The 139,049-nt window shown below is 45.9% G+C and overlaps 14 protein-coding genes, 1 long non-coding RNA gene and 1 pseudogene across 48 annotated transcripts in view; 12 read left to right on the forward strand and 4 right to left on the reverse strand.

Annotated features, from left to right (window-relative positions):
- Positions 1-3,852, reverse strand: part of LOC100830298 — a 4,069-nt gene extending 217 nt beyond the window's left edge. The window contains exons 1-5 of one of the 3 annotated variants that reach the window (XM_024455459.1): positions 3,123-3,850; positions 1,327-1,679; positions 397-562; positions 174-240; positions 1-105 (exon numbers count right to left, since the gene is read on the reverse strand). The exon at positions 1-105 is cut by the window's left edge and continues 217 nt beyond it. In XM_024455459.1, coding sequence (XP_024311227.1) covers positions 209-240; positions 397-562; positions 1,327-1,679; positions 3,123-3,750 — 1,179 coding nt within the window. In that variant the 5' untranslated portion in view covers positions 3,751-3,850 and the 3' untranslated portion in view covers positions 1-105; positions 174-208. Of the gene's footprint in view, positions 106-173; positions 241-386; positions 563-1,326; positions 1,680-3,122 lie in introns of all 3 variants that reach the window. The other 2 variants (XM_003564159.4, XR_001406545.2) reach the window with 2 other exon arrangements.
- Positions 3,853-4,087: 235 nt separating this feature from the next.
- On the reverse strand, positions 4,088-9,636 carry LOC100830604. Of its 4 annotated transcripts, XM_010229655.3 has the most exons (10): positions 8,707-9,632; positions 6,430-8,577; positions 6,181-6,332; positions 6,031-6,102; positions 5,789-5,941; positions 5,551-5,714; positions 5,325-5,472; positions 5,047-5,169; positions 4,858-4,945; positions 4,088-4,759 (listed from the first exon to the last, which is right to left on the reverse strand). In XM_010229655.3, exons 1-10 carry the CDS (start codon positions 9,353-9,355, stop codon positions 4,581-4,583), a joined length of 3,876 nt encoding a protein of 1,291 aa, XP_010227957.1. In that variant the 5' UTR covers positions 9,356-9,632; the 3' UTR covers positions 4,088-4,580. The 4 variants fall into 4 exon arrangements, with proteins under 4 accessions (XP_010227957.1, XP_014752907.1, XP_014752908.1 ...); XM_014897421.2 differs by having other exon boundaries at positions 6,430-9,632; XM_014897422.2 differs by lacking the exons at positions 4,088-4,759; positions 4,858-4,945 and having other exon boundaries at positions 5,070-5,212; positions 6,430-9,636.
- Positions 9,637-17,072: 7,436 nt separating this feature from the next.
- Positions 17,073-19,257, forward strand: LOC100830912. Of its 2 annotated transcripts, none has more exons than XM_024458091.1 (3): positions 17,073-17,985; positions 18,083-18,204; positions 18,310-19,257. In XM_024458091.1, the coding sequence occupies exons 1-3, from the start codon at positions 17,821-17,823 to the stop codon at positions 18,665-18,667; spliced, it is 645 nt and encodes a 214-aa protein (XP_024313859.1). In that variant the 5' UTR covers positions 17,073-17,820; the 3' UTR covers positions 18,668-19,257. The 2 variants fall into 2 exon arrangements, with proteins under 2 accessions (XP_024313859.1, XP_003564209.1); XM_003564161.4 differs by having other exon boundaries at positions 17,075-17,985; positions 18,080-18,204.
- A 20,583-nt stretch (positions 19,258-39,840) lies between these two features.
- Positions 39,841-40,427, forward strand: LOC112270088. Its single transcript, XM_024457772.1, has 2 exons — positions 39,841-40,214; positions 40,328-40,427. Exons 1-2 carry the CDS (start codon positions 39,905-39,907, stop codon positions 40,342-40,344), a joined length of 327 nt encoding a protein of 108 aa, XP_024313540.1. The 5' UTR covers positions 39,841-39,904; the 3' UTR covers positions 40,345-40,427.
- Positions 40,428-50,392: 9,965 nt separating this feature from the next.
- LOC112270239 (protein FAR1-RELATED SEQUENCE 5-like) lies at positions 50,393-52,908 on the forward strand. Its single transcript, XM_024458148.1, has 5 exons — positions 50,393-50,551; positions 50,651-50,751; positions 50,851-51,246; positions 51,317-51,494; positions 52,849-52,908. Exons 1-5 carry the CDS (start codon positions 50,393-50,395, stop codon positions 52,906-52,908), a joined length of 894 nt encoding a protein of 297 aa, XP_024313916.1.
- Positions 52,909-53,666: 758 nt separating this feature from the next.
- On the forward strand, positions 53,667-57,127 carry LOC100829056 (hydroxyproline O-arabinosyltransferase 1). Its single transcript, XM_010229657.3, has 8 exons — positions 53,667-54,131; positions 55,136-55,203; positions 55,284-55,485; positions 55,573-55,670; positions 55,830-55,899; positions 56,000-56,071; positions 56,153-56,266; positions 56,831-57,127. The coding sequence occupies exons 1-8, from the start codon at positions 53,742-53,744 to the stop codon at positions 56,900-56,902; spliced, it is 1,086 nt and encodes a 361-aa protein (XP_010227959.1). The 5' UTR covers positions 53,667-53,741; the 3' UTR covers positions 56,903-57,127.
- LOC100831220 (putative glycerol-3-phosphate transporter 5) lies at positions 57,119-60,559 on the forward strand. The gene is made up of 2 exons (XM_003564162.4): positions 57,119-58,576; positions 59,831-60,559. Exons 1-2 carry the CDS (start codon positions 57,652-57,654, stop codon positions 60,346-60,348), a joined length of 1,443 nt encoding a protein of 480 aa, XP_003564210.1. The 5' UTR covers positions 57,119-57,651; the 3' UTR covers positions 60,349-60,559.
- Positions 60,560-61,216: 657 nt separating this feature from the next.
- On the reverse strand, positions 61,217-67,165 carry LOC100829354 (receptor-like protein 15). The gene is made up of 4 exons (XM_010231619.2): positions 66,767-67,165; positions 63,870-64,025; positions 63,668-63,736; positions 61,217-63,550 (listed from the first exon to the last, which is right to left on the reverse strand). Exons 1-4 carry the CDS (start codon positions 67,119-67,121, stop codon positions 61,389-61,391), a joined length of 2,742 nt encoding a protein of 913 aa, XP_010229921.1. The 5' UTR covers positions 67,122-67,165; the 3' UTR covers positions 61,217-61,388.
- Positions 67,166-70,300: 3,135 nt separating this feature from the next.
- LOC100829662 lies at positions 70,301-73,509 on the forward strand (annotated as a pseudogene).
- Positions 73,510-78,435: 4,926 nt separating this feature from the next.
- Positions 78,436-91,425, forward strand: LOC100829972. Of its 20 annotated transcripts, none has more exons than XR_002961589.1 (11): positions 78,436-78,619; positions 78,942-79,025; positions 79,130-79,213; positions 79,970-80,206; positions 80,434-80,608; positions 80,710-80,932; positions 84,100-84,239; positions 84,321-84,389; positions 84,520-84,664; positions 88,377-88,471; positions 91,248-91,425. XR_002961589.1 is itself a non-coding variant. In XM_003560961.4 (9 exons), the coding sequence occupies exons 1-9, from the start codon at positions 78,525-78,527 to the stop codon at positions 84,607-84,609; spliced, it is 1,197 nt and encodes a 398-aa protein (XP_003561009.1). In that variant the 5' UTR covers positions 78,436-78,524; the 3' UTR covers positions 84,610-85,189. The 20 variants fall into 20 exon arrangements, 1 of the variants encoding a protein (XP_003561009.1); XR_001405346.2 differs by having other exon boundaries at positions 88,381-88,471; XR_002961587.1 differs by lacking the exon at positions 91,248-91,425 and adding an exon at positions 88,892-89,567.
- On the reverse strand, positions 89,751-95,449 carry LOC104581629. 9 transcript variants are annotated; one of them, XR_002961591.1, is made up of 5 exons: positions 93,709-95,449; positions 93,516-93,607; positions 92,292-92,716; positions 91,693-92,186; positions 89,751-91,604 (listed from the first exon to the last, which is right to left on the reverse strand). XR_002961591.1 is itself a non-coding variant. In XM_024456562.1 (5 exons), exons 3-5 carry the CDS (start codon positions 91,701-91,703, stop codon positions 90,122-90,124), a joined length of 849 nt encoding a protein of 282 aa, XP_024312330.1. In that variant the 5' UTR covers positions 91,704-92,186; positions 92,292-92,716; positions 94,030-94,241; the 3' UTR covers positions 89,751-90,121. The 9 variants fall into 9 exon arrangements, 6 of the variants coding, with proteins under 6 accessions (XP_024312330.1, XP_010227963.1, XP_024312331.1 ...); XR_002961592.1 differs by having other exon boundaries at positions 89,751-90,960; positions 91,515-91,604; positions 93,516-95,447; XM_024456562.1 differs by lacking the exon at positions 93,516-93,607 and having other exon boundaries at positions 89,751-90,869; positions 91,515-91,604; positions 94,030-94,241.
- A 1,101-nt stretch (positions 95,450-96,550) lies between these two features.
- LOC112269765 lies at positions 96,551-103,348 on the forward strand. Its single transcript, XR_002961730.1, has 2 exons — positions 96,551-99,052; positions 102,999-103,348. It is a non-coding gene; the product is annotated as an uncharacterized LOC112269765 (long non-coding RNA).
- A 19,323-nt stretch (positions 103,349-122,671) lies between these two features.
- LOC100831819 (probable LL-diaminopimelate aminotransferase, chloroplastic) lies at positions 122,672-125,955 on the forward strand. Its single transcript, XM_003564164.4, has 9 exons — positions 122,672-122,849; positions 123,026-123,093; positions 123,204-123,320; positions 123,548-123,610; positions 124,257-124,361; positions 124,446-124,496; positions 124,659-124,979; positions 125,133-125,339; positions 125,413-125,955. The coding sequence occupies exons 1-9, from the start codon at positions 122,717-122,719 to the stop codon at positions 125,704-125,706; spliced, it is 1,359 nt and encodes a 452-aa protein (XP_003564212.1). The 5' UTR covers positions 122,672-122,716; the 3' UTR covers positions 125,707-125,955.
- A 2,299-nt stretch (positions 125,956-128,254) lies between these two features.
- Positions 128,255-128,942, forward strand: LOC100830580 (F-box only protein 8-like). Its single transcript, XM_010229662.3, has 2 exons — positions 128,255-128,393; positions 128,462-128,942. Exon 2 carries the CDS (start codon positions 128,481-128,483, stop codon positions 128,805-128,807), a length of 327 nt encoding a protein of 108 aa, XP_010227964.2. The 5' UTR covers positions 128,255-128,393; positions 128,462-128,480; the 3' UTR covers positions 128,808-128,942.
- LOC112270964 lies at positions 128,857-130,022 on the forward strand. Its single transcript, XM_024459758.1, has one exon. The coding sequence runs from the start codon at positions 129,168-129,170 to the stop codon at positions 129,684-129,686; it is 519 nt and encodes a 172-aa protein (XP_024315526.1). The 5' UTR covers positions 128,857-129,167; the 3' UTR covers positions 129,687-130,022.
- Positions 130,023-135,625: 5,603 nt separating this feature from the next.
- LOC106866306 overlaps positions 135,626-139,049 on the forward strand; it is a 3,525-nt gene continuing 101 nt past the window's right edge. Inside the window, exons 1-2 of the mRNA XM_014900092.2 lie at positions 135,626-137,458; positions 137,530-139,049. The exon at positions 137,530-139,049 is cut by the window's right edge and continues 101 nt beyond it. Of these exons, the coding sequence (XP_014755578.1) occupies positions 137,428-137,458; positions 137,530-138,983 (1,485 nt within the window). The 5' untranslated portion in view covers positions 135,626-137,427 and the 3' untranslated portion in view covers positions 138,984-139,049. The remainder of the gene's footprint in view (positions 137,459-137,529) is intronic.

A 139,049-nucleotide genomic window follows, 5' to 3' on the forward strand; every position in this document is an offset into this window, starting at 1 on the left:
ACACCAATATGTGCCCTAGAACCTAATGTAATTCAGCCACACTTGCAACTCCGGCATGTTTCTCCGTTACCTCATCATGTTCCTCCATTTATCCTTCAAGTCCACCTACAAGATACAGCCGGTTACTACATGAAGTTTAGTAAACAAAAGAACTTCAAAATTCAAATACTCACCGCTGTTCTACCAATAAAAACATCGGGATTGTGGATCAAAATATCCTTCCAGTTGCTGCTACCAAACCTTCACGAGACACAAATAGGGAGAAGCGGTAAGAATCATACAAGAAAATAGCAGAAACTGCTTTGAGGCACAACTTAAACAGCAATTGTGTAGAATGAGGAGGAGTTATCTAATAATGAATTCCAACAGGAAAACAAAAGACATACTGATCCACACCCTTCCTTAATGTTTCTTCTTCTACCGAGCTCCACTTCCTTGCCCTTCTACGCTTAGCTTTATTATCTGCCAGTTGCAAAGGAGAAACTTGGTTTCTCCTTGGGCTAGGCAAATGTGGTATATGTGATTGAGATCTTGAACCCTCAGGATCAAGCGAGTCTTCCCACTGCAAGCAAGCTTTTTTTGAGCGAAATCACCAAAATCTACTGTTGGGCTTATACTATGAACCTATCCTACATACTAAGAAAAGCCCCCTAGAGGCCAAAGCACTCAAATCACACTTCTATTCTAATTTACTTCTTCAAATGTACACTGCTAGTCGGCACGCAAGGAGAAAGCTGGAAAACATGTTTTAGTAAGGATTATTCATCATTCTAAATTAAGGACCTACCTGAATTCAGCTAAATCTCTAGAACAACAAGTACCAACACCTAATTGCTGTACTTCCATTAGATACTCTTCTGTCATGGATAAAAAGGCAGCTTATAGAATTTTCTAACATGGTATCCAGTTTCCTCAGGAAGCACCAGAAGGGACAACAGCAGTTGACAGTAGCAACATGGAAAGCAATTCATATTCAGAACATACAAAAATAACCATATAGAAAATATATATTCGTAAGAAAGAAATACAAACAAATAAATAGTACTCCCTCCGATCCATAAAAGTGTCACCTATTTTGTACTAATTTAGTACAAATTTTGTACTGAGTGGGTGACACTTTTTATGGATCAAAGGGAGTAGTATTTAAGACATTCATTGACATGATAAGGGCAATGTGCCAATGTCATAGCATAGTTTCTTTCAGTTCTTAAATATGACAAAGACGGACTGCAGTTTTCTCAAGTTCACTTTAGTTGATTAAAGTGAATGAAACATGTACCATCCTGAAAAGGCATTAAATAAATTATATACACAAAGAAAACTCACCTGAAAAGTCCGTGCTGTAGAGTTCCAATCCATAAGGCTGGATAGTGTGCCTTTCCTCGATGCCTCACCTTGATTATTAAGAGCACTTGGACCAGCAGCAGCACTACAACTCGCTGCCTGATTATTGACTTCTTCAGCATTGATATCAACTGCCTTATCCATCCTTGCAGCCAACACCTCATCTGCAGCTGCTTTTGCAGCTGGTAGTGGATCTTCGACGGCACTATGAAGGTCGGCACAGCTTGATTTTAGGGCATCTAAAACCTTATGAACTTCAGGCGTCGAAATTGGATTTACATTAGAGGTAGGTTCTTCAAGTCTGCTCAAAATTTCACGAGCTCTTTCTTCCCCAGCTGTAAGTTCCATTATTGTGTCATCAATTATTGACAGATAACAATCTTGTACACAATAGGATCTGAATGCACTAGCATAAAATAATTCCAGCTGCCATTTGAAACATAGGAGTGCTGCGCAGACAGGAACAGGCCCAACAAACAGGAATCCTAAACTACTATACCAAGGTGCATAAATAATAATAAATGCACAAAATCAACTGGAAACAAAACTGTAGTTCAAGCAAAATGTACTGGAAACTAATGAAGTGTGGGGCAACAATTAATTTTACTAGGAAACTAAAAAGACTTGAAAGTAAGTACTAAGGACATATATGATATAGATTGATCTATAATGTAAAGAAAGTTGCAGAAAGAGGATCTACAAACAAAACCTTCATGGATCTTTTTTTAAAGCACCATAGGGGAGGAAGGCCCAACTGAACGATATCAATTATAAAAGGGGCCCAAGGCAAAGGAGTTCATACAGAAAAGGGAGCACCGAAAAAAAGCGACCGCCTAGGGCAGGCATGCGAGCGAGAGCAACGCCAGCGCCAGAGCAGGAGGTCCTCAGCGATGGCGTGGACCACCGCACAAGAGGAAGGAGACCATTCCTTGAACACCTTTGGGTTCTGGCTGTGCCAGATGTTCTACAATTCACTGCCTCATTATTTACTTCTTTACCATTGATATCAACTGCCTTATCCATCCTTGCAGCCAACACCTAAATGGCCCAGTCTTGTGGAACATATTCAACTCCTAACAGTTACAAATATAACATTCTGTCCATTTAAGTCCCTAAGCTAGATGAACATGTCCCCTAAATTCTTGTCCGGCTTTCCTTTTTCGAATAATAAAAAACAGAAGAAAATCCCGATGCTATTCTATTTCCATAAACTAAAGCATTGCCACATGTAAAGCAAGTGAGGCTCAAATCATAACACGACAGTGCAGAGAGGCAATGTTTCTAACATGAAAACAAAACAGCCTTAATATGAAATTATAGCCTACCACCTGCAAGAAACTACCAAGAGTGCATGATGTTTACACATGAATTTTAGTTGCTGTTGAATGTAAGCCATAATTCTTGTCTCAAATTTGCCCAAAAATGCATGTATATCCCTAAAATGCGTCCAGATACATGTAATATTTTGACAATAATTATGGAACAGAGGGAGTACAACACAATATCTAGCTTCACTATCATGGCAAAATAACAAAATATTTAGAGCTTCTATCTCCAGTTGAAACTTCTGATTGACCAAATTCTAAGCAGTTTCAGTTTAAGATACTCCTAGAAGACAGGGATTCTCTCTCCATCCACCCTTCTGGAATCAAAAGGCAAAAACATAAACATGCGGGCAACTTTTAAAAATCCCACTTAATCACAATACTTCTTCTCTGAATCCAATCCAATACAATGCTGCACCGAATACATATGGATGGCCATAATAGAATCCTCACCAAGCATGCGGTACTTGGCGCGGATGGATTCCTCCGCGGCGCGCCACGTCTCCACAGCGCCGTCCCCAACAATCCGCTCGGCCGCAACCTCCAGCTGCGATGGGCCGATTGCGGCCCACTCGGCCACTAGGAGCTCCCTGACCCGCTCCTCCGCCGCGGCCCGGCCGCCCCACAGCCCCCTCAGCACGGACTGCGAGAAGGCGTTCCCGACGGCGGCCTCGAACTGGTCCGCGACGGCGACGGCCTCGGGGGAGACGAGCGCGGGGTCCCCGCCCTCATCGACCGCGCGGCGCGCGCGGCCGTCGGGGCGCGCGAAGAGGGCACCCGCGGCGGCGTCGAAGTCGGGCGCGGAGGCGGCGAGGAATGCGGCGACGGCGAGGTGGGCGGCGGCGATGGCGGGCGCGGGGGTGGGTAGGGATGCGAGGAGCTGGAGGGTGTCGAGCGCGGCCGGGGAGACGGGGTCGGAGCCGAGGCGTCGGAGGAGCACGGAGCGGAGGAGGCGCCGGGTGGGGCGCGAGGGGAAGGGGAGCTCCGCGAGGAGCGCGTTGGCCGCCGCGGCCGGGGTGGAGGGGTCCCCCACGACGTGGTCCAGGATCAGGGACGCGTCCGCCGGCGTCAGGCGCGGCATCTCCGCCGCCGTTCCGGGCGCGGGTTTGAGAGGGGAAGAGCGGGGAAGCGAAGCGGACGGTGGTTCAATGCCCCAAGCGGACGTTTGGGTTTCAATACCTCGGTTCAGACTTCAGACTTTCAGAGACATCCACCGTAAAATGAGCAAAGTACGGGTTTCAGAGAAGTACTCACCTCAGTTCCATAATTTTTGTTAAAATATTACATGTATTTAGATATTTTTTAGAAACAGATACATTCATTTTTGTCAAATTTGATAAAAATTATGAAACAGAGAAAGTAATATCGTAAGTTCACAGAATCTCGACTTCAGAAATTAAAGCATCACGAAGTTGAAATGATGGAGAAAGTATCAGCCTATCACCATGTAAATTTCAGCGCAACATGTTACAGCAAAGTCACTAAAGATAACCTGGGGAACATTGTTGTAGAGAGAAGCACATTTCCGTGCCGAATGTGCGTTTCCCAGCCCCCGTATCTTCCAAGTACAAGGTGCTAAAGCCCTTTTCTAGCTTGAGCAGCTGGCATAAAAGACCTGTTGTACCTCTTCATAACTTCATGCACCTGAGAGCTAGTAAGAGGACACAAGCACAAACTGCATTTGTTACAGGCTTTCTGGACATCGATCGCAGGCAGTAAACAAGGCTCTGTGTAGACCACGAGCCGTATACAACAGATCTCCACCAGCTGTTTGCCATAACACCTCATGTACATGCTCTTACAAATTTTGCCTTTCGCGTTTTGGAAAGCACCACAGCAGGTGTCAAGCAACCCTCTCCATCCTCGTCAGCTCTACATTTGCACCTTATTCATGTACAGAGTTAAGGGCATCTATTTCTGCGGTTGTGTCTTCGTAGGGGAAGCCGCCATGGCCCGTAGCCTCTTGACAACCTCCGTGAAGCTCGGCCTCTCTGACGGCTCAGCCGACCAGCACTGCTCCATCAGCGACCTCCACTGAGGATCGCATGACTCGGGCACTTCAGGTCGCAGGGTGTTATTCACTATCCCGCCTGGTTGTAGTCAGAACAATGTTCAGGAACAAGAGTCGCATTAGATTTAACCAATGAGGCTAGTGCAATGTGAGTTACAGTAGAGGTTACAAGCTTACCTATAATGGCACCATAATGCAAGTCAGCATAAGGCTCTTCACCAGTAAGCAACTCCCACATGACGATTCCAAATGAGAAAACATCGACCTACAAGCAAAGAATGTGAAGATAAATAGGGTAAACATGTCCAAATGCAGATCGGAGGAAGGGAATGTGTGCACTAGGATGAAGGATGCAGCTGGACAAACCTTTTCAGAAACAAGGCTACTGCTGCCATTTAACAACTCAGGAGCCATCCACGGAAGTGTTCCTCGCACTCCACCAGAGATTAGTGTCTGGCATTTAACCTTTGATAAGCCCAAATCACCAACCTACAACACAACATGGTTACTGCAAAACTGAAAGTCTTCATGTCTGCTCTGTGCAAACCAGGTGCAAGAATATTTGTTATTATAATGATTGTCAGAGGTAATTTTGCAAAATATGCAGAAAAGAGGAGACTGAAATAAGAATTGGAGGCCCGCACCTTGCATATAGGGCGTTGGGGATCTCTAAGGTTGACGAGCAGATTATCACTCTTCAAATCAAAGTGTACAATATTCTTCCCATGCAAATATTCCATACCAAACGCAACATCCATCACAATTACTAGACGCCTGCGCCTATCAAATATCCTGCTGACAAAACAAACTGACATTAAAAGTGTCACCATACGAAAAGGATCGTGTATTTGCACTGAACAGTTTACATACTTGTCATGTCTTTGCAATGCTTGTCGAAGCGAACCGTTAGCCATGTACTCAGTTACTGTTGCAACAGATCCACCTGGTCCATCCAGAACAACACCATAAAATGCTACAACATTTGGATGGTGCAAGGATGCAAGCTTGCGAGCTTCATTCCAGAAATCAGTTTTCTACAGGAACAAGAAAAAGTTAGGATGAAACGGACTGATGGCTGAAAAGAAGCGGCAGTAAGTTAAACACAGACCATGCGCTGTTCCTCGGAAGCCTTCCCAGCAAAGCACCGGTCGTTGATTCTCTTTATAGCGACATCGGAACCTCTCCATTTTCCATGGTAAACAGTACCGAAGGTTCCAGAACCCAGTTCGCGCAATTCTTCAAGATCACTGTTCTTTATTATCTGCAATCACAAAGGGGAAAATAATGACGATATATTTTTAGGTGCATATGGAAAGCGCACATATAATCAACTTGTAAATGGTTAACAACCTGAAGGTTATCAATGTCATCTAGAACTGGCACTCCTTGGCTTGTTTTGTCTGACTCTTTGTTCGGTGCATCCTGAACCGAAAAACAAATCGAATCACAACTAATCAAACAACAAAGAGGTATACCAGGGAAGAAAGAAACGTCATCAACCTCAATTTTTGGATCAACTACAGCTCCTTGTGAATCTATGTGATCCCCAGAGAACTCAGCTGGTTTGTCAGGTAAAGGTGACTGAAGAACAGATGCTGCCACACCTTCAGCAACAGCTTGTAATTGACGCTTGATACTTTCTTCTCCATATCCTTTAATAAACAGAAGGAAAAAAAGGAATAATGAAGTTTAGTCCATTTCAGTGCTATAGATAAAATTATATACAATGAAACAGTATACCAAACCAACCTTTGCTTATTTGAGAAGGTTCTGGGTAAATATCCTTGAAAGTAGGGTCTTGAATACGTGAAAGATTGCCTTCTTCTAGGAGTGTGGCAGCATTTGAACTGGTGATTGCAGGAACATGGCCCTCCACATATGGATCTCCAGAAACAACAGGTTCCTTGGCCAACTTGTTTGGTCTTGGGGCTGCTAAAGAAGCATTCCCCACTGCTTTCCAAGGATCCTGGTTTGAGAAAAGAGATTCTGTGTAAGCTGGCTCACGTGTTGCTTCCACACGATCAGTACCAGCAGTAGCCTGCAATACAGCTTGACTAGCAACATTATGAGGAGCAGAAACCAAGTGATTCATCATTTCCCCAGGATGCAGTGGAGGAGGTCCGGCAGGAGCCTGAACACCAGAGTAAGGAGGTCTCACAAGAAACCTTTCACTGGGAACAGGCTGTTCGATGGGTAGACCGAGGTTGTTCGAGACAGGAACATTGAGTAACATATTTGGCTGCTGGATTATCTCAGGGTGGAGATTTTGCACACCAACATTCAAAGAGGGAGGTGGTTGTTCAGTATGTCTCATAAGATTGTCCTCTGGGATAAAAGCAGGAACAGGGAAGGCATTGTTAATGCCCATGTGATACCCTCCAGCTTGAGATTTGTAGATGGAACCACCATCCATATTCACAGGTGGCTTCTCAATTTTCCCATCGTCAATAGCACCATGGGCAATAGCTGATTGTCCTAGCATAGTAAATTCTGGAGGAGCAATAGGACCTAAATGAACTCCTTGCATCAGACCATCGATAGCTCTAACATAATCATGAGGAAGGTCATTGGCATATTCTCTAACTGGATCTGCTACTTGATGATTTGGATTCTTCAATACACTAGCATCAATCCCTTGTCGATTGGTACTGACTCCATTCAACAGAACTTGTGATGGCTGCATATTATGGAAGTGTTGCTGCTGATGTTGGTACATGGAAGCATCTTCAACACGAGCATGTGGAGGATGCCCCACAAATACTCCATTTGAAGTAGGTGCACTAGAAACTGGGAAAGTAACCATGGTGGGTTGAACCAACGCTCCTGCATCTGGTGATGGCATTGCTTGGACTGCAGGTTTTCTGGCATGATGTTTTGGATCAAATTGTGTCATCCCTGCTGTGCTCTCTGTTCTTGGTTCTGCTGTGTAATTAGCAGGAGATCCTGCACTTGCACCTGGACCATGTTGTTTCACTGCATTCTCTTGATGGAGACTGTAAAATACTGGAGTAGCAACATGATTGTTTGCTGCATGAGGATTTCCCTGTTCCTGGATCATGTTATCTGAATGGGCATGTGGCAGTACTTTCTGGCACATCATGCAATCATCATACCTCACTGCAGGCACGGTAGCTGAGCTTACCACCACTGGAATTGTCCCTGAGCTGGTCACCCCTGGCAAACTTACTGTGCTTGTCGCAACCGTTTGGACGGCATATCTCTGTGCATCACTTGTCTGCAAATGCATATGAGGCAAAGGAGGAAGCTGTGAAAGTGGCTGAAGTATCCTGTAATTCGGATCAACTGGAGTTTGTATTGGCCTTGTGGAATGAACATTCTCCAAAACACGTTCTGGACCAGCAGAAACAGGCCTCAAAGTACTGGCTAGGGTAGCAGCGTTCACCATGGAATTTGTTCCCGGAATACTGGGCACATACTGGTTCATTTGAACAGGCATCACATTCGTAGATTGGGATACGCCATGCAGACCAAATTGATGTGCATTGATGTACTGGACTTGTTGTGGCTCTATATACGATTGTTGCATCTGCGACGTATAAGAGGCAACCTGAGGCTGCTGTTGCGGTGCAAAAGAAGCAACTTGAGGCTGCTGTTGCGGCACATAAGAGGCAACTTGAGGCTGCTGTTGCGGCGGCGCATAAGAGGCAACCTGAGGTTGCGGCGGCGCATAAGAGGCAACCTGAGGTTGCGACGGTGCAAAAGAGGCAACCTGAGGTTGCGATGGCGCATAACCAGCAACCTGAGCCGGCTGCTGATGGGGCACGTGAGAGGCGATTTGAGCCAGCTGATGCGACGGCGCATAACCGGCAACTTGATGAGGCTGCAGCGTTGGTGACTCTGTCCCAACAAGGATGGGATTGTGCGCGGGGATGCCCACTGCAGGAGATGAAACCGTGACAGCACTAAATCCTAACGACTCCGGAAAGGCACTATGGTAGTGGCTCACAGCTGAATACAAATATTCAGGTGGAACAGAAGGGGGCGGCACCGTTTGCGGCGACATACCTTCTACAACGGCGGCGTGCTCCGAGGCCTCCGAGTTGTGCGCCGACGACCCAGCGCTGGCGACGCTCTCCTTGCGGCGCATGGCCGCGACGGCCTCCGCGGAGACGCAGTTGATGGCGTCGATGTACCGCTGCCCCGGCTCGTCCACTGCGGCGGCGGTGGCGGCGAGGTGCGAACCGGAGCCGGACGCGGCGGCGTCGGTCCCGGAGGCCGGGAAGAGGAAGACGCGGAGCTTGGCGGAGCCGTCGGGCGCCGCCGCGGCCAGCTTCTCGTACTCCTCCATCATGTTGTCGTAGTCCTCCGGGGCCGAGACGGAAATGAGCGAGTCGAGGTCCTCCCCGGGGAGCTGGTACTTGACGAGCACCCCGCCGGAGCCGGCCTCGTCGACCGCCTCGACCTTCCGCATGAGCTCCCCGAAGGAGGCGGCGCGGGGCACGGAGACGAGCCGCATCTGCCCGCCCACGTACCGCAGCGCCCCGTCCCCCGACCTCGGCGCGATCCGGCCGCCGAAGCTGCACAGCAGCTTCACCTTCCCTGCTGCCCCCGCCTCCTCCTCCCCCGCCGCCGCCGCCGCCGCCGCCGCAGCCCGCGCGCTCGGGCTCCCCGTGTCCCCCGCCCCCGCCACGCCGGCGCTCCTGTTCGCCATCATCGCCGCCGCCGCCCTAACGCTCAGACCTCCGCGTGCGCTCGCCGCGAAATCACGGGATCGGCGGTGGGGAACGGGGGATAAACTCCAACTTCCCTTCTACTAGTTCTCCAGTTCCAGCGCTCCTATCTCCGCGGCTTTGTCCCGTGCTTGCGCGTGGCCGCCGCCGCCGCTGCTGCGTGCTTTATATCGGGCCGAGTGAACCAGTACGGATTGCGAGGAGGAGCAGTGAGAGAGGAACGGGATGATTGACGGGGATGGGTTTGATTCGGCCGGGTGGGGTGTGGGCGCCGCTGGAGCACGGCACGGTGCCACACCAACTATCTACCCAATGGGTACCAATCACGTGTACCGCGGTACTTTCTCTCCTTACTTCTTAATCTTGATTAGGAGATGATCGTGCGTCCCAGCGGTACCCGCTCGTCAGAAGCCCACACTCTTTCTCTCGTTTTCTCTCTCGTCCTCTCTCAGACCCGAGCGGCCGAGGCCGTGCTCTTCTCCTCCCCGCCGGGCGGCCTCTTCTCCTCCCGTGAGGCTGTCCTGGCCGCCGACCCAGCCCGCGCCGGCTTCGACCTCCCCCGCCGCCCCCGCCCATGCCAGTCGCTGTCCCGGGCTCTGCCAACGCGTCGGCCGCCGTCCCTGGCTTCGCCGCCGCCCCGGCCCACACGTGCGTGCCTCGTCGCCGCCCCCTCGCCGTCTCCCCAGCCCCGCCCATGTCCGCTGCCTCCCAAGCCCCTCCTGTGTCCGCCGCCGCGGTCTGGGATGTGGAAGCCCCCGCGCGCCGTGGAGGTGACGGAGAGATTTGTTTTTGATTCATTTTTTCTCCTGGTTTGAGGTTTGAGGATTGACCAAGTACAACTTGATTTTTGAAGATCGACATGGACGTTGAATTTGTACTTGATTTGAAGTTTGAGGATCGAATTTGTACTTGTTGGTACCGTGATTTTGTCCTGGTATGTGACGTATCTTGCCTCAATTCCTTTTTACTATGTTAGATTCATGAAGTACTGTGTTTTTTTTTGCGGGGATGAGGCACTGTGTTTTGATGACTGTTCGTACTATGATTTTGTCTTGGTACATGATGTACTCCTCTTTGATTTTTTTCCATGTTAGATGATTGGTACCGTGTTTCGATGATTGTTTGTACTGTGTTTTTTTTTGCGGGGATGAGGTACTGTGTTTTGATGACTGTCGTACTGTGATTTTGTCTTGGTACATGATGTACTCCTCTTTGATTTTTTTCCCATGTTAGATGATTGGTACCGTGTTTCGATGATTGTTTGTACTGTGATTTAGTACACGATGTACTGTTATGAATTGATGTACAAAGTCTTCATATGACAAAGTACTTAGATTGTTTCTTCTTCCTTTTTCTATCTCCATTGAAAATTGAGGAGGTACTTATCATGTAATGTGACGTAATTTATCGTTGATGAGGTACTTATTAATTGTATGAGTTGAGAACTATCATGTACCTTGATGTATCTGTGATGTATCTTCATGTACTTGTCATATACCTTGATGTATCTGTCATGTGCATGAGGTATTTCAAAAACTGTTAAAATGCATGTGATGTACCATACGATGTACTTGTATCATAAGTTCATGTACAGGGGATATTTAAAACCTGATATGTACAGTTCATATAACCTAATGTACTAAATATGTACTTAAAAATATTTCATGTACCACAATGTACTTAAAAGTGGGGAGAGAGAGAGAAAGAAAGAAAGAAAGAAAGAAAGAAAGAGAAAGTTATCAGGTGGTAATACTGTTAATCCTGCACTCTAATTTAAAGTGTCCGGAATTAACTAAGAGAGAGAAAAGAAAGAAGGCCAAACATGTGGCTATGAAGAGGGGTGCAAATACTCGTATTAGCTGGAGCACCGTATCGTATCGTGAAGTTTTTTGCTCCTCTAGCCCCCTCGTCAGTTTAATTGATCAAAATGGACCCCTTTCAAATTAAATGTCAAAAATGGCCTGGCGGAATGCACTTGTTGCCAATTAAAACGGCGGAAAACATCTACTGCCAATTAAGATGGCGGAAAGCACTTTTTTGAATTATAAAAAACCGTCATTTACACTTTGTGGATCATGTGGGCCGAGCAGCCAGCTCACGCCTTCCGCCAACACAACTGACAAAAGGTACTTTTTCTGCCAACTCAATTGGTAAAAAGATCTTTCCGCCAACTCAATTGATAAAAGGGCACACGTCTCATTTTTTGGACTTTTGGTCAGGCTAGTTTTAACATTCGGAACTTTGCAAGGGGCTAGAAGAGCAAAAATTTCCCGTATCGTGGATAGCACCCACGGACGGCTCGATGAAGCTTGGAGATATGGATGGTTGGATTAGCTTAAGATCGATCCTAGGAGAGCGTTGTCGTGCCGTGTCGTGTGAGCGAATCCAGCCAGCGCTGGGAAGATCGATACTAGTGTGCTGTTGTTTTATCTCGCGGAGCTGCGGATCAGGCCTCGTGAGTGCACCGTACTGTATGTTAAATCTTCCGGTCTACCGGCTCACGTACAAGTCGTCGTGTGGGCAACTGGGCATGTGGCTCGTCAGCTTAATGCTCGTGTTTGACTTCTCTCCATCGTTGTCCGTGGAGTAGTGCGTATTGTATCGCATCACTGGGTACCGTATGAAAATGTTGTGTAGTTAGTCAGGACGAGGGGCTATGCTCACGCGAGGGAGGGAGCCGGAGCATCGCTGTGCCTGTTGGTGCCAACAATGGACGGGGCACAAATGTGTACTCGCTCTTTAGTTAGGTGGGATTGACGAAATGGAGCCGGAAAAAAGACATTTTTGTTCTACGGAAAGACAAAAAAGAGAAAATTTGATGTGAATGGTGTCTTTATGAAAGTTCTGTTATGCAGGCATACAGTGGCAGAGCGTGACGAAAAGCCAAGAGGGGTTAATTTAATTTCAAATAGCGGTACATATGCAAGATTTTTTTTACTAGAAGATATTGAATTAACAGAGTACCTCATCAAATTTTAACTGGATTCATACAATCTTAGATGTTCATTTCGTCGATTACATGATAATTGGCATGGTTAGAAAAGAGAGGAACGAGAGAAAAATCGACATATATTATCTAAAAATTAACATACACATGCTATATTAGGGCACATTTGAGAGGTTTTTTGAATTAGGACAATTATCTAAAATATATAATCTTCTTTTGTGTGTAGTTTAGAATCTTGCAAAAAGAAAAACTAGAATAAATAAGGGATTTCAGAAAAGAACGTGAGACCAAGATTCATTAAATTATACTCTCTCCGTCCCACATTAAGTGACTTTCTATTACATGTATCTAGACATATTTAGTATATATATACGTCCATATTTAAACAAATTTGGATCACTTAATATGGGACGGAGGGAGTAGTTGATCTTGTGAACTAACACAACACCATGTTTGATCTGTTGGTTAATGTGGTTGAGTCTTGTTTTTGCAGCCGGTTGTGATTAAAGAGCCATAGCTAGTAGATTCTCGTGCACACTTGCATACGGTTACCTCATGATTTGGCCTATGCATCAGATGAAATATATACGTCCGACTGAAAACACATGTAATTTTATTTTGGCCAGAAACTGCAGGGGATGCCACGATATTGCATATATGAAGCAAAGTAAAAACGTACATGCTATTTACAGGGAGAGAGAAAAACAAACCTATACAAATGAACAAAATACTGAGTAAGGAAGGCTATCTATCAACAAAACATATTTGTGCACACATGTCATTGATACATTGTCCATAGTATAGTAAAAAATTTGCAATTTATAAGGGGGTTGCAGCCCAGTTTGGCCTCCATTACCCTCCGCCAGTGCATGTATAACAGATGTGCATTGAGCACAAATGACATTTTATGTCGTTTTATTACTAGAAACTGTGAAAATTGTGGACGAATGAGGCACGGTCGTAGAAATAAATAAAAATCAGTTACAGGTAACCACGTGTTATCACGCAGCTCGTCATCGATCATCGTACGCCAAATCAAAACTGCCGGAGCAGTACTGAAACAAGTCAGAGCCACTTAAACAAATCAACATCTATAGTAAGAGTACTAGTACTAACGCTGTCTCCTTTGAAGGCAAATACCCCTCCCTGGCGAAACACGTCCGTGTACCACCTAGGAACTCGCAGCGACGCGTGGGCGGGCGAGCCGACACGGCGCAGCAGCCCAGCTTCGTCACAAGGCTTCGGTTGCACCGGCGCGACAGGGATCCAACGTCGTCCGGGACGTTAGAAAAAAGAATGGGTGTCTGGTTCTGGGTGCGAAAAGTGCTTCGCCTCCAAGGAAAAATAAAAACGGCCAGGGCGAGGCCGCGGCGCGTGGCGGGGGACGTGGTGTTGGCTGGACGTGTGCTGATTTTTTTTTATCTTATGAAACGGAAAGGGACGGACGGCATGTGGGCGAGCCGATACGTGTAAGCCTGCTGTAGCTGCTTCGCGGAGGATGATTAACGGCTGAAACAAAGCGTGCGAGATCAGAGTCAGCGTCTGCCTTCCCGACACGTGCTTCGAGTTCCAAGCTTTCGCATTTCCTGAATGCATGGCCGTAACCTCGCTGAGAGCGACCGTATGCTACTAGTACTATGCTACAGTGAAAACTGTGAAAGCGAGAGCGCTAGAGGAACCGCTGCGACACATGGAAAAGGACGTGGGATTTGGAAGCGCGTGATGTCTGCTCTTTGAGTTCTGACTGAATCCTTGTCCGCGCGCGGACACGACAAAACGGCCGACATCAACCACACCCAACCTCCAAACCCCCCCGGCACGGCAGGCACGCACGCAGGACCCCGGCCTTCTCCAGAAACAAGGTTACGTCCATCCTACTCTATTAGACTATCACTGCTCCCTTTGTTTTTCCACGAAACGAGATTTTAACTGACTCTGCGTTAGACACCATGCACGCACACATTCGGCCGGTCGTTTTTCTCCGGATGAGCACGTAAAGTCCGAAGATCCAAGACCCCAGACCAAAGGGATGTCGCGTGTGGACTTGGACGCCGACCAGCAAAGCAAAAGGGCGGCAAGAGCTAGCGGGGACGGCGTTTCCTCGTTTTCAGATAAGGGAACGACGACCCTGAATACAGGCACTGGGGCGCGGCCCGGTCGTTGGCCGGTCAGCCGGCGGAGCCTTCGGCGTTCGTGCCGTGGGCGGCTGCGGAAGTGCGGAAGGAGTCGCGGTAGAACCGTGGAAACTGGAAAGCGTTCCTGTGGTTAACCTGGTGTTGGCCCGGACGGTGGGAATGGTTCGGGCCAGTCGCCCATGTAATTTTGTAGTATCTATTTTGGGCCGAAGATCGCATTTTGTGTCCGTGGGCTAGGATCGAAAGAAATTGAGAAGTAGTGCCTGTCACAGACTCACGTGTGTTCTTTCTTTTCTCTCTCTCAAAAAAAAACTGTGTTCTTTCTTTTGGAATTTCGGATCACTCTTCACTCCTGATCTGAGATCACCTTGTCGATGGTACGTTTCGGTTCCTGTCAGAGTTCGACTTGCCGGTCTCTCGACTTCAGTAGCGTAGATTGTAGAACTGGGAATTAGACAATCTTGGAGCAATCCCAAGATTTCCCAACGCTTGGTCAGTGGCTCAGTGCCACAGACAGGTGAAATACTCCAAGATGTTTTATACTTTCGGGAGCAACTGTTATGAGATCCGGGGCCTCTGGGAACACTTGGGCTTTAGCCTTTCCACTTTTAGAGAAGAACTTGGGCTTTAGCCTTTCCACTTTTAGAGAAGAACTTGGGCTTTTAGCTTTTTCCTTTCTAGAGATGAACTTGGGCTTTTAGCTTTTTCCTTTCTTCCGCTCAAAAGAAAGAGCATTTTCCTTTCTAGAGAGAAACTTGGAGTCAAAATGGTTGATATTAAAAAAATTGTATTATAATGTTCAAATGAAGAAAAAGGCGCGTAAAATCCAACATCTGAATGTGTGCACAATAGAAATTGATGAAATAACACTGCATTTCAAGGTCATCTCATCACCTAATCCAGGGGCAGAGCTTGTGAAGGATATGAGAGTGCATAAGTACACCGATTTTTTTTTTTGGACAAAGAGCGGTGATCAGTCCAACACAGTGCATATGTATATTGAGAATTAGCTTGAAGATTCCGCAAAGAAAATACTACAGAGGCTCATATTATGGTTACTGAACTGTATTGGATTGAACTTATTTTATAATCAGTTGCTTTTTTTAGGGGATTGCTTTTTTTTTAGAGAGAGTAACCTGTAATTTTATTCAAACTCAAAAATCATTACAGGTACAATGCTTTGGATCAAAGACATTAGAAACTACAAGGTAGCTCCTATAATTAAGAATTACAATGAAATCTCTAAACGCCATATTCTCCGTGGTATCAATATACTTGAAAACAGGGGGGAAAATATAGCGAAACAATAAATAGACAAAATAAAGCCCATTATCGACCTCCCCACACTTCCTTCCCTCCTCCAAAACCCCATACAGTTTTCCAAACTCTACGGGCTCAATTTCTCAAAGAGCACGACTACCATACTGAGGCCCAACATACCGCTAAAAAAAAAGGAGGACCAACAAACGAATCTTGCAAATCAGACAACAGCGGCCTGCTGCTGCGGCAGGCATCCACTAGACAAAATAAACTCTCGATTGGATCGTCGAGACCTATTTCGATTTACCAAGAAGTACTACTCTTTAGTGTCTTCCTCTAAAAAAAAAAACTCTTTAGTGGATTTGCCGATTGCCGATTGCCGATTCGGACGATAGCAAATTTTCATAAAAATTACTCCGTAGGTCATCCAACGCATGGCAACCGTTCTTACTAATCTTTCGGTCGCGCGTTGATTGCTACCCCGTAATGTAATGTAGTTTTTTTTTCTTGCGAATAATCTAGTGTAGTTAACGACGCTGATAATATAAGTCGAGCGTCGTATTCCCAAAAGATATCTTCCTGCGTGCCATCTTCCACGCATCCTCAAGTTCAATTTTCAGTGCCAGATGTCAGGTTAATTTTCTCGATTACTAAAATGCACTCACGCGAGAAACGATTTGATTTGATATCATATCAGGGTGCCGCCAACAAATCCAGAATCTTGAACACCTGCCACGAGCAAAATCATCTATCTGCCCGATCGATCGAGCGTATCAGAAGAGTGTCCTGAGAAACATCAAACTATAGCACCACCACGATTCTAAATCCATTTCTTTAACCACGATATATCATCCTGAGCCCCCAGCATCCATTAAACTACTCCCTCCGTTACATAATTCGTGTCTTAAATTTGTCAGAATAAACGTATCTATTTCTAAAATGCGTCTAGATACATGTAATAAGAATTATGAAACGAAAGGACTACAAGATACGCTTGATTAGGACGGAGCCAATCTGCATGGCCGGTGGCTACTGGTTTAGCTTGTGGCTTTGGAAGCAAGCAAACGCTGGTTGATCGAGAGGGGGTTCGGGAATTGGGATGGGAGAGAGCGGCGACAGCAACAAGGTGGGGGCAGCCGGGGCAGGGGACGATGGCGAGCCACCACGCATTATGGCGAAGGATGGCACGGCATGTCGCTCTGTCCAGACGCTGCTCCCCGGAAGCTTCCCCGAAAGTGCTACGGTCCTTTTCTCGTACGCGCGCAGCTACCACGCCACCAGCAAAGGGCGTTCGACGAGCAGGACGAGCTTTGTCGCTCGACGCCCCTACTTAACTGCTTCTGCTCATCGCTCACTCGATCGGCTTCCCTTGTCAGTTTCCCGGAGTGCCACGAAATTCTGGAGAATTCTGGCGAATCCTTCATCTCAAGTGTATAGGACCGTGTACGTGTCAGCGGCGGTTTCGCACCTCCACTTCGCTGGCGCAGAGGATCGAATGGAAGCACTTTGGGGTAGATCGGCTGTCGCGTCGAATTGACCTGACCTGACGACCCTGATCTGACCCCTCCAATAATTCCTCCTCTCATATGACCAGTGGATTTCCATGCCATCCATGGGCCCACCCAGATCCCATAATTCGATCCCCGGCACCAATTCACCAGTACCATCAGCATCAGCACGAGGAGGGGAGCCTTGCAAATAAAGCCACCCGTCCTCGCCGCCCTCCGTAGTAGTACTCCCATCCGGCCATCCCATGTCGATCCGAGACAGAGAGAACTCAGAGGAGGAGGAGATCATGGAGGATCACTTGCCGTTCCTGCCGCTGCCTGAAATGGCCAGCGCCCACGTATAGCTTCCTCTTCGCTTCGCCCCCGCCTAGCTTAGTTCGATAGATCTGGCGCACATAAATGCTGCGCCCAAAGATTAGGCCGGCGTGTGGTGGTGGGGCTCGCACGCGTTGCATCCCACGTAGGAGGAGTGCTACTACTACGTAGCTAAAGCTTGGTGGAGTAGTGTTATACACGCACTAGCAGACTAGCTCCTTGTCGTTTCGGAAAGAGCAGAGCTCCGTGGAAGGCGTTGGGGCCGCGCGTTTACGGGTAAAACCATGGCCGGGATGCTCCCTGGCGTGGAGTGCGCGCGGCGGCGGCGGATGTGGCAGGGCGGCGGCGGCGCCGACCCGCTGGCGCCCGGGGCCACCCGGCGCTTCTCCTTCTGCCTCTACGCGGCCGGCCACGGCCACGCCGCCTCCGCCGTTAGTTCCGGCGGCAAGGTAATAAGCGGCGGCGATAACATCGAGCTTGTTTGATCGATTGTTTTCGTTTCGTGGGGATGATTAATTGGTTTGGTTGTTGATGTGTTTGCAGCAGAGGAGCGGCGTGATGGAGCCGACGATGCATGGGTGGGCGCTGGACAGCAATGCCCGGGAGGCGAAGCAGAGGCTCGACCAGAAGCTCCGGAGTAGCAACAGAGCCGACGCCGCCATCAAGAGGTCCTTAATTAATATAATCCGATCGATCGATGCCGATCCAAGGATTCCTTCCTTCTTTATTATTCCTTTCGATTGTTGTTAGTTAAGCTGAATCCATGAGTGCAGGCATCATAGCACGGGGAGCATAAAGTTGAGCAGAGCAAATAACGGGAGCGGCGGCGGAGAGGGCTCGAATACGACGGCGGCGGCGGCGATGGGCGTGCAGCGGGAGGTGTACTCGAAGAAGGGCGTGATGAGGCGGCTGATGCGGTGGGGCGGGCGGCCGCTGCGGTGGGAGGCGGCGGAGCAGGCGGAGTGCGCCGTCTGCCTGGAAGAGTTCGCCGCGGGCGACGTCCTGGCGCACCTGCCGTGCGGCCACCGCTTCCACTGGAGCTGCGCGCTGCCATGGCTCCAGGCCCAGGGCGCCTCCCACTCCTGCCCCTTCTGCCGCGCCGCCGTCGACCAAGCCGCCGCCTCCTCCTAGCACGTGCATTACATGCCATGAGCCATCAGCCCGTCACCATGCCTGTGAACTGCTGTGATCGATGCCCTCTTTTGCTTCTGATTGCTGTGCATCCGTGCATGATTGGCATTTTAGTTTGGGTTTTCTTTTTTCTTTTACCCGATGAGTGATCGGCCAGAAGGTTGTTTTTGGCGGGCATGTAATGTGTCCATGTATGTAGCCGTTGATAGTGTCCGGTCTGCTACATCATCCTCTCTGACCAAGAAGCAAGAAGAAGCATGTGCTAGATAGAGTATCAGAACTTGATGAGGAAACTTGAGATCATGAGATCCTCTGATTCGTTCTGATGGTGTCACCAGAATCGTCTCCAGAGTCACAGTCCACCCCTCTTTGGACTGGACAGGAGGACTTCACCGGTCCTGGGAAGGAAATCCAGCTTGGTTGGTCGTCGTGTAGTTTTTGGAAGCGGTGGGATTACGGAGTTTGATCGCCCGAGTTTTTCCAAATCCCCTGTCATCCAATCCCTCAAGTTGGGCATCCTATGAATTGTGGTATGTTAATGAAGTGGCCATTTAACACTTAATAAAAAAATTATAACTTTCTTTGTACAACTTTAAGTTTAAGAAGCTACATGACCGTCACGATGGCCATATCTCAAGCGCTTGAATTTTAAGAAAAAGTCTTAAATCTCGGTTGATGTAGTTTAGTATTTGGATGTCATTTAACTCTTCTTTTTCCATTATTCGCAAACAATATTCAATGGCTGAGAAATCAATTTATTTCTAACTGCAAATCAGACGACTTAGATATAGCAAAATTGTTTCTTTATTCCAATCGACGAGCTTCAACTTCTACGTTAAACAACGTCTCTCTAGCTGTGACACGGTTCAGGGGAGCATCGAGGCTCGCTCATGGTGCGTCACAGCGAGTGTAAAAGAAAGAACAGGGGCAGACCTTGTTGGGTTATTGGTGAGGCCACCCAACTCAATAACTTTTAAAATTCTTTTCTTCTAGTGCAAACTATTAAAAAAATGAAAAAATTAAAATCGTGGTGTTTTTGTTCCATTCATTATTGAAAATGCGCCACCTCATACTGAAAACCTGGGTCCGCCACCAAGAAAGATAGCATAGTTTTTTTTTCCAAGACTTGTCTATACCTTTTAAAGATGATCCTGTAAGTAACCTTGGTTTTCTCACAAGGAAAAATGAGTGAAAAAGTAATAAGATTTCTCAAACGACATAAAAATTGCTAATTGTTTGCTTTTCTCAAGTCTCAAAGATGACCACGCTCGTCTCTTCTCGCCTAGCCGTAAACGACGGACGAGCACTGGGCGCAAAAAGCTTTTGACACGACAGCTCTCCGTTGAAATCTATCTCCTTTATATATCTAGTCCCTTGTAAATTCGAATGACTTAATTATGCTACAAGCCTATAATCGGCGATCACGTCGCCACCCACCTACGTAGCTAGCACTGCACCTTTCTCACCGTCGTCTCGGCGAGTTAAAGCTGTAATAATAAAAATCGAGCCCGAGCCCGACGACAAACCACACGTGCATTCATTAAATGAGAATCGCACCACACGGCCGTGTACCTGTGGAGTGTGGAGTACATATATGGGAGTGGAGTGGAGTGAATGTTGTCGTTGAGCAAGGACCAGGCTTCTTTTTCTTTTTATTGCCTTTGTGAGTGGAGTTTGGGCAATGTCGAGTGGACAACCAATTGTGGAGTACTTTGTTGTCGTCTCTTCCACGTTATCAGTTAACGCCAATATTGTTTCGAAAAAAATTTAACCCCAATATTTCGGTTTCTAAAAGATGTCCACCGAGATACCTAAGAAGAATAAGAAAACCGAACCGAACAAGCAGATTTATCTTGGTTCGGTTTGTTCAGTTGCAGGGTGACCCGAATTTGCAGTTGAAGGGAACGAATCAGACGACAAGTACAGATCAGCAGATCGACTGAAGTACTAATCGAACGAAAAAGAAGAACACACGAGTTCCCGCAAAACAAAAAGAAGAAGAACACATGAGAAAATTCCCCGGCCCCTCCAAACAAATCAAACAACTACAAGTTGGGGGATTTGGGAAGGAGGAGGAGCACCCTAGAGGGTGTGCGTTCGGTTAATACGGTTATTCGGTAATACGGTATGTATACTTCGGTTAATACGGTTACGTATAAAAATATGGTTCGGTTTCGGTAATAACCAAAATAACCAAAGTTGAGCAACACATAACGTGTTGTCGCACGTAAATTCAAACACCCATATAAAATATGTTGTCAAGAGCATGTATAATGCTACCGACTAGTACACTCTGCGAATTGAACATATTGCACGTATATTAGTGTTTTTGTCAACAATAATGATGAACTGAACATATTGTTGACATACTAGCATACTCGGCCCAATAGCAAGAGCTCAAGAGAAACTGAAAGCCCCGACTGATGAACTAGCTAAAAACATGTTTTCCTCAAGAGAAACACGAACGTTTCTCAGCCCAACTTGCAGCGAGGGGCAGCGGGGGCCGGGGAGGCAGAGGACGGGAATTCGACTCCCCAGCAAAGCAAATTTTTCCTTTGTTGGGGGTGGGTTTCGGTTATTTTGGTTTAACCGAAGACCGGTCGGTTTCTAACCGAAAAACCGACAGTCATTCGGTTTGGCTTTCCTGAAATCGGACCCAAAACCGGAATTTCTGTTCGGTTTCGGTTATTTTTTCGGTTTCCGGTTCGGTTTTGCACAGGGTGAATCCTAGTGCGTGAATTTTCTTTTTTTCTTTTTTCTTTTTGAGAGGACCCTAGTGCATGAGCAGACGCCACGAGGCGTCGGGGGGCATATCATAGACGGGAAGTTTACGCCGGCTGGGTTTCTTGCATGTGGGCCTTGGGCCAAGCTCGTGATCGGGAGAGGTTGAAAGCAGACCGTTCGCCCGGTTTTTGTTGGGAGGTGAAAACCGACAACCGAAATACTCCAATTGGCAGACGTGGTCAACTATCTCACAAAACACAAAACACAATGTCCACTCCTGCAAACAGACTCCGATCAGTCGATTCTTTTCTCGCACAAGCACTTCATTTTCTCTCTTTTCCCGTCAAGGCTTTCTTTGTCAGACGTTCACCGAAGACAAAATCTCTACATTTCATCATCTCGACCATGATATTGCTTCTTCATGTCTCTCCGATGAAAATGTCGGTGTCATTTATACACAAACAGTGGTAACGTCACGGATCTTGAAGAGACGCATGAACTGCCCATCAAAAGCAATGAGAACCTGAAATCGTTGAACACCTTGTCGCAGGAAACACACCCTTTGCAAGATAAGTGTGCATGATGCAGCCGAATACAGGGGAACTTGAGGATATAAAACTCCCGCTGGTGCAGACACGAGCAACACTTATATGGATGTTCCGCAACACATCATTGCATTGCTAAATAGGGGGTCGTGGTGCAGTACGTGTTGCATATTTGGTTCCTTCTCTGTGAAATGGTGTCGGTTTCACCCATCGAGATTTTTCGCTTACCTTTTTTTTTTCTCAAACACACCGAGCGGCATCTCATTTTCATTGGTGAGAAAGGTTCCCCCTTACCTCATGACACAAAACTTCTTTCTTCATTAATGCGATGACATCCCGTCTAGAGTCTGACGTGGCATGTCTAAAAGATGGTACAACATGAACCATTTGGAAGGGCCTTAATGGGCTATATATTTCCCCGCAATAGGTAGCTCGTTAGTAAGAGAGACACAATTGGGCCAAAGGAATCCCCCTTCGCCATCCTGAAGCGGGTCACATGCCGATATATTACGCTCAATTTGTCCCACACCGGAAGTTTGAGCAAATCAGCACAGGAAGACGGGTATATAAACGCAGGGCCCTTGTCATGGAAATTTATCATAGAACCCACGACGTGTAACTTTTGGTAGAGGGGGCACGCGTTTCCGGCGGCCCCTGCCAAACTTTGAAACTATATCTTTTTGTTGTTTGTTTTTCCTTTTACTTTTGTACAAACTGTTGCAATATGTATATTGAAACAATGACTATTACGCGCTGAAAATGGAACAAAAGTTCGAGGTCACGAGTTCAATGCAGGCTGATGGTTTCATTGGTGTGTCATGCATCGTAAATTAAGCAGCAGACAACCCAAGCAACCTGATTTTTTGTCGGCACAGTTGAGATTACGCACGGGTAACCAAGCAAGTACTGCCTCGATGCTGCAGCCATGTTTGTCAAGATACCGTGTGCTAACCAGTTCGGGAGCAGCATGTGAGTCTCGATTACGGAGTACAGAATACAGAGTAGCTAGCTGCAGCCTCATCACAATCGCCTACATAAACAGCTTCGATCGTACTTCTAGCTCAGACTCTGTAGCTGAACACTCGTCAGTCGTCAAGATGGCCACTTCACTGCTCGTGGCCGTGGCCGCGCTCCTCCTGTGCTCGTGTGCAATGTCTATCGTCGTCGGCTCGTCGCTCTCTGGTGGTGCAAGCGGCGACGTGGAGACGATGCAGAGCACGGCGACGGCGGCAGAAGTCGACGGTGGCTGGAGAGGTATGGCGAGGGGATTCAGGGGGGCGAGGTCGCTGGGGCAGAGGGTGCCGGAGAAGGCGCCGCCTCCTCCGAAGCCAAACAAGTATGCGGGGGCGAGGCCTTCACGGCCGCCGCCGCCGCCACCGCCTCCGTATGTGCGCTTCGCCGGCAGATGATAGAGTTGGTCGATCCATGCGCTTTCACCTGTGTAAGTGTAACTCCGGTTCATTTTTGTGTCGCTGCAGGGCTGAATGTGCTCTGAAAGCTCTGTGTTGCCGGCGGTCCTGTTCTCTAAATTTCCAAATCAGGATCAAGTTAGTACTGCTGTGTTGCATGAACGCCGAGTTGGCATCTTTTTAAAATAGTCTCTAGACCAGGAGGCTTCTTCTGGGCCGGGCTCCCGCGGCCTTTTTGTTTACTCCAACAGGCCCTGAGAAAATTCGCCCTCCGCTTAAATCCAATAGAGGCGAAATGGAGTGCAAATTCGAAAGGGATTCTCAATGGAAATTCAAACAAACACGAAATACTCGCTCCAATCCATAATAAGTGTTAGACGCGCAATATCATCGACAATGTAGAAGTTGATGTTGTGGAAAAACATGTCACTAAGTAAAGCTTCCCATCAATATCAAGGTGGTAAGACAAAGTAGCGGCCATGTGGTCACATACAGGGGTGACTCGCACCCTCCTCGTCCTGCAGGGTGTGGAATATAGGCTCGAACGAGAACTCGACGAACACAACGATCTCATCCTGCGGCCGGTGGTAGTATAATTTGCCACGACATGACGCGAGGCGATAGATTACGCTCTTGGAGGGGCGAGTCGTTGCTGACAAAGGCACATGGAATGCTCCCCATGTTTTACTCGTGTTTGACCCATTCCGGGATGTTTGATTTGCCGACGTGGCAGTACCATAGGACAAGGTTCACAGTGTCAACAAGGATGATCACCGTGCAAACGAATGATCTTGTTTCCGCTGTGCGGGGTCCAGAGGAAGGTGTCGAGCATGGCGGTGTCCCAGACGAGCACCCAGATGTGCGAGGTCGTTCAGCAACGTAAAGTCGTACTAGATGATAGATATCCACATGGATGGACAGTCCTGCAGTCTCAAAGCGTGGTGGCTTGCTCGCCGCCGCCGTGGTTGGAAGACAAGCACGGCGGTGGTGTCTGGATTCACGTTTTTTTTTTTCTTTTTTTAGGACATTTTTTTTTCTGTGAGGGCCGCATCGGATTCACGTGGGCTGGTCCGTTTCTCATTGGCAGCCGGTGTACGTTGGGCTCGGCCCACAGTGGCGACCTCGAGATCTGCTGGCCCAGAATAATAGCGAACAGAAACGGACGGCACAAGGAGAGGAGTAAAAAAAAGGAGAGGAGTAAAAAGAAACGGAACTACTAGAAAGGAAACTGTTGTGCAACCTCTGCCGGCTGGCTAGTTCCGGGGTTGCACATCAAGATCGTAATCGAAGGAGTCGATCACACACACAATCACGAAGTACAGTAAAGTAGATGAACACCAGAAAGTAGAGAGAAACAGGAGGTCTTTAATTAATTTCTGATCTCAACAGTACGTACAAGGGTAGCCTCCTCTCCTTTATATAGACTAGATGGCCCAACTGGGTCAAAGGGATAAGGCCCAAAACTTAACGTTAGTGGGGGAACGATTCCTCAGGGGGTGGAGGGGTGCACATGCTTCGGTGGCCCTCCCACCCCCAACGATCGGTTCCCCAACACTCCCCCTTGGGCCGATACCCGTATACCATATGCCTCAAAAACTCCGAAAAACACACAGTGGGAAAAACACATGGAGAAAGAGCGCATATGATACGTTGCTATGTTGCACAGATTGCCTCGTTAAAACCTCATGCGAGAAACACAAGAAAACTCGTTGAGGGAAAAAGAGTACAACCTACTCAATCTCCAAGATGAATACTTGATCGCCATGATCAAGATTTATTGATGAGTATGTGAAGTATCTCCCCCTGAACCTTGCATCTCACTAAGTCTCAACATACTGATTCCACGCACACACCTTTCAAAAGTGGATGCCGGTAGTGACTTGGTGAACAAATCAGCAAGATTTTCACATGACTTAGTATGCAAGACATTTACCTCGTTCATCTTTTGCAACTCATGTGCATAGAAAAATTTAGGATTTATATGCTTGGTGAGATTACTCTTCACATAACCCGTTTGTACTTGTGCAACACAAGCTGCATTATCTTCATAGATAATGGTGGGGGTTTGGACGGTGTTTAGCTCACAGGTCTGCTGAATGTGGCGAACCATCCGTCGAAGCCATACACACTCACGTGATGCTTCATATAGTGCTATGATTTCCGAGTGGTTCGTCGAAGTCGATACAAGACTTTGCTTTGACGATTTCCATGAAACAACAGTTCCACCACATAGAAAAACATATCCAGTTTTAGACTTGGATGTATGCGGGTCCGACAAATACCCAGCATCAGCATAGCCTATCAAAGATAAGTCTTGATTCCTTCTATAAAATAGGCCAAGATCTTTGGTCCCTTGCAAGTACCGAAAGACATCCTTAACACCTTTCCAATGTCTTTTGGTAGGTCCAGAGCTGTACCTAGCCAGCAAATTGATGGCGAACGCAATGTCCGGCCGTGTACAATTCGCGAGGTACATGAGTGCTCCAATAGCACTCAGGCAAGAAAATTCTGAACCCAGAACTTCCTCCCCCTCTTCTTTTGGCCTGAAAGGGTCCTTGTCTTGCTGTAATGACCATCCAATCATGGGAGTCTTCGAAGGATATGCCTTGTCAAATCCAAATCTTTCCAACACCTTCTGAGTGTAGGTAGACTGGTGCACTAGAATCCCATCATGGGAATGTTCCAGTTGCAAACCTAGACAGAATTTGGTTTTACCCAAATCCTTCATCTCAAATTCCGACTTCAAATAGGAACTTGCTTCCTCAATATCCTCCGGTGTACCGATGATATTCAAATCATCTACGTATACCGAGATTATACAGAATCCATCTTGGGATCGCCGTACAAATACACATGGGCAATCTTCATTGCTCGTGTAGCTCTTTTCATGTAGAAAATTGCTCGGGCAATTATACCACATTCTACCCGACTGTTTAAGTTCGTACAGTGACTTCCTGAGTTGAACACTGTATAGACCTCTGTTTGCTCTGTCTTGGTTCGGAACCGGGAGACCATCAGGTATCCCCATATAAATGTCCGAATCCAAGTTACCATACAGGTAAGCAGTAACAACATCCAACAATTTCATTTTTAAGTCCATATTGACTGCCATTGAGATAAAAAATCTGAAGGTAATTCCATCCATGACTGGGGAATAGGTTTCCTCATAATCGACCCCAGGTCGCTGAGTAAACCCTTGAGCAACTAACCTTGCTTTGTACCGTACTACCTCATTATTTTCATTTCTCTTGCGGACAAATACCCACTTATAGCCGACAGGGCGTACGTGGGGAGGGGTTCGACACACAGGTCCAAAAACCTCTATTTTGTGCAGAGATAATAATTCGGTAGTTATTGCCTTCTGCCGATCTTTCCAATCCGACCTCTTCTTACAATCAGCGAGCGAGTTAGGCTCGGGGTCAAGATCGATGATTGCGGCAATTTTCTTAGCAAAGTTTATGTCGACATTAGCAGTCGCTCGGTTTATTGATTCTCCCGTGTTAACATAATCTATGGCCATTTCTTCATGGGGCACATCATGCGCATCCTCTGTCTCCATAGGGTTTCCCATTCCTGGAGCGAGGTCCTTTAGTTTTCCCGTGCCGATGTGTGCGCTCACATCTCCGCTGGGTGCTTCCACTGTTGGAAGGTTAAAGTCCGAAATTCCTTGCGCTGGAGATTCTATACTTGTACCAGGTCTCAATTGGCTCCCCTCATTCTCTCGGGGCTTTTTAGTAACAGAGTGTGATAAATTCCCTTTGTCCTCTTTCGTCGGGCGTCCCTGAGTACTTGGGATTTGAGGAACCGGATTTCTCGTCCTTTTAGGCCTTTGGACTCGAGCGGGTATACCCACAGGATCCTTGGGTATCTCAAACCTTTCTGGAACATTGCACGCAGGCACATGTGATTTTGTCGCACTTCCCAAGTCACTAAAGCGATCAGACAGTTGATTCGCTAAAGCATGCAAATCTATTATCTTTTGGACTTCTCTATGTGTGTCACTTGTGCGCGGGTCATTTGCGTGGATCCCCGTGGCTTGCCACGTCAATTCTCGACTTTTCTCATCAAGAGGTTGATTTCCTCCCCCTAAAGTCGGGAAGAGATCATCGTCAAAAATGCAGTCAGCAAAGCGGGCCGTATGACAGTCTCCTGTCATGGGGTCCAGATACCTGATTATGGACACAGTCTCATAACCAACGTATATCCCCGACTTACAGAGTGGTCCCATTGCTGATCGCTAAGGGGGTGGTATCGGTACATATACCTGGCAACCGAACCTACGAAGGTGGGAAATTTTCGGTGCCGACCCTTGCGCTAGTTGGACAGGTGAATGGATGTTGTAGGGCATGGGTCTATAGTTGATGAGATTTGCGGCGTGCAACACTGCATGCCCCCAACACATGGTTGGTAAATTACAACACCGAAGGAGTGGTCTGGCAATGAATTTAATCCTCTTAATCAATGCCTCCGCTAGTCCATTTTACAGATGTACATGCGGTACAGAGTGCTCAACCTTAATGCCAAGTGCCATACAATAATCATCGAACGCTTTTGAAGAAAATTCTCCAGCGTTGTCCAGTCGAATAGACTTTATACGATGATCCGGGAAATTATTCCTCATTTGTATGATTTGCGACATCAACTTGGCAAAGGCATGGTTCCGTGTAGACAACAAGTTAACACAGGACCATTTAGACGAAGCGTCTATGAGCACCATGAAGTATCAAAACGGTCTCGAAAGGGACTGAATCGGACCACATATATCCCCTTGGATGCGTTCCAAAAATGCAGGGATTTCATCCCTCACTTTTAATGGTGATGGTCGAATGATTAGTTTCCTCGTCGCGCATGCCGAGCACACGAAATCATCATGATTCGGGAAATTTTTAACATTCACCCCATGCCCATTTGAGTTGTTAATTATATTTCTCATCATTCTAATACCCGGGTGGCCTAACCTATTATGCCATAAGCAAAATAGTTCAGAGCTTCTAAATATAGTCTTTAAGGTAGTGTACACGGGCGGCGCTACAATCTTAGTGTAGTAAAGCCCATTGTCGAATGAAGGGAATTTTTCAACAACATGCTTATCGTGGGCATCGCGCTTTGTGATAAGTAGGCACTCTTTGACATTATCATCATCGGTCTCCACATGGAGGCCGTTTGCGCGGATGTCCTTAAAACTCAAGAGAGTTCGAGTCGACTCTGGGTACAATAATGCTTCCTCAATGAGGAAAGTTATTCCCATGGGGAGTATGATAGTGGCTCATCCAGAGCCTACTATTTTTGACTCGCCCCCTGCGATAGTCATTATACTCCCCGGAGTTTTTTCTAATGGACTCGAAATAACGAGTTTCTCTCAAGATGGTGTTTGTGGTACAACTATCCACAAGCCACGTTTCCTCCATTCGAGCACCACGTGTTCTAAAATATAGCATCTAATTATTTTATGAAGCGAAAAAGTAGCAACATAATTAAGTAAATGCATTACATATTTCAGGACATAACAAGCCATCAGTATTAAATAAAGGAATTAATGGATGAACTCACAAATCATCCAAGCGTTGAAAGAACAATGTTTTGCTTGCTCAGAGCATATACAACCACCTCAGATGATTTTATATCATAGAATCATCAAAATCAATTGACAAATGAATCATCAGGAGGGCCAAGTGCACTTGACGATGGTTTCCTCATCCTCCGCATATGTCACAGTTCGGCATGGTCTCATCCCATTATCAGCTATCACGGTAGCGATAGTCGGGAGAGACGTGTGTGAAAGCACACATAGCACAAACTCAACGGGGGTTGGCCAAGCTTAATAGAATCAGTTAGTGCTTCCATTTTGTGCCTCCCCCTCTGAGTTATAGCGAGGTTAAACCTCGCGCTATTGCATAGCCTGAAAATACTTATGACATGCGAGAATGAACAACACATGTGGAACCAGGACCATCTGGTGAAGCATAACACTTTCCCAACATGTATGTACTTGTCCAAAAGTACAAAGGGATGGTGCAATGCCTAAATGTTCTCCTCGCAGGGTGGTGGCGGTAGTCAACAAGACACCAAGCCGATTAACCTCCCCAAAAGCTATCAAGCTCCGAGAACAAATCCACATCCAAAAATCAAGTCCAACCATTTTAGGTCGGCTCCTCGAACCGCAGGTTCGTGATTCATATCATTAATGCAAATTTTTACGAAATTACAACATATAATCTCGAGGTAACATCATGTAAACCATCGCATAAATGTGATAGAATGATATAGTTCATAACAACGTTCCAATATTTAAAACACGCGAGTTCATGTCTTACTTAATGATTAAAAGCAATAAAGCATATTTACAATTAATCAACAACGGTAAAACATGGTGATACAAGCATGTGCATTGAGATGGCAAGTTAATCGTATCCTAAACGTGGAAATTAGCCCAAAAATCACATTCCCGAAGCCATTTTGAGCCTAAATATGCTATTTCAGCAAGAACTTACAGTTGCAAGGACTTGCACGTAAAAGCGCAGCACATAAAACAGTGCGCGTAATTACAGAAAAGACCAATAGCTGAAATGCAAATCTTTTGGCCCATACCGAATATGGCCTGCCCGAGGCGACAAGTGGCATGACACGAGCGTGGTGGCTCGGCCAGTGTCAGGCCGCGCGCCACGGTGGCACCCGCGGCAGCTAGCGGCAGTGGTGTAGACGCCCGCGCAGCGTGCCCGGCAACAGTGGCATCGGCCCACGCCCGAGGCGGCGGCGGCTCGCACGCGGCCAAGGCCGCGGCGGGGTCCACGCGCAGGGCAGCGTCTCTGGCGGCCGTACAGCAGCAACGACAACGGATACGGCGCCCGCGAAGCTCCCGTTGAAAGCAACGGCAGCCCATGCACATCTCGTGGTGGCGGAGAAGTTGCCCCGGCAATGCGCTGCTCGGCCAGCAGGCGCTGCAGCTGCAGCAATGCTCAACGGCACGCTCGCAGCCCGCGGTCGTGCCCGACGAAGCGAGGCCTGCACACACTACGGCGACACAGGTCCGCCGTTCACAGCGACGACTCGACGTCGTCTCCGGCTCTAGATGGCTCGCATCCATGATGGAGCGGTGGCCGGAGCGGCTCGCAGGCATGAAGACCGGCGGTGGCTTGGGACAGCTCACGGCATAGAGCCTGCGGTGGCCGGCGTGCTCCACTGCAGTGGCTCCATGGGGTGGCTTGGGACGGCTCGCGGCATGGAGCCTGTGGTGGCTGGCGGTGAGCACAGCAGTGCGACACCATCTCCCCATGGTTATGGTCAACAAGTCCCTCGTGCGACGAGGATGATCGGCATTGGCTGGCGACTTGGTCGGCAACATCTCGCGAGGAAAATCCATACCGTGGGTAGAAACATCCGAAAGATAATCCAATCGCAAAAATGGAATCGTAACACAAAGAGGAATCCATTTTTGCAATAAAATTTCAGATCCAATACCTCCGTGATTTATGTCGAGAGCCTGCTTGGAGTAGGCTCGATGAAGGCTCGGGGCAGAGACTCGTGCTGATAACTTGTTGTGCAACCTCTGCCGGCTGGCCGGTCCCGGGGTTGCACATCAAGATCGTAATCGAAGAAGTCGATCACACACACAATCATGAAGTACAGTAAAATAGATGAACACCAGGGAGTAGAGAGGAACAGGAGGTCTTTATTAATTTCTGATCCCAACAGTACGTACAAAGGATAGCCTCCTCTCCTTTATATAGACTAGATGGCCCAACTGGATTAAAGGGATAAGGCCTAAAGTTCGTCCATAAAGATTGCATTTTTACTGCCCCCCGGGGTTGCTTCCTAGCCCGGGGTGCTCTATTTTAGGTTGCCAACATCTAGTAATTGTAACTTTTGGTCCATACCCCTTCTGAATTGACTATGCAGTATCTTAGTTTTGGTGGTTTGGTTTCCAGGGGAAGTTTGTCGAATTCTAACTTCTGTATGCTTAATGTTTGATATGCAGCTGAACTTCCGAAGAACAAGAGAAAAAAGAAATTCAAGGTATATCACAGTATGTAATCAATTGCTGATGACCTGATAGAGTATGTTCCTAGGACTGTCTTGTTGGCTGGGCTGCTATTTTGAACTAGTCCTAGTTAGAGACCATTTACTTATCTAGATGAAGAATTACAAGGGAAACTATGCTAAAAGAAACTGCAAATAAGCCATAAAAAGTCTCTCTTGATGCCAAAAATAACTTGTTGGTTCTTATATTTGCTTAGATAAGATCACAAGAAGATATCTCGACAGAATCTGCTGTGCTTTTATTTAAACACTATAAAACATACTACCTCCGTTCCATAATTCTTGTCGAAATCATACATGTATCTAGACACCTTTTAGGAATAGATACATCCATTTTTGGGCAAATCTGAGACAAGAATTATGGAACGGAGGGAGTAGTTTTCTGAAGTAACCACCAAGGTCCTAGATGTTTATTTGTAGCCACCTTTTGTAACAGTGACAGTGAAATGTTGCACAATGTTTGAGTGGTGGCGGTGCACTTAAAAATATTTCGATACTAACATGCCATTAAATTCTCTTACAATCACGAGAATATCATTTCGAAGTTGAAAGTACATATGAATTATTCTCTGGAACAGCTGTGTACAAAACTACGAGTGACAATCCTAGTATTGCTTATGGCTACACTGTTTGCCAGTTATGCTGTTCATATTATATAACAAATAGCTGTTCATAACTCCAGGTCTAACTTGTGATTAATCTATGCTAGGCACTGAGATGCCACAGATAATCAGCGGTTGCTGGCTTCACTGCTTTGAAGGTATATCTTCATTGTCATTATGATTCACACGCAGTGGATGTGATGTACTAATTACTATGCTATATTAGTCTTTATTTTCTGGACATAGCAAGCTCAAATTACCGATAGCTTATTATTGGCACTAAGCTACTATTTCCATCTGGACATAATTCAACCCATATGTGAAATATAGAATTATAGATGCGGTATATGAACAATGTTTGAATAACCTAACCTTCTTTGCCTAGTTCTAGCTTCACTGATTGGCAGTAAAGGTGCAACGAAGAAGAAAAGGCTTAAGTATTCCTACTTAGAAGCCTCAGTCTGCTTTTGTTTAACTCGATTTCTCACCTTTGTTCAAAACTTCAAATCCTTAGTGTTGTTACGACTTGGATTCATTCTTAACCAACAGGATATGCATAAGAGTAAATTACAAAAACCGTCACATGGAGGGCTAGGGTTTTATCTAATTACTGGTTGTGGTATGTTTTTCTAAAAGACAACCGGTTTCTGGACAGCTCTCTTCAAATAGTACTGATTGCCGCGTAAAATGGCTCCACCGGTCAGAATTGACTTCATGCTACTTGAAACTTTTTTTTTTTGAAAAGAACTACCAAAATAGGTAGGTATGTGAAACCCTAACCTTCAATGTGAATTTATTTTTATATAATTATGACTCCATGCGTAAATTAACTTGGTTGGAGTTTTATATTAGCTAATGCCACATATGACTTGGCTCATGTAAGATGCCCCATTTATTAAAAAACATAAAGGCCTAGAATCATCATATGGGATCTGAGTTTAGTGCTACTCCTTCCGTTCCTTAATGCAACTCATATAAGTTTTTTATATCCATTCCCTAATATAGCTCATCGTTCTCTTGGCTGCCACACCTGGCCAATAGTTCGTCAGACGTATTAATCTTAAACCAATATATGAATGGCCAAACACTAGAAACTCCATTGTATTTTTAACTAGTGAAACTGTGATCTTTGTACCTCCTGTATTCTTTGTAATCTATATCGATGTCCACATTTGGTAGTGTAAATCTATGCCTCATCCCCAGTGTGCTGTAATTGGTAATTTAGGTTCCAACAGATAAATTATGAGTAGTAGGTTGTTGAATGCTTTCTCGTTGCTGCTCTCCACGTGTTTGATGCATAAGGGTATTTTACTAGTACAATTTGGTTTTTGACCATATATAATATATGGTGTACTGCCATAAAGAAGATTCAATGTGGCTTCTGTAAGTTTGGCTCTTTAATTTGTTTTCTTTTGCATATCTTAGACCATGTCAACATGGTTTAAAGTAACTTACGTATCCATTAATTTGAAAAAAACATGTGCTGACAACTGGGATTGCTGAGCTGATACAGTATTGTATACATTTCAATTTTGGTGCGGGTGCTCAAACTTTCTGCGCATTGAAATCTGACAAGCTATATTCGATGACAGTTTCCTTTGCATGTAGTTGTTATACACAGTCAGAATGCCTAGTTCTGTACGGCCTAGGTGACCTTGTTTTAATACCTTGTGAAATTTGTTTCGACGGAACAGTGTCACAGCTGGTATACATTTTTTTAGGCTGGTTGATCACACCATTACTGCAATTCATCCAACTCTCCCATATGCATGAAATCTTCGGTTCTATTTACACTTTGTAATGCAGGTTACTTTCAATCCAAAGGATACTAATACTTGTGGAACTGGATCTATCAACTGTACTGTAAATGGGTGTTACATAGTCTCTAATAATTGCCTTATTGTGTTATTAGTTATGACTCACGTGATCTGGTTCATTTATACATCTTAATCTGAAATTGAGATACATAATTTGATTTCCCCAGATCTGGATTATGCTCAGTGGACATCAAAGATGAAATGTGTTAGCACTTGACTGGTTGTGACAGGCCCTATTTGGTTACTGGTTCTGACATCTGCACTGAAGAGGTTCGTTTTTGCACCCTGGTTATAGTATTTTGAACCGGTAAGTCCTTGCTGGTCTAGGGTAGGAGCCGTCCATTCATCTAGATGCTACATTTTAGCTGACCTAGGTTCTTGCAAATCTAACATAAATGCTTAGTGTGTGGTTGTTAGGCTAATCAACCTGGGTAACCATAGCTTAAAAATATTCAATCCATACACTCAAACACCAATGCTCATGTCTGTCCTATAGCCTTTTTTATACACCCGGCACACGATTCAATGCTTGGTTACAAAGTTTAGATGTTCAAAAAATATATTGTCACTCGAAGGGAAATGTGTAATATATGGCTCATACGCCGGTAAACACCAGTAACCATCCAACTGCTTGGACCATAATTCCTGCTGGACCTAGGTCCAAAAAACTGTGTATGCATTTGAACCTTGAGGTATTTGCCAAAATAATAATTCTGTGAATAAAAGTAACCACAACAATGCTGTAATCCATGCGAACCAGGCATGTACCCTTTCCTGCTTAATTTGCCAAATACCAATTCCGAGGACAAAAGTAAGCACAACATCTGGGATCCAACAGTTTTCTGCTTACTGTTCAGAGCCTTATCACCCAGGGTCCCAGGTCATATAGTTCAAAGAGTACCTGGGGGTAGTACTGATAGAAGTTCATATGTTTGATGAACTACTAACTTGTAAACATGATGTAGACTTTATGTGAGTAGATCACTTTCTTGCTGACAGAAGTCCAGTTCTATTAACCTGTAACATGATGCAGACGGTGACCAGATCACTTCTCTCTCTTCTTGTCCAGGTTCTTCCTCCTGGCATTGCGTTTGTCCCGTCGAGCTTTATTGCGATCTCTCTCTGCATCTTTTTTCTGCTTCTCTTGTTTGCGGCGCGCCTCCTCCGCCAGATGTGCTACTTCCAGTTCGTGATGGAACTGACGGTGTCTGTCTGCGAAGTCAAATGGGTACACCTTGTTGTAGCCGCATGGGCGGCAGTAGATGTACTCCCCATCGAGGAGGTGGATGTACTCCTCTTCCATGAGTATCCTGTTGGGTAAACATGTTATGATGAGAACATAGATGCCCTGTTTCATTGCCTAGCATGTTCTGATCATGTAATAACAAGAGATGCAATCCCCTGCTATGAGTGTGCTGTGATGTAATCGGGCTGTAACATAACTGTAGTAAACATCCGATGTGCGTAGGCATGTTGTGCCCATGTAATAGCAAGTGATGCGCTCCCCTGCGGTGAGGGAGATGTGATGTAATGGATCTGTAACAAAACTAGTAAGATCGGATGTCCTAATTAAAATAGATCCAACGAAAACCTAAATTCCCCAACTAGATTATCCAAATATCTGCCTGAGCCCTCAGATCGAGGCCCAATGGGGGCAAGAGCCCGCGGAAATCGAGGCACATCCGATCGGAGATCTAAAAACCGAACCAGCAGATTTGAGGCTGGTCACAGTGCATGGTAACTTAGAATTGTAACATGTCTTTATTAGTACTCAAAGTTACTACCTCCATAGTGGGTAGTAACATATATGTGGTGTCATGTATTGTGTGATTTATTAGGTTATAGACTCATTTTGCTTTGGTTTGTGTGATGTTATGGTAACATATCTAATTACCACAAACCTCTCCCTCCCCTCATTAATAACATGCCACATCACCAAATTTACTTAGTTGGCACTTATGTTACCACCTTTGTTACTCCCACTATGACTAGCCTGAGGCAGTAAAACCTAAACCCTAGCGCAGATCACCGAACCCCAGCGTAGAAATCCGGATTTTGAGGGAGAAAAATCGCAGATCTAACGGAAACCCTAAAATCAAGGGATACCCGAAGACCATCAACAGGGGCGCGCGGGGATTCTCAGGGGAGAGAGAAACGCACCTACTGGCTGTGATCCAGGTGGAGGTCGGTGGTGGTGCAGGGCTGGTTGCTTGCGACCTGCGTCGCCCTGAGATGCGGAAGGAGGAATTCGGTGTCGGTTGCGAAATGACGTGGAACTTTGGAGAGGGTAACCTAACCTTTATATGGCAAGGGTAACTTAGCCTCCTTGATGATATTGTGCAATTTGATATTAGCGACTGCCCTAGAGAGTCAAACAAAAGTTGCACATGAGCTTGCCCATCTAGCTAGATATTAACCTTGTAAATCTTGGTATGATTTCCCCCCTTCTCGCATTGTATCCTTCCGAGGATGTAACTCTTGTATCGAATCAATAAAGAGATGATTTGCTGTAAAAAGAACAAGAAGAAAGAATGTCGCCGAAGAAATGCACAGACGCGCTTCCAAAACATTTAGTTCACATCTCATGCATTATTTGTCGTGCTCTATTATTATTACTTATTAGATCTCAAATCAAGACATCTAGTTCATCAAATAGTCCATCAAATGTTACCTTTTGTCCTTTTTAGAAATAACATAACTAATTAATGTAGCAGTCACTAAAATACATCTTATATTTTGTGACTTTGGAGACGACGACAAATAGTAAACAACACTTTGGAGACGACATATAGTAATTTCACAGATAAAAATGGCGAACAACTCTAGTAGTGTCAGATTCTTCTTTTTCTCCGGAGAGACAATTCGACTATTCATCATGGATGAGTGGGAATCAACCAGAATGGTTGCCGAGATGACGCCATGGCGCCGCTGCACGGTTCACGCACTTCCTCCGTCTTCTCTTCAAGATCATACACGTGTAGACGGTTGTCGTGTTGGCTCATCCAGTACACGCTATTAGGCAGCAACCCAAACATGGTGGCCGGACACCAACCTCCAAAGGATCGGTTTGAACCTACGATGATTGCCCGGTCGCCGATGCCGTCCACCCTGATGGTTTTCTTCTTCTTGAAATCGACGCGGTAGACGCCGACATCGTCGACGGTGTGGAAGTCGGTGTTGTGGAAGAATATGCACGCCACGTAGAGCGCCCCTTCGATGTCGACGTAGTAAGGCGAAGCGGCGGCCATGTAATCCCCTACAGGCACAGGTCGCACCCCCTTCATCTTCACGTCACGGAAGGTTGGCCCCGGCACGAACTCGAGCACGCCGATCTCGTCCCCCGACCGGTGGTAGTAGAACTTGCCGCCGCACCACGCGGGACGATTCATTATCAGTTTCAAGGGGTCCGGTGTAGCCACCGAGAGACGGAAGGCGTCCGATGTCGTACTCGTGCCTGACCCACTCGTTGTGCGGACTCGGCCGACAGCACGCACTTGGCGTGCGCGGGCGACTGTGCCAATGGAGCTAGCGGGATCTTGTCATCGTCGTGGGGGTTCCAGAGGAAGGTGGCGAGCGTTGTGGTGTCCCGGACGAGCACCCAGCCGTGCGAGGTGACCCAGCAGCGACGCCGCTTGTTATTGCCGCCTCCGAGGTTTTCCGCCATGGTCTCCTCACACGGGCGGCATGTGCCGTTCGAGACGGCGTAGAGCGTGGTCGTGGCTTGCTCGTCGCCGCCGTTGTTGGTGAAGACGAGGCACGGCGGTAGCGACGGGGTTGTGGACGACGACGTCGACGCCATGCATGTCCACGTGTGCTGCGCGCGGCTGGTCGGTGGATCCAGATTGCTTTGCTAACATGGAGCTAGCTCGATTGTTTTGGTGTGCGTGTATAGTCTTGTTGTGCTACATATATATAGAGGCGAGCAGGAACTAGGAGGATATGGGTCGGTGTCGGATTCGCGTGGGCTCGTCCGTTTCGTGTTCGACCTTAATTCGGCACTGGCCGGCAGGTGTATGCTGGGTTCGGTCTGAATCCGGATTCCCCGGCCGAGACGGACTCGGCATCGACGACGACGCTAGCCTTATTATTAAACAAGAACGGGGACGTAGTAACATATCGTAGACTAGTATAATTCGGCGCATCGATCTGAACTAATTAAGCAGCGAGAACACGACTAGCAACTTGGGGGGAAAGATCTAGATGGCGACGACGACGACGTCCTCGCTGCCGCCGTGCCTCGTCATCACCTCCGGCGACGGTAAAGCCACGACGACCATCTACAACGTCTATGCTTGCCGGGAGCAGCAGACTTCAAGCGCTGCCGGCAGAGCAGAGCAGGACGCGAGGAGCAGCACCACGTCGTCGCCGGGCAAAGCTTTACGCTTCCAAATCTTAGGTGGTGAATGAGTTCGTTTTGAAGCTTTCAAGCCTAACCTAATGTGCGATTATGTGAGAATTGAGATGATTGGTTGTTGCTTTACATTGATTGATAATTGTTCAGATCAGCGACCGGTTCAGATTGTGTTGAAGATTTTTGTAGAGTACTTCCGTAAATTTTATCACTGATAGCACTAATTTGCTATCAAATATCCATGCCAGATTGAAACAAGAGAATTGATGAATTGATAATTTGAAGCTTTCAGATGCAAGCCTGAGAAAAAAAAAAGGTAGCCGCATCGTCTTAGTTTCAAAAAATAATGCAGGTATGTAGTATTCTTTTATGCAAATTTGAGACATTTAAGATCTTATGAATCAATTTCTTTTGGCCACCCACCCGATAGGAAATAGACCCCAGCCCTAGCTGCCGCCCACCGCCTGCAGATCGATCTCGTTCTACGTTTAGTCCTTTAGTATGTCTTCAAAAATTAGGATTTGGTTAACCGGCAGCCGAGCTATGGTGGTGATGGTGGTATTGTGTGGGTCAATAATAAGATTTGTCCGACTCCTCATCCACCACGTCGACGGCGATCCTGGCAGTGGCGTTGAGGAGTGCGGGACGGTTGGTCGCTACTCTTCTGGAGTGGTGGATCTGGTTCTGTGTTTGTGCTTTGCAGGTCGTCTACGCGTATTGGTTTTTTGGTTCCTTTTCCGATCGATGAGACTCGGCCAGTTTTGACCTCATAATGGAGTTAGTTTGGCCAGGTCTTCTTGGATCCGTCTGGACGGATCTGGGATGGTCATCCAATCATCTTCGTCGTTTTCTTCTTCAGGACGGTGGTATGTTTCTCGGATCACTGTCACCGGCGTCTTCTGGCTTCGACCGGCGACTTCCCGGCTACTACGTCAACAACGGTTTCCTGACTCCGACGTGGTTCGGAGGTCCAGAGGCAGCATCGAGCTTCGCTCACGGCGCGCCACCGGCGAGTGCAGGAGGCAGACAACGACTTTTACCTACAAGAATTTGGGTGTAATTTTATTTTATTTTAACGATGATTCTGTAAGGGTTGGTTGATTTCAATATATGGCCTTGGCCTTCTCGCAAAAAATAAATAAATCTTTTGTTCATTTGATAAATTCTATATTTGTGTGTTGGCATGTTACATCTATGGTATTGAACCTAAAAATCTTTTCTAGTCGTCCCACCCTAAACAAAAATCCTAGCTCCGCCACTGATTATATTTCTACTCAAGGATATTTGCTTATGGTAATAATTTTGATCACATTAATCACATATTCATGAAGTAATTTATGGTCAAAGAGTTGGTCAACCGAACCCTAATATGCCCTGTATTGTTGGACGGAGGGAGTATTACGCGCTGAAAATGGAACAAAAGTTTGAGGTCACGAGTTCAAGTGCAGGCTGATGTTGTCATTGGTGTGTCATGCATCGTAAATTAAGCAGCAGACAACCCAAGCAAGCGACACAGTTGAGATTACGCACGGGTAACCAAGCAAGTACTGCTTCGATGCTGCAGCCATGTTTGTCAAGATACCGTGTGCCAACCAGTTCGGTAGCAGCATGTCAGTTTCGATTACGGAGTACAGAATACAGATACAGTGCATCTGTAAACAGAGTAGCTAGCTTCAGCCTGATCACAATCGCCTACATAAACAGCTTCGATCGTACTCAGACTCAGTAGCTGAACACTCGTCAGTCGTCAAGATGGCCACTTCACTGCTCGTGGCCGTGGCCGTGGCCGCGCTCCTCCTGTGCTCGTGTGCAATGTCTATCGTCGTCGGCTCGTCGCTCTCCGGTGGTGCAAGCGGCGACGTGGAGACGATGCAGAGCACGGCGGCAGCGGCAGAAGTCGACGATGGCTGGAGAGGTATGGCGAGGGGACTCGGGGGAGCGAGGTCGCTGGGGCAGAGAGTGCCGGAGAAGGCGCCGCCTCCTCCGAAGCCAAACAAGTATGCGGGGGCGAGGCCTTCACGGCCTCCGCCGCCTCCACCGCCTCCGTTTGTGCGCTTCGCCGGTACATGATCTTTTTTTTTTTGGAAAGTCGCCGGTAGATGATACTAGAGTTGGTCGATCCATGCGCTTTGACCTGTGTAAGTGTAACTCCGGTTCATTTTTGTGTCGCTGCAGGGCTGAATGTGCTCTGAAAGCTTTGTGTTGCTAGTTCTCTAAATTTCCAAATCAGGATCAAGTTAGCACTACTGTGTTGCATGAACGCCGAGTTGTTATCTTGTTAAAATAATGTTCAAATTTTGAATTTTTCCGACAATTTCGTAGAGCCCAACAACAAACTACACATATCACGTAAGGATAAGCGATTTGAATTTTTTATTAAAATCTGAAAGCCAAATGTCAAACGTATTAGAAATGTTATGGGTTGGTTTAACACCGAAGGCAACAAAATATGTGTAAAAAAAAAGCAACAAAATGGCCTGCCAAACTAAATGACGCACCATTCCTGAAGAAAAAAGACTAAACGACGCACCATGGGGCAATCAATACTTTTATCCCCATTCCACGTAAATTGACCAGATGGGTGTAAATCTCAGTTGAGGAAAAAAATTTTGACCCGAACTACGGCGGGCCGAGGCCAGCTTGCACAACTTTATTAAACCAAACGAAAATTTACAAAGGAATTTACAAGGGGCGGAGAAGGAGATTACAAGTTACAGGTGAGATGTAAGATGCGCGAACATGAGACCCCAGTCAGTTACAATTGATTTCTTAGCTGAGGATGAACATCGGAGGGACCATAACGTGATATCGGAGGAGCATCTTTGGGCCACAACATGCGGCTCTTCCATAATGTTGTTAAAGACAAGAGCATTTCTTCTTTTCCAGATCTTCCAAAGAACCGAGATGATAACCGTGGCATGCACCTTGTCGTTAGGCCTATGAACTAGCAAATCCTGAATGCGGAAGCAAGATCCAATGTTAGGGTGAACTGACTGAAGAGCATCCCACAAGGGCCGAATGGACTCGCAGTGAAGTAGCATATGGGTAGCCGTTTCGTCGAGGTCGTAGAAGGGGCATTTTGCGGAGGCCGCTAGTCCGCGTCTGAAGCGCTTGTCGTTGGAGAAGAGGCGGTTCTTGTTTGCAAGCCAGAGGAAGATCTGACACTTGTTGGTGGCAAAGTTATTCCAAATGGCCGGAGCCGCCCGGTCATCAGCCGAAGGGGCGAAGGCCGCTGAGTATGCAGAACTTGTGGATAGTCTTACCGTCCAATCGCCCAACACGCACGTCGACGGCCTGCAAATTCAAGACAAGAGTAGAAACCAAAATCTGCAAATCGCCAAGTTCATTGAGGGCCATGTTCGACAACCGAGGACGGAACGTAGAGAGGCTGGCAAGCGAAGAAATGGCCGAGGAGACAGAAATGTTAGGCCTCAAGGAGTGCGAGAATAAGGCCGGGAAGCAGGATGCAAGGGTCTCCTGCCCAATCCAAAGGTCAAGCTAGAAGGCGGTGGAAACCCCGTTACCAACCGTGACCTTGGAGATCGACCTAAGGAGATTGAGACCACGAGCAATGTCATTCCAAACCGTAGAGTCAAGAGAGTTTACATCCCCAAGGTCGCGGAAGAGGGACCAACCATAAGAGGCGAAAAAGCGCTGTGCCAAGGCGCGGAACCAGGAGAGGGACTTTAAGCAGGTGTTTCATAAGAAGACAGGAGTTGAGAAAAAATTCCCATTCCTTTCGCCGTAAATGACCAGATGGGTGTAAATCTCAGTGGGAAATAATGACATCAGGCACTAAGCTGGAGGGTTGGTTAATTAATTAATGAAAAAGAGTGGTGCGTACCTACCGGCTACCTGAAATTGCGAGCTCGGTGACTTGAACTCGGCCTCTCAAAAAACAAAACAAAAAGGAACAAGCCTCGGTCCGCATAATTCATTGCGGAACACATCGATCTTGTCGTTAGTGTGGACATCCAACAGCTTCTCGCATAAGTCGGTCCATGCCACTAGCTTCGCACGAGTCGGTTTTTGAGTTTTGTATCTTGGTGGGACTCGATATGAAGTGATCAGTTTAGGGCATCTCAAATGGCCGTTACTAATTCTCTTTTTTTAATATGTTTTTTTACTCACTTCTCTTTCTTAATGGACCCTGTATGTCATCCTCTTCCATGTCTTGGTATCTGCGTAGAGACGGTTACTCATTCAAGTAACCACTATCTCTTTATTATATTAAGATCTTATTCTCATTGGTCTAATATTCCATGGTACCCGTGTAGCAACCATTGTTGAAGATGTCTTTACTGGCAATCGAACCAAACAAAGCCTACTGCTATGTACCCTTGTTAACGAAACAAGTCAGTAGACTTGAGAGTGCTCGACCTGGAACGTCGGCCAAATTTCGCTAAAGCTAGTCATAGTGGGAGTAACAAATGTGGTAACTAAAATGCCAACTAAGCAATTTTGATGATGCGTCATGTTATTAATGAGGAAAGAGAGGTTTGTGGTAACTAGATATGTTACCATAACATCACACAAATTAAAACAAGATGAGTCTACAACCTAATAATAAATGACACAATGTATGACTCATATATATGTTACTATCACTATAGTAACTTGAACTACTAACGCATACGTGTTAGTAATCTAAGTTACTTCGCAGTAGCAGGTCATGGTCGAGCTCGTGCGGATGGTCGATGGCATGCATATGCATGCATGCTATGCATGCTCCCGATCGACAGGAGACAGCGCATCTCGTGAATCGAGATCCGCCAAGTCGGCAGTATACAACTCTCTGAATTCTGGATCGCGCACCCTACGTGCTATACTACACTAATTTTGGCCACGAACTCGGCCCCGTCCCCCCCAACGCATGAATGCATGGTTAATTAACTGTCGTGAAGCTAGCAAAGTCCACGATAACAAGACAGTGCTGCTGCTGCTACCAGCCTACTAGTACTATACTTCGCACGCGATCAGGTATTCAGGTTCCGTTCTATACTCTATTTGCACAGGCACACACACGCACGATCGATATGCTTAGCTTCATCACGCAACCGTTCATGCACTTTGTCTGTATATGGTGTCCCCAATCTATGTAGACTTCATATAAATTTAGGTTTATGCTTTGTCAAATTTGCCCCCTTACAAAACTGGTATAGGACAATTGGTGCCCACAAAAAACAAAATACTAGGACTCTAGGAGTACTTAAGAACAGCCAGAGTCGAACTATGATGCAAACATCGCAGTTATCCAGCCGCGCGCAATTAGAAAAGTGCAGCACGAGCTGCAACCAGCGCAGGTTAACGACGCACACTAAACCGCTGGCAAGCAGGGGGTGCCAATCTGCTGGATTCCAGATCAGATCACTGGCGGTTCGACCAGACCTCATGGATCACGCCCATGCTATAAACACCAGCACAGCGCGACGGGGTTGACGATCGAGGATTTGACACGGCGCCCTTCCGGCCAGCTAGCTCCCAAACCACTATAGCTTACATTACATTAATTCGCTGTTCAGTAAGTTGAGAGCAGAGAAGAAGTACGTCGACCGTCGTCGTCCAAGACGGCGGCGGCGGCACATGGATCGCGGGGCTGCGTTCGCCTGCTGGTTGCTCGTGGCCGGGCTCCTGCTGGGTTCTTGCACGAACAGGGCATGCTCCTCGCGTCTCCTTCTAGCAGCTGATGAAGCTCGAGAAGCAGCTAGTTCTGATGGCGGTGCGAAGGCACGGGTCGACGGCGGCGGCGTTGGCAAGCAGGCTGTGCCGCGGCGGTCTTTGTTGGGGCTGAGAGTGACATCGCCGCCGTCGCCCGTGCCGAACGCGCCGAGGTCCAATGCGGCGCCGGGCCCCCCGCAATAGAATCCATCTTCTCCGGCTCTGCATCCTGCAAAGCAAAATCCTTGTTCTACGGCGCACGTACGGTTTTTGCTGTGCGGCGTCGCCCTCGACGGTGGTGCGCGCCGGACCATTCCCTGTTTCATCATTCATGATCATATATAAGTTGTGTTATATACGAACTTACGATGTTCTGGATAGATTACCTTTTGCAAAACCGTCCTCTTGATGAGGTGTGTGCACCGTGCGCTTGTGCAGTGGTGTCGTTGGACGACGACTGGACCGACATTACGATTGTTCACTGTAGACTCTCGAATCATTCCCCGTTTTGGATTTGATTTCTTGTACAATACAAAAGTTGATGAAGTACTTTGTGTGCAGTTGGGTAGTTTGCAGTTTTGCACTTTGTTTTTCCCCAGAATTGAGCTTGGTTATTTTTGGGCATCTTTAGGTCTAGAAACGTGCAATGGGGGTAGTTTGCACGTTCTGAAGCCCAAAGTCACCCATAATTGTTTGGTACATTAAGAGGAAGGGCATACGTTTTTGCCCAGGCTCCACTGACTGGCTAGCTCCGCCACTGGCAAAAGATGAGCATTATGAAAAAAAAAACATTGCACAGTATTCTGGATGGACACAACGACCCAGGAAAGTTGGTAGTAAAAATTGTTTTTAGGGCCTATTTGATTTAAACTATTTTCACAAGTTTTCTTGTGGATTAAAATCCTTCGTATTTTTTCACAACTGGGAAACAATTTTCAGCGAAAACCAGGAAAAAAAATACAAAACCCCCGGAGATGGACACAGAAATTAGTCACTTATCTACGAGACATCGACCGACGTCGTGCCGGCCAAATGTGTTCAGGGTCACCTCTCAGTTGGCAGGTCATGATCGAGCGAACGCTCGTGCGGATGTTGTTGTAGCTGGCAAAGCCTGGCATGCACCCGGCAGATAAACCAACCGTGTAGTATTCGTGTAACATATCTCTGTGGACATTGATCCCCTGCCCGCGGGCTGCGGTTGCACGCTTGCTGAGCACTGCTACCGTATGAGCAGACAGCACAGCTCCGTCGAGATCCGGCAAACAGGCCACACGCAACTCTCTCTCAGCGGCCAGAGTTGATGACCCCAATGTAAGCGAATTTAAGCTAGATCACGAGTGACATTAGAATAACACGCGATTAAACTTATCCTGATGCCAAGGTCCATGCTACTGTACTCCAATTATATTGCTCCTCGAACCTCGATTTGGTTAGTTAATTTGTAGCTAAATAGCTCTACGATTAACTAGTGTTCATGGAGCTGGAGTAGCTTTGTTTTAACGATATTCATATGCACTTTTTGTCCATGTGTGGCGCCAGCCAACAACGTACAGCTGGATCGATTCGAGATAATACGGTCTGTATGGCCCTTCGAGATAATACGGTCTGTATATACATGCATGCAGATGCAGGCATTTCATATGCATTGCAACGACAAGCAGGTAGTGTTTCAAGGTCGACCTAGGCGACCGAGCTGGGTGTTGGATTAATCAAAGATGCGCGCGCCCAGGTCAAACGATGGATGCATCCAATGTCACCAGCAAGCCAGAAGCGAGCGCAAATTGCAATTAGAAAACCCCCTCGCACGGCTACACGAGCTGCAATTAGCACGGCTTAAGATGCACTTGAAGTCCTAAACCGGTGGCAGCTCGAGCTTGCAGTTCCAACTTCCAAACTAGTCCCAATCTGCCGCTGGATTCCAGATAGACGGTTTGGCACTCGTGGCCACGGGCTCGATGCTTCGTCTATATATTCAGCTCTCTGGTTGACGAGCATTTGACACACATCTCTGGGAAATACGCTTCCTTCCTCCATGAGCTCCCAGAAAATCTAGCTAGCTGCTATTCGAGGTTCAGACATTAGTTAGAGCAGCCGCTCGTCGTTGTCGAATACCACCATGGATCGGAGAGCGTTGGCCTGGTTGCTGCTCGTCCTGCTGGGTTCTTGCACGATCCCTGCAGCATGCTCCTCGCGTCTGCTCCTTCCAGGTGCGTAATAACTGAAGAAACACTGAACCCTGCCTGCCTCTTTTGCGCTGTTTGGCCTTCTTTGAGCTGCAGTTTATGATGAACTCAGGGGATTGTGCAGTGTCGGATGGCAGCGTGGAGCCGGTACGGGGCGAGAGGGCGGCCGGGGGGACGATGCGGTCTCTGCTGAGGACGACGTCGTGGCCGCCGTCGCCGGTGCCGAACACGCCGAAGTCCAGCGTGGCGCCGGGTACTCCCCCGTCGCTGTTGGCGTAGCGGAGTCAGAGAGCCGGCCGGCCGATCGACCTATATGCCTTCTTCCTCCGAGATCCCGTCGTGTCCGCTCGATCCTGTACATGCTCTGCTCTGCTCTCTGTGACAACCGTTGCAGACAAGATACGGTCGACCACTGTTGTTGATCACCTCTGCTACACTGTTGTTGATCATCTCTGCTGCGTACCGTTGCCTCGACGTTGGTGTGTTGTCATGTGAAATGCTATTTTCCTTCGTTCACCAAACTTTGGAAGGTTAAAATGGACTACTAAAAGTTCTTACTCTTTCCGTCTAACGAAGAATGTGTCAAATTTGACTAATTCTTTTTTCGAACCAGAGTCCAGAGGACTCAATCCATTGATTAAAAAGAATAGAGTTGTCCAACTAATTAACGGAAAACCGGGTAAAAACCGTAACAAATCCCGTAGCACCGTCATGGAACATGACCGCGCCAAGGACCACACTGTCCGACCTGGCCACCCACACTCACTCAACGCACACTGCAAGAGGAAAAATTGCCGTCGAGGTTGCACACAAAAGTCATCGTCATCACACAAACACTCCTCCTGAGCTGGCGACTCCGACTCCCCCCACCAACATCCAAGAACGGAGAATCTTTCTCTGTAGGCACCGAAGCTCGCGTCGGCCCATGCCAAACAGTCGGCCACCCTCGTTAGCTAACAAAAGACGCCGATTCTGATGGCGAGCTTCAGAGCGGCAATATGCAAGGCCTGCGCCGAACAGGGAACCTAGGGATCAGACCACCTCTCACCAAGTCATCGTCATCACGCATCACTCCTCTGAGCTGGCGACTCCGACTCCCCAACGAAGAAGCAAAACCAACCCTAGAAATCCAACGGACACGTCGAAAGACCGACAACCAGAACCATCGCCACAGCCCAACCTCCGCTCAACACCGTCATCGATGCCACAAAAGCCGCCAACGGACTCCTAGTAGACAAGCCACCCACAATCACTGGACCCATGGCAGGTGCGAACTCCAAAATCGATGCCACCAAGGAGGGATGCGACGCAAAGAGCGTTGCCATCGCTCGATCCAACACTGGATCTCAGGTTTCCCTCGGAGCCCACTCAGTGAGAGCAGCAAGGCCGAAACAACGATGCCTTCAAGAAGGTAACGACGCCCACGGACATCGCCATCGTTGGCCCCAGCAAAGGCCAGAGCACGGCTTTCACCGAGCCTATGCCACTCTCCACCTCGCACACGCGGACAACCGACCTGCAAGATCCAACGCTACGCACACCGACGAAGGAGTAGCGCCAGAAGCACATGGAGCCTGCCATTCGCCACCGCGTCACTGCCGACCACCAAAACTGCAGCACCGCCGCCGCATCCAGACTCCAGATCCAGCCGAAGCCGACCCAAGTCCAGCCGCAGGGAGGCAGCCGCGCCGCCCCAGCCTCGCCGTCTGCCGTTGCGCCGCAAGGACAGCCTGCCGCCGGGTCGCCCAAAGGAGCCCCCTCGCTGCTGGCTACCGCGAGCGCCCCCTCTGCGCCGCCAACCGCCGCCGCAGGCCCATCCGCTGCCCGCGCCGCGCCACCTCCGCCGCACGCCCACGCGCCGCTGGCCACCGCCGCCATCAGCCCTCGCGCGTGGCCCCGCGCCACACGAGATCCGCCCGCAAGAGCCACTGGAAAAGGCCCCACCACCGCCGTCCGCCGGGCGGGCTTTGCCCGCCGGCTTCCTCCGACGATGGCGAGGGGAGACGAGGACCCGGGGGGAAGGGGACGGCGGCGGCTAGGGTTTCGCCCGAGCCGCCCCCGAGAGCGACGCGGGCGCAGGGGCGCAGGAGCTATCTACGCAGAGCTCATGTGAAGTTGGTTTTTTTGACTAAATTTGAATGCATCTATACAGTAAGTCATGTCTAGATACATTCCAATTTTAACAAACTTGAGACATCTTTTGTTGGACGGAGGGAGTACATTTTTTGGAATGAATGAAGTAGTTGCATAGGATGTCATGGAGAACAGGGGTCATCCACCTCGTGCAGGTGCCGCGAAAACCGTTGTAACTCGTAAGTGTCCACTTCGATCTTACTGTGAAAATACTACTCCTCCCTCAGTCCCATATTAAGTGACTCAAGTTTGTGTATCTATATAATAAAATACGTCTAGATACATGTAATAAAAAGTCACTTAATATGGGACAAAGGGAGTATATAATCATATCGCTGACGATTCTAAAAACAAAAGGTCACCGTGGCATGGCACGGGATATGACCAAGGAGATTTCCAAATACGAAAACCACTTTAGAGATCCAAATGAATGTATGCGTACATTTGAAGTTTCAGGTTCCTGAAGACTAAAATTGAACCTTCCCAAATTTCCCAATTGGAATAGAAACTAAAATGAATGTAAGGGGGCCGTTTGCTGTGCAATCACCTCATTAATGCAATCGTGCAATCAAATTAGCGTTAACAATCCGATCTGCTGCCTGCGGCTACGATTCTCACGCGGAGATCCCACCTCCAGTTCATTTGCTCTTTGCGAAAAGCCCCTCCCACCGAGGCTTCCCTTTTGTGAAAAACCCCCTCAGTCTATCTCCTCCATCTTCTTCTCCAGCCTAATCATTTCTTTCCCAAACAGAACGATCTTCTAGGTCGTGCTCGATGCACCGCCGCCCGCCCGCCCGAGACATTGGTTTCATCCGTGCGTCCACTGCCGGCAAGAGATGCGCATATCTTGCACGATTAAGGGCCACTGAACGTCACGGCATCCCGTGCTGCCATCTTCTGTCCCTGTCTCTGCCCCGTCTCTGTAGGAGAACTCAATTAACAATCTGCGATACTCTCTCAGGTAACAACACAATGATCAATGCATGCATAGTGATTCAAACTCACAAGATCAGTGTTGTGGAGACTATATCCACCAGGCACTGTGAGATTTGATTCACTTATGAATTTTACCTTCTGCACAAGCTAATGGTCAAAACAGCCCTGCAGATTATGGAAGCTAGCAACAGCAGTACCATGCCTGCACATGCTTTTGGTGATTATCGATCACATATCGACTCCTCACTGAATAATAACGATGGTTTCAGTACACCCAAAAGAAAAACAAGCACACCCATATGTGTGAGTTTGTACTGACTACAATCCATGTAATAATTTTAATTAGCTTTTAATTAAGATAGATATGCAATGCTCTACTAATTAACTTGTCTTTTGCGTTGTTCCAGTGTTCAACATTCGTACCCGAGTGTGATGATGAACTGAAGCCAGTGGTTAGGATGACATTTGATGATGTTGAATCCGTGGAAACTTTTTACAAGTCATATGCACATCACGCTGGTTTCGGAGTCCGTAATGGGCAGCAGAGGCTAGTAGATGATGTAGTTATTTGGAAGGCTTTTTATGCGCAAGGCAAGGATATAAGTAAGAAAAAGGTACAAATACTACTCATCCCTTGAATACTGGAAAGAGAACTGTCGATCCCTCAAAAAAAGATAAAAGTAAGAAAAAACATAAGATGAAAGAATCTAGATGTGGATGTGATGCTCGCATTTTTGTGAAGAAGACCAGTGATAACAAGTACAAGATAGCTTCATTTGTTGAGCACCACAATCATGGACTGGTGACACCTAGCAAGCATCACCTAATCAGATCCAACCGTCGAGTCAATGAGAAGGCCAAAACCACACTTTACTCATGCCACAAAGCAAGCATAGGCACTTCGCAGGCATTTAGATTGCTTCATGTCAGTGCTGGTGGTTTTGAGAATGTGGGATTCACGAAGAGAGATCTACAAAATTGCTATTGTGAATTCAAAAATAAAATCAACAACTGTGATGCTCAAATGTTTGTGGACCAACTGGGTAGAATGAAGGAACTCAACCCAGCATTTTACTTTGACTATGACGTGTATGAAGATGGTAGGATGTTGCATGTTTTTTGGGCAGATGCCACTGCAAGGAAAAACTATAGTCATTTTGGTGATGTGCTTCCTTTTGATTCAACATACACCACTAACCACTACAATATGATTTTTGCACCTTTCACCGGAGTCAATCATCATATGCAATCTGTTTTTTTTTGTGCCGGGTTCGTAGTAAATGAGAGAATTGCATCTTACAAGTGGTTATTTGAGACCTTCCTAAAAGCTATGGGAGGGAAAGAGCCTAGACTTATCATAACCGATGAGGATGCTAGCATGAGGGAGGCTATGAGTGTTGTTCTTCCAAATACGAAACACAGGTTGTGCATGTGGCATATTATGAAAAAACTTCCTGAAAAGATTGGTCCTCACTTAAGGGAGGAACCCGTATTTTGGCTGAGGGTGAACTCATGTGTATGGGGTTCAGAAACAGCCTAGGAATTTGAATCGAAATGGCCTTCTTTGATTTCTCATTTTCAATTGGAGGACAATGAGTGGTTGGCTACTAGGTACAAGATTCGCAAGTCATGGATTCCAGCCTACTTCATGGACATATTCTTGGCAGGGGTTCTTAGAATGACGTCAAGGTCAGAGAGTGCTAATTCATTTTTTAACCGTTTTATTGGTCGGAAGCTCGCACTCGTGGAGTTTTGGCTTAGGTTTGACACAGCTTTACAATGTCAAAGGCAAGAGGAGTTGATAGCTGACAACACAAGCATGCATACAACGCCTCAGATTCTAACAACGTGGGGAATAGAGAGGAAAGGCAGTGAGCTATTCACACATGAGGTGTTCAATGAATTCCAAAAAGAGGTAGTTGCTGCTAGAGAGCATTGCGATGTGCAGGGTGCTGAACTTGTAGACGGGGTGAAAATTGTGGCCATAACCGATGCTTCCAAGAAGGTCAAAGAAGTCTGCTGTAACACCTCAACCATGGTAGAGAAATGTTCCTGCATGCTATTTGAGTCTTTAGGAATCCCATGCTGCCATATTGTACGCTTCTTGAGGGCTGCAAAGGTTGAAGACAGTAATGAACTGCCGAACCACTATGTCCTCAAAAGATGGGAGAAAAACTGCAAAAGGTAACATACATATATGGGAAAACGTGGTATTTTATCATAACTAATGGCTGACATGAACAATATTTTGCAGGGATTGTGTGTATGATAGCGAAGGCAACCTACTTGCGGAGAAGCCAATCGATTCCATTGATGCAACTAAGAGAAGAAAGATTTCAGATGCAAGCAACAAGTTTGAAGCTCTCATTCAAATGGCTAAGAACTCTGATGAAGGCATGGACTTCCTCACAACTAATTTGCTCAATATGGAGGTAATCCATCTCAGTTGGCTCCTGCTGTACCGATTACCAGGCAAAAAGAACACGAGGATTTTATTGGTTGTATCATTCCGACTGAAGTTGGTGTCCTCCCACCAACTGATATTCGTACCGAGGGAAGAAGCAAGAGAATAAAGGGACATGGGGACACAGGTAAAAAGAATGAAAGTGGACAGGAAAAGAGAAGGAAGTGCATGACTTGCTGGGAAGTTGGTCACGACAGTCGTAATTGTCCGAAAAAACAACTTGTCAATTGAGATTGCTTAGTTTCATTTTTTACTTCAGTTTCTGTCATATTTGTGTATTAATTTGACTCAGGCTGTAATCTCAAATCGACTTAGCACTGTGGTTAAAAAGCACTACTCAGATTGTTTTGTTGTCGTTGTTTTTTTGTTTAGAATGAATTTGTCCTTGGAACAAGAGCACCAGAGGAACCGTGATCCTCTTAAGTACTGTTCTATGGATCGGAAAGTATTGATACTGTTCATCAACAAGCCAAAATAGTGAAACGCTTGATTTATAATGCTTGTTCAAAAATGATAATCTGAAAAATTGTTCTTTGATATGTATAGAGAAAGAGATGTGCTTTTTTAACTGAAACAAAAGAAGGACATGCCATCCAGAAACGTCAGAAGTGTCATGAACTTAGAATCTTGTAGCTAGTCTCATAGTACTCCTGGTGTTCAGTTCCTACAATTTGTTATGAACTCTAATTAGTCATCTGAACCATGTCAGTTCAGATCATTCCAAGGCTTATTTTAGAACATATTCTGCATGACAGAGAGAGAGAGCAACGGGAAAATATAGGCAGAGGAGGGTTGCACAGGCCACCGTGACGTCCAGCTCTTCTCTCTGGAGAAGAAGATCAAAAGCCTGGTGGTCCTTAACCAGCGTCTCGGGCGGGCGGCCGGCGACGCGTCGAGCGCGACCTAGAAGTGGTTCTGTTTGGGAAAGAAACGATCAGGCTGGAGAAGAAGATGGAGGAAATAGACTGCAAGGGGGTTTTCACAAAAGGGAAGCCTCGGTGGGAGGGCTTTTCGCAAAGAGCAAATTAGCTGGAGGTGGGATCTCTGCGTGAGAATTGTAGCCTCAGGCAGCAAATCGGATGGTTAACATTAATTTGATTGCACGATTGCATTAATGAGGTGATTGCACAACAAACGGCCCCGAATGGTAAGATGCAAAGACGGACCTAAGTGGTACAAACCGAAATAAAATATACAGTAACATGGAAGGAGTTTTCAAATTACAACACCACGAGTGAAAACATAGGCAAAACTGTATTTTTCAACCACTTAAGCATTTGTGTAAAAAGATGTACATTCTTGTTAATGTTTTTTATATTTAGGTTAAAGGGAAATGCTTTCCTCTAGAGGCTGTGGTGGTGTACGAGACAATAGATCCGTAGCACTATAATTGGTTGATCCTTTTGCATTAGGCTTAATCAAGTTAATGGTAAATATTTCCTAGCTGGTAAGGGTCTTAAGCAAGATGATCCCCTTTCTTCAATTCTGTTCAACTTGGTTGTTGATGTTCCTTAGAAAATCCTTGCTAAAGCTACTCAAAACAATTTGATTAGATGGCTGCTTCCTAATGTGATGGGCATAATTTTTTATTCTAAAACTGATTAGTTTAATATAATAGCCAAAAAATATTTTTATTCTAAAACCGATTAATAGCAAAAAAAAAAACGTTGTTTGGCCTTAGGCCGGGCCTAGGCTGTACTTTACGCCCAGCCTAAAACTCGGCCCGGAGCAAGGTATCGGCATGTATAATATCATCTTTTTCTTTGAGCAGAAGGTGGAATATGATATAAATCTTAAGCGGTTGTTAATTTGCTTCAAACAAATTTCTGTACGCAAAACTAACTATTTGAAGAGTGATCTCTTTTCACTTTGCGGGAAATTGAAGAGTGGTCTCATGACTTTAAACTTTGACGCTAATCAAATTTTCTGTTGTAGATTGATGCTTTTCCTTTTAAATACGGATGTGCCTTTTCATTAAATGAAGATTTTTTTACCACTCATTAAATGAAGACTTTATTTTTTGAAGACATTAAATAAAGTCTTTGGTGATAGTTCAAGATCAAAAGTGAGCTTGTTATTCTTTTCCAGAAAAAAAATAGTTACCCAACCGGATCAGGTGTTCAGATCGCTTGCTTGGCGTAGTGTTCAGGTTTTGCCTTCTGGGGCAGCACGCAAAGACAGCCTACTCTAACATCTCCCGTTGCAGGCTTCAGCCATGGCCGCGCCGTGCGGCCGCGGAGCGCTGCCGCTCGTCCTCATCGCCCTCTCCGGGGCTTTCCTCACCTACAACTCGCTCCTCTCCTCGCGCTCCTTCCTGCCCCTCCCCTCCACCTCCTTCCCCGGCGCTACAACCGCCTCCTCCTCCTCCCGCCGCCTCGCCGGCGGACGGTGGCTGTTCCACACCGCGGTGACCGCGTCCGGGTCCGTGTATAACACGTGGCAGTGCCGCGTCATGTACCACTGGTTCAAGGAGGCGCGGCGGCGGCAGGGGCGCGGCGGCGAGATGGGCGGGTTCACCAGGATCCTGCACTCCGGGAAGCCCGACGAGTTCATCGACGAGATCCCCACCTTCGTCGCCGACCCGCTACCCGAAGGGACGGATCAGGTACTGCGCTCGGTTGCTCTGTTAGGTGAAACGGCAATTCTACCTGGTTGTCCGGTGCTTTTTTTTTTGACAGGAAGATTGTTAGTTCTCTGGTTTGTTGTTTACTATAGTTAGTTGGGTTCTCGTGGAAAATCGTTAAATTAGGTGAAATCGAGAAATGTCCGACCTTGTTAATGCAGGATCATGTGAATTGGTCGATATGGATCAGTATAGATAGGAGCAGCTCTAAAACAAGATCATTGTAGGAGTTCTTCAAACTATCCACACACTGGTTGTTTTCACTTTCATGCTCAATTTCAGCTCCATAACACTAACATGGTACGATTTTCAAGAAAGGAAACACTAATGATTTTGTTTTCTGAAAATGGTACCAATATGATTTTGTTTTTTTTCAAAATGGATGTCTGAAGCCAGAAGCCCTGCATTCCTGCTTCACTGGATAGGTTGAAACAGAAATTATATTCCACAGGAATATACAGGAGCACTAAAACTTGTGAACTTCTGTACAAAATGACAGCTGTCCTACTTTGCCTAGTACAAACATGTGGGGATAAGTACTTGTGGATATGAGAAAATGGTGAGGCCCAGGTTGGTGGAAAAGACTGACTGTCAGCTAAGGTCCATGTGGTGAGTTTGCCGTGCCAAGCGGGTAAACAGGATGGGATGTTGCTGCTGCCTACTGTTCGTGATCTCACGTCCAAAGCAAGAACCATCGATGTGTGATGCCAGCTGCTAATAATCACGTGGTCAGTACTCAGTAGGTCTCTTATCATGATAGAATCCTATGGTGGACTGGAAGTCATTATTCAGTTTTGGTGTAGCGACTTCCAATATACTGATGGATTAACGATTCAAGATGTCTCGAAGTTTGTGACCGAGTCTTAGTACTAAGAATGTGTAGTATTGTTATCTTTGCAAATGTTTATTTGCTTTTCTGTTGCAAAATGTTCCCAAGATGCTGCTTGTTGATTTTTCTCTTAACAGAGTTCATCCTAACATCTCAGGGATACATTGTTCTTAATAGGCCCTGGGCATTTGTTCAATGGCTCCAGAAGGCAGACATACAGGAAGAGTAAGTTTAGTAAGTTCAAATAAAAAGCATACATCAACCTTCAAATTCAGTATTTTAGTTGATTTTCATATGTATTGCAGATATATCTTGATGGCAGAGCCAGATCATCTTATCGTCAAGCCTATTCCAAACTTATCAAAAGATGGCAGGGCAGCAGCTTTCCCTTTCTTCTATATTGAGCCCAAAAAATATGAAAAGGTGTTGCGCAAATATTTCCCTGAAAATGAAGGGCTAATCACTAACATTGACCCCATTGGAAATTCTCCTGTCATCATTGATAAGGTATTTTTTTCTCCATGGAATATATTCAGCGCATTTACTCATACTGTGAATTGATTCAATTATATTATCTTCTCATTGATTTGCTAGGAATCTCTTTCAAGGATTGCACCGACATGGATGAATATTTCGATAGCAATGAAGAAAGATCCTGAAGCAGATAAATCTTTTGGCTGGGTTCTTGAAATGTAAAGTTCTGTCAATCAATATCTTATTTCCACGGTTTTCCAAACCTTCCAATCCAGCTTTGGGAAACGCGATCTGAATCTACTCTGATGTTTATTCTAGTTCATGTGCAATGTACTGCATATCTGACTATACTGATATTTCTATGCTCTTATTCACAGGTATGCATATGCTGTAGCATCTGCTCTCCATGGAGTGGGGAACATCTTACACAAGGATTTCATGATTCAGGTTTAGTATCTGGTCCATTACTTCATCTGCATGTAACCATGCATGTTATGGAACTTGTGCAATTCTGTTGTGAGCTGATAATTCCATTCTGCTGTTTTAGCCACCATGGGACTTGGATATTGGTGATTCATTTATTATACATTATACTTATGGGTGTGATTACGATATGAAGGTATATATTTCTTATTTTGATGCAAAATTTCAGGATTCATCTTATAAGTTCATCCTTTAACCATGTTCTTCTGTGTACTAGGGTAAATTAACTTACGGCAAAATTGGGGAGTGGAGGTTTGACAAAAGATACTACGAGAATAAACCTCCTCCTAGAAATTTGCCATTACCTCCCAATGGTGTACCTCAAAGCATGGTATGTGGTCCAGCTCTTCCTGCAGATGTTTATTGTTAACTTTTCCGCTTGATGACATTTTTCTTGTCTTCCGACTTCCCACTGAGCATTGTTCTGGCAGTCTGGCTTGTCTCTACTGTTCTTTTTTCTTTCCGTGGCAAAACCATACTCTGTTTTGGTTACCTAGCCTTTCAAGGGAGAGTTTGGTTGTGTTAGTTAGTACACAATACGCACTAAAAGACAGAAAGGGTGGATTGATATAGTTACTGGTGTTGCAAATCACTACCAGGCATCACCATTGCAGTAATCATTGGTTACACATTTTGTCAGTTTCATGGCAGAATAATACAAGGCAGTCGTCATTGTTAGGGTATAGTAATCCTTCAGATTTATCATCCAAAGCAATGGCCATTTTCTTGCTATAACTGCAATAGGAATACCTTCCCCGTTCATTTTTGTTCAGTCAGTTAAGGTATCCAAATGTGTTAGTATGCTTAAGGATAATTCACAGTTACTGCACAGTCCTTGTTTTGCTATACCTGCTCCCTTCGTTAACATGTGTACTGGATTTTGTGTTGTCCACAGATCACCCTTGTGAAGATGGTTAATGAAGCAACAGCCAACATACCCAACTGGGAATCTTATGCAGCTGATTGACCTTGTTACAATCTGGTACCTGGCTTGTCAATTCTGTTTGCGCGACTACCATTCATTCGGTCAAGATGGGATAAACTGCTCGTATAAGCTTATCCAGTGCCATGGACTCCATATATTTCTGCTCGAATTTGTCAGCACGCATTATGGCCTTGCCTTGTGCAAATGCAGCAACATAATCCCTTCAGTTACATAAACACATACATTAGTACCTAACATATTTTAGGTGAGAACTGCAATGTAAATGTTGTGGCGTCTAAGAGAAGTAAATGAGTGAGAGTTGTGTTGAGCTCTTCTGGTTCTGCATTTCTGATCCTGATTCCTGACCTCATTCTGATATATTTTTCCTCGTTCTCAGAATTCAAGCATAGATTGTCTTTTATGAAAAGTGCACTTCTTGTTTTAACATCTGCATAGTACAGCTGAAATGCATAATTCAACTCTCAAATTTATTGACTAATGCAATTTGTTGACTCTGAAAAACTAATATAGCTACTGTATTTACTTATTAAACCTTGTACATTATTTTTATTTCTTGTACATGAAATCAACAACCTTGAAAAATAATTCACCTTTTTGGATTTCCCAATTTAAAAATAAAAAAATTCCGGTCAACGTAAAAGAGCAGTCAATTCCTTTGTTCTTTCTTGCTTCTCCGGTTCTCCCAGTCGTCTCCCCAGATCTCAACTTTCCTTTTGCCTCCAATGCCCTCAAGCCCTTCAACTCCTCCCTAGCGTCGGCTTCCTCCTCCGATGGAACCGGCAGCGGCGCCAGCCTCCCACGCAGACCTTCACAGCGGCCATGCCGCCGCGAGGGGCTTTCGGTCGCGCCAGTACGCGGCGCTGGCGCTCACCTTCGCCGCGTACGCCGCGTTCCACGCCTCCCGCAAGCCGCCCAGCATCGTCAAGGCCGTCCTCTCCGCCGAATGGGCGCCATTCTCCGGGCCCCGCGGGACCCACCGCCTCGGCGAGCTCGACGTCGCCTTCCTCTCCGCCTACGCCGCCGCCATGTTCGCCGCGGGCCACCTCGCCGACCGCGCCGACCTCCGCGTCCTCCTAGCCGCCGCCATGGTCGCCTCCGGGGCCACGTCGGCCGCGCTCGGCGCGGCGTACTTCTTTGACGTCCACAGCTTCCCCTTCTTCCTCGCCGCACAGGTCGCCAGCGGCGTCGTCCAGTCCGCAGGATGGCCCTGCGTCGTTGCCGTCGTGGGGAACTGGTTCGGACACGCCTCCCACCGAGGCACCATCATGGGGCTGTGGACCTCGCACACCTCCGTCGGCAACATCGCCGGCTCGGTTCTCGCTGCCGCCGTGCTCGAGTTCGGATGGGGGTGGTCGTTCATGGTACCCGCATTTGTCATTACCGCGCTTGGAGTGGTGGTGCTAGTGTTTTTGGTTGCTCACCCGAGTGATGCTGGGTTGGAGCTGGATAAAATGGAGATTGAGATGAATGGGGATGGTGGGGAGGAAGTGGAGCTTCTTGTCGAGGAAAAGAAAATTGTTGAAGGGGATGATGGCGAGTTGGAAGTGGAGATGAGGTGTCAACTGCCTAGAGCCATTGGCTTCTTGGAGGCATGGAGATTGCCTGGTGTTGCGCCATATGCATTCTGCCTATTCTTCTCTAAGCTTGTTGCTTATACCTTCCTCTACTGGCTGCCATTCTATATCCGGAACAACGGTACGTGCTCGTACTCTGTTAGTTGATCCTGCAGTAACAATTTTTAGTTGATCCTGCAGTAACAAACTAACAGTTGCAAAATATCACCTTGTTTTGTGCTGTGCTGCTTACTTTTGTGAAATTGGTGAAATTGGGTAAAATCCAAAGCATGGATTAGTTTTTTTGTATTGGAGGAAACACGTTCAACTAATCGATGAGAATAGACAGATCCCAAGTTATTTATTTACAAGAAGCTGCAGGGGTGAAAAACAGCAGAAAAAACACAATAGCTTCTTGTTGGACAACAATTGTCCTCAGTTCCGTGATAATGTGGCAGATTGATTTTCCATGAAAAAAAAACCAATAGCTTCTTGTTTGACATCATTTGTACTTATATTTAAAGGAGCACTGTGTTACTTTGCCGAGCAGTTCACTGTAGGAGGTTAAAACTTTCGTAAAATGGGTGAAATTGGGTAAAAACAAAGCATGGTTTATTTATTTATTTATTTTTTAGGAGAAGACAGGCGCTCGACTAATCGATTAGAAGAGGTAGAACCCAAGTTACTTCGAAGAAGCTGAAGTGGCGATAAATAGAAGAAAACACCCAACTGTTTGTTGATTCTACTTTAGCAGCATTTTATAGTACTCCCTCCGTCCCAAAATAAGTGACGTGGATTATACATACAAATCCACGCCACTTATTTTGGGACGGAGGGAGTAGTATTTTCACTTTAGCATGGCGATTAGCTGGTGGCTTCTTGTTGGACAACAATAGTCTTCAGTTCCGTGATAGGGGCCGATTGATAGTGATTCTTAGGGATCCATCAGTTCATTGTCGGGTGTTAAAACTTTGCAAATTGAAGAACCCAGTTCATTTGAGGGAATGCTATCAATAGTTCAATACCCATGGATATGATGTTGCTGAGTGGTTTGTTTTAGGAGGTTAAAACTTTTCATTTTGAAGCACCCTACTTTTGTTAATTGGGGTGAATGCTATCAACATCCATGGATATGCATCATTATCTGCCTAGTGATATGATAATAATTGACACACCTGATAAATCTAGCTTATGATAGTAAGCTATCCGTGCTTCCTTCGTTTTTGTTATTGAAGTTATAATGCTAAGGAGAAAAATACAAGCGACAGGTGCCATGGAGTGGTTATAGTTACTTTCTTGCAAGCATTACTTTTTAGTGAAGAACTTCTCCAAAGTACCATTTCTAATTTTAGCTTAAACATTATGCGTACTTATGTTAAATGTCCCAATGTTGCAGCTGTAGCAGGCCAGTTCTTGTCACACAAGGCTTCAGGAGTTTTATCAATTGTATTTGACATCGGAGGAGTTCTAGGAGGGGTTTCAGCTGGTTTCCTCTCAGATGCAATAGGTGCCCGTGCTGTAACATCAGCTGTGTTCCTTCTCCTCTCAATCCCTGCTCTAATCCTTTACCGGACATTTGGAAGCATATCAATGCGCCACAACATCGGCCTCATGTTCCTCTCTGGCTACTTCGTGAACGGCCCCTACTCCCTCATCACCACTGCAGTGGCTACGGATCTTGGTACCCAAGATGCTATCAAGGGGAACTCTCGAGCACTGGCGACGGTCTCTGCAATAATCGACGGCACTGGCTCCATCGGCGCGGCTATGGGGCCCTTGCTGACGGGGTACATCTCCACCAGAGGATGGAACAGCGTGTTCTTCATGCTGATCATGTCCATATCAATCGCCCTAATGTTTTTGATACGCATAGCGAGAGATGAGATAGTTAGCAAGATCGGTGCCAGGCATTAGGTTGTGGATGATGATGCTTCTGAATTGTGGTGGCTTAGCAAGAGTTGCAAGCCTGTAGGCGATAGGTTACGGCCATTTCTTGGTTCATGTATGTGGGTTGGTTGGTTGCACATAGCTTGTACATGAATCAAAAGGCTGAATATACAAATGTTCCTTTTTTTCTGGCATGAACACACCATTGCCATGTTAACGTACGTGGAGTGTTGAATTATGGAGTGGGACTGTTGAATTAGCAAAAGTGAAGATCAATACGTACAATACAATAACAGATGTTGGTATCATCGCATGATCTTGAATAAATTAGCACCCTTGCAGTTATGTGACGCCAGCTTTGTTTTAGTCATGTTACATGTGATTTTTATCACCAGAGAAGCTGATCCCTCTAAAATAACCATTTGTCCCTAAATATAAGAAGCACTAACTTTATTCTAAATCAAACTTCTTCAAGTTTATAGGAAAAATCTACCAACATGCATAGAAAAAAAAAGGAAATTTAAGCACCCAATGTGGAAGAACATGGTACACTCACTCCTTTTGTGAAGATTCATCACAGGATTCACAAATGCGAAGTACTCCCTCCGTCCAACAAAAGATGTCTCAATTTTGACCAAATTTGAATACATCTATACGCTAAGTCATGTCTAGATACATCCAAATTTTAACAAATTTGAAACATTTTTTGTTGGACGGAGGAAGTACACAAAGTTATGAACTGACTAGTCCCAAAGATTCAAACAGTTCGATTATATAACAACATAAAGATAATCTGAAGCTTTCTGTTCCTATATCTAAAAGTTTTATGAAACAAAATTTCTGGTTAGACTGACAATAGCCAATAATCTTATGATGGAGGGGTCGGTTTAAAAAAAAAAAAAAAAAAAAAAAAAAAAAAAAAAAAAAAAAACCAGAAGACACAGAGTACTACAAGTTCGCATCCATGTAGAACTACCTGTATTTTGTCAACAATACCAATACACCTCTTATGTATTTTTTTTTTCTAATAGTACCCCATACAATTGGCTACATCGGGAATTGTTCAGTCATTGTTGTCCGACAGACACACGAATCGGTTGCTTGCTTCCACAGAATTTGCTTGTGAACATAGCCAACTTAACCATTACAAAATCACTGAACCTGTCCACAGCTAGAAACCAAGACCATCGCCAGCTTCTCTTGAAGTAAAGCACGGCCAAGGAGGTCCAAAAACCAACCAAGTAGAACAACGCTGAACAACCAAACTGTATGATATCGCCAACTCTATCATCATCTTCATGTCCTGTAGTCCGAGGACTCAATGACGCCGTATAGCAATTCTTCAGCAATGGCGGGCCACAGAGATAGGGATTGCCTTCGTAGCTGTTCTGTTCAAATGTGATGAACTGCCCCTTTGTTCCCGGTGTAGTACCAGACAGGTTGTTGTATGCCACCGAGAAAATTGCAAGGGAATGTAATGACACTAGCTCTGGTGGTATTTGACCTGTCAAGTTGTTGTATGATAGATCCAAGCTCTCAAGGTTACTTAAACTCGATAAGGACTTTGGTATTGATCCATCCAAGCAATTATCCGAGAAATTCAGTGCCCGTAACCAGTTCATTTCACCTATACTTTCAGGAATCGATCCTTTTAACTGGTTCGAAGAGAAATCAAGTCCAGTCATGTAGTTGAGGATGTTTCCCTTATAATTGTCCTCCCTGCTCTTGGTCATGAATTCCTCTTGGTCTGGTAGCCCCACAACATTGAACAATGCAGGAAATGTTCCAAAATCGGAGTGGAAATCGAAGAGACCATCATCTAATCCCATATTGTACAAGCATAAAGGTAGTTGCCCGGATAGTTTATTATGAGATAGATCTAGCAGCCGCAAATACCTCAAATTGCAAATAGTGTCTGGAACAATTCCTTCGAACATATTTCCTTGCACTAACAGTACTTTTAAATTTGGAAAGGACGTGTCTATCAAGTTTGGAAGGATACCACTGAATTGATTTCCCCTTAGATCCACTGTATATGTATGTGTGTTTACAGCTCTCGATGACAAGGGAATAGGAAAGGTCCCATTTAATCGATTATCACTCATATGGAGATGGTCAATATCCGGTAAGCAATGAACTGGACCAGAAAGGTTGTTTTTTGACACATCGAGAAACACAAGTTTTTGAAGCCTGCATAATTCCAAAGGAATTGATCCAACCAGTGAGTTCCCTCTTAAATTCAAGATGGCAAGTTCTGAGAGTGCATCTATGCAAGTAGGGAGAGGGCCTGCCAACTTGTTATTGCTAGCATCAAACGTCATAAGCTTCTTACTACCACATATCTTCTGGGAAATTTCCCCGGTGATTTCATTGTCACTTAGCAATACATGTAAAATGGAAGGTAATAGTATTTCTTGAGGGAATGGACCATAGAAATGGTTTCCGGAGAGTTTCAAAGCAATGATGTTTGACATAGTTCCAAGAAAAGCAGCCCCGATATTATCTAAGAAATTGTTGGAAGACAAGTCTAAAAATTGTAGACCCATGTAGCTAAAGGCAGAAGGAAAGGTGCCCTTAAAAGAATTCCCTGATAAGGCTAGGTATATCAGATTTGGTAATGTGGTGTTGATGCCCATAGGTAAGTTGCTTAGACTGTTGCCAGATGCTTCCAACCATCGCAAATTATAGTGCACCTTGGACGGAAGAAAAGATCCTGTAAAGGAGTTACCATTAAGAACTAGGTGTGACAGGTTGACATTATTCTGTATTAACCATGAAGGGAAGTAACCACTTAGGTTGTTATTAGAAAAATCAACCAGTTCTAGTGCATGTTGATGCAACAAGAAACTTGGTACAACGGCAGAATTGGCATTAAGGTTGCAATCATGCAGCCCTAGAACCTGGAGCTGAGCTGATAGATGCGTTGCTGGATTCTCAGTTTGCACCTGAAAATGTTTATCGCTGCTTCCAATGTTCAGGTGTGTCAGTTGGCTATTATTTGAGAAGGAATTCAGAAAGAGAACTCCTTCAAGACTGTTATCGGAGAGTGAAAGCTCAACGAGTGATGTGAACTTTGCAAAGCTAAGAGATGGGAACTTTAATGTTAATATATTATTTGACAGATTGAGAATTCTGAGAGAAGTTAGCTTTTGGATGCATAACGGAAGTTCTCCAGATAGGGAATTGTGACTGAGATGTAACTCTTGAATATCTCCCATATTGCAAATATCTGTAATTGAAAACGCTTCTTAGTAAGGTCTTTACTTGCTATGCAACCACAGCCGTATATATAGTACACACACAATTGTGCATTGTGTCTAAATCATATATCAAATGAAATAGTCACCTGTAGGTACGGTGCCACTGATTTCATTGTTGCTTAGATCAAGAGTATCCAGCTTCATTGTGCTCAACTCTGTACAAGAAAGTGAGAAACAACACGGTGAACCATGAGAAATGATTTCCAAGGTGTGGTTGGCAGTTGGCACAAACGGAACCAAAGAAAACGGGTAAACGAGTCTTCATGATGGGAGAACTCAAAAGCTCACGTTTTATTGTAAGATTGGAGCTGAAGTAATTTTCACCGAGCAATAGGGACCGTAGGGATAAAATTGTAACTAACATTGGGATGCTATTGTCATTTAGCCTATTCTTGGATAGATCAAGAACTTCTAATTTCTGTAATTTCGACCATACCTCAAAGCCTGCATAACAGGAATAAAACAAATCAACGTATGAGGGGAAAAAGATCAACATAATTCAATTGGTTGTCAATCAGAAAAATACACGAAGTTCAAGCAAAAGAACAATTAAGTCAAAAGATGCAAGAGGCCAGTTCTTTTCGGCTTTAGCTTCTCCAGAAACGTTTGTAACTTCTATACTCATAGAAATTGAGCCTCAGTAGAACTGTAAGTCCATTCTGAATCCTGAACGTGCTTGATCCGACTTCGGCCAAGAATTATAATACCATAAAAAAGTCCTAAATTTTCTTAAACAATTTATCTTAACCCCAGTTCTGTTTTGGACGGTGGTCTTGTATCTGGGGTTACTAAAACTGAAAAAACATTTATGCATGTACACGATGCTATAGAATAACACCTTTAAAAACCTCGTCCTAGAATATGACGATCTTATAGAGAAAAAAGAAAGAAATTGATTTATCATTGTATTACGGGTACATGATACAACTTATCATATTTTTATAGACAAAATTTGCAGGTTCTTATTTTACAGCATTATACTTAGACCCATGATTTAGTTCAAAAATATCAAAAGGGGATGCATGGGAAAACACCCTCCAAGCTTTAGTTTGGTTCTAGAATAAATGAAAATAATTCACAGACATACAAAATACGTACTGCAAAATAGAAGAGCTCTTTTACGGTACCCTTGATTTAATATAATCCGTTCATTTGTCCCGATCAAATGGTTAATATTATCTGGTAGTCCATCCTCAATCCCACGGAGTACCGAATTAAGAACACTCGGAGTACCTCGAGTTGGAGGGCATAACCGTAATTATGTGGGTTGGCGTGGTCTTTTCCCGTGATGCAACTTAGAAAAAAAAAGGAAAAAACATCTTGCACTGGCGAAGTAGACGACGCCGCTGCGCCAGACGCCGCACCGCCCGATGGCTGCTCCGGCGGCAGAGGGACGAGGCGCTGCCACGATGGGGCGGACAAGGCCGCGCTCGAATGGTTGCTGGGCATGAGAGGACGAGGCGCTGGGCCGGTGGAGCGGACGAGGCCGCACTCAAATGGCCGCTGCTCAGGAGGAGGCGAGGCCGCGACGCGCGGCGATTGGACGGCTGCGCCGCTCGATTGGGCCGTCACCGCCTCAAGGGACGCTGCGCCAGCGGAGGGGACGAGGCCGCTGCGCCCCGCGATTGGGCCGCCGCCGCCTCAAAAGCCGCTGCGCCGGCGGAGGGGATGAAGCCGTCTGTTGTGTACAGCACTGAGAGGGCCATCATGCCAACAGCATCGATGGTGCTTTCCAGCGGGCGGAGAAGAGGCGACCCAGCCGGCGGCGATCCGGCCAGCAAGGGGACGGCGACGACCCTGGATCAATCAGGATGGGGTGCATGGCGAGACTGCCTGATGGAATTGGCTGGGGCGGTGCTGCGACTCTGCGCTTCCCAGCACTCCAGCCAGCGAGCGGACGCTGAGATCGGGTATGGGTGGGCGCACAGCTGCTCGACGGAGACGAGGAGAGGGATGACATGAGAGGAATTTTTTTCTCCAAATTATACTCTAAAATGACCAAGTTACCCCTTTCTACGGACAGTTAGATATGTTTGGTGCTCTGACATATGTTTTCGGAGTACCGGGGTACCGTAAAATTACTCAAATATAAAACTTGGAAAATCAAGCAAGCATATGAATGTTTATATAACGCAAAAAAAAGGAGCCATCCATTAATGTCTCTTCTTCTTTGCAAGTGACGTAGATGATCATATTTCATATTAAATAACTTTTCAGGTTTTTACTTAGACCATGCAAAATCTTCGTCTAAAACGGTCTAGTACGTGTTTAGGACAAATGATTCTTGGAAGTTTGGGTTTAATATATTTTTTTACCGGAAATTGTAACATTTGGGTTTAATATGAACTCATAGTTTAGGATTCTATTGGGTCCAACACAATAGCATATATGGTTTATGATGGATATATAGCAATGATAAACAACGCATCAGGTACACGTTGGATGACTGGGATATATAGCAATGAACTATAGTTTGAATATAACATGTCAAAGATATGACTCCAAAGTTCAGACCATAAAGCCTAAAAGTCTGGAGATTGTATGAAATTTTAGCAAAACACCAGAGTATCTTTTAGTCCATGTTAAGATTGTATTTATATTTTCTTGAGTTGTATTTGTAAGGACTCACAACCTTAATTTTTCTTTTTTTAGCTTGATATTGTTTTTTTTCTTCTTTGTTCTGGCCACCCAATCAAAACAGAGCGCTGAAATCGACCAATCGTACAACATATTTTGTAAAAGTGTTAATCTCTATCTTTGTTGTTAAATATAGGACCATTCTAGTTTTGTTCTAAGTCAAACTTTTAAAGTTTGACCAAATTTACAGAAAATCAATCAATGTCCACAACTCTAAATTAGTTTGATTAAATCCTAATATATAATATATATTTTCATAGCATATAGATATTGTTATATCTTTTAGAACTTTGGTGAAACTTTAAATGTTTAACTTATGATAAAAATAGAACAACTTATAGAAGTTTAGGAACCAAGTTGCACAAATTATTTTAAAGCAAGCATGTGATGTACTCCTTCCGTTCCATAATTGTTGTCAAAATATTACATGTATCTAGACGCTTTTCAAGAATAGATATATTCATTTTTAGGCAAATTTGAGACAAGAATTATGGGACGGAGGTAGTACTTCAAAATTGTTCAATGCATGCGGAGAGGTAATGAACTACCTGCACCAGGTTTGCATCCTTCTATATAGAGGTCCCTCAGGGACAGACTCCGCAGCTCTTGAAAGGGAAGGAACATACTAGTGTTCAGTAGCCCCGGCACCGAGTTAGAATACACAAAATCACTCAAGTCGAGGCCCGTGACGATACGGCCTGTGAGGGAGGAGTCGCAGGTCACCCCCTTCCACCGGCAGCAATCTGTGCTATTCCAGTCGGACGGTGAGTAACCCTCGTTCTCGAGCTCGTTGCGGATGTACAAGAGCGCAATCCTCTCGTCCTGCGCACAGCCCTCGCACCGCAGCAGCAGCAAAAGGCATACGATTAGCATGGTCAACCGGGTGGCGCCGGGGCGCAGCATGGTTCCTCTGCAGCTCGTTTGCTGCGATCTTGATATATCTTGTGTACTAGTTATTCCTGCTCTTGCCTAGCAAAAGTGCATCTGGATCGATCCTTGACTTATATATGTCTATCTTTTTGTACACAGTGGCTAGAGACTCCCCGGAATTTGTCCTGGTCGCGGCCGGCTAGCTTTTAATATGCATGTAATCTTTTTGTACGTACACAGTGGCCAGAGACTCCCGGACTTTGTCCTGGTCGCGGCCGGCTAAATTTAAAAGCATGACTCCGGTGGGCAGATAGCGGTACGTGCGTGGCAAGCCTTCTGCCGGCCAGCCGATCTGTGCGCGCGTGTTTGCGATTGTTCGTGTTGTACCGTGATTTATCGAAAAAAATCTATTCAACGTAGGAGATATAAAAATAATATTAGATACGATTTTTTAATGTATGAGATAAACGAATAATGTTTACAAATGATTTTTTAGGTGTCCAACGGCAATATGTAATGTGTAGGCCACCCGCCCGCCCACACGGTTCTGAGGTCCGAAAGATGGTCACTGTAATGAAGGTTTGGAGAGAATTAGAGCAAGAAACGAGTCTCGACTCAATATGGCTCAGCCAGCAGTTCCAACGACTACCGGTGGAACAAGTGCAATTTTATTAAATATATTTAGAGGGAATTTTATTAAACCTAGTAATTGCCAATACAAACTTAACACTGGACATGGTTGTTTTTTTTACAGCAAGAACCCCCGGCTTTATTTAATGGAAACCAATGTTACATCATTAACAAGAAGAGGGATTATGCCAGAAGGAGGACTGTCCATCCAGGTCCCAACCGGCGAGAATCTGGCCTGATGAGCTAATTCATGAGGGACTTCATTTGAGTTCCGCTAGAAAAATCTTTTAAAAGATAGAAGCAATCCTCAAAGATAACCATCGCAGGCCCATAGCACTTTTCACCCCGGTGCAGGATCTCAACCACAGAAGAATTGTCTGACTGAAGAACAATCCTGGGGCAGCCCATTCCTGCTGCAAACTCCAGACCTAGCTGAACTGCCGCCGCTTCAGCCATGACGACATCTGAGACAAGTTCGAGTACATCATTTGCAGCAGCCACAAACTCCCCCTCGGGCGTTTCGTATAACAGCACCAACTGAACCAGTGAGCTCATCTTCCGAGAAGCTTGCACCAACATTGATCTTCACACAGTCAGGGGCTGGTTTTGTCCATGTATCAAGTTTCATCACAGCTTTGTGCAAGCTAGCAATGCAAGAGTTGCGGACCATGGCCAAAATGGGAGAAAGCAGAACTGGAGGCAGACATAGTAGGTTCCTGGTGCACAAACCGTCGTCTCTGCCACCAAAGGTGCCAAGCCGCTATGGCAACGGTTTCATGGAGATGATCAATCCTAACCTCGGAACGGAGAGGGGAACATAGAAATAATTCAAGCATACTCGGTCCCGCTCTATCATGGGAAACAGCCTCAGCAATGACGTCTTGGAGATCAAGGTTAGTCCACACCTCAGCAGCACGAGGACATTGGAACAGGACATGAGCAATGTCCTCAGGACCAAGCTTACATTGCGGGCACTATGGATTCACCTTCATATGACGATTTGCAAGCACATTATTACAGGGCATAGCGTCCTGTGCACTGTGGATTCACTGTGGACATGGATGTTTGGTCTTACACTTGGAACAACGTTAACTTACTCCCAGCTAAGGCATATCTTGCACAGATTGGTCACCTGGATATCCCTAATTCCATCAAATGGTTCTGGGATAGCTGTTGCCAGCTGAAACACAAGTTCTTTTTCTGGTTACTCCTCATTGACAAACTAGACAGCAGAGCAATGTTCATAAAAGGCAATTCCACATTCCCTCTTATGACGTTTGGTGGCAGAATTTTGAAGGCTAGATAACATCTCTTTTTCAATTGCCCATTTGCCAAAGCATGTTGGGAATACATTTGCCCAACTTTCTCTGCTAAACAGAATGTCCACGACAATGTGATCCACTTAAAGGAAGAGCTCAAAGTCCCATTTCACCTAGAAATTATGGTCCTGTGTACTTGGAGTATCTGGAAATCCAGGAATGATTTCATCTTCAATAATATTCAGCCTAGCTTCTATAGATGCAGAAGACTCTTCAAGGAGGAATTAATCTTGTCTTTCATAGATCTAGGGGAAAGAAATATGCCAACTTTGAGTCTTGATTTAAAATCTTAGATAATTTTCTTCTTTTTTTTGTGCTGCCCACCTCTGTACAGTTACATTTTGTTTGCAATATATGGCAGTGGGTTTTTTAACCTACTGTCTTGTGAGTTTACGCGTGTATTTGTGAGCTTCTGTGTTTTTACGGTGTTTCCTCAAAAAAAATAGAGGTAACTATTTGTTAGTTTAAAGTATTAAGATTTATGTTCATATGTGATCCTGGTTCGCATTCAGTCATGCATGGTATTGTTGGTTGGTGTTCTAGTGCGTTGAGTTGGGGTGTGTTACGCGACTCTGTACCGTCCTGCGTGATGGGCCAAGTTGCAAGCGGTTGTAATCGTTTTTTATAAATCGCCCAATGTTAGCTGGAAATTCCGTGGCTGCATGAAGCTCAATTGTGCAGTCGAGGTTAATTTCCTGATCTCCAGACGAAGATAAAAAGATAAGTTCCACGGTATGATATGTGGTGTCTAGCTTTAAGTTTGTTTTATTGCCGTGAAACCCAGGAGTTCTGTCATGCGATATTAGACGGAAAAAAACAGTCATCATTATTCTTGTAAATGTATAGCAATCAAGGTCAATCTGTGTAGACTGATTTCACCGCATGGAACCAAACCACCTGAGTTCAATTTCCTGCGCAGGGTTAATAAAAGAAACAGTCATCATTGTTCTTCTCACATCCGGATGACCCGTTCAAGCTGATTGCGTCGTTGGTTCGGGTAGAAACGAAGACCGTTGAAGAGGCAAAGAACGGGACGGCCAGATGGTTACCGTAGCTAGGCCGGCTTGACTCTCAGTCCAGAAGACGACTTCCCCCCTTTGGTGTCAATATCCTAGTTAGGTACGCATGCAGCCAATTCCTTCACAAATCACGCTCATATTTTCAGCCTCGGAAGTCTTCGACTGAGTGCACACATGTTCCCACTATCTATTGATCTCACGGAAAAGGGCAGATATGGCCTTTGCCTTTTGTTTTCTTGATGACAGGACTGATGACCATTGCTTCTGATATGCAGTGGGCGAAGCCAGAAAATAATGGGCAATGGGTTTTTCACCACTATAAATCTGTATGAGGTCAAACCAAATAATGATAGGCTACGGGGTAATTCTGTACAGTACCATATTAGCGCAAATTACACTTCCAGTGTGCTCTGTCTTCTTTATAAGTATCTGCATCCGAGTAGTAAGAGGATGATTAGCAAGAGCATGCGCAGCAAGAACCAGCGAGCACGATCATGTTGCGCCCCTGCACACCCTTGCTGAAGCTGGGTCTGCTATGCTTGCTGATCATATGCAGTGAGCCGTTCTTGCCACGGTGTGCGGCGTGCACGCGTGACGATAGAACGGCGCTCTTGGACATCCGCGTTTACTTTTTCCATCAGGATGCGGACTCCAACCAGCCGGACTGGAGCAGCAGAGATTGCTGCCGCTGGGATGGGGTCACTTGCAACTCCCGGACAGGCCGTGTCACCGGCCTCGATCTGGGTAACTTTCCGCCATATACCCCGAGTCTGCTCAACGCTACTCTGTTCCTCCCCTTACAAGAGCTGCGGAATTTGTCCCTGCGTGGCAACCTTGTAAAAGGATGCATACCTGGTGCAGGTAATTCAGTTCATTCCCTCTCTAGGATGTAAGGCCCCTTTCTCAATATAAGTTTTCCAAAGTTATTAACCCACACTTTTTTCAATTTTTCTCTTTTAACTCGTGCCTCACATAATTTCAAGTCTTTTGGGTTCCAAATCTATTGGTCAAACCGAAAAAAGAAGAACTCCTAAAAAATATGTTGGAACTAGGAGTTGAATTCCATTTTGTAATTGCAGTTCTACGATCCAGATGGAGAATTATTTGAAATTCATCCTCCCTTTTACTTGAACTATTTGAAATATGTTTTTTTATCCATTGATTTATTTCATTATTTGACCTTTTGCAGGCTTTGAAGTATGGTCAAAATTACACAAATTAGATCTCTTGATCTATCTGGAAATGTATTGAATGACACTAGCATCTCATCCTTAGTTGCACTTTCGTCAATTCGGTCCCTGCTCCTAAATGGTATGGTCTTGACCTCTGCTCGTACTATCCAACGTGAGCTTCACGACAAACTAATACTGGAAACTTATTTTTAATCCTTTTCTTGGTTTTGTTTGTGCAAACTGTATCTGTATAAGATTTTGTCATGGTTTATCTTTTTGTTTCTTGTACAGGACTGAGCACAATGAAGCTCGAAACTCTTGATCTATGTGGCAACGGAATATACGGCTCCTTGTCAACAGGTGGCTTATCATATTGATATCTGATTTTACATAATTATGTGTCATTTTGATATCAATACACAACTGTCTCTCAACAATATCGGGGTGGTTGCATAGTGTGTCAAAGACTAAGAAGCCTTTTCAACCTGGAACCCGATACATACTTTCTCCGACTAATTTGAATATAATAGCTATTTCCTTTGCCCAAGATAGCGTGGAAAAATTATCATATGTCCCATTGTTTCATTTACAGATGTCTGCAACATGGCAAGTCTTCAAGAGTTACATCTTTGTAATAATTTCTTATCTGGAGAGCTTCCACGATGCATGCAAAATCTTACTTCTCTCAAAATTCTAGATCTATCAAATAATCATTTAAAGGTGAAGTTTCCCTCTGTTATCTTTTCAAGTTTGACATCATTGGTGAAACTTTCCCTCTCAAATAATGATCTTGAAGGACTTATGTTCCCAAGTTCCTTGTTAAATAATAGCTAATTGACACACCTGAGACTAGCAAGCAGCGGTAACAATTTTCAGATGGGAATGGAGAATCAAGCAGCAGTTCTGTCAGCTAGACTTCAGGTTCTAGTACTGCGAAATTGCAACCTTAATGGCAATTCTTCTGTCATACGAAGTTTATTACTGCATCAACATGCACTATACTTTGTTGATATCTCTAACAATAACCAAACTGGTTCCTTCCCTTCATGGTTGATAGAGAATAATGTGAACCTATCATATCTACTTCTTCGAGGCAACTCCTTTAGTGGACCTCTTCTTCTTCCATCCAAAGCACACATCAATTTGGCGGTGTTGGATGCATCTTGCAACAGCCTACACAAATTACCGACGGAGATCAACATTACTTTTCCAAATCTGCAGTTCCTAAACTTGTCAGCCAATTCTTTTCAGGGTGTGTTTCCTTCGGCCTTAAGCTACATGGCTCTAGAATCTTTAGACCTGTCTTGCAACAATTTCTCAGATAACATAGGGGCAACTCTTGTTACAAGTATGCCCTTTTTAATTCTCTCTGGCAACCAGTTTTATGGTTCACTCCCTCGAGAGCTATCAGCATCCTCCTTTTCTAATCTCTTGCTAAATAACAATAAGATCTCTGGGGAAATTCCCAAAAATATATGTTATATTCGAGGACTTGTTTGGATTGATTTTAGCAATAACGACTTAACTGGCTCTGTCCCTACTTGCATATATACACTCCCAGATCTTGCTATCTTGAATTTAAGAGAGAACTCATTGGTCGGATCAATTCCACCGGAGATATGCAAGCCTAAAAAATCTTATGTTTCTCAGCCCTCAAAAAACAAATCTTATGTTTCTTGACGTGTCAAAAAATAACCTTTCCGGCCCAATTCATTGCATGCCAGATGTAGCATATATTCACCTAAGCGAAAATCAATTTAATGGAACATTTCCTTTTCCGTTATCCTTGAAAACTTCTATCTATTCAATGGATCTACGAGGAAACCAGTTCAGTGGTACCCTTCCTAGCCGGATGTTCAAGGCCTTTCCGGTGCTAAAAGTATTGTTGTTGGAAAGAAATAAGTTTGAAGGAATGATTCCAAATGATATATGTCATTTGAAGTATTTGCGTCTACTTGACCTGTCTCATAATAAGCTATCCGGGCAGCTACCTTCTTGCTTGAGCAATATGGGTTTAGATGCTGATCTATTTGACTTCGATTACCAGAACTCAAATTGTTCTGGAGCACAATTTGAATTTGAGCGAGGTTCTTATGTGGAAATCCCATATATTTTTGAAGCAGAACCAGACCAAGAAGAATTCATGACCAAGAGTAGGCAGGACAACTACAAGGGAAAAATACTCAACTACATGTCTGGACTTGATTTCTCTTCGAACCAATTGATTGGATCAATTCCTCAAAGTATAGGAGACATGAAATGGTTACGGGCACTAAATTTCTCAGACAATTACCTGGATGGATCAATTCCAAAGTCCTTTTCGAATTTAAGTTACCTTGAGAGCTTGGATCTATCATACAACAAATTGACAGGGAAAATACCACCAGAGCTAGTAGCATTATTTTCCCTTGAAGTGTTCTCCGTGGCATACAACAACCTGTCTGGTCCTACACCAGGCACAAAGGGGCAGTTCAGCACATTTGATCCAAGCAGCTATGAAGGCAATCCATATCTCTGTGGCCCTCCATTGTCAAAGAGTTGCACTATGGTGCCGTCAATTCCTCAGCCCGAAGAACATGGAGAAGAAGATGATGATAAAGTCGGTGATATCGTACTGTTTGGTTGTTCAGCGTTGTTTTACGTGGTTGGTTTTTGGACTTCCTTGAGTATGCTTTACTTCAAGACAAGCTGGCGATGGTCATGGTTCTCTGCCGTGGACAGGTTTGGTAATTTTGTAATGGTTAAGTTGGCTATAATCACAAGAAAGATCCGTAGAACCAATTGACCTTTCTGGAGTTTGTAATGGTCAAGTTGGCTATAATGCTGCATGATTGTAAAATTCACTTGTCTGTAGCTGTAAGTTCTCTGAAATTTGATAAAAGACGCTAAATGGATCTGAGCTTGAGCACCATTCTGGTGAGTGCACATCGGACATCAGCTTGCCATGAAAATTCCGTTGGCAAAACAGTTTTCTACTGATATTGATGTCTAGGAAAGGTAACTAACAACAGAATTACGGGAGGGATTTGCACAAGTCTTCTGGCTCTCCTTCAGTCGAGTTACCATAGCTCTAAATGTTAACTGGTCTATCGAACTGATGAGAGAAAACAATGGGCACTGCATGATCAGTTTGTAACCTGCCTCAGCCTCAGCAGGGAAATTAATCTATTAGAAGAAAATTCTGTGGTGGCAGGAACAGCTGATTGACCTGTGCCTGTCTGACCTCAATGATCAAATTAGAATGGGTGTGGCTATTTCTCACATGTTTTTTAAGAAATGAATCTTAAATATCGGCCACGTTTCAAATCCGTTGAATTAAGATCTAAGGTTAATCCTCATTCTCTCATCTCTCACTTGTCATCGTTGGATTAAGATCCAATGCCTAACATGTTGATTGATCTCTACCTAAAAAACGGGTGACTTATCAACAACAAAACCGAATTAGAATATCTGGAGTACTATTAGTCTATCGGATTATAGGAAATAAGTGAGCGGTGTGTTGTTATTGTGGACGACATAGCTTCCTTCAGTCCCTTTATCGGTAAACCACTCTCTGTGGAGAATTTGGCTATTTGTGGTCTCTCGTCTGATTCGTTTTTTTACTGCAAACTTTGGACAACGATGGCTTCAGATTGTTGTTGCGGGCCATTGTTATAACCTTGTCCGCTTACCATTACCTGGAATTGTCGTTTGAGATGTTTAGCAATTGTATGTGATGCGATCATGCGAGGTGTCGGTATGTCTTGGGCTGTGATAAAAAGAAACATGTTTGGGATGTTTTTCTTTTGCCCTTAATTCGTATTTTAATATAATTGCTTTTAATTCGTCGATCAAATATATTCGGAAAACTGAGGTATTTTCAAACATATATATTCGGAAAATTACAAATTAAGCCTGGCCATGCAGTGTCTATTGGGCCTGACGGGCCATCTCAAACGTAGATGGACTGTACTACGTGTCCGTGTCCAAGTCCAAATCCTATTTTGCTCTATATCACGTTGGCGGCGGAGCAACGAGGAACTGTCAAAAATCTCCCCGAGTTCCACCGCTCCGTTTTCTGCGCCACCCGTGCCGTGTATCCGTGAATTGGCGGCGAAAGCCAAGATGCAGCAGCCTACACCGTATGTTCCCTCTCTCGATGGATAGTCCTCGGTTCTTAGGGTTCTAGTGTTGCAATCCTTTTTTGTTACCAAATTGGACGATTCATTTCTTTAGTTTTTTGAGGAACTACATGTCTTTAGTTTTGAAGTACGGTGTATTTCAAAAAAAAAAGTATGGTAGTTTTTGCTAGCCATCCGCATGTGCAGCCGCTGCCACTGATCCCGGCCGCCCCCACGCCACCGCAGCCGCTGAGTTCTTCCAACCAGCCGCGAGTCCGGCTGCTCGTCGAGGGGAGTGGAACAGGAGGTCGAGGCCTCGAGGGGAGTTCCAGGAGTTGAAGCCCTCCGCGCGGGAGATCGAGGAGAAGAGGGAGATGGGAAGGGGGGGTCGGGGGAGGGGGCAGGGGAAGGAGGGCAGAGAGGATGCGGCGGCGGGGTAGTTAGGCCGCGGGGGGAGGCGGAGGCTGGTCTTGGGATTCAGATTGATAGAAAAACTTCGATCGGGGGAGCGAAAACGGCGGAGGATTTGAGAGTTCGGGGAGAAACGACCTGTGTGGAGTGTGGACGGCGAGTTGAATCTTGAAGAACGGAAGGGGCAAAATGTAAATATGTGTGACGGACGACGACCAAGGAAACACTCCTCCCTTATCACTAGACTAGTACAGTGCACGTGCGTTGCCACGGACTCTTAAACATAAGCGTCCTACAGTAACAAAAAGATCATGAAAACTTCTTACTACTCCAGCTAATTAGTAGAGAAGAGATACAGTACCGATCCGGAGGCTCGTGGGGTGTCGTGGTGGTGTCACGGCAGATGCCATGGGATGGCTTGAGTTGGGGCCGATGGACGAAGGTGGATCCGGAGGGAGGGAGGGCGTAGTGTAACCACGCACAAATTACTGTGAACACGATGTTTACCCAGGTTCGGAGCCTTCTTGAAGAGGTAAAGCTCCTACTCCTGCCTTGTTTGTATTAGCCGAGATACTAGAGAGCTACAATGATGCTCCTTGAACTGTATTCAGAGGAGAAAGAAGAAGGAGAGCTTCTAATGTCTAAGGGAGGAACCCCTCTCACAGGAGGGGTTGAGCCTCTATTTATAGGCTAAAGGCGTCACACTGACATGCGGGCCAAAAGCAAACCCTAGTTACCCCCGGACCTGCCGAGTACGCCCATGGTCCCGTCCGGATTGTTCGGAAGGGTCAATGCTGCTTTGTGCTTTACGTACAGCCAGACAGCGTGCACTGTAGCCACGCCCCGCCCTTCGTCACTTGTCCTTCTACGGCGCGTCACTGTGCAGTCGTCCGACGCAGCGACGTGAGCAACGACTGCTTTTCCATCACAAAGGGAGCGCTGCTTTACTTTAGGCCATACGACCAGGATAAGACCATTGGCATATCCCAGCCCTAACCGAGATTAGATAGTCCGTGCTTGTCCTGCGAACACATAAGACAAGATAGAGTTGCCGGCATTTGGTATGCCGGCCCGTCATAAAGTCGGCTTAACAATGCCGGCGTACTTGCTTACGTCGGCTTTGCTCTCGCCAACCCGGCCAGTATGTGTCGTCATGACCCTACCCGGGGTCATTCCCCCGACATTGGGGCCACCGGAGGCGCGGGGAGGCAGTGCAACAGCGGATTTGACAGCGCGCGTGCGGATTTGAGGCCGGCCTCAGCATCTCGCGCGCGTCAGGGATGGACAAAGCGATTTTTTCTTTCGGACTCGTGGTTCGGTGGGCCGGACATACCGATCCCCCCAATTGGGCTGGGCCCAGGGCGAAGCCCAAATCGCATTTTGGACGACGACCGACGAAGGAAATACTATTTCCTTTATTATTAGGTGTAGACTAGTACAACGTCCGTGCATTGCCACATCGTCTTAAACATGTGCACGCGAAAATTTATGTATATAAACATAAACAGTATAATTGGACATTCAATCGAAATCGGCGCCGATGCTAGCAGCCGCGGCCACGGACATGGCACCTAGTCCACGCCGCCCGCCCGCCGTGGCTGGCGTCAGAAGAAGGTCACGGAGCACGCGGTAGCGCAATGCATGAGGAACCGTGCGGCGGTGGATAGTGCCGGTCAGTTCTGGACCCCTTTGCTCGTCTCTTGCACGGGAATCTAATCCGACGCCAACGCGTATCGAGAGCGGTCACCGCAGGGAATCTCTTGCACGGGAATCTAATCCGACGCCGACGCGTATTGAGAGCGGTCACCGCAATTGAGTCAGCGGTGGCGGCCAGGGAAGGCAGCGCTGTGGGAATAGGAAAAAAAAGATTCGATAAAGTGTAAGGAGACATGGAAAATCAGGACGGGCACGGAAATTGATGCACGGCGGACGACGACGAAGAAAACCTTCCTGATTTTATTATTAGGTAGGTATATATGTATATATATAGAGAGAGAGCAATAGATATACGAAGTTGCAGCTTGACAAGGTTGGGATTGCATAGCATGTGATTTTGTATTATGTGTCCTCTGGACCTCTAGTTAACAAGACCAGACGTGAATTTTCGGGACTTAGTCTTAACTTCACGATGAGTACGAGGCGAACTAGTGTCATGCGCCCTACAAACTATATCTCGCCAAACAAGTTGGCTGAAAAATAGATCTGGGTAGGATGGAGCCATGGCGAGCAAAGGCTTGTCCCCCTCCAGCTCTATTGTCGCATTTAGTAATTGGGAGTATTAATTCATGAAAACGTAAGTATTCATCTCCGGCAAACTCACTTTATTTCGTCTCCTACAATCTGAACTCCGGTTTTTCCGCTCCTCTTATGGCTAAATCATGGCACCATATCTATCTCTAGAGCTATTTTTTTTTTAGAAAAATAGGGGTTTCCTCCAGAGCTATTAGTTCAGCAGAGGGAAAAGAATCATCCCTTGAGGCCTTGACGTGCTGAGTCACTCAGCCTGAGTGAGTAGATTTTTTGGGGGATTTAATTTCGTTTTTTCTTGAAGCAAAAATTTCGTTTTTTAGGGGAATTTCGTTTTCTTTTAAGAACCGCGTGCTGCTTACTTCCGTTGGCAACGTGGGACAGAAAGCCCGGCCCATATCCTTCAGTGGGCCTCTGCCAGTGCGCCCTACAAACTATATCATCCACAAGCCTCCCAAGTCCCAAGTCCCAACCCCAAACACCGTCTTCCTCCTCGCCAGCCGCCATGAACGACGACATCTAAGAAAAAATAGCCCCCATGGACGACCGCTGCTCCTCGGCAGCCCCCAGGCCTAGCCGCCGCTCAAGGATCGGCAGGCCGGAAGGACGCCGGAGGATCCCGCTGCCTGTCCCGTATGACCGCATCAACCTCTCCCCTCGCTTTTATTTTGTACTTCTCTGTCGATGGGGATTGGTTGCTCGGATCGGGAGGGTACTCGTGTATATAATTTTGTATTTCTGCTCTGTAGACTGCAATTTGACGGCGGATCTGGTTTCTTATCAACTTTTTTTATGTATGAAGAAGAAAAGAAGTTGTTTCTTTTACTCAATGGTCTCTGCACCATGATTTTGAGGGGAAACTAGCACCATGATTTTGAGGGGAAACTAGCACCATGATTTTGAGGGGAAAATAGGACATTGGTTTATTAATTGACCCTGCTTGCTACACTTTCAGGAGTAACGAGGAGGATCCCCCTGAACCTGCACCGGCAGAAGCGCCTCTCTTTGACGGAGCCCTAAGCCCCTTCACCCCGCTGCTGTATGTCCAACGTCACCTTTCCCTTTCCCTCTCGCTCTATTATTGTTCATCTCCTCACTTAATTGCATTGGTTTACTCATTGAGCATGCTTGACACACTTTCAGGAGTAATGAGGAGGATCCCCCTGAACCTGCACCTCCAGAAGCGCATCTCTTTGACGGAGTCCTTAGCCCCTTCACCCTGCTGTTGTATGTCCAATGCCACCTTTCCCTCTCGTTCTATTATTCGTTAGTCCTTACAATGATAGCTAGTGGATACCCTGCGTGGTGCTGTGGGCCTCAGAGTGCAACACATATGCCCATAGGTGGAAGGAAAATGAAGCAAAGTAAACATTATAAGAGTATTGAAACTCATGCTATGATTGACTTAAGAGAGAATGCAAATGTGTTCTGTATGGTATACACATTTGTTTATCTTCATGAGCAATTTCTCGTGTGACTCAAAAAAATGTCATTTAATCAATTTTAACAAATGAATTGTCACACGGTACTTAGTTTGAGATGTGAGCAGAAGAATACATGCTTTTGAAAGTGAGACACAACGGTGGTGGCATAGTATTACCCAGCTTTTTAGTTACATTCGTATATTTATGCGGCACACAAAGAATGATGGAGCATTTTCTTTTGAGTCGTGCAGTTGCTAGGAGCTTGTTGAGTTGATGATCATGTGGACAATTTGCATATTGAGCTTGCATACATTAACTGAATATATTGGCGGGGACCAACTTGATGATGTGGACACTTTGCATGTTGAGCTTTGTGGGAATCAACTTGACGATGTTTTTACTTTGCATTTGAGTTTGCGAACATTAAATGATTTTTAGTGGGGATTAACTTTATAGAGATTATAGATGTGGACTATTCAGTGTTTTCGAAAAATATGCACGACTTATCGCATAAAATAAAATATTTGTCTACTTATTAAATCTGTTTGTTCTTCTTCAGCTTGCCTGAGCAGGCTCGGTGTGATACCATTGGGGTTTCGCCGCCACCAGCGTGCTTGTCTCCTGGGTCTCCCATTTTGTCCCGGAGCCCTCGTGACTGGCCTATGACATTTTTCATCAGAGTTGATCTTGCAGGATCTTTCCATGTATATCCTCATATTGGTGGTCCATTTCTGAGCTTACAAGAAGCTGAAAATGCTATTGATCGTCATCTTGATGACCGACGGGATAAGGACATGTAAGATTTCCTGACTTCTCTAGATTTTCATCAGTTAACGTCTCGTATTCTTTGTGTTTACAATTGCAGTTGATTATGTGTTTAAAAAGGTCTACATAACCATATGCTCTAACAATTTGCCCCAACTCTATGTAGTTAGAACATTCTAGATTATTTTATGTCAATATGTATTTTTCACTTTTTTGGAAAGCACAACTAATTCAATAAAATGCTCTGATTTAAACTAGGTGCCCAGAGAAGCTTTCCTTGATGGACCTTAAAGTATGCCGTGCTCTTTATTGGCCTGATGGCAAAAGGAAGACACTTTCAGATTATCATGCAGCCGAGGAAAGTCGTAGGCAAATGCGACTATTGGTTCAAGCTCTCCTGGACAAGTACAATGAGGACCACAGTCGTGTTGGGGTTCGCTCTTTCTCTCATTCTTTGTTCTGCAAACTTGATTGGATGTCTTACTTTTTTTATTCATGTAAGATTGCTGGTATGACTCATGTTTTCTATTTTAGGATCTTGCATATGAACTGAAAGATCTCATGTGTTACCAATCAATTTGTGAGGGCAGCCCACGTGTGTGGTACTATCATCTCAATTTCACTACAAAGACTAAAGAAGATGATGAGTTCTGCTGCGGTATGGAGAATTTAGTTTTTGCTGAAGTCACACGCATGCGAGGAGCATATAAAGATTTTGCACTCAGCTGCCTCTACATGCTCAAGCCTAGTGATAATGGTAATCTCTATGCTCTTACCTTTAGACTATTACGTATTGTTACAGTTTGTCGGTCACCATAAGAACTCATCTTATTATACTAGCAAAATGACCGTGCCTTGCAACAGACAATGATTTTTTTTTCACAATATGACATGTGCTATAGGAATAATTATTATGCCGTTTTTCCCATAACAAGGAGATCCACTTATTCCATTACCAAGATAACGGAATTTACAACTGAATTTGTCTCACGTGAGACCATCCTCCTTTTAACAAATTTAAATCTACGAAGAAACTGAATGGAACTAATGAATGTTAAACGTGATAGTTAACTCCTACTGAAACTAGAAGGTAGCAAAGGCAGTTGTGATTCCTGACTCCCATGCCATTCTAAGTGACATTTGATGCCTATTATAAGCTTGGCTCCTTATCCACACAAGGCCCTGCTCCTCCACCATTCCCACCATAATGATTGCTTGTAACTCCTTTCCTTGTTCACGTTTGTGATTACATCTTTTGTTGCGCGTCATGTCCTGCTCTTGAGATAACACTTGGTTGCGCTTGTATCTGCAACACTTCTTTGTCTGTTCACTTGCTCGATGGCGATAATGTCTCCAGCTTGTACTGCTGCCTCTAAAGCCTCTGCACCTGCATGAAGATCTCCCGGTTGTCTCCAGATTGTAGATCTTCCAAAAATTGAAGGCCCATGCATTATATATGCCAAATTGACATAATAAGAGTATAATATGACAGTTATTTTGATCAGTATAAGGATACTCTCCATATACCTCTTTCACCTTATGCATAGCGTTCAGACTTGCTCACGTTAGTTCTTCTGATCAGCATAAGGATACTCTCCATATACCTATTTCAGCCTTATGCATGGCATTTAGTGCTTACACTGGAAATATAAAACAGAAAATGAGTATATCACCACAAAATTTCAGATATATTTAAATCTTAAAACTCCGACCATAATTGAACTTTCTCAAATTTTTATTGATGGATTGTGACCTGACCTGAAGCACCTTGGTTCTCCATGGACTGCTTTGTTCCATCTGTTGAAGCTTGGAGGTGTACAGGGCACCATACTTGTTAATGGTCCTTGTGACAACCTCACGCTGCCCACCCTTGCTGTTGTATGTCACAAATTGAAGCATCTCTGAATTCAATTCCCCAAATCCATCAGCCCTGCACAAGCATAGTGTTGTCATCATCTTTCCAACAGTTCTTAGGCATAAGAATTATAGGAGAAACCTAGATACACCAAAAGTCAGTCATCAACTCAGCAACTGCAAAATGAAGATGCAATCTGAATGCTAAAATTAACAAGAATTTAAGTGCAGCACAACTTAACTGCAAAAAGTTTGTCTTGCCCCACGTCTCATAGCCGAAGTCGATGTACAGTCTTGTCATCGATTGATAATGGACCAATAAAAAATGACCATTGTATATACACCGGATGATGACTAAAGAGCAATAGTGGCAGGTGCTTTCTTCTCTTCACCACGGAATAAGTTCAGGCATATCTGAAAATTCCGAATCTCATGGAGAAAAAACAGTATCCAGTTGTCCTTCACACAAAGAAGCAGCCACTTAATGTAATGATTGAAATTAGAAATCCTCAAAGAAGTCAGCCTTTCGCACATGATAAACTATCAAGGAAGCATTCTACTTGGTCTACCCATGCTGCTAAGATAAACAATATTTCTCCAAAACGAGTTATGTTATACATGATTAAGCTCTTCTTCAGTGGATAAAAAATGTGGCATCACTGCTGTTTATTGTATACAGCTTACACCTAAAACTAAATTTGTATAGCAAACATGAAGCAAGGAACACAGTTAAGATAATATATTTGCTCTGAACTACAGTCAGTTTGTGATGGAAGAAGTTAACAGTTTCTGACGGAAGGTCCCATGGTTCGGACCAACCATATCAACACTTGTCAAATTCCAGCTGGAAAACATCTTTACATTTTCAAAAACTCATTCCGTGGTCATGATCTCAAACGGTATTCCTTCCTGGCAACGTGAAAAATAAATCTTTCCCACTTCAAAACCTAATAAAAAGAATGAGCTACTAAATACATGATTTGTTCATTCTCCCATCGATCAGACTGTGGAACTTAAAAATCTGCTTTAAAGTGGCATTACTACAATGAATAGTGCTAATATCGAATGAATTCGCACATGAGTACATGACATGTTCTTGCTGCTGAAAGTTACAATGGACAAACTCTCATAATGATTTACAGATGACACATTATTCCTTTGTCATGTTCCTCTGTTTTGGTTAGACTCATTGATACATCATCGAAAACAAATGTTAAGATTAACTGCACTTGGAGAAGCTGCAGCCTCGTACAATCCTCAGTTGGAGAATACGTGTAGCTGTAGCCAAACCTCAGAACTTTTGGTGAATACGTGTAGTTGCAAAACAAAGGGATTTATTTTAGATTAGAGGATCAAGATCGAGGTGGCAAATTCAATTCACCTCTTGGGGCTGGATCTCGCCGACTGGAGGGTGGCGGCAGCTGGTTCTGCGGTGCAGGGCAGCGGTTCCCTCTAAGGTGGCTGTGGGCTGTACGTGCCACGATCCAGGCGCAGTGATTGCCATCGTCTCGTAGCGCCGCGGCACAGGTATGGCACGGCCACATCTCACGGTGGTGGCGGCGACACTTGCGGCAGTGGGCAGTGGCAGTTGCTGTTGGCAAGATGGGTGGCGGGGCGGAGGGAAAGACAGGACGCAGCAGCGAGGTGAGGATGAGGGGGCCATCCGCCGCTGCTGTGGGAGAGGGCAGCGGTGTGGTGAGTAGAGGAGCGACGGTGAGGTGAGGAGGGGAGAGCTTCCGGCGGATGTTTTTTTTTCTTTTGGCGTGTGATGGAGGTGGTTGACGAAGGGAGGGCTGAATGGGGAACCTTACATCCATTATCTTGTAGAATATGGTCTTTACTATGTTGACATATTTTGGTTTCTGCTCTTGTCATTTTGCCCACGTTTTCGCAGCATATTTTCAATATCCTTCTCCTTTACTATTTTAATATGTTGAATTGGTTGAAGAAACACGTATACTCTATGAATGAAGGGGTGAGTATGAGGAAAAAGTGAAGTGATTGTTCTGTATGCACACTTATTTTTAATCTTTAAGTATTCATTCATTACTTTGTGTTTGTATCATAAAGGTCACTGCTACGGTTGTTCGAATAATGGAAATGTCAAATTGAAGCACCCCAACAAAGATGAGGAGTACATTGGTGGCCACCTGGATGCTCATTTGCCATATGGTGAAACTACTATACAACACAGTGGCTCTGATAATAATGTATGATGATTTAATTTCTCATTGGGTGTCTAATACTTGTTGCTTTATTGTTTCATACATGACTTGCTCCTCTTTATATAGTTGGATCATGAGGAGGAGGAGGCCATGCTGCAAGCTAAAGAGGAGGAGAGGGTCAAAGATCTTTATAAGGTAATGATATATCATTTTCCAATCCACTTGTGGTAATAATATGATCTTTATTGCTTGACTGGTTATTTATTTGTAGTAACATGATGTTTCTTGACTGACTATTTCTTGTTTGTGTATTTGTGTTCTTCAGTGCTATAGTGATCCAAAGTTTTTGGAGAAAATGAGAGGGCGCTTCAAAAACCATCCTCGTGCAGAAAAATATTTTCAATTAAAAGAATAGGAAGATCGACCAAGGTGTGGTGGAAGACAGAAGTTGCCTGGTGCAGCCCCACCCGGTAAGGCTACATGTACGTATGTGTCTGGTAGATAGAAACCCTGTGTTTGGGAAGGAAGGAGAAATGGAAGATAATGTTGTGCGTACTGCCGTTCGAGATGCTGACACATGCAATCACACTTGTGACTATTTTGCCACCAGCAATCTTGTCGAGAAACCTCTTGGGCAGAATGTTAATTTTCCCATGTTATAGAGCCAAGTAGCTTGTTATTTCCTGTTGCGAAGACACCAAGAGGAAAAGGCATCTTACAGTCTAATGCGCTAAGACACCAAGAGGAAAATGCATCTTACAGTCTAATGCGACAGAAATCATTTTGGTTGGATGGACCTCCGTAGTTAGTGTCATTGTCCGGTTGTGCTTAGCTTCTCTTTTGCTATCTAACAAAATATCCTTTTTTGAAAGTTGTGAATAAGGTGGTGATTTTCAGGTTTTGAATTGTACAGCGTCAGAATTCATAACCTTATTGGTTGTATATCTGCCAAAATTCTTGACAAGAGTACGAAGAAGAAGCAAAATTGGCTTGTATTTTTCATGCATAATGTCCTTCCTAGCCTATTTGTTGTTTTTCAAGCTCGAGCATCCTGCCTGCACATTTTATTTCAAACCAGAAAATGAATTACTCCCTCCATCCCAAAATAAATTATGTGAATTTGTATAAGAATCTTATACAAAGCCACATCACTTCGTGACAGAGAGTACAAATTTTTTGTTGGGACCATTTTGCTTCAAATAAGAAAATGGATCGCAAAGTCATGTTGAGAATAAAAATATTCCTCTTGACTTCTCGGGCAAACCTTTCCTGGGATCATAAAGCAATCAGGGAGAAGTTCTCACCACCTTATTGTTACACCCATACTCCCTCCGTTTCAAAACATACTTCCTTTGTACACAAATAATTGTATGTTTGGGTTTAAAATTTGTCCACAAAAAAGTGTATTTTTCTCTTTCCAAAGCACTGTAGACTAAGAAAAATTGCTTCTATCTCATTACATGGAAATCAACCTAACAACATTTTTTCATGCACTTGGCTCATTGGAGGTGGGAATGTTAAAGAGCAGAGAGATGGTGGTTGGCACATTTTCTATCTCACTTCTTAATTTTCTTGAAATTCCCGCATGTACAATTATTCGTGGATGGAGGGAGTAGGGTGTATCTTCATACTCCCTCCGTTCGAAAACATACGGTGTATTTTCATACTCCCTCTATTCCAAAATATAGAGCGTATTTCCTTCTTTTGATCAATGTTTTGATGAAAGATCACTTGATCAACATGTGAATTATGTGATACAAATTATTAGAATTTTTTAATACAAATGAAGTGATGTTGATTTTATTTCACAAAAATTACATATTTCTCCCTTCTTTCCAGATTATAAGGCCTATCTCACAAATTGCAATAACAAAGGAGCACCTACTTAGTACTACGTATAGAGCCTTGGAGTTCCCATCGGAATCCTGATCCAAACCGATCTCGGCAAGGATTGGTTGGCTTTATCTACGACAAAGTGGAAGACGGATCCGCAGATCAATCTCTTGCGAGCGGTTACACCATGGCGAGCGAAGGGTCAACGTCTGCAACTCAGGGCGGCAGCAAGGAGTCTCGAGGTGAGAAGATTGAAGAGATGCTGCAAGGGCTGGTGCTTAGGGACGATGAGGAGGTTGAGGTGGTTCTGGAGGAGAACTTGGAGGAACTGGAGGCTGATGCGCGGTGGCTAGCCCTTGCTAGGGTTCATACGTTGAGGAGCTTCAGCCATGCTTCGTTCTTTGGGTACATGCGAGCTAGCTGGAGGTGTGCCAAGGACGTGGAGTTTAGACCGGTCAGAGACATTCTGTTCACGGTCCAGTTCATGTGCCTTGCAGATTGGGAGAGAGTTATGGAGGATGGACCATGGTTGTTCCGTGATTGCCCTGTGATCATGGCTCAATATGATGGCTGGTCGGACGTAGATTCTGTTGAGTTAGTTCATTATCCAGCATGGGTACGAGTCATGGATCTGAAGGAGAGGATGAGGACCGGCAGCATTCCGATGCAGCCTGCGCGCAAGGCAGGATCGGTAATCCGTCTAGATGAGATGTCTGTGAAGGGGCAGGGGGAAGGAGTTCGTGTGGGTGTTATGCTGGATGCGACTAAACCTTTGTCGCGAGCTGCTCCTATCAAGCTGAGTAAAGGGAAGTGCTACTTCCGGCTGGTATATGAGAAGATGCCGGCGTTCTGTGGTGTGTGTGGGCTGGTTGGACATGTGACGAAGGAGCATGGCGATGGTATCCATGAGCCGTCGGCCATTCAGTATAAGGGGTCATTGATTGCACCGGAGTTTCGAAGGAAGGATTGGGTACCAGGCGGTGGCGGCGGCGGCCGAGGACGTGGTGGTGGCGGCCGTGGATGGGGTGGCAGACGGTCTGGTTGGACCGATGTGGCAGATGAATGGGATGATGATTTGAGAGATACCTCTTCAAGCCTGGGGAAGAAGACGGCTGAGCGTACCTCAATTTCGGCTAACAAAAGGAGATTGGAGATGCTGGATGATCCGCTAGGGCAGGTCCCGGGCACCATGCCCATGCTTACGGACTACCCTCATGTTCAGGAGGAGGGTGTTGAAGGCGGAGGTGATGGGGAGACTAAGTCGCCGGATCATCCATTGTCGTGTCGCGACCGTTGGATCTGGTCATGGGTGCCTCACACGAGCAGCAGGTGGAGGCGACGCATCGGGCGAGTGAGTAGGTGGAGGCGACTACGATTTGTTGGAGGCGCGAGCGTTAAGGCAGAGTCCTCGCTGCCGCCGTCGTCGGCCACGCCCTGGGCTTGCGGCGGCTGCCTCAGGCGGCGGCGAGGGAGGAGATGGGAAGGGAGGGAGACGGCGGTGCTGGAGGTGCAGTTGCCCTGCAGGGAGCGACGCGGGGGCACCGTTTTGTGCTTCGTTTCCTCAACTGCGAAATCTCGTTCTCTGGATATTGAAGATGGATTCTGGAGGCTGGGTATTTTTTGATAATTATGGTTTAAGTATCATGATGATGATCATCGCAGCATTGCGGCTGATGAGAACTTGTTTAGTGAAACTGACTCACCACCGAAAACTGAGGACAAAGGTATTCCATCTACATTCGAGGCAGTTTCAGGTTTGCATCTCCACACTTTTCATGGAGGATTTCAATGCAATGATGCCTATAAAATATCCTTATGTCCGGTTCAAAAAATTATTATGACTTTCCAGTTGGATTACATAGGTTATTGTCTTTGGGAATACTGAGTTCTTCTGGTTGTTATAATCACTTTGAGAAACTGGGAGGAGATATAGGATTAGTTCAAAACTGCTTCGTTTTTTTAGGTCAGGTCGACCTCTGCACCATAGCTTCATATCTCTGAATTTCCCCATCATTCTGCATATGAACACTTATTATTGGTGATGGTTCATCCCAATAAAAACATATATAGGTGATAGTTCAGGTGTTCTTTTCAGTTCTGTAATGAGAACTTCAGTGGAGCGATGAGCTATAGTAGGATCTTTGGACAAGGTACAAGGTATATACTAAACATATACTTAGTACCTAATCAAACTCCGGTGGTTGTTGTAGTTCGCAACGATGGCGTTCTCTTGCATTAATTTGTTTTTGAAATCCTAAAGGGCAAAGGACACGATACCTGATTAGTTGTGTTCATAATGTATTGGCTCAAATTTCAACAATTTAATTGTCTTCAAACTGCAAATACAAGACAGGCCCAAAGGTCAAAACAAGGTGCTCAAGGAAGTTACAGAGAACATTGCAAACGATGTGTTCCATGAAATCTCCCTATTTCTCCTCTCCGAGGTAATCCAATGACCTTATCTATCATCACCTTTTTATTTGATGTGTGCCCCTTATCCAGTGATTTTATCTGTGATAAACATTTTCATATGATTTGGAACCTGAAAGTTGACAATATTATGTAGATTACTCCCTTATTGTGGTATTAGGAAGAACGATGCACGTTATGATTTGATGATTTTTGATTAGCTGATATTGTATTGGCCAGAACATAGTGAATTGTTTTTTCAGACATCTGAATGTTTGTATGGATGTGCACAAATTTTTTGTACTCAAATGTGGTTCGTGCAACAAAAATTTGGACAGAAAAAACCTATAGATGCTTCTACTTATCCAGAGTCTTTTTGTGTCAGTTATTTTGTTATGATGTTGTTTAAGATCTCATTTGCTTATGCTAAGCTGTATATTTTATCGTTACTACAGAAGTAGGGGTATGCAGAAGAGCTCTCCTGTACCCTTTGTGTGTACTCAATTCTAGTTTACCACGCAGCTTCTCTTTTGGACAACTTGTACGGATACTCAGGATTGTGGTTTGATCAATGATCATTTTGTTTGGTCGACTTCAGAAACAAAGATTGGATTTTCTTTTAAGCTCTAAAAGATTCTTCATAACATCATAAGTTCTGCAGAATTTACGCAAAAAGCACCGGGCAGAAAAAAGAAATTCCTATTGCCAATTATGTTGCACCACTTTTCCATCAGTTCTCGATAGTTAGAATTAATACATGCATCGCCAGTGAAATATGAGTACAGTTACATGGAATTGTCGACGGTGCAGTGAAGCGCGCCTAACCATCTAGTTAACTTCCAAGATTTCTCAAGGTGCACATGGAGCTAAACGGAAGAAGATTCATCGATGTTGTCTGAAGGTACCTGCGAGCCTGCTAGATTATAAGCAGTCATGATGCAACGTAACTGGTTAACTTCCAGTTAACCATATATGTAACTTCAATTAGCCATATATCCATACAAGAGGCAACAAAATTGGTTAACTTCAAGTCCATTATCAGGAAAAATAAACCAACGACAGATGGAACTGCAGTAAGAATTTACAGTGTAATATCTATGTCCAACGGATTGATTGGAAGAGAGCCAAAAAGTCTAGCAACTACTCCAAGGATGGTCATTTAGCGGTAGTCCAGAATATTATACTCCCTTTGGGATGTCTCAAGTTTAGCCAAATTTGAATACATCTATATAAAGGATGTCTCAAGTCATGTCTAGATACATCCAAATTTTGACAAACTTGAGACATCTTTTGTTGGACGGAGGGAGTAGAAGATTCAGCTTAAAAGAATATGCACAAAAATTAAAAATATGACATTTCCACGGGTTATGTCTCTCCCTAAAAACTCCAAAACAAGTGCAGCAGCCCCTGCAGCATCAGTTTCGCTGGATGTTTTTTTTTTTACCAAAAGCCGTAGGAGAGACTCTGACAGTGTACATGTAAGATACAAATAGAGGGGGAGAAGAAAGGCATCTAGCTCAGGGGACCGAGGCAAGGGACACAAGCCCAGCCCTCAATACATCGACGGAGCCTGTATTAAGTCTACAACTCTGAATATTCAGGGAGGCATGAAGTCTAGCTAACCAAGACAACACAGAGGGAGTGATCTCGTTGAAAATCTTATCATTTTTGCACTTCCAAAGTTCTCAGGCCATAGAGAGGAAGACTTCTCGATGAATTCTAACAGGTACATGAGCCTTGACGAGGTGGAGACGATTCGGGAGAGAAGGCTCAGATGGCAAGGGCGACCAGTTGACACCAATCCTGAGCCAGCACTCAGCGCTGAAACAGGTAAAGAAAAGGTGATCTCTTGTTTCCCTTGATCCGCTGTCACAGAGAGCGCAACTGAGCACCCCATCACGATTGCAGTTTCTGCGGTCCATCATGTCTCTGGTATTGACGCGATCACGATAGAGGAGCCAGGCAAAGCCCTTGATCTTAGGTAAGCAATTGTTCTTCCAAATCCATGTAGACTTGAGGCGTCGATGGAGAGCAGGGAAGTGGTGCTGATAGAAAAGTTTAGTGGAGAAAGCCCCAGATCCCAACCGACAAATCCATAAGTCTTGGTCCGTCTGATCCAAGGCAGCGCTGTGGAGAATCGCGATAATATGTTGCAGTTCATCAGAAGTCAGAGTGGAAAGGGGCAGAGCAAAGAGGTCATAGCGATCTTCACCAGAGTGAAACTCGAGCAGGGTGATTTCTTTGTTGATGGCAAACGAGAAAATGCGCGAGAATCTGGTCATGAAGGGATCACTGTCCCAGGCATCCTTCCAGAATGAAATAGTGGATCCGCCTCCTGGGAGACATCTAGCAACCTCTTTATATCCAGCGATAAGCCCAACCAAGTCTCTCCACCAGAAGGAGCCGACACCATCATCCAATTTAGGCACCGATCTAGTGCAGTAAGAAGACCAAATAAGCTTAACCCAAGAAGACCAATCGCTAGATGTTGATACTCCCTTACATGTGCTTGTGCCTGTGAAATCTGTTAATCAATTTGTACAGTACAAATTTTTCTTACATGTCAGTTCCAAACTATTGACTATACATGTGCATGTATTTGACTAATTTACTTGGCTGTTTGTGTGAGAGTAGAGTACACCTTGTTCTTGTGCTACTTCAGAAACAAGGACGATTGCATGATGTCCCTTACTTCTTTGACGCAGCCTTTTGCGTATCACAATTAAGGCTTAGTATAGTTTTCAGCTCAAATAACATTTTATTTCTACATTAGTATTGAAAGACTAAATTATTTCCTTTACAAAACTGCAGGCTTTCTTTTCCAGTTTCCAATAAAAGGATCGATGATGTTTTGGCACACAAATTCTTGGACAGGCACATATGATCTTTCTACATTTAGGCTATTGATTCAATTGTTATTAGCAGTTTTGTAAAGGAAATAAATATGAAAGGTAGTTTTCCTATGTAATCTAGTGCACTCCATTTCTTCTGCGCCTACCTCTGTCAGACGCTAGCATAGAACACATGCACAACCAAGGACGAGACAGCACAAACACACAAAGAGCAAGAAGCATAGACCTCACAAATCCGTGCAAACGGCGCTCAAAACAGCATCTGCAAAAGGCCGCAAACTCCCGTGACCAACACTGCAACAGAACTGCAAGAAACCTGTAGAAAGAACAAAACAAAAGTAAAGAACGCTTCCAAAAGGAGGCACCAAAAATAACCGAAAGAACAGCCATGATCTAGATCTCACCTGCTCCCCATGTATAATCAAACCAACCAAACAAACTCGGCAGGCCAGCCGCAACATCTTATAATTTGGAAGAGGAAGTAGTTCCCTTGGACTTTACAGCAACCATGCTATACATGACTGCTTTCCTCCGTTCCTAAATACTTGTTGCAGCAACGAAGGGAGTACATGTGTGCTGTCCCACCTTGGTATACGCCATGTGCAACAAAATATACTGGGAAGCATGGGTGAAGAAGCGGCAGGATAAGGCGGGACGTTGCAAGCAGAGAGCAAACGCAGGACAAGACCTTCACCAGATGAGCGTAGCTACCCAAATGTGAACCTCTTGCAAACCGAGACAGAAAAGATGAGCCTTGCTTGCCAACGACGGCCAAAAGTCGGAACAGCAGGTGGTGTTGGTGATGTATGGGAACAGCAAGGGAAGCAGCCAAGGAGAAAATATGTCAGACGGCGAGAGGGAGAGGTCGTGGATGACGTGAGACGCCTCGTCCTGCAGGCTGCAGTAACCTTGTCACAAATAGTCTACCTATAAGATGATCCATGAAAGCTTAAATGTATACTATGGGAGCCTCTTCTACAGTTTTTTTTTCCAAAAAAAATACCTTGAATTAAAGCCAACTTTACACGTCCAAATCAGAGTAGGATGGCAAATGAAATGACGAGGGCCTGTCCCTCTCCTGCCTTCTGTAGACTCAGCTGCCAGTGGTCAGAAGCACAAATTCTCTTTTCCTGGAAAAATAACGGAAAATTAGTACTATCGAAATGTTGCTGTATGAGAAACCCAAAATGCATCCGATCATCCATCAGGACCCACTGCTACCAGCGTATTACCCAAGCACATAAGTCAACTACCAAATGTGCTCGTGCTTTCACCTGGAAAGCATATCTAACAATTCTCCAAGCATATATCTAGCCATCGATCTCAATGCAAGATGATCTATATTCTCCTTCCCACTACCAAATGCCTTTCTCACACCCTTTCCAACCCCTTTCAACCAGGTTCCCTGCGCGTGTTGCGGCTTCCATCCTATACAAGGAAACATTTATGAAAATGTTCAGAAATTTAAACAGTACAAACATTTAGTTTGATATGAATTATTCTAATACAATAACTCGATAAGTTGAAAAAGGTAGACTCATCCACTCTTATAGTTGCTTTCTTTTTGACATTTTTCTCTATATCACATTCATGGGGAAAGAGATGATGCAAAAAAAACATGTAACAGAAATTTAAAACCTTTCCTCGGAATGATAGCCTCTTCGGCTCTTGCAGAAAACCCAACTAAAAAAAGGGATAGAATACTCATTTCTCGCGGAGTTTCTAGTGTTGGAATATCATTCTGAGATTCCTTGGCATCCAAAGTACAAAAGAAATGCTGCAGAAAGCAAACAGTACCCTGGACCAGGATTCTTAGATGTGTTCCCCCACAACTTTCTATATCTTTCATGTAAATGTTCATGAACCAGGAAATCATGATAAGAACTTATAGGTGTGTCTTATAGGCCATATTTGTTTGACTTGCATACCACACTTCTGCAGCCTGAGAATAAACTGCATAGCGTCCTATCTACGCATGCTTAGGACTTGCACCTGTTTAGAAGAACCAAAACAAGGATTGCACATGTTCTTACTGTATTATTATAAAGGGAACTTTACACCGACTACTCTTAAGCACATGCTAGAACATTAGTGACAATAAGCCACCCAGCATAAGAGTGATAAAAAGTTGGTTTGCATTGTGTGTAATTACATCAGTCTTCTAGAAAATAGTTAGTCCTCAAACTCTTCAAATTGTTAAGCATATCCAAAAGGTGCGTTTGATCACCAAAGATTTCTCATCTCTTCTTTGCAGACGATTCCCTGATCCTTTGTAGAGCTAAGGAGGAAGATGCACTTGCTCTGATGGCGGCCCTTCAGCTTTATGAGAGATTTTCCGGGCAAGTAATCAACAAAGACAAATCAGCAATCATGTTTAATCCTAACACTAGGATCGCAGATAAAGAAATTGTGATGAGAACCTTGGCTATCCAGCATGAAACCTTGAACGATAGATACCTTGGCATGCCAGTTCATGTGGGAAAATCAAAGAAGAAAGTTTTCAATTTTTTGAAGGATCGTGTGTGGAAGAGAATACAAGGGTGGAAGGAGAAGCTGTTGTCTAGAGCAGGGAAAGAAATCATGACCAAGGCAGTCGCGCAATCAATCCCGACTTATACGATGAGTTGTTTTGACATCTCTAAGGGAATATGTGAGCAAATCTCTACCATGATTGGTCGTTATTGGTGGAACCATCAGGATAAGGACAATTCCATGCATTGGCTGAGTTAGAGGAAACTTACCAAAAGCAAGAAGGAGGGCGGGCTTGGTTTTAGAGACATCTACTCTTTCAATTTGGGCATGCTTGCGAGACAAGGTTGGAGGCTGATTCAAAACCCTGATTCCCTTTGCTCCAGAATCCTCAAAGCTCGCTATTTCCCTGACTTCGGAATTATGGAAGCCAAGCCTACGCCGGGCATATCCTATACTTGGAGGAGCATCCTTAAAGGCATCGATACCCTCAAGTTGGGGATCATTTGGCGTGTGGGAAATGGAAGTTCAATCAAAATCTGGGAGGACCCTTGGATCCCTAATCATATCACTAGAAAACCAATGACACCAAGGATGGGTTGTGAAATTCAGTTTGTTTCAGAGCTAATGGACCCGGGTAGAGGTGGGTGGAACCATGATCTGATAGGGCAACATTTTTGGGAGGAGGATGTCGAGATGATCCAAAAAATTCCTGTGCATCCGCCCTTCGCTGACTCAATCACGTGGCATCTGATGAGAGAGGCATGTTCTCTGTGAAATCTGCATATCACGCTTCTGTAGTTGCAGAGGAGGCAAAAAACAATATGGGTGGAGATGGGCCGTCTAGTCTACAGAGAAACCAGATCAATTGGCTAAAGTTATGGAAAATTCAAGTGCCTAATAAAATAAAACACTTCCTTTGGAGAGTTGAACATAACACTCGGCTGTTAGAAGTAATCTGCGGAGAAGGGGCATGGATGTTGAAACAAATTGCTTGTTTTGTAAGACAAGAGATGAAGACTCAGGACATCTACTCTTTAAATGCAAATATGTGAAGAGAATTTGGCGGGGGCTGGACCTAGAAGAGATGCGGCTTACTCTAACTGATAAAAGCCTTGTCGTGGATGTGTTTGCTGTCATTTTGGGATTGGAGGTGAAAGAGCAGGCCCTTGTGGCAAACATTATGTGGAATTGGTGGCTTGAAAGAAACAAGGTGCGTGAGGGAGGCATGTGCCGGTCTGCATATGAGCTCATTTTTATTATAAAGAACCATCTTCTGGAGGTTGCGGCAACTCCACTCGTGAGAACATGCAAGCAAAGAACGAAGTGGCAGAAACCTGATGGCGAATGGGTGAAAGTTAATAGCGATGGTTCTTTTTTGGAGCTGACAGGAAGTGGCGGCTGGGGTGCTGTGATCAGGGATCGGCATGGCTCTGCTTTGGCGTCTGGTACAGGCAATCTCCCGAGCCCGCTGAACCCATTCCAGGCAGAGGCAGTGGCGGCATGCTAGGGAGTTAAGATGGCCATTTAGAAAGGGATTCAGAAATTGATCCTGGAGACTGATTCCTCTACTCTGAAAGATGCGTTGCTGTCCCGGTCTGCTAATCTTTCTTCTTCTGCAATGATAATTGAAGAAACCAAGCTGCTTCTGCGAAGGCACTTTACTGATGTTAGTGTTTGCACATGTGACAGAACTTGTAACTCCGCTGCTCATAGCCTAGCCAATCTGGGCAGATCTTTGCTTTCGGGAACGTCTCTGCTCGTAGAGGGTACCCGTGCTGATGTAATTCATTTAGTGGCAAGCGACATTGCTTTGTCTACTTGTTAATGCAAGTTTGCATTAAAAAAAAAAGGTGCGCTTGACTAGGTTCAGTTGTGAGCGGTGCCAGGGATAATCTTTTTTGTTTTCGAAGAAACGCGAATGTTATATAGTTGATCGCATTTTCATAACTTATTTCCCAATTCTGGTCTAAATAACTACTCCCTCCGATCCTAAATTGTTGTCGAAATATCACATGTATCTAGACACTTTTTAAGAATAGATACATTTATATTTGGAAAAATTTAAGTCAAAAATTTAGAATCAGAGAAAGTACATGTTTGCAAACATCCAGCCGTACAATAGCTGCTCTTTATAGCATAGTTTTTTTTTTGGGGAACGGACAGGAGCACTGACTTTTCATTTAGAAGAAAGAAAAGACGTATTTACAGAGGCGATGTGTTTTTTCTATTTCTTGGGAAACACATAAAAATCCAGAACCGCACAGGACAAAACAACCTAGTCGGGCTCAAGGGCGAGACCGACGGTTGAGGTGCCGAAAACCAAGCTACACTGGTTAATTTCCTCGAAAGCTAAATGTGCGCCCTCGACGTAGGTGAGGCGCGTGAAGGTGAAGATATGACGGTTGCGCTCTTTATAGCATAGTAATCTACTAATCTACAAGAAATACACCCAGCATCATCTTCATATCAAAACAAATAGAAGCGAATCAGACTGCGTATTCTTAAGGTGAACATTCGGTTACCCTAGTCCAACTGACTATCAAAGTCACTGAAATCGTCAATTCAGAAGGAATTTTTATGCACGGTTGCAGACAAACTTCTCTGATGCCTTTCCTCACCGAAAAAAAAACACCCTCGATGCTTTCCATCAGACAGCAGGGACGAGGTGTTCGTTACGAACCCTATGCTACTATTTGCTTTTCTTTGAAGGGATTTTCTTATAAAAAAATTGTTACTGTCTGCTTCAAAAACACAAAATACGGAGCAGCAGGAAGGAGACATATTTCCTCAAAAAATAAAAAAGGAAGGACACATATAGAAGGGGGTAAAAGAGGAGAGAGGATAAGGGGTTTACCGGCCGCCTCCTCGCCGTCGCCGCCGGCTGCCAGAGTGGGTGCCTGAGACCTCCTCGCCTTGGGCCTAGGCGGCGCTCGTACGGGAGGGAGGGGAGGAGATAGAAGCGGCCCGCCAACCAACAGGATATGGTCTTCGCACATAAGGGGTTGCTGGGCGTGCCGCAGGCCGCTCCCGCGAAGCGACCACCAAGACCCGTGCGTACCCGCCGCCAACCGCGCCTCGTCGGAGTGCCGGTGCTCCTTCCTCGCCGAGAGTGTCGGCGCATCCATCGATGCCGCCGCCGTAGATCTCTAAATTCTCGCTCTCCAAGCTCTCGGGGCTTAGATATGGCTGGGGAGGCCGGCCGAAGATCCACGAGGACGGGAGGGGAACCATGAAGACGGGACGGGAGGAGGCCTATGGGCAGGAAGAGGAGCGCTCGGAGAGAAACAGGGAAGAAGCAACGGCACGAATCGTTCAAGTACCCCACCTTGGAGGGCGAATCGACCTTCTGGCTATGGCGGACCGGGGGGCTGGGAGCAGGGACGTGCCCCAAGCAATTGGAACTGGCAGGCTCTGCAGCAATTCCGGTCACCGCCACCGATGCAAGGTGGTCCGATCCAGTACCAGGTACCTCCTCCAGATCCCTATGGACATCATGGTAGGGGATTTATCGGTTGGGATCCGCGCAATCATTGTGGTGGGGGGCACTTCAATGCCGGCTCTCAGGGCCCCGGGATCCAAGGGCAGGAGCAGTTCTACCGCCGCCGGTTGGATTTGGAGGACCTGGACCTGGTCAATTCGCAGCTGCAACAGGGACTTCGGTTCCATCTGGAGTTCAGAAGCAACCAACTGTTTCGTTTGGACCTTTGACAGGTGGTGGAGGTTCTGCTTCGGTTCTTAGTGCAAATAGCTCATCACAGGCCAATACTCTGTCTGGTGGTCAGCAGCAATCTTCGGCCACTTCAGATGTTTCCAAGCCTGTGGCAGAGAGTGGTAAAAGCTGTGGTTAAGCATTGCTATAGATGTGAGATGCCGGGACATGGTGTTAAGGAATGTAAGACAGTCCTACTTTGTGAGATCTGTGCCAAGGATACTCATCTTACCTCTAAGTGTGCCTTCCCTAATCAACCAAAACCGACAGTTCAGCTTGCTGGGTCTGCGCCAGATGGTTTGCGGATGTTTGTAGCTCCAATTGTAAAGAAGGCAACTGTGGACAGTAGGAATGCTATGGCTATTATCAATGTACACTCTGGTTATATCACAGCTGATCAGTTAGTGAAGGCTTTCAACCGAATGTTCCAGTGAGGATGGGTTTGGGCTGCTAAAGATTATGCTCATGGCAGTTTTCTTATGAAGTTCCCTTCTGTTCAGAAAATTACTGAGCTGAATCAGTTCAATAACTTCAATCTGGTGGGTGAGAGGGCTGAAGTAGTAGTATCTAGATGGCCCCCTGAAAATTTGGCTACCTTCAAGCTGACTAGTGTTTGGGTTAGGGTTTGTGGAGTTCCTGATGACTTGATGAATTACAATGGGTTCTGCTTGGTGGGTTCTCTGTTAGGTACTGTGCAAGAATTGGATATGCCCACTTACAGGAAGATGGAGATCGTCAGAATCAAAGTTGGGGTGATGGATCACACAAAGATTCCAGAATGGTCTCCTTTGACTGTGGACCCACATATCTACAAGATCTACTTTCAGATTGAAAAGGTGGTAGAAATGGAAGGACCTTTGATTGGTGGGATCCCAATTCAGAGAGGCCCTGCTCAGAGTAACAAAGCTCAAGATAGAGGTGTAGACAGAGAGTTAAAGAGACAGAAACGCCATGTCTGAGAATGAGTGTTTGGACTCACCTGGGGGGCAGAGGGGAGGATCTAGAAAACTGTTGAGTCTAATGAAGAGGACGAGGAGATGGTACCATCTAGTCAACCTGATATAGATGCTCTTGATATTTCTGGCAACAAAAGTACTGTTGTTGCTAAACCTGGTTCTTCTGCTGTGCAAGAGATAAATAAGAGATTTGCTGCTGATGCTGCTAGGATGGAAGAGGTTGACTGTTCTGAAACTGATGATGAGGGGGAGAATTATGAGGAATATCAGTCCCAAACAGCAACACAATTTGCAAAGGTTGTGGTCTTATCTCTCAGCAAATTGAAGATATTAAAACTCCTGATCCTTCTCCAGAACATGAGCATGTCATCCCCATTGGCACTCAGGAGGCTCCTCTGAACATAGGGGGCCTTGGCACTCCTAAAAGGGCTTATGCTGATGTGGTTGGGGGAAGTGGACAGAAGTTATCTATTCAGCCTAAGGTGGTCAATAAAGATGGAAAGAGCAAAAAGCAAGTCCCAGTGGATGATGGTCATAGGCGCAAGAGTAGCAGGCACCAAAATGATGATAAAGCAACATTGGACAAAGCTATGGAAAGAGCTAGGATGAAGAATTTGGAGCAGACAGGTATACCTTCCACTGCTTTCCCCACAGTTTTATGCACTGAGAATGTTGTTTTGATTGATCTTGCTAATAAGGTAGGAGTAAATATTGGTCAAACAATTGATGAGGTAGATAACAACCTTAAAGTTATCAAGGATCTTGAGCAAGCTAGGACTTCTGTTTATCTTACTAATCTTAAGAGTAGTAATGAGCAAGTTCATATTCAGAATTCTAAAGTAGATTCTTTTGATCCTGAAACTCTGAATGAATTGTATACCTCTTCAGAGGATGATCAGGATGAAGATATGGTAGATTACTTTACTTCTGTCTTTATTAATAGTATGTCTAAAACGAAAAGGGAGGTTGCACTGGAGGTTTCAGTGTTAAACCCAAGGTTAGAGGTAGAAAAAAGAAAGCAAGTTAATTTATGTCTGGTCTCTTTTGGAATGCAAGGGGCTTAGGTAAGGTAGGGAAGAAAAAGTTTCTACAGGAAACTATTTCTGAGCAACAACTATGTTTTGTAGGAATTCAGGAAAGTAAGAAAACATTTTCTCTAATAGTTGGCTTAATTCTCTTAGTGGCAATGATCCTTTTGTTTGGAATTGGTCTCCTTCGATTGGTCAATCTGGAGGCATGTTGTTAGGGGTTAGTGACTCCTTCTTTGAGGTTGGTGAATGCAGTAAAGGAGATTTTCATATTAGGACAGTCCTTTGTGATAGAAACACTAATTTTATCTGGAATCTGGTTATTATATATGGGGCTCCTGATAATAAAGGTAAGGCTGATTTCCTAATCGAACTAGTTCATATACTTGGTTACAATAATATGCCTATCGTAATTGGTGGGGATTTCAATATTATTCGAAATAGTTCTGAAAGAAATAAACAGAAAAGAACTAGTAAGTAGACTATACTTTTTAATGGTATAATTGAACACTGGGCTCTTAAGGAACTAGAACTGTCTGGCAGAGCTTTTACTTGGTCAAACAATCAAGAGGATCCCCTTTTTGAGAAATTAGATAGAATTTTAGTTAGTAATGAATGGTTGGTACATTATCCTCTTACTACTGTTTCTGCTTTAAATAGACATATCTCTGATCATGCTGGTTTGTTAATGAACTTTAGTAGAGTACCTGCAAAAATTCAAAAACCTTTTAAGTTTGAATTTAGCTGATTTTTACATGAAGAGCTTTTTAAGATTGTGGCTGAGGTTTGGCACATGAAGTTCCCTGGGAAGTGCCTAGAGGAACAATGGTTGAATAGGGCTAGTTTCCTTAGGAAGAAATTAAAAGGTTGGCATCTTAATCAACAAAGCATAACTAGAAAAAGGAAGAAGGAACTGTCTGTGCAAATTGATGAATTAGATAGAAGGTGTGAGATGTTTGGTTTGGATGCAAGTAATAGGAATCTGAAGTATGATTTGGAACATGAGTTCAATAAAATTTCTAGAGAGGAAGAAATTAGTTGGTTCCAAAGGTCCAAGGAGCAGGATCTATTGGAAGGCGATAATAATACTGCTTATTTCATAGCTAGAGCTAGTGGTAGAAAAAGAAGAACTAAAATCCTTAGCTTTAATCAAGAGGAAGGTGTGATCACTGGTGATCAGCAGCTGCTTTCTTATGCAACTAAATTCTACATAAGTTTGTTTGGACCTAGTGACTCACTTAATATTACATTGAGTGAGCCTATGGATTGTGTTCTAGATTCTAGTGATCAACAAATGTTAGATGCTGAGTTTACTTTACAAGAGATCAAGCATGCTGTTTTCTCTATGAGGAGGAATAGGGCTCCTGGCCCAGATGGTTTTCCCATTGAATTTTATCAGAAGTTTTGGCCCCTAAGTTGTAAGGATTTGCTTAAGTTGTTTCAAGCTTTTGACCAAGGGGCTTTAGACTTGTCCAGGTTTAATTATGGTACTATTACCTTATTACCTAAGGGGGTTGGGGCTGACAAAATTCAAATGTATCGGCCAATTTGTCTTTCTGACACAATTTTTAAGATTTTTACTAAAGTAGTGAACAACAAGACTATGGTAGTGGGTGATAAAGGTGTGGACCCTGTTCAATCAGCTTTTATCAAGGGGAGGTTCATTTTGGATGATGTGGTCCTTTTGCATGAAACTCTACATGACATTCATAAAAATAAGAGTAGTGCTGTACTTTTTTAAGTTGATTTCGAAAAGGCTTACGATAAGGTTAAGTGGTCTTGCTTGTTTAATGTGCTTGGTATGAAAGTTTGCCCTTCACATTTTGTTGACCTGGTTATGATGACAGTTAGGGGTGGGAGTGTGGGGATTAATGTTAATGATGTGATTGGTAATTATTTCAAAACTAAAAAAGGTTTAAGACAAGGTGACCCTTTATCCCCTTTACTGTTCAACATTGTAGCTGATGTGCTGAATACCCTGGTCAAGAGGGCTCAACACAATGGGTTGCTTACAAGGGCTGGTTGGTCATTTAGTGGAAGGTGGTTTGGGTATGCTGCAATATGTAGACGATACCATTTTCCTTTTTGATGGTAATTTAGAGGGTGCTAGGAATTTAAATTTTTTATTGTGCTTGTTTGAACATATTACCGGTTTGAAGATTAATTTTCATAAAAGCGAAATTTTCTGCCTAGGTGATACTCATAATCATGGTACTGAGCTGGCCCAGATTTTTACTTGTAAGATTTTTACTTAGGGGTACCTGTTCATAATAGGAAACTTAGCAACTCTGATTGGAAAGAGACCGAGGATAAAGTAGAAAGGAAATTGGGCTGTTGGAAAGGTAGATTTCTATCCTTGGGAGGTAGACTGACACTTCTTAATTCTAGTCTGTCTCATGTCCCTTCATATATGATGTCCCTGTATGTTTTATGTTTTACCTAAAGGAGTTAAGAAACGGTTAGATTTCTTCAGAGTTAGGCTGTTATGGCAAGAGGATCAAAATGTCAAAAAATATCACCTTGTGAGTTGGCTTCTGATCTGCCAACCCAAAGAACAATGTGGTTTGGGTGTTGTGGATTTAACAATTAAGAATATTTGTTTCCTTGGTAAATGGCTGTGGAAACTTGAGAATGAAAATGGTATTTGGCAACAGATGTTAAGGGCTAAATATATGAGCAAGAAAACTCTAGGACAGTGTGAGCGGAAAACTGGTCAATCTCATTTCTAGAATGGCTTAATGCAAGTTAAGGATTTATATAATAAATTTTGTGTTAAGACTATCAATAGTGGTAAACAAACTAGATTCTGGCATGATGCTTGGTTAGATGGTATTGCTCTGAAAGATAAATATAGTAGTCTGCTTAATATTTTTTTATAGCAAGATATTACTGTTTTTGATGCGGTTAGCACTAACTTCCAGTCTATGTCCTTTAGATGAAATTTTAATGTTGATACTTTCCAGTCTTGGCAAGAACTAAAGGCTAGCTGTGCTAATATTACCTTTCCTGATGGTCACGATGGCAGTAGGTGGCTGCTAGAGAAAAATGGTTTTTTTTTTCTATTAAATCTTTCTATAATGTTCTGGTAAGTCAAAGAGTTAATTTTCCTTTCAAGCATTATTGGAAGCTAAAGGTTCCTTTAAAGATAAAAGTTTTTATGTGGTTACTTGCAAAAAACAGTATTCTGACTAGGGATAATCTGCTTCACAGGGGGTGAAAATGTCCTAGTGGTTGTGTTTTTTGTGGTTGTGATGAAACAGTAGACCACTTATTCTTAGAATGCCTTGTAGCCAAGTTCGTTTGGAGGGTGGTGTGTTGTTTCCTGGGAATCAGCAAAGGGCTCTCCTCCATGAATAACATGTATATATGGGTCTCTGGTTTCTCCTTTTCTATTCGTAATATTATCTCTATTGGTCTTTCTGTTGTATGTTGGTCTATTTGGAAAAGCACGGAATTTACTTTGTTTTCAGAACAAAAGTCTTGGTGATCCAGCTAACTTGGTATTCTCTGTATGTTATTGGTTGGACCACTGGGCATCATTACAGAACCCTGAATCTCGAAGGAGGATGCAGAATGCTGCTGTGCTGCTGCGAGTAATGGTGATTAATGTGTTTGGTAGATCGCATGGCTAGGGTTTAATGAAGCGTTTGGCTGCCGGCTGATGGTGTGCTGCCTGGCTTGGTTCTTAGACTGTTTTGGTCCTTATATTGAACACTTTGGTTTGCTCTATGTGATGTATTGGTTGTTTCGAATTTGGCTGGCAGTCGGCAGTGCTGTCAGTTTTCCTTTTTCTTTTTTAAACCTTTAGAATATTAAACCATGTTGGTTCCATTAATTGGAACGGGGAGCGTGCTCCTTTTGTCTAAAAGAAAAAAAATCGTTCAAGTACAAGAAATTACAAGTTGCCACCGCACCCTCCCTCGCGAGCAACTCTAGACCGCCAAGTCGAGTTGGACAGAATTGGGATTGAAGGGCTTTGTTGTTTTCTTTTTCTTTTTCGTTGAACTGGAAAAACTTCCATAACTGAGACGTGTCGCTTAGAGTTGCTGGCCACGAGAACATGTACTCCACAAAGCATCATGCTCCCAGGTCCCAGCAATACGACTTGGGTTTCATGCACCAACTTCGTGCCTGTTGCCGCCCTGCTGCTAGGGCCTCAGCAATGTTAATCGCCTTTACAAGCTGAAAACTTACACACCGAAAATTTTAAAGAAGCAAAGAATTTAATCTCCTGACGTAAAACGCCATTAGGAGACAGATCATCCATGTTCAGTGGTTGAGCGAGAAAGAGGGCATCCGTCTCAATCTATGAATTCCCGTCATACCCCAGTCATCTGCAAGTTCCAAGGGCAGGCTTCAGCTTCCGCCTGCATAGGGTCAGCAATGTGGTCCAGTCTCCCAACAGCTGACGCCACCGCCTATCCAAGATGATCTCTCACCACAATGAATCTTCGGTAGATCTTCCACAGGCAGTGTGGACAACATCCCTCTTCCCTCTTGTACCTCCTGACCATCATTGGTATGTTTCATACTCTCTCCGTCTAACAAAAGATGTCTCAAATTTGTCAAAATGTATCTAGACATTACTTAGTGTATAGATGCATTGACATTTAAGTCAAAGTTGAGACATCTTTTGTTGGACGAAGAAAGTACAAAACTTTGTAAAATCTGCAGCATAGTCAGGAGCGGAGCCAGAAAAATTATATGAGGGGGGCCGACCAATGAGATTGACTCTCTCAAGTAAAAGTTATGCAAAAAATGAAACTAATACAACATAAAAGGTTTTTTATTTGATTGTATCAGCATTAATTGTGACAACAACAAGGTAGACAATTGCTTAAGCAAAAACCTAGACAATTAAAGATAGAAGAAGAAATGAAATTTGGTTTGCTCTGAACTGTCAACTTTTCTTTTTTTCTCAAAAAAGAATGCATCGTTACAAGTTTTCTTTTCTTTACTTTTAGCCATGATTATCTTGGAAAGATTAAACACCATGGAGGGGTCGAGTATCATTGGGCAAGGAGGAGAGTTAAACGCAACAAGACGGGCATGCGTGCCGCAGTCGAATTTCTGCAGAACTAATTCCTTGGTTACGCTATTCATAGCCATCCCGCATCTTTGTCCTTCTTTTCCCTGCGAAAACACGCGAGACCAAGACTCCAACAGTCTAACGCCGCCCCGCCGGCTGCTGTCCTGCCTTGGCGCCCCACTATTTCTATGTGTGCCTCTTCCTTCTGCGTCCACACACCTCTGTTTGAATGGAGCTCACTGGCATGGACTCGTGTTGGAGCTCAAACTCAAGCCCCGAGTCGTTGAGCTCGAAGAAGATGGTAGGCCCGTACGAATGAGTCTGGACTCTGGACTCATGAGATCTGCCTCTAAGGGCTCCGGAAGCCAAATTCATCGTTGGCAAGCCTGAATCGGCGAAAATTGTGGCCAGGCCATTGAATTTGACCCCTTTTTTTAATGTTGCGAACGGTATTTCAACATGTTACAAGCATGCATATATTTGCTGTGCTTGCAAGGCCGCTAGCTATGCTGCAACGATTCCGAGTGTGTTGTCAAAGATTATTTTGATGCTGGAAATGTATTTTTTTCGTTCATGCATACATTATGTCTAATATTGCAAATGTTGGTTTTCTATTGGATATGTTACGACCTTTCTCTACTACATGTACATACGGATTTATTGCAAAACTATGAGGATTTATTGCATGCGAATTATTATGTTCATTGATACATTATGGAGATTTATTGCATACTTATATTTTTTCCAACATGTAGATGGCTAAAATGTTGCAAGCTTTTAGCAGTGTTTTTATAGAAACCAACCATGTTGCAAATGTATAACAAAAAATGTTGCATTCAAGAGTCCGTAACGATAAGATAGCTGAGATTTCAGTTTTTATGTAGATCGGATTGCTCAGTACCTCGTTGACCATTGGATCCTGATGCCCAAACCTACTTCTAGCGCCGCAATAATTTATTTGGAGGTACAAAAACATTTTAGCTGAAAACTTGTATTTTTGACGTGGCAAGGGAAGGCGGAGGCAGAAGCGCGTGGTTGGCTGGGGACATGCCCTGTCTGCGATTTCAGGGCTGGTGCGAAACTAAAACCCTGCATTTAATATATGTTGGAAAATTATGCAACTTCGAGAATAACAATTTAAAGAGTAATTCCATAATATAGATCATGACGACAGTAGTAACTAACACATGCATCAAACACAATCAACAACAGCATAATCTCGCAGATCATAATTAAACAATAGATCGGATCACGGAATACGTACTGTTGCGGTGGAGAGAAAGCCGTTGTTGTTGTGTTCGCTTGACGAAGTTGCTAATGAAGAAGTTGGCGGCGAGTTGCACACCCGCCGGATCGAGAAGGTAGACGACCCATGGTTGCAGGGAAACGAGCAGTCGCGCGGAGCTTCCTGTCGTGGTGGTATCACGACAGATGCCATAGAATGGCTCATGTTGGGGCCGATGGACGAAGGAGGAATCGGAGGAGGGAGGACGTGATTAGAACCACGCACAACACAAGAACACACACAGTTTACCCAGGTTCGGAGCCCTCTAGATGAGGTAAAACTCCTACTCCTACTTTGTGGTCTTTCCGAGATACGGAGGACTACAATGGTGCTCCTTGAGTTGTTTCTTGAGGAAGAAGAAGAAGGGGAAAACCCAAGATGGCTAAGTGAAGGACCGCTCTCCCAGGAGGGGTGGTGCCCCTATTTATAGGCCGCCGATGTCACACTGACATGTGGACCAAAAGTAAACCCTATCTTCTACGGGGCCCGCCGGGCACGCCCCCCGGTTCTCTCCGGGTGGCACCGCAGGGGACAAAACAGTTTTACTTTTTGTAGCGCCAGGCGACGCGTACTGTAGCCACGCCCCGGCCTTCGTCATCGGTCCTTCTTCGGCGCGTCACTGTGAAGTCACCTGGCACCGTGACGTGAGCAACGACTGCTTTCCCGTGATAAAGAGGGCGCTGCTTTACTTTGCGCCATGTGCAGGATAAGACCGTTGACGCATCTCGGCATTGGCCGAGATCAGGCTGCTTGTGCTTATCCTGCAATCACATAAAACAAGATAGGTTCCTGTTTGACGCATCTCGGCCTGGTATTAATTCGGCTTAAGGATGCCGGCGTACTCGCCTGTGCCGGCTTTGCCCTTGTTATCTCGGCTAATATGTGTCGTCATGACCCTACCCGGGGTCATCCCCCTGACACTAGTCCCCGAAGCTGTTGCGGTCCGGCAGGAAAAGATGTCAGGCCACGATAGTTTCCCAAAATGCAGGCCACCAAAGCCTAGTAGGGCTGAGCCAAGGAAAATGCCGAGACAACCCCAAGCTTTCTTAGCCGAGATCTGGCAATTCCAACATATTTAGTTGGCGCGGTATTTTCAGCCTTGAGCCGAGATTCCTTTCTTCATCGCGGCCGACAATAGGAAACCCGTTTCTGCCGACATTAATGCCACCTGTCGCTCACACTCTGTGCTCTACTTAAACAACGGGAAGATAAGACCAGAAGTACTGCCGGCGCACCTTTTGAGGCGAGCGTGTCGTCCCATCAGACAGGAAAATCGACAGGCCATTAAGAGGGGGGATTTCGGTTTCCACGCGAAGCCTTATCTCCCCGGATTCGGTGGGATTTACTGCGCCACGTTGCGCAGTAATCGCGCGCGTGTGCCGTTTACGGGGTTAAACGCCCCCATGATCGTGCGTGGTTTTACCGTTGGCCACGGGGATCGTGGGCGCGGAAGATCCGCGCCCCATTAGTGCGCCTCGGTTATAAATAGGGGGACGGGGTGAAATAGTTTTCACTTTCCCCCGAAACCCTTGCTCTCCCTTTGGTCTCGCTCGCCCCGCCATTGCTGCGAGCTTGGAGCTTTTCTGCCGCCGCTCTTCCTAGCCTTCAGCAACCAAGCTCGCCGCTGCGTTCCCGCGTGCACTTGCCGGCCTCTTCGCCGCCATTCTTTCGCTCGTCTGCGTCCTGCGCTGCCAGCTCCTCGTCGGACCCCAAACCTAGATTTGTTTTCTCGCCATGGCCTCTTCTTCCCGCGATGCTGCCACCGTCGACCCCGCCGTTCAGCACGCCGAGGAGGACACGGGCTCAGAGCGCGCCGGATGGGAGGGCTCCGACGTGTCGCTGGCAGACATCGACTGGCTCCGCCGCACCCGACGGATCCCGGAGGAGGTGGAATGCCGGATCCCCGGCGACGAGGTGGTGCCGACACCCGAGCTCGGTGAGTGTGTCGTCTTCGTTGCTCATTTCGAATGCGGATTTGGGCTCCCGGCTAGCGACTTCACTAGGCAATTCTTAGACTATTTCTGCCTCCAGCCACACCACCTTCCGGCTAACGCCGTTCTCACTCTCTCGGCTTTTGTCACTTGCTATGAGAGTTATCTCGGCCTCTGGCCCTCTGTCGACCTGTGGGCCAAATACTTTATGTTCCGGCCCTAGGTCCTTCCCGACAAGGACAATCCCGGCGCCGCTAAGCCCATGACCCAATGCGCCGCCGCCACCGTCATACCCTGCCGAGGTACCATCTTCTCTCGAATCCAAGGTCTTGAGTCCTGCAAGAAATGGCTCAAGACCTTCTTTTACGTCAAGAACTCCTTCGACACCGACAGGATCAACCTGCCGGGATTCGTAGTCGGTCCACCGAAGGAAAAGAAGAACTCGAAGCATGACCCCAAAGACTCTCTTCCGGAGATCAATGAGGTTCATGCCGGCATCATCGCGCTCAAGGAGAACGGGATGACGGCCGACGACTTGCTGGCGACATTTGTGTTTCGGCGGGTATGCCCACTCCAACACCGGACACACAAGATGTGTTTTTATAGCGGCCAGTTCGACCCAAACCGGGTTTCGACCATCCGGCTGGACAAACTGGAAGTCCGGCACCGAGTTAAAGCCATCGCCAAGATGAACCTGTCCGAGAACTGGGTCTGGGGCATGGTTCCGTTCAGCCGGAAAAACCGTGCGCCGTTGGTAAGTTTTTATTTGTACATGTCTTCAATTTTCATCCAACATGATTGTTATGCCCGCTTCCATTCGACAATGACTTATCTCGGCGCAACCTTATACTTTTGTGCAGAGATTTACCCTGCAGCGCAACGAGGACGGGCATTCGCCGGATAAACGCTTCGGAAGCGAGCGCTTGGTAGCTGACTAGGAAGACCCAGACTTGGAGGACCACATGCGGATCTCTCATGCCGGCCCCCTTCGTGCCGCAGGTAATGACTCCCGACATCTTTTCATAGATATCAGAACACTTATCACCAAAATATTCATACCTGCATTGATCCGGGAACAGCTGACTTGGATGATCCTGCCACTGTTGTGGTGTCGGGTCCGGTTGCTGCTACGGTGTCGGCCGGCGAGAAGCGCATCGCCGAGACCGACCTTTCCAGGACCTTGAAGCGGAAGAAAACCGCTGGGCGGCAACCAAAGCGAAAGCCATGGTCGCCAAGTAAGATTTATAGCATTTCGAACTTCCAATGTCGGTATTTATTTTAATCGACATGAAGGTAACAAACTTTCATTCCTGCAGGGAGGCTCTGACGGCTACATAGTCTCAGACCTTCACTGCGTCCGAGATCCCGGCAGCCTCATCGCCGCGTGCAGAGCCTTTAACTTAGGCCACGGGAGAAACCGAGACCGCCGCAGATCCGACATCTCCCGTCCGGGATGTCGGCCCTGGCATCGATGCTTCGAGTGTCGCTCAAGCCGGGACGTCTGCAGCCGGGACTTCGGCGGCCGGGGCTGCTCCTTCGTCGGCAGCGCCTGACACGCAGCCATAGCCACTGGCCACCGATCCTCTTCTACAGCCGGCCACACAACCCCAAGCACCCCAAGGACCCCAAGCAGCAGCAACACCACCGCCGCAGCCGCAAGCGACTCAACTAGCGGCTGCACGAGCCAAGAAGACTAGGAGCTCCGCCATCCCGGCGGGACAACAGCCTCCGAGTTCTTCCGGCTCGTCATCTGTCCGGGGTACTCAGGGAGTTCCCCTTAGGACAGCAAGCGGGCACAGCTAAGGGTCGCTTGGCCAGTACGTGATGGACTGGAACAGCGCCGACATCTACGAGGTAAACTCTGGCACCATCCAGACAGCGCAGCAGAACGCTCTGGTGGGGCCACCACCTGTGGTGGCGACTCCGGAGTCGGTGGCGGCCCGGATGTTCCAGGCGAGGGACGCCCTGTTAGAGTCCAGCCGAGCTGCCGAGGTACAAAATATTCCTTGAAGTTTTTTACTCCATCTCTAGTATGCATACTCCTAGTCCCCGAGGTTTAGGGCGAGTAAGAATTAGTCGGCCTGAAGCTCATTTTAGAAAACTTCAAACACTTTCCAAGACTTAAAAACTCCAAACACTATTCCCCGAGATTCAGGCCAGGTTTAGAATAGTCGGCCTGAAGCTTAAGATCTTCAAACACTATTCCCCGAGATTCAGGCCGGGTTTAGAATAGTCGGCCTGAAGCTTAAGAGCTTCAAACACTATTCCCCGAGATTCAGGCCGGGTTTAGAATAGTCGGCCTGAAGCTTAAGAGCTTCAAACACTATTGCCCGAGATTCAGGCCGGGTTTAGAATAGTCGGCCTGAAGCTTAAGAGCTTCAAACACTATTCCCCGAGATTCAGGCCAAATTTAGAATAGTCGGCCTGAAGGTTAAGAGCTTCAAACACCATTCCCTGAGATTCAGGCCAAATTTAGAATAGTCAGCCTGAAGCTGATAGCTCTTGACTTGCCACTTCAATAGAACTAACTGTGGATCACCTTCTTGCAGAGCTGCATGAATAAGCGCAACGCCACCTTCAAATTCTGCTCGCAGCGCACCGGAAGCTAGCGGCGAAGCACAAGGCTTTGGTAGCCGAACAGCAGAACAAGAGTGAGTACACTTCCACCGACATAAAAGCTATGTTGAACTATCCATGTACTGTGAAGACTGATACGTGCCCTCGTACACAGCCGGGAACGATGCTCAAGTGTCGAAGCTCTTGAAGCGCGTCGCAGAAGTGCAAGGTATGACCTAGTCCTTATCTCGGGTTGCATCCATTTCAATCTTGAACTCTCGTAATTCATGTCTTCCAAACATGGGAGAAGACTCGGCTGGAGGAACAACACCGAGACGAGGTGGCCCAGCTAAGGGCGCAACTTGAAGCGTGGGCTGAAGCACACAAGGCCGAGGTAGTTCAACTTACCTCGGCCCTCTCCACGCAAGCCGACGAGAAGATCCGCCTGGAAGGCGAAGTGCAGAAAAGTAAAGATCTTGTCGCCAAGGCCGAGGCTCGAGCCGCTTCTGCTGAGGATGAGAAGGCCGAGAGCGCCCAAACGCTCAACCTGTGCACTAAGGATCTCGGCAAGATAGATGGACTACTGGCCAGTAAGTTGCCTTAACTCAAATCCCTTCCGTTGATCACTAAGCCGACAACAATAGTATGCCGAGATTCATTATTTCTTCTTTGTCCTTGTCAGAAAATTTTCCCCACTCTACCGAGACTACTCAGGCTGCCGTGATCAAGGCTCACGGGAAAAGGGATTCAGCCAAGGCGCTGCCCTCAAAGTATGACGTGGAGGACTACCTCATCAGCATTTGGACCCGTGTCAAGCCTCTGAAGTCCTTCGGGGTCGACATGCTCAATACCTGCATCTGCGCCTTCCGAGCTCTGTGGCCGGGAGAAGAAGCGGCGAGTGGCATTCCGGAATTAGCCAAGCGTCTCCTAGGGGTTGAGGACCGGCTAAGCGAGTGGCGGGAGTCGGCCGCTCGTGTCGGTGCGAATGAGGCACCGTCGTTCGTACTTTCCTGGTACGACGGCATTAACCTTGATGTGCTGCAGTCCATGCGTGTCGGCTCGCCCTTCCTTTCGGACCCGGAGTTGATCTTGAGACGCCAAGAACGGGCTTACTCCTTCATCCAGTATGCCGACGTGCATAAATTTGTGGAGGGTCCGATATCAGACACGGACGAGGAGGTGGCCTAGGATGAAGAAGAGGAAGTCGACGAAGAGATCGTGGTCGAGTCGGCTTCCATCGCGATAGATAGTCCGAGTGCCGGCACCAACGATCCTTCTGTTTGAGCCTAATTATGTCGGAACAAACTTTTAAAGCTATTAGATCCCCGGAATGCCAGTGCAGGTGTAAATAATCTGAAGTACTTTCAGTTATGATGCATGATATTTTTAATTTGCTTATGCCTTTTTAATTATCGAGTTCCCAACCGAGTCCCCGAGTTTATTTTTTCTGTTGGTGAACTTATATGACCTCGGTTCTTTGTCTGCCTTGTCAGCGTTTGACGTATGAATCACAAAGTCATAGAAGAGACCTTTCAAAAAATCTTAAACTCGAAAAAGCCTCCTGGAAATGACCGATACAGGAAGGAAATGCCGGGTTAGGTAAAATAACGCGCATCTCGGCTCGCTCATTTGCTTGTTTCCACAATCGTTTTTCATGTGTTCAGTAATTTCGTACCCATACTCTAGCTTGCTATGAAGCCGGGTTGCGGACAACAGCTAAGTCGTAGAGGGAGTTTCCAGTATCGACACACTACTAAACCGACATAAGATTACACAATCAAGCCATACCGACATACAAATAGATAAATGCAATACAACACTCATATAGCATGGAAGCCCTCGAGTTCCTTTTAAGAACCCGGCGGAAAATTCATTGTCTCCAAATATTCAACATAAGGAAAAAATAATACAAATACTCATCTCTTAAGTATAGAATGGACGAAGCAAAGCTACATTTCATGGCCTCTTGGTTTCCTCGCTAGACCGGTCCATCCTTTTTGCATTCGGATCCTGCGCATCTATAAGATAGTAGGAATCATTGTGCAGCGTTGCTCACAATGAAGGATCCTTCCCATGGGGGCGACAGTTTATGCATGCCGACTGTACGCTGCACAAGTCGGAGCACAAGATCTCCTTCCCGGAATACCCGTGGGTTTACCTTCCGGCTGTGATTACGCCTTAGGTGTTGTTGATAGATGGCCGACCGAGATAAGACCAATTCCCGTGCTTCTTCGAGCAGGTCGACATCATTTTCTCGGGCCTCTTTTACCTCGGCTTCCGTATACATGGTCACTCGCGGAGAGTCATGTTCAATGTCGGTTGGTAAGACAGCTTCCGCCCCGTATACGAGGAAAAATGGCGTATAGCCTGTGGAGCGATTTGGAGTTGTCCTGTGACTCCATAGCACAGTCAGGAGTTCATCTAGCCAGCATCCTGGAGTGCATTCCAGTGGCTCAATTAGCCGAGGTTTTATGCCGGCTAGAACCATGCCGTTTGCTCTCTCAACTTGTCTGTTGGACTGAGGATGTGCCACTGAGGCGATATCCAGCCGGATTTTCTTTTCTGCGCAAAATCGCGCAAAAGGCCCCTCTACGAAGTTTGTTCCATTATCCGTGATGACGCTGTGCGGGTAACCGTACCTCAAGATAATGTCTTTCAAGAATGACACCGCGGTCTTGCCGTCACACTTCCGTATCGGCTTCACTTCGATCCATTTGGTGAACTTGTCAACCATGACCAAGATATGCGTCATGCCTCCTTGCGCCCGTTTGAAGGGTCCCACCATATCCAAACACCAAACAGCAAACGGCCAAGTGATTGGAATAGTCTTGAACTCAGATGCCGGCATATGAATTTTGCTGGCATACCTCTAGCAGCCGTTGAATTTCCTGACCATGTCTTCTGCTTCCTGTAGGGCACTCGGCCAATAGAAACCGTGCCGGAATACCTTGCCCACCAATGTTCTTGAGGACGCATGATGACCACACTCTCCCTGGTAAATATTCCGGAGTATTTCTTGTCATTCTTCACGCTCCACGCAGCGTTGCAAGATGTTAGTAACACTTCTCTTATACAGCTCGCCATTGATAATAGTGCATGCCTTTGCTAGTCTCTAAATTAGCCTTTCCGACACTTTCTCTTCCAGCAGATTCCCATCCTTGAGATAGGACATTATCGGTTGCGCCCAAACCGGCATAGGGCGAGTGACAAAAACTGGTTCGTCTATTTCCATTGGCTCAATCGCCATTGTTTCAGCCGAGTTAGGGCGCTCAGTCCTCGGGTTAGCAGAACCGCTGCCACTGTCAATGTCCATTGGAGTGACGTCAGCTTCCGAGCTTGCCGGAATAAATATTGACTCTGATTCTGGTGACGCCTTGATGGATGGCTTGCATAAATGTTCCAATTCAACACCAGCCGGGATGGCCTGTCGCGTTGATCCGAGCTTCGACAAAGTGCCGGTTGCTTCGTTCTCCGCCCATGGTATATGATGAAACTCGCACCCTTCGATGTGGCCACTAATCTTCTGCACATGAAAGCGGTATAGCGCCATATTGGCATCTAATGCATCCCAACTGCCAGAGGCTTGCTGGACTACTAAGTCGGAATCGCCAAAGCATTGAATTCGGCGAACACTGATTTCCTTTGCCATCTTCAGTCCGTGAACGAGTGCCTCGTACTTGGTGACATTGTTGGATGCTGCAAAATGGATTTGCAACACATATTTCAGTTGGTCGCGCTTGGGCGAAGTGAGAACTATGCTGGCACGAAGCCCACTTTTCATTTTGGAGCCGTCAAAATGCATCTTCCAGTAGCTAGTTTCAGGTGGTGGCGGTTCATACTCCATCTCGGCCCAATCCATCAAGAAATCCGCCAACGCCTGAGACTTCACTGCACCTCGTCTGTCATACTGCAGCGTGTAGGGTGCTAACTCAATAGCCCATTTAGCTATCCGGCTGCTTGCATCTTTATTGCTCATGATTTCCGAGATGGGTGCTTCACATATAACCAAGATCTGATGTGCATCAAAATAATGCTTCAGCTTCTTTGCCGCCATGTAAACGCCGTATGCCATCTTCTGGTAGTGGGGATAGTTCTGTTTAGATGACGATAACACCTCACTCGGGTAATATACCGGCCTCTGCACCGACTTGCCGTCTTCACCTCTTTCCACCACAATGACGACGCTGACAACTCGGTTTGTTGCTGCTATATATAACAATATCGGCTCTTGCGTCATTGGGAGGCTAATATCGGCGCCGTAGCAATCATCTTCTTCAGTTCTTGGAAAACGACCTATGCCTGTTGTGTCCACACAAATTAGTCGGTTTTCTTCATCAGCCGGCACACCGAATGTGCATTTGGCCAGGTTTAACTTCATTCGGAATCTCCTTAGATTTGCAAATGTTTCCAGGATATCATCCAGCACTGAGGCGCTTTCTCTGGTTTTTATGACGACGTCGTCGACATATACCTGCACGTTTTTGCCGAGTTGGTCGTGCAAGCATTTTTGCATGCATCTTTGATAAGTAGCCCATGCATTTCTCAAACCAAACGGCATAGTGCGATAGCAATAAGCCCCGAACGGGGTGATAAAGGATGTCTTTATTTGATCATTGGGGTTTAGCGGTATCTGGTGGAAACCAGAGTACGCGTCTACAAAAGACAACAACTCACACCCGGCAGTGGAGTCGATCACTTGATTGATCCGAGGTAACGGAAAAGGATCTTTGGGGCATGCCTTGTTCAGGGGGTAGTGTAGTCGATACACATGCGCCACACCTTGGCAGCAGTTGGGTCATCTTTGTTTTTCTCAACCATGACCGGGTTTGCCAACCAGTCAGGATGCAGCACTTCCATGATAATGTCCGCAGCTAGAAGCCGGGATATCTCTTCCGATATGATCTTCCTTCTATCATCGGCGAAGTGTCGAAGGGAATGCTTCACCGGTCTTGCGTCTGGCCTGACAGGCAATGAGTGCTCAGCCAACTCCCTCGGCACACCCGGCAGGTCTTGACTTGACCATGCGAAGATGTCCCGATTCTCACGGAGGAAGCTGGTGAGCTTGCCTTCCTATTTCGCGTTCAGGCCGGCACCAATGATGACGGTGCTGTCCGAGAACTCACTGTCGACCGGGATCTTCTTCGTCTCCTTGGCTGCCTGAAAAGCCACACTTCCATGAGGGTTGGTCATAGCCGGCAGGCCAATCTGGACGGACTGAGCCAATGCAACGGCTTCTTGCAGCTGCCTTTTGTCGCTAGCAATAACCAGTGACTCGGCAAAAGCAGACCCTGCCGCCGCGCACTCCATCAAACACTTGTAGTTGCCGGTAATGGTTATGGTACCATTTGGTCCCGGCATCTTCATCTTCAGATAGCCAATGTGGGTAGTCGCCATGAACTTGGCCAACGCCAGTTTGCCGAGCAGCGCATGGTACAGACTGCTAAGGTCTGCCACCTCGAACACCAAGTTATCGGTTCGACAGTTCTCCCTGGTGCCGAATAAGACGTCAACTCGGATCTTTCCTACCGGGGCACAAGACACTCCCGGCACAATACCATGGAAGGTAGTCCGGCTAGGCCCAAGCATGTTATCAGTAATGCCGAGATTAAGCATCGTGTCTTGGTACATGATGTTTATGCTGCTCCCATTATCGATGAGAACCCGAGTAAACTTGACATTGATGTCAGGCCCAATGAGTATCGGGTCAACCACCAGAGCGTAACCACCAGGATTCGGCATGACCTTGGGATGATCTGCCCGATTCCAGCTGAGCTCCTGTTTCGACCAGTACATAAACTTCGGCACTGCTGGTATAACAGCATTGACTTCCATCTCCCGCCTGCGCTGGATCTGCTTGTCGGTAGGCTCGGTGATAAAGATCATGTAGCTCTGGTGATACTCCTTGTACTCATTTCTTCCGGCATACTCCGGGATGCCTTGGTCTTCCACCTGATTGACAGCATTGTTTGCCGGAGGGGGTCCCTGGATCTAGGCATTGGCGCCTGTGAGCGGCGGAGGAGGGGCAGCCGACTTGCCTCACCCTTCTCGCCCCGCTACATCCAGCTGCATTGCCGGGTTGTGTGGTTTACCGGTTTGCTGGGATTGGTCGTGTGGAAACGACAAGGCTGATCTAGTATCATCTCGAACATATACTTCTGCTTATCTGGCCAGGGCTTCTTCTGCTCTCCCTTCTTGACCCACTGCTGATTTCCAGTCTTCTGACGCTGGCTAGGACCGGCATCAGGTTGGTCCTGAATTGCTGCGACATGGGCTGGCCCATACTGGTAATCCGGTCTGTCGTCTCTTCTCTTGTTGCGGTGATCTTGATAATCACTCCTCTGGAATGCCCGGCAGGATTGTATGTCGGCTGCTCTTTTTGTGGCTCTGCCGGCATCAGCGATGGCTGAGTCGGGTCACCCAACGCATACATGTCGGTGATCTTGATCATTTCGGACAGAGTGGCCGGCATTTCTCTTTGCAGCTTTTGCCACAACATGCTACCATGCCGGCACCCTTGGGCAAACCGCGTTATTGCCTGCGACTCCACTATCCCTTCACAGGAGTTGCGGAGGTTGTTCCACCTCGTGAGGTAATCCCGGTCGGTCTCATTGTCCCTTTGCTTGCACATGGACAGCTGCTGAGGGCGGTTAGGCCTCTTGTAGGTGCTGGTGAAATTGCTGACAAAAGCCTCCTCAAAGTCTATCCAGCAATTAATGTTGCCTTCCAGCAGATTGTTCAGCCAGATCCTGGCTGGCCCTACCAGCATTTGGGGTACATACCGTACAGCCCATCTGCGATTGCCACCTGCCACATGCACTGCAGTGACATAATCTTCCAACCAATCTTCCGGCTTTGTGCTGTCGTCATATGTTCTCGTACCCCTGGGCAGCTAGAAACCCAGGTCCGGTGTCTCTCTCATGATCCGATGCATGAAACGGCGCAGTCCCGGAGGGCCTTGCTCTTCCAAAAGCTTCGACAGATAGATGCTATCGAGCCGATGTCGGGCATCTAGCGGCGATACTTGTCTGTTCCCCACTCGGGCTCTGAGTGGGCCGACATTGTCACGTTCTCGCCTGAGATAGCCTTCGTGTCCCATGGCCGAGTATCCGTCATCGTAGTGGTCTTGCCGGCGATCTTCACCTCGATACAGGGGGTTGTGCGCGGCACCCTGCTGACCTATAGCAGTATTGGGTGCCGGACCCCGAGGTTGGTGTCCATGACCAGCCGAGTGACGCTCTTGTGGGTCTCGGCGATTGTTGCCGAGACGCAGACCACTTTGGCCGTCATCAACTCTCCTAACCATTTGCTTGTCAGCTAGGGCCGGATCATAACGCTGTAGCCGCTTGTCTCGGCCTGAGTTAACACTCTTGTCTCGTTTGCCACCAGGTGAAGACGTTTGCTTGTCAACCCGACCGTCAGCGCCCGCGGCCGAGTGAATGATTTGAGATGCGTCAGGCTTGCCGTGCAACCTCATGTATGCCTCGTTCTGCTCGTTAGCCGTGCGGAGCAACTCCTTCACATGCAGCTGCTGCAGTCGGAGCGCCTCTCCCGTGAGATTCGGCACCTCCTCTCCTGCGGGCTCGGCTGCCCTGAGGTTCTTAACATGGGTGCTGTATTTCGGCTTCAGTGCCGAGGCAAAACTTGCCGACACAGCGGGTATTGCCCTACCATCTCTAGCTATCTCGGCGTTCAGGTTTCTGCCACGATTCCGCACCTCCCCAACTCGGCTAGGGTTAGGCATTGCAGTGGAATTGAGACCATGAGCTTTGTTATACTCACGAAGCAAAATATCGAGCTCTTGCTGAGCACGAGCCACGTCGACTGCTTCCTGCAGCAGTTTCTGCGCTCCAACTCCAACTGAGCCTACAGCTGGGCCGGGTTAGCATTTGGTGCTACCGGCAAGGTCAACCGTTTGATGGCGGCCTGGAGCTGAGTCGGCTTTGCCGGCACAACGGACGTGCCGGCTTGAGCAGCGATGTTCTCCAGCTTCTCCATTGGGAACTTCACCGTTCCGGATTTGCTTGGAAGCACGGCGCTCTCTACCGCGCCCTTGCAGCATCGCCGCCGTGAGCCGTCACCATGACCTCCGCACGGTCAGCGGGGCAGTCGACATGCCAGTCGCGAATGGTGGGGACGGCGGGGGGATCTTCGGCCACCACCACCTTCTCGGGGTACCTACAAGGATTGTCAGTGGCGACATAAACCTCATGCATGCCGAAGTTGATGAAGCGGCCTGCGCAGGAAAGTAGCGCGTTGTTGAAGGAGCCCGCCTTGTTGTCGATGAAGCCCAGAGAGTCGAACCAGCCAGCGCCACTGCTAGCCCCACGGTGGGCACCAACTATCGTGGTGGTGTCACGGCAGATGCCATATGATGGCTTAACTTGGGGCCGATGGACGAAGGAGGAACCGGAGGAGGGAGGACGTGAAGGGAAACACGCAGAAGTTGCACAAGCACATACGGATTTACCCAGGTTCGGAGCCCTTTTGCCGAGGTAAGACTCCTACTCCCGCTTTGTTATATTATCCAAGATAGGCAAGCTCTACAATGGCGCTCCTTGAGCTGTATTTTTGAGGAAGAAGAAGAAGAAAGGAAAAACCTAGATGTCTAAGTGCACCGTCCTCCTCCCCTTTCTACAGAGGGGTAAGGTTCTATTTATAGGCCTGTCATGTCCCACTAACATGTGGGCCGAGTGTAATGTTATCTTCCTTGGGCCCCGTCGGGCACGCGGCTTGGTTCCCTCCCGGTAGCACCGTAGGGGACAAGACAACTTTACTTTTCCCTGGCACCCTGCAGAAAGTACCGCTATCCTCTGCCGGCTTCCGTCAGAGATTCTCTTTCGGTGCTTTCTCTCTGCAGTCGCCTGGCATCGGTACGCAGGCGCTGACCGCTTTTTCTGAGATGATGATGGCGCTGCTTTACTCTGCATCGCGTGGTCAGGATAAGACCGTTGAGAGACCTCGGCCATCGCCAAGATCAAGGTGCTCGTCCTTATCCTGCAAACTCATAAGACAGTGCAGTCATGCCGGCATACCTCCAGGATGCCGGCTTAGTGTTAGTTTGATTCTGCGATGCCGGCATACAAAATCATGCCGGCTTTGCCTCCGTCATCTCGGCTAGAGTTGTGTCGCCATGACCTTACCCGGGGTCATCCCCCCGACAGCGTGACAAAAAGATAGGAACCCCAGCCCCGCACGGCCTCGAAATCGATCCCATGACGAGGCAAGCAAAGGATGAGGAGGAGGAGCACACATGGTCCCTTGCTCACTTGTTTACTAGGTGAGAAGCAACATGCCTTATGTGTTGGTATCACTCATTCTAAACTAGCAATGTGGGACTATTCCCACTCTCCTCATCCCACTTCATGAATGGGCCTTTGAGATTTTCAGAATTTATTAAAACTTGGGTTTGGGCTGATCAGGCCCACCAAATTCTAACAAATATACATATAAATATATTATTGGTAACACTAAAATGATGTGGGTTGAGATGCGATATGCGTGTACATCGCTTTGAGACGGGATAGCGAATTAAAACAGCGTGCTGTACTGACTAGTGTCTCACAATCGGTGTCCCGAGAATTGAAATCAGCAAGACAAGTTTTATGTGGTAAACGTGGTTACCGTGGTAACCATAATTTTATCAAATGGTTACCAGACAAATTTAAATTCAAAAAAAATTGTATTCAGTTTTTTTTTATGCATTGGGAATGATAATATCAAATATGTCCCTTGTTAGGCATTTAAATTCAGAACTTTCAAAATCTATAGTATCTTTTTAGGGTCTGCCTTGGGCTCAGTCGACTGAGACTAGTTTGATCTCAGTCGACCATCCTCTCCGTCCAAAAAATGAGATCCCATCTTCCCTCATCGACTGATACAAGCCGATTTCTCGGTCGACCCCCCCTGTTGTGTTTGTGTTTGTGTTGACCCATTTTTTTGCTGGGCTTTGTTGTTTTGTATTTGTTGGGCCATCATTTGTGTTGGGCTTACAAACTGATGCCCCCCTCCCCAAAAACAGGCCTGAAAAAAAAGGAAAAACAGAACCCACCAAAAACCCCCACGTACCCACCCATTTACGACCTAAACCCAGCTCCCTCTTCCCTAATCCCCCGGCCGCACCCACCTGGTTGTGATAAAAAAAGAACACGCAGCAACGATCCCGATGGGGAGGGGATAAAGGAACAAGAAAAAGATCGAGGAAACCAACAAACAAATCAGCAACACCCCCCCCTTCCCCCCCCCCCCACCCCCCCCGATGGGGACGAGAGCAGATATCAATCTGATCTACTTCCCCCCAAAGTAAACACGAAGATTAGGAGCGAGGAATCGGGATGGCTTGGACTGCACGTTGGAACAAGGGGGGTGAATAGGTGACTAATTAATAATTTCCTTTTTCTTTTCGCTTTTAAGGATACAAGCATCAACACATGGGTTCACTAAAACGTCTAAATGATGAACACCCCTAGTATGATGCAATAGCTGAAGCACAAGCACAAGCACAAGCAATAGATAATCAATTGAAACTTGATTGATAGCCGAGCACAAGATAAACAGTTAATAAGCCTAGCAAGTAAGTAAAGGAGCAAAAATGATACCACACGCGGAGACGAAGATTTGACTCCGGAGTTCCACCTTTTGGGGAGGTGTACGTTTTCGTTTGGAGGAGTGCTCTACCACAAAGGTAGAGACACCACAAAGGCTAACTCTATTCTCCTCTCACAACACTACAAAGGTGAGGTGAGATTTCACTAATGGCTTCCTTGAGGGTGAACGCCGAACCCTTACAAACTAGACCGGGGCACCACTCCACAACTTAATTCAAGGCTCCCAATCCAATCCTCGAGCTCGTCAACACCAAGGAGGAGCATGAGGCGACCGCTTCCGTCTAGGGTTCCCAACAACCCAAGAGAAACAAAATCCACAAAGGAAACAAGGCGAATCAACTTTTTGACTTCGTGAAACCGTAGATCAAGATCTTCTGCTCCAATCCTCAAAGAATCAAGAAGGAGAAAGCACTATGCAGGGAGATCTTGGAGATTTGAGCTCTTTGTGTTCTTGGGGAGAGAGACGAGGGGCTATTTCTTGCTGTGCTCGGCCAAGATACCCGTTGGGGACGAAGGGTTATTTATAGGATTTTCCTAAAATCTAACCGTTATGCACTGCGAGTTTCAGGGGTGGAACTTCCGCTGGTCACCGAAAGTTTCGGGTGACCGGAAGTTCCCGCCAATCTCTGGTCTAACCTCCAGAAAACCACGCTCTAGTCAGTAGCGTCGTGGAGCTGGTCCGAAGGTAGGGGGGAAGTTCCTGGTGACCGGAACCCCGCCGTAACTTTCGGACCTGGGCAAACACTGGCACACCAGCTAGATTAAAAGTTGTTCTCTCTCACTATTGCGTAGGCTTTATGTGGGTGCAAGATGTTTATTTGTGTACGTAAAAAGCGATTCATCCATTACCTCCCATGTGGATTCCCTCTTAATAGTACGGAGTTCCTACAATTCAATAAACGAAAAAGAAGCTCCACTACACTTCTTTTCTTTTTTAGGACAACAAACTGTCTTGTGCCATTTGATCTCAAATCTGAAACACTCGAGCAGATGGTTAGTCCACGTGTCATGTTTTCATTAACACCAAAACACTTAGAGATCGAAATGACCTTTCACCGTGATTGTTGTCAGCGGCGGCACTAGAAGGACAAGGACATGGCTAGCGAGAGAACAGTCACCACATAGATGGTGGGCAGGTGTGGGAAACAAGGTGTGAAGTGGGAAAAAAAAGCGAATCTCGAGTCAAGTCTTGTGAGGGGTCTGGGTATCAATGCCATCGGTCCAGGCATCGTCCCGCCCAGGTTCGTCTACTCCTTTTAGTACACGCGGGCTGGGCTTTTCGTACAACATCGTGTCTTGGCCGGGTTGGCCCACCACGCATTAACACAGTAAACCCCATGTTTGGTCCAACTGCGGTGTTCTTTTGGCCCAAGTCTGGTCACTTTTTGCAAACCCCGTCTCACACCTCCGAGAACTAACGACGAATATTTTAGCACAATATACGGATAAAAAACTGTATATGATGACATCGAAACCAAAACTTGAGCAAGATAGTTGTAGTACTAATTTGAACTGTGAAGAGTTTTTCGAGTAAAAGGAGCCAGCCTCCAATTTCATTACTAAAACCACAGGATAGCAATGAAGTTCATTTGAACTGAAGAGTGAAATTAGCAAACACAAAATCCTCTTGTTGATTGTGAAAAAAAAAATCCTTTTGTTGACGAAATTTCAATCCTGCCAAATTTCAAAGCAAATGCATCAATTCGAAATAAAGACCATATAAACCAAAATGCAATTTTTATTCTAAAAAAAGGAACTAATCCCGTGGGTGTGGGGAACATGGTGTGAATTGGGAAAGGAAGAGAATAGGGTGGAATTCGAAAGGTGCCTTCGGACGAGGCCAGACAGACTTGGAAACATGAACCCCGTCGCTTGTCTTCGTCTTCCAGCGAGCGCCGCCACTCCTCCCTCCCCATCCCGCTGCCGAGCAGCGTCCCAGCCCCCTCGCTCCGTCTCTCGTCTTCCTCCTCGTGCGAGCTCCTCCACCGCAGGTATCTATCTCCCCTTCGGTCCTCTCGCTCCCGTCACCCCACGAACAGATCCCGCCCTTTAGCTCCCCGTTTCATCTTCTTTATATTCGCCAATTCGTAACTGAGGCAAAAATCAAGGTAGGGCTGCCTACCGGGTCCTCCGCCCTTGACTAAAAGGTTCTGCTATTTTGGTGAAGCTTACACAACGAAGGTTTATCGGAATGCGAACATAGCGAAGCTCCAAGCAGGCTATCTGTTTCCAGAGGTATCGTTGAGTTGTTGTCTTTTGCTTTTCTCATCAGTTTATCTATTTGTTGATGCTATCCAGTTGGAGATTTGGGTTTTGATAGTGGTACTCTGCTAAATGCCAATCAGATTGCCAGGAGAAGAGCAGCTCATCTGCTGAAGCACCCTGATGCTAAAATTATAAGCCTGGGCATTGGTGACACTACCGAGCCCATTCCGGAGGTCATAACAAATGCCATGGCAGAGGTATCTCATTGTTCTTAGAGCAAGAAATCACTAGTCGTGTTGCTTTAGATCATAATTATCATGAGATAATGGTAAAAGTTCATTTTTAAGATGTAATGAATGACATTCATTTTTTGTTTTCCTTGTAAAGGATGGCCAGATAGATATTACTCATCTTTTATATATGATCGTTGTGTTGCTCTTTTACAATGCAATATATTCTTTGACGTGTATACATACAAATGCAGAGAGCACATGCTTTATCTACGGTTGATGGCTACAGTGGTTATGGAGCTGAACAAGGTGAAAAGGTATTGTTGCTTCTCACTTTGCTACTACCTCCATTTGTAAATAGATGGCTTCCTAGAAAGCATGCAGTCAAACTTTGACACTTATAATGTGTAATTATTTTGATTTATCATGAAGATTATTTCCATATTATCATAGTTTTACAATGTTTCACTACTGACATATTCGTATGGAAAGTAATGGTCAAAGAAAAGTCACATGTTGGAGACTATACTCTAAAACGTCATCGATTTATGGAGTAGCAGTATAGCACTTTTCTGTTAATCTGTCAGTAGACATCATCAGATGGCTAAGATGGTGTGCATAATTAATTTTCAGCATATGCTTGTAAAATTGATCTATTACTGTCACAAATTATTCAATCAGGACAGGTGCCATCTAGTGGCATCTGATGCTCTGTTCTTTCTGAATGGTTAATTTCATGCTTTAAGTTTTCTGTCTCGAGAGATCAAAATACTATAAACGCTTGATGAGGTGATACTTACTTTTCTTTACTGGCCCATCCAAATACCTATGTTATTCTTGACTTTGGCCACGACAAATTAAAGTTTATCTTGCCAATTATATGGTTGAGTTATTCTTTGAGGTATTCTGTCCTGAAGTGTTTATTTTCATCATCATAAAATGGCACATTAATTGTTTGTACAGAAACTAAGGGAAGCAATTGCTGCAACCTACTATGGGGATCATGGTATTGAAGAAACAGATATATTTGTCTCTGATGGTGCAAAATGTGACATTTCACGTCTCCAGGTTCAGAACAGACCCTCTTCTCCCCCATTTAACTTTACTGTTCATGTTATTGTTGTTGGTAATTTCTCTGCTTCAAACTTTCAGGTTCTTTTTGGATCTAATGTGAAGATTGCAGTCCAAGATCCATCATATCCCGTAATAAATTTTGCAACTTATTTAACCCTCAGTGGTTTTCCCCTTAAATATTCCTGACCCTCAACCTGTTATGTTCTTGTCTTACCATCCTATTATTATGTACACGATTACTTATCGTACTTTTATCTGTTGGAAAATTGATACTATTTTCCATTTTAACAGGCATATGTTGATTCAAGTGTTATCATGGGGCAGACTGGCTTATATCAGCAGGATGTTCAGAAGTATGGAAATATTGAGTACATGAGATGCAGTCCTGAAAATGGATTCTTCCCTGATCTGTCAAGTGTCCCACAGACAGATATAATATTCTTTTGTTCACCCAACAATCCTACTGGTGCTGCTGCATCTAGGGACCAGCTAACACAATTAGTTAAATTTGCAAAGGACAATGGGTCCATAATAGTCTATGATTCTGCTTACGCCATGTACATATCAGATGACAGCCCAAAATCCATATTTGAAATTCCTGGAGCAAAGGAGGTAGGTTCTGCGTTTCAGTTTAACTCCTCATCACATTTTGGAAGTTTTAAGATTTTTTGCTACAAGTTTGGTGCCAATTCTTTGAAATTAACCTGCTGTTTCCGCTGAATATGTCAAACTTTACCTATGTCATCGTGGTTTGTTGATGTGTAGGTTGCCATTGAGACAGGATCTTTTTCTAAATATGCTGGATTCACTGGTGTCCGTCTGGGTTGGACAGTGGTCCCTAAGGAGCTACTTTTTTCTGATGGTCACCCAGTTGCTAAAGATTTCAACCGCATAGTCTGTACCTCGTTCAATGGCGCATCAACCCTTTCTCAAGCCGGTGGTTTAGGCTGCCTCTCTCCAGAGGGTCTAAAGGTAGGGTTTCAGTGCTTTGAAATCTTTATGTGGCTCTTTGACATTGTTTCTTTTCATCCATATTCTGGTGTAGGCTATGCAAGATGTTGTCGGATTCTACAAAGAGAATACTGATATCATCGTCGACACATTTACATCGCTTGGATTCAACGTCTATGGTGCCAAGAATGCTCCTTATGTGTGGGTGCACTTCCCTGGCCGTAATTCTTGGGATGTCTTTGCCGAGATACTTGAGAAGGCACATGTGGTTACCACTCCTGGCAGTGGATTTGGACCTGGCGGCGAAGGCTTTGTGAGGATTAGCGCATTTGGTCACAGGGAAAACATAATTGAAGCTGCGAGAAGATTGAAGCAGCTATACAAGTGAGCATCGATTCAGCCTATGTATTCTCTCGCACTGGGTATAGCCCATACCAATAAGAACCCAGCAGCATTGGGAACACAATTTGCTCCGCAAGCTACCGGGAAATGTTAGAACAGAAGCTAGGGTGTCATTTGCTACTCTAGGTTTGAGTATGACAATTTAATCTGGAAATTTGCTTCTAGAATCTTTAAGGTGCTTGAATGTTGAATCATACCTATTTGACTTAATTCTTCTCGTTTCTGCTGTCCTTGAGTTTTGCTGTCACTCTTGTATCTGCTGGTGACTACATGCTCAAATAATTTCAGTTTTGTTTATTACAATAGTACTACTCCCGCGATACTGCTCCTGTATCTACCGTAGTTGACTACCTAGAAGCTAGAGAAGAGAACTTATTGGGGCATGAGTGGAGAGAAGCAAATCGTTGACCCCGGGAGCATCAGAAATTTTGTACTATCTCCGTTCCATAATTTTTGTCAAAATATTACATGTATCTAGACATTTTTAAAAAATAGATATATCTTTTTTTAACAAATTTGAGACAAGAATTATGGAACGGAGGAAGTAACATAACTTGAAATTAGCTTGTGGTCGAACGTGTGGTGACAGAGGATATTGAAAATCCAAGCTTCAGATCCATGGATGCCCTCGTGTTCACACAGAACATGCCTGTCGGAGAATTTGTTAACTGGAATAAGAAACACCTGCAACAAGAAATACTTGCAGAAGGCTCATCACTGATATAATGCCTGGCAGTTTCATTTTTCTCATCAAAATAGCAAGATTAAAGAAAAAAAAAAAAAGCTAGCAAGCTACTTGTCTTGTAGCAGTTTTCAAAGAAAATATGCCACCACTAGCGTAGAACCGGCTATGGAAGGATAGACGAGCGCCCGTCACTAATGCTAACCGTCAGTGGCGATCCTTTCTCGCAAAAGGAGCGACAGTCACTGGTGGTGCACCTTACCTTGCTATAGACAGAATCTTCTGACACCAATCACATCATGTCATAGGCAAGATGGCAAGGATTTACCTCAGACGATGAAGGATTGAACGTTCATTTTCTAATTTTCAAAAGTGCAGTTTCAAAAAATTAAGACTAATTTGGGACGTGCATTTTACTCTATAATAAATCTCCTCACCGTCTCTCGTCTCTTCGTCTCTCTCTATCTCTTCCACGAAAAATCCCCAATTTCACTCTCCTCTCTCTCGTCTCTTTCTCTCCCTCCACATCTCTAGCTGCTGCTGCGCATGCGTGACCGTGTCCTCTGGGCAAGGTGGAGGGCCGGATGGGAGTGAAGCGAGTCGGAGCAGAGGAGGGGGAGGCGGGAGTAATGCGGTTGGCGTGGCCGCGTGGTGTTTGGTGGTGAAGCTGGCTGAGCTTGGAGGATAGGGATGACGAAGTTGTCAGGGGAGTGGAAGGCCATGGCCCAAACGGAGAGAAGGAGAGACCTGGGAGTCTTGGATTTTATCGAGAATAAGGCCTCATTTGATTCAAAGGATTTCCATAAAAAATTTGAACGCTTGAAATCCTTAGGATTTTTTTCTACGTTGGTCGTTTGATTCGTAGGATTAAATCCTATAGGAATTTTTCCTAAGGATTCATTTGTACTACATTCCATAGGAAAATTAACATCCACTCCAATTTCTTGGAAAAAATCTTTTGATCTAATCAAACAAACTTTGATGCAAACAAAATCTTATAATGTTCAAGTGGACATGACATTGCAATGCAACATTTTTTCTATTCTTTTACTTTTTCAATCCTACGAATCAAAGAGGCCCTAAAGAAGCAGGTTGGAGTAGCAATGGTGGCACAGATCAGATATTCTCCTCCGCAGGTTCACCTTCATTCTCTCTAGTAGTCTGAAAATTGCTATGACACTGCAATTAACAAACTAAATCACATAGCAAAAAGGTTCCTAATTTTGTGGTGTCTTTCTATGGTTAGACACAGGGCTTTATATGCAAAGATACGGTAATGCAAAAAATAAAGATTAGGACAAAAATCGTCAACTGCATGGATTTAACCTGTTTATGCAAAGATACGGTAATGCAAAAAATAATATGGAACATTTTATCCAATGGACTAAACAATGAGATTCACTTTTAATTCATTGCCTATCATGTGTACTTCGCTGGAATTTTTCTGGTCCACTTAGGTCTATCTTGATCGAGGTTCAGATCATCCGTGACAATATGATTTCTTGATGAGCCTTTTCTCTTCTTTTCCGAGTCCGTCATTGTTTTTCTGGGTTGCTTTGTAGCAGTTCTTGTGCAAACCTTGTGCACTTGGGGCCAAATTTCGGACGGACGACGTACCAAACGAACGACAGAAACCTTCCTCCTTTTATTATTAGGTAGAGTCGTAGATATATATATATATATATATATATATATATTACTTTCTTCATTTCAAAATAACAATTATATAAGAACCTATACAAGCGAAGTGAGTAATAGATTTTGGTGCTCCATTTTGAATTTGGCTGCGGAGTCCTAGAGTCCTATAGAACGTGTTTTTAGAACCCCTGGAACGTTATTAAGCCCCGTTCTTCTTTCAGTAGTGCAGCCCGTTCCGGCCCAACATCAACAACGGTCTTCTCCACCGGTACCGATTCCCCCATTCCCCGTTCCCCCTCCTCCGACCGGAATCGCCGCCGCGTCCCCGTCGACCATCGCCTCGGCCGCTGCAGGTACATCCACAAGGTCACTAACCAATCCCTTGTTGTTCAAATCAATGAACTCCGCGCTCGATTCGCAGATTAACCTGACCTGGCGCCATGGACGAGACGGAGAGTTCCAAGCAGAAGAAGTTGAGGACAGGCGACCACCCTCCGACGAATCCGGCGGCCACCCTCCTCACCGACGACCTCGTCGTGGAGATCCTCTCCCGCCTCCCCGCCAAGTCCCTCCACCGCTTCAAGTGCGTCTCCCCGTCCTGGCGGGACCTCATCGCCCACCCCGCCCACCGCAAGAAGCTTCCCCAAACCCTCGCCGGCTTCCTCTACGGGACCGACGACAGCCACTTCGCCAACGTCTCCGGCGGCCCAGCCCCGCTCAACGCGTCCGTCCCTGTCCTGCTCGACAAGTACTTGCACGTACAATAGCTGGACACCTGCAACGGCCTCCTCTTCTGCCTCTGCTACAGCGAACCTCCTCCTACTTCTTCCACGACTGAGTTTGATTCACATTACATCGTCTGCAATCCCGCTACGGAGAGGTGGGTCGAGCTGCCCCCTCACCCGAGGGCAGAGTTCAACAGTATTTGCAGAACACCTCGTTTGGCTTTCGACCCTGCAGTCTCGCCCCATTTCCACGTTCTTGAGTTTGAGGAGACCGACCGGAGGAAACACATCACAGGACTCAACATCTATTCCTCCAAAACTGGAGCCTGGAATCATAGAGGGAGCGAGTTGGGTGAGGAAGTTGCTCTCTTCTCCGGGATTACAAGTGCTTATCTTGGCGGTATGCTGCACCTGCTTGGCATGCTGCCCATGAACGACTTTGATTCTGTGCTGGTGGTGGTGGACATGGAGGGGAAGGTGTGGAAGACTATCCATGTGCCACATGGTTTTAGTTTTGGTACACTCTTTGGTACGATTGCATTGTCACAGGGGTGCTTGCACTATGCTAATACAATCCAAGCTCCTACCAGTAAGAAAATGAAGAAGAAGGATGCATTATCGCTGGCTCCGAAGATAGCTCTCTGGTACCTGGAGGATTATGATAGCAAAGAATGGGTACTGAAGCATAGCATTAGCACTGATAAGCTGTTTAGCAGAAATGTGATGGAGTTCAAGGTGGCTGCGATTCATCCAGATTGCGATACTGTGTTCTCGCTTTCATGTGAAACTGGTAGATTGGCATCATGTGATATGCGGCGTCAGAAATTTCATATCCTTAATCTTGAGAAAAGCATGACATGGGATCTTCTACCATATGTTCCTCTGTTCTCAGATTCATTAGCAGAAGCAGTTGGGCAGTAGTGTTACCTTCAAATCCAGACTCGTGCTTCCTCCAAGAACTTGCTGATTTTCTGGTTGATGAATTATTGTCTGTGCATTTCTGAATGTACTTGAATCACGTCGTTCAATTTTCTTATGTCTACACAACTGCCAGCTTGATTTTCAGTACCGAGCAATGCCTGGTGACCGTCGATATTAAACATATTTGTCTTTTCAAAGAACCTTGTTACTCTTTTTCTTTGCCTAATTTTGTTCTGAACATGAATTAATTCCATGGAGCTAAATGATATTGTTGTCTGGCTTTGTAGTCTTGTTCTTACATGATTATCCTAATGCCACAATGTATGGGTCCATTTATTTTAGTACTGTTATATATTGATGGAGTGCATTTTCACTGATGGAGTAGCCGGTTTTTTAGAAGGATGCAATCCAGCAATAACCATGTAGTAATAATCCGAATTCAAGTAACATCCATAGTGCCTGGCCAAAATTGGGCTGTAGGTGCTATCTCTTATCATTGTGTGACTTCTCCATAGTAGTATACTGAAGCTTCTTGATTTGGATTGTACTGAATGTTCTATCAGGATGGTATAATGGCTATTTCATGTGTATTAGAAGAACAAAATTAAGTGAGAGACACTATTGATAGTGGTGATTTTGAGCTAACCTTTTAGTTTTTTTACTAAAGACCAAACTCTGCTTATTCCATCTGCACAAGATGTTAAGATGTATGCACGCACCCCATTGGGGCTGCTTGGCTGCAGGACTTTTGGTGCGTCATGACTGTGAATTCTTATTGCTACTCCATAGCCAGGGGCAGGCCATCCATGGGTTAGCTGTGGAGAACTTTCCTGGAGATCTTATGGGGTATCTGGGAAGGGGGATTTTTGCTTGTCGCCGAGCTAACTCATGGCCTTGGTAGCATATATGGATCTGATTGCTTCTGAATTCAGAGTCATCCTTCATTCTCGTGCGTTACATATCTTATACGATGGATAGAGCCATTCTGCTTGGAGGAGATGTATTTCTGTTCTGTACTGTTCATGGATTTGGATTCCCATAAAACATACCACTTTGTTAAATATCAGCTGATGCAAAGTGTCCCAGGTTTTGCTTTCTTTTCCCCCTTAACTAATGTGTCTACCTGACAGTATGATGATTTTGCTGACTTTATGGGTGTTAGAAGATTGCAGGAAGTATTTGAAGACAGTATGCCATTTTTTCTCCAAACTATAATACGAGTAGAAAATACCACTATGAAAGTTTCGCGGCTGAATCCTACCCTGATTACTTCTGTGTTTCTATTTGCCGTGAGTTGTTGTAGCTACCTCCATTTCACTGTCTCTTAAAAAATTGGGAAGGTTGGTCCGATGTGGTAGATGGTTATCTGGATTCTGGAGCATACACATTTGCCATAGTTCTCCACAGTGCTATTTTCTGAGGATCTCCAACTCCTGGTTCTGCAAACTTATGTTAGCTGTCTCTGCTGTAGTACAATGTTTTGTACATCATCTTTAGCTGTAAGCAATAAGAAGTTCAAAACAAATGTAGAACCCAAAGATTATCGATCTGAGTAGAAAGACAGCAGCCAAATAAGCTGACTTTGATATACTGATGCTTGCTAGCTTGTCTACTGACGTAAAGCCTTCGCATTATTTTATTTCTGGAGCTGCAAAGTTCTTTATTATATCATTGCCATTCAAAACGTCAAGCATTACATACTGACTAATGGATCGGACTAGCTAGCGGACTAAAATGTACCCCTCCGTTCCATAATTCTTGTCGAAATATTACATGTATCTAGATGTTTTTTAGACGATTTTTAGGAATAGATACATCTATTTTTTAGCAAATTTGAGACAAGAATTATGGAACGGAGGGAGCAGTTAGAATACAGTGTATGGCTTGCTGTATACATAATCACATACTGTAATTGCGGACTGGTCTCTACGTCTTCTTCGCCTACAATACATTTCCAGAAGCAGTGCCTCGTCCTGACCTGCTCCAATCGCAGCTGCTTCGTCTCCGGCAGGAACAAGAACACAAACAATGTCGTCAAGCACACTCATGCTGCACCCTCCAAACAGGAAGAACATGCCCAGCTTGAGACGGGCACGGCATGGCAAGAAACGTCTGTCCAATCACAAATGTCACCAAGAAGATCACTGCAATCACAATACTGTGCCCTGAGCCTGACTATGGAGTAAAAGGCCAGCCTAGCTTAACACGGAGCTGACGGGATTTCAGCGGAGCTTCCTGAGCAGAGTAAGGAACGGGTCGTCTTCGTCCTCGGTGTCTGAAGAAAGATCGGTGCCTTGGAAGGCCTCCTTCCGTGCTTGATCGCTCCACGCCTGGGCCGCAGCAACTTCACCGGAGTAGTCGAAGTCGACCTCCACGAATCCTTTGGAGCTGTAATCGGGGCGGACCCAGCCCCCAGGCTCTCGGCGAGCCCGTCACGGAGTTCGTCAGAAGGGCCGGGCCCCAACCCAAGTACCCAACTGAGCGAATTAATAATGCAACTATCCGATTAAGAAAAGCAGCTCTGCACTGATGAATGAACGACTATGGTAGTAGTAACTTCCAACTTAATTATATTCCCGGTTTACTGATAGTCTGATAACTATTACATCGTGCTGCTATTCTCAGTTCATGGAAAGCTTTAATTTGTGTACTGAGACCTATTGCTGTCTAAGATTAGCAAAGAATGAATTTAATAAACATAATTATTTCGCTTTCAAATGGATCGTATTTATTTGGTGATGACGGGTAAAATGACGAGTAAAATGACTGAGTCAAACACAAAGAAAAAGCATCTTGGCTCGTGGGTATTAAAACTTCTCAAAAAAGAAAAGTACTCCATCTGATTTTAAATTTTTGACTCAAATTTGTCCAAATATGAATATATCTATTCTTAAAAGCATCTAGATACATGTAATATTTCGACAACAATTTAGAATCCGAGGGGTACAAGATGTACGTAAACTATAACGCAAACAAGTTATATCCTGTTCCATCTTATTTTGACGCGTTAGATAACGAACATAAATACTGAGTTATTACGTGTAGAGCACAGCGGAAAATGGACACCAGCTCATTGTGATGCCTTAGATATAGATAGCACATGGGAGCGCTGGACTAGATGGCTTTTTTTTCCATTCATTGTGGGATAGCAGATGGGGTTTTTCACTCCCTATTTATGCCTAAAACCAGTTGATTTCTTCTGTTTATTGGAATGCAAAGACAAGGAGACAGAGAGATATATAGGGACCTAGTACTAGCAGGAAGAACAATGCTGTGACATGTATGTGTGTGATGACTGAGTGCTAGTCCCAGTGTTAGTCCACTATGCAAACTATATCATGCGAATAGGCGACATCTGGAAAACTATACATAGATATATACACCACTGGTCTCTGGTGAGTCCCGGTCCCTGGAGTTGAAGGATCCGGCAGTGCTTCCATCACCGGTGGAGGAGAAACATGACGAATGACAAATGTACGTCCTGCGCTCCTTTACCAACATCCGATTTCTATGCGATTTTGCAGAGGTGTTCGCGCAAATTCAAGCCTCTAGAGGATTCATGGATCGATGTGCACTGCGACTACTTCACTGAAATGGTAGATATGTAGGTCCTGCTGGGTACATCGGAATAAAAAACAGAGAAATGGACAAAACACACAGGAATATGATAAGAATGTAGATGTAAAACAGAGGGTTGAGAAAACACATGAAAAATTTCTTGGTGACCATTTGGTACCGAGGAATAAATCTGCAGGAATTTTATAGGGATGGTTGATATATGCTAACCATCCGGAAAATACAATCGGCCGTTACTAAATAATATTCTATATGTTAGGGTTCGTTAAGACAAACATTTAGCCAAGAATTAATATGTTATACTCCCTCTGTCCCATATTAAGTGACGAAATATTACATATATCTAGACGGTTTTTGAGTATAGATACATTTATATTTAGACAAATTTGATTCACTTAATATGGGATGGAGGGAGTAGTTGGCTATATGACATGAAATTGACATAGCAAGATTTGTTATCAAAAATAGTTTCTAATAGTTGTGTGTACTAATTATTAGTCAAAGTCTCGTCTTAAGAAAACTTAATGTGTCTTGATACTATGTAACGGAGTGTTTTATATGTCTTGATATTATGTAACGGAGGAAGCATTAGTCTGGAAGAAAAAGAAAAATCAAAGGTTTGTAGCTATGTGAATTTTTGGTGCCTTGGAGTCGTAGTTCCGAGCAATTTTCGCTACTCTTGAGACAAGCAATTCCGGACCGAGGTGGAGTAGATTTTTTTGGTTATCAGAGAAATATCGTGCAATGTGATTCGAATGCAGAGAAAAAAAACAAATCTTCTCGTTTGAGAAAGCTGCCCCAGAGCCCCAGAAGGCCGTCCTGCTGAGGAACTCCGAGACGGGTTCGGTACTTCGGTCCCAGCTCGTTCCGATTCCGAGTGCAAAACGCGGGGACGGCGATCGGGCAACCAAATAGAAGGATTGTTCTGTTCCTTCCATCTCCCCAAATCGAAACTTGCTCCCAAATCCATCTTGCGCGAACGGCGAATCCTCCTGTCCCCTCGCGAAATCCTCCCAGATGGACTCTCGGCAAGGTGAGCAGAGATCAGATCGATCAACCGATGGCGTCGGAGGTGGCTATGGCCGGCGTCGATTTTCTCTGCCCTGGCAAAAGAAAGTCGGCGGCTTTCGCCGGCGACGAGTACGACCGCGCCGCCAAAAGGATCGACCGCTCCGACGGGGAGAAGAAGAAGAAGAATCCAGCGAAGAAGATGGCGCGGCTGCCGCAGGAGGAGGTGGACTGGATCCTTGCCCAGTCGGGGGAGCCAGTCTATCCTCCGTTCCTGGAGCTGAAGCGCAGGAACCCGTCCCTGGTGCCGTCGCCGGAGGAGGAGAAGGACGAGGGCATGGTACAAGGCGGCCCGCGACTGCTACGAGTCTCGAGAGGAGTATGTGGCATTCCAGGACTGGGTCCGCCGCGAGTACTAGTCCAGAGGATTCGTGGAGGTCGACTTGGATCGGCTACTTCGGTGGAGTTGCTGAGGCCCAGGCGTGGATCGATCGAGCTAGCACGGAAAGGAGGCCTTCAAAGACACTGATCTTTCTTCAGACACCGGGGACGAAGACGAAATTCCTTGCTCTGCTCAGGAAGCTCCGCTCTGAAATTCCATCAGCTGTGTGTGTGTTAAGCTTAGGGCATGGCTGATCTTTCTTCAGCTCTATCCTCCTTTCTTGCCTAGGGAATGGCTGTAACTCTGTCGTGCCGTGATGATCCAATGGAAACAATTTCATGGTTCAGAAGCAGCTTTGCACTGATGAACGAAGCCCTTGTATATAATAACCCATGGTTTGTTATATGTATCCCTCTTTTCGCATCTATGCTCGCGTTTTGTGTTTTCTTGAACTTGTGGTAGCAATGGAATGACCGATCAATTGTCCATCTTGAATAGAGGACTAATTCTCACCGGGAAAGCAGCCATTCTTGTGAAATGCTTGGGTTATAGTGTCATTTGCTCTGTTATTGACGGTTAAGCCTTTTTGTGTTGCAGAAACCTTTATTTTATCCGTTTTAGCGGTGCAGAAACCTTGTTTGACTAATCGGTCGATAAATCCGAGTGGTTAAGGCTGTACATGGATATGGACATATGGTGATTTGTTGGGCTCATCTCTTCTGTGTGGTTCAATGCAAGATTTCCACATTTGGAGTTTAGACACCTGAGGCCTGACAGCATCCTCCAGTATGAGTCCATGTTAGCAAAACATTGCAATTTCCACCATCTTTGGGGTGTTGTGATTTCTGAAGATGAGATTGTGGGGCACAACTTTCATGAGATTCACAGGCTGTGATGCTCTGTTATGGTCTTCGTGCGGCTGAACTTTTTAGAGGACGCACTACACAAGTGTGTGCCATCTCTCAACTGGTGATACATTGTTACCTTTTGGTGTCTTCACTCCTCTTTATGCTAGGCTGGTGGTTAGCTTACTTACGTTGCATGAATGGTTTCTCTGCTGCATGTCATTGAACATTTGTGTGTCTTCTCTATTGAGTATGACCAAAAGAAAACCATATGTAGTACTCACTTTGTCCGGAAATAAGTGACTTGGATTTGTAATCCTGACTATCTTCCGCTTGCTAATTATTCTTGACAGTTAGAATTGGAAAGCATGCGAGGTCGGCCAGCAATTTGTGTCAATTCACAATGCCAATGAAAGATATGGAGCGGAGGTGTCTCCCCCGCCCGCGGTGACCGCGCGGGCGCCGCCGGCAACCAGGCCTGCCGCCACCACTCCGGCCCCGGAACCCACGGACCAAATCAGCCCCAGCCACGCTTCCATTTCCTGGTCCACTCCTCCACGCATCTCTTGGGCGGACGCTTGCGACGAGGAGGAAGAAGGGGAATTTGTCCCCGATTCGTTGCCGCTGCCGACGGGTCCACCGCGCCAGATCCTGCCAGCGCTGGAGCAGTTCGAGCCGGATTGCACCCGGATCTATCTCCCCCCGCATCTCCGAACTCCTGCTGCTTCACCCCCAGCCTTCAATGCACCAACTTTGGGCAGATCTGCAGTTATGGCGGATGTGCTCCCTCCCCCTCCGGCCGGACCCCCCCTTGCAGGCAGCCCCGGCTCTTCAATGCGGGAAGCTCCGCTGCTCCCGGCGCCCCACCCGTCAGCCGTTGGGTTCTCCCTCCTCCACCGGCTGGGAGTCCGCCTGCAGGTCAGCCCCGCATTCATGGCGCTCCGTCCAGCTCACCAACCCGGGCTTCGTGGGATGAGGAGGAGGGCTGGCATCTCGTCGGGTCACGTCGCCGCCCGGGACAAGACGTGCCTTCACTCCACCGTGATGGGCAGCCGCGTCGTATTGGCTACACGGCCAGACAACGCGTCGACAACCGCGCCTCCTCCCGCAGCGCAAGGGCTCAGGAGCGTTTCCTGGAGTTCAAAAGGAGGACCTGGGGACGCTGTTTTCGCTGCCTTGCGCATGACCATCGCTCCTCCAACTGCCGTGAGCCTTTCCGCTGCCTGGAGTGCCTGGGCTGCGGCCACCACGCCCGTGAGTGTCCTCGCCTCCGCTCGCCGCCCACTGCATCTCCTCCGCGACAGCCGGGACGGTCGGTTTTTGGCTCCCGCTCCTGGGCTGCCGTTGTTGCTGCGCCGGCGGATGCCCTGCACCAGCCCGCTCCTCCACCCCCTTTGTCTCCGGCGGCCTCAAGTATGACCATGCAGGGCTTTGGCGCGCCGAGTACGCGGCCGGAAGAGGACACTTGCGTCATCCCGTTCTCCTACGACATCAACCGCGACATGCGTGAATGGGAGACCACGGCCGCCATTGCCTGGTCTTTCAACGCGCCGCGCAAGCTGGACGCTCTCGACGTCGACCGCGCCATCCGCGTCGAGTTCCACATCAGCCACGCCGACATCGTCGTCCCGCCACACCACCCAGAACAGTTTCTGGTGAAATTCGCCAACAAGGCACAATGCGACGAGGTCCTTAAGAAGGGCCGGACGACTGCCCGGGGCCTTGCTATGCGCATCCGTCCCTACCGGCCGCTGGAGCATGCTTTTGCCGCTTCCATGGCTTTCCGCGTGCACCTGTGCTTGGAGAAGGTCCCGGCTTTTCCCTGGATGCCACGCATCGTCGAGCGCATCATCGGGTGGCACTGCTCCTTCGACCGCCTGGACAGGAAGTCGGCGTTCATGGAGAAGACCGACACCCTCGACCTCTGGGCATGGACGACGAACCCCAACCTCATCCCCAAGGTAATGTGGGTCACTTTCATGGGGCGTTCCCTGAATGAGCGCACCGACGAGATACTCGTCACTGACTACAGGCCGTCGGGGATTAAGCGTGGCTCTTCCTATCGTGTCATCATACCTTGACACGGTGGAGGACTACACTGCCGCCCCGCTCGATTGCGGCAACAGCTCCGGCAAGGCGCCGCTGTTCAACCTGCGCGTCACCAACTTCAACTGCACCCTGGGATACATCGACGGCGTCTCTCCGACTGCGGCCCAGGTCGCGCCTCCGCCCGCGCTCAGGGATGACGCCGACTCGCGTGCCCGACGCCGCCGCAGCCGCGGGAATGACCACCCACGGTCTCTGCCATGCTGCCGCGACGATGAGGACGAGGACCAGCAGGGGCGACGCTCGCCACGCCACGGCTCCCATGACCGTGGCTCTGGCGGCAACCTGCTCGCCTTCCGCCGGGAGCGCATCCGTTCTCCCCGGCGCCGTGATGGCAACGACGGCCGCCACGGCCACCACCGAGATTCCGGTGCGCCGTCCGCTCGGCGTGGGGCGGATGCTGGGCTGCAGGAGCTCTTCGATGCCCCGGCTAAGGAGATCCAAGTGGGCCTTGCGTCCCATGCCAACCTGTCGCCCGATCTGCAGGCTGGACGGGCTGAGGAACTTCGGGAGTTGCTGGACCGGGCCCGGTCCTACTTGTCGCGTGCGACGGCTGCGGCTGCTCTGCTGGGCCTTGCGCCTGCCCCCGCGGCTTCCCCTGCTGCTTGGGCCGCGCCCTCCACTTCTACCCCGAGGGTGCCCCCGGCGAATGAAGCCTGGTTCGACTCTCCTCTGCGAACGGCCGAGGCGCCCAGGGCCGACGCATCTGGCCTCCCCGTCGCCTTTGCTGGCCTGGAGATTGCTGCTGTCCCCCTGCCAGCCACGCCGGGGACTGCTTCTGCTGCCACTACGCCAACCTCGCCTGGAGCCGCTTCGTTGCTGCCGATGTTGGGGGCGCCCTCGCTGGTGCTCTCCACTGTCGAGGCGGCCACTGCTACCACTGTTTCTGCTGCCAACGTCGAGCCTTCCCCTACTGCTTCTTGTGCTGTTGTCTTGCAGGACCCTGGGATTCAGAGGAACGCTGCTGCTGTGGCTGGGGAGGTGCCGGATGACTGCACCCTTGCCAATTTCTTCACCGCCATCGGCAAACCGCGTCAGCCGGCAATCCTTCCTCTGCCTACCCTGACATCGAAGAGGGCGCCGCCCCCTGCACCACCAAGACGCAGCGGGCGCGTCGTTGCAAAGAAGAAGGGCGACGTCTCCTGTTCTGCCGCCGTGCAGGAGCTCCTCGCTCGCGTCTGCGGCCTCCTCGACCCGGGTGCGGCTTTTGATGACAAGAGCCGCGACGCCTTCATCTCCATGTTCAAGACACCCCTGTCCGCCCCGGTCATCAAAGCCATTGAGACCCTCGTGAAGCAAGTCAAGAAGATGAAGACCAAGTCGGCGACGGCTAAGGGCAAGGCCGCTGCTCCCAAGTGCTCCACCGCCACTGATGATTAGTTCGGCTTGGTGGCCTTTGTGTTCGCGTCCGTGTGTGTCTCCGCATCTTTGTATCCCTAGGAAGTG

The sequence above is a fragment of the Brachypodium distachyon genome, chromosome 1, assembly GCF_000005505.3.
Source record: "Brachypodium distachyon strain Bd21 chromosome 1, Brachypodium_distachyon_v3.0, whole genome shotgun sequence".
NCBI lineage: Eukaryota > Viridiplantae > Streptophyta > Magnoliopsida > Poales > Poaceae > Brachypodium > Brachypodium distachyon.

Excerpts from the sequence above, each read along its gene's own strand:
- LOC100830604 (XM_014897421.2), bottom strand. The coding sequence starts at position 9,355 with ATGATGGCGAACAGGAGCGCCGGCGTGGCGGGGGCGGGGGACACGGGG. Across the intron at positions 6,333-6,429 it reads ACCTTCTCAAATAAGCAAAG|GATATGGAGAAGAAAGTATC; the intron begins GTTGGTTTGGTA and ends TGTTTATTAAAG. Across the intron at positions 4,946-5,046 it reads GTAGCCTTGTTTCTGAAAAG|GTCGATGTTTTCTCATTTGG; the intron begins GTTTGTCCAGCT and ends CTTTGCTTGTAG.
- LOC100830912 (XM_003564161.4), top strand. The coding sequence starts at position 17,821 with ATGGCCGGGATGCTCCCTGGCGTGGAGTGCGCGCGGCGGCGGCGGATG. Across the intron at positions 17,986-18,079 it reads CCGTTAGTTCCGGCGGCAAG|CAGAGGAGCGGCGTGATGGA; the intron begins GTAATAAGCGGC and ends ATGTGTTTGCAG. Across the intron at positions 18,205-18,309 it reads GCCGACGCCGCCATCAAGAG|GCATCATAGCACGGGGAGCA; the intron begins GTCCTTAATTAA and ends CCATGAGTGCAG.
- LOC112270088 (XM_024457772.1), top strand. The coding sequence starts at position 39,905 with ATGGCCACTTCACTGCTCGTGGCCGTGGCCGTGGCCGCGCTCCTCCTG.
- LOC112270239 (XM_024458148.1), top strand. The coding sequence starts at position 50,393 with ATGGGAGGGAAAGAGCCTAGACTTATCATAACCGATGAGGATGCTAGC. Across the intron at positions 50,552-50,650 it reads CTCACTTAAGGGAGGAACCC|GACAATGAGTGGTTGGCTAC; the intron begins GTATTTTGGCTG and ends TTTCAATTGGAG. Across the intron at positions 51,247-51,316 it reads TGGGAGAAAAACTGCAAAAG|GGATTGTGTGTATGATAGCG; the intron begins GTAACATACATA and ends AATATTTTGCAG.
- LOC100829056 (XM_010229657.3), top strand. The coding sequence starts at position 53,742 with ATGGCCGCGCCGTGCGGCCGCGGAGCGCTGCCGCTCGTCCTCATCGCC. Across the intron at positions 54,132-55,135 it reads TACCCGAAGGGACGGATCAG|GGATACATTGTTCTTAATAG; the intron begins GTACTGCGCTCG and ends CTAACATCTCAG. Across the intron at positions 55,671-55,829 it reads TTTGGCTGGGTTCTTGAAAT|GTATGCATATGCTGTAGCAT; the intron begins GTAAAGTTCTGT and ends TCTTATTCACAG.
- LOC100831220 (XM_003564162.4), top strand. The coding sequence starts at position 57,652 with ATGGAACCGGCAGCGGCGCCAGCCTCCCACGCAGACCTTCACAGCGGC. Across the intron at positions 58,577-59,830 it reads ATTCTATATCCGGAACAACG|CTGTAGCAGGCCAGTTCTTG; the intron begins GTACGTGCTCGT and ends CCAATGTTGCAG.
- LOC100829354 (XM_010231619.2), bottom strand. The coding sequence starts at position 67,121 with ATGCTGCGCCCCGGCGCCACCCGGTTGACCATGCTAATCGTATGCCTT. Across the intron at positions 64,026-66,766 it reads AGGATGCAAACCTGGTGCAG|GCTTTGAGGTATGGTCGAAA; the intron begins GTAGTTCATTAC and ends CCTGTTATGCAG. Across the intron at positions 63,737-63,869 it reads CTCCAATCTTACAATAAAAC|AGTTGAGCACAATGAAGCTG; the intron begins GTGAGCTTTTGA and ends TTTCTTGTACAG.
- LOC100829972 (XM_003560961.4), top strand. The coding sequence starts at position 78,525 with ATGGACGACCGCTGCTCCTCGGCAGCCCCCAGGCCTAGCCGCCGCTCA. Across the intron at positions 78,620-78,941 it reads AGGATCCCGCTGCCTGTCCC|GAGTAACGAGGAGGATCCCC; the intron begins GTATGACCGCAT and ends CTACACTTTCAG. Across the intron at positions 79,026-79,129 it reads AGCCCCTTCACCCCGCTGCT|GAGTAATGAGGAGGATCCCC; the intron begins GTATGTCCAACG and ends ACACACTTTCAG.
- LOC104581629 (XM_024456562.1), bottom strand. Across the intron at positions 90,870-91,514 it reads CGTTTGCACGGATTTGTGAG|ATCGGTGCCTAAATTGGATG; the intron begins GTCTATGCTTCT and ends TTACTGCACTAG.
- LOC100831819 (XM_003564164.4), top strand. The coding sequence starts at position 122,717 with ATGAACCCCGTCGCTTGTCTTCGTCTTCCAGCGAGCGCCGCCACTCCT. Across the intron at positions 123,611-124,256 it reads GAGCTGAACAAGGTGAAAAG|AAACTAAGGGAAGCAATTGC; the intron begins GTATTGTTGCTT and ends TTGTTTGTACAG. Across the intron at positions 125,340-125,412 it reads TCTCTCCAGAGGGTCTAAAG|GCTATGCAAGATGTTGTCGG; the intron begins GTAGGGTTTCAG and ends ATTCTGGTGTAG.
- LOC100830580 (XM_010229662.3), top strand. The coding sequence starts at position 128,481 with ATGGACGAGACGGAGAGTTCCAAGCAGAAGAAGTTGAGGACAGGCGAC.
- LOC112270964 (XM_024459758.1), top strand. The coding sequence starts at position 129,168 with ATGCTGCACCTGCTTGGCATGCTGCCCATGAACGACTTTGATTCTGTG.